At 44.0% G+C, this 144,179-nt stretch overlaps 2 protein-coding genes across 4 annotated transcripts; one reads left to right on the forward strand and one right to left on the reverse strand.

Annotated features, from left to right (window-relative positions):
• The first annotated feature begins 37,692 nt into the window (after positions 1 to 37,692).
• Positions 37,693 to 63,351, forward strand: AP3M2 (adaptor related protein complex 3 subunit mu 2). Of its 2 annotated transcripts, none has more exons than XM_077262216.1 (9): positions 37,693 to 37,949; positions 49,656 to 49,974; positions 50,943 to 51,114; positions 51,928 to 52,065; positions 54,107 to 54,192; positions 55,029 to 55,162; positions 55,888 to 56,095; positions 56,175 to 56,319; positions 62,498 to 63,351. In XM_077262216.1, the coding sequence occupies exons 2-9, from the start codon at positions 49,702 to 49,704 to the stop codon at positions 62,596 to 62,598; spliced, it is 1,257 nt and encodes a 418-aa protein (XP_077118331.1). In that variant the 5' UTR covers positions 37,693 to 37,949; positions 49,656 to 49,701; the 3' UTR covers positions 62,599 to 63,351. The 2 variants fall into 2 exon arrangements, with proteins under 2 accessions (XP_077118331.1, XP_077118332.1); XM_077262217.1 differs by having other exon boundaries at positions 37,812 to 37,944.
• A 10,547-nt stretch (positions 63,352 to 73,898) lies between these two features.
• Positions 73,899 to 102,460, reverse strand: PLAT (plasminogen activator, tissue type). Of its 2 annotated transcripts, none has more exons than XM_077262218.1 (15): positions 102,339 to 102,460; positions 95,516 to 95,596; positions 92,727 to 92,810; positions 91,496 to 91,538; positions 90,234 to 90,365; positions 88,281 to 88,391; positions 87,772 to 87,946; positions 85,549 to 85,640; positions 84,259 to 84,430; positions 83,201 to 83,286; positions 82,924 to 83,119; positions 80,873 to 81,009; positions 77,619 to 77,759; positions 76,909 to 77,057; positions 73,899 to 75,851 (listed from the first exon to the last, which is right to left on the reverse strand). In XM_077262218.1, exons 2-15 carry the CDS (start codon positions 95,522 to 95,524, stop codon positions 75,684 to 75,686), a joined length of 1,695 nt encoding a protein of 564 aa, XP_077118333.1. In that variant the 5' UTR covers positions 95,525 to 95,596; positions 102,339 to 102,460; the 3' UTR covers positions 73,899 to 75,683. The 2 variants fall into 2 exon arrangements, with proteins under 2 accessions (XP_077118333.1, XP_077118334.1); XM_077262219.1 differs by having other exon boundaries at positions 95,516 to 95,593; positions 102,339 to 102,386.
• Between the last annotated feature and the right edge of the window lie 41,719 nt (positions 102,461 to 144,179).

A 144,179-nucleotide genomic window follows, 5' to 3' on the forward strand; every position in this document is an offset into this window, starting at 1 on the left:
CCGCCAAAATCTAGACACAAATTGGGTACCTCTGTCAGAAACAATATTCTCAGGAATACCGTGCAATCGGACAACATTCTGAAAAAACAGAGGAACCAACTCAGAAGAAGAAGGCAACTTGGGCAGAGGAACCAAATGGACCATTTTAGAGAAACGGTCACAGACCACCCAGATGACAGACATCTTCTGGGAAACAGGCAGATCAGAAATAAAATCCATCGAGATGTGTGTCCAAGGCCTCTTAGGAATAGGCAAGGGCAACAGCAGTCCGCTAGCCCGAGAACTACAAGACTTGGCCCGAGCACAAACGTCACATGACTGCACAAAGACTCGCACATCTCGTGACAGGGAAGGCCACCAGAAGGATCTTGCCACCAAATCCCTGGTACCAAAAATTCCGGGATGACCTGCCAATGCAGAAGAATGTACCTCAGAGATGACTCTGCTGGTCCAATCATCCGGAACAAACAGTCTATCAGGCGGACAACGATCCGGTCTATCCGCCTGAAACTCTTGCAAGGACCGCCGCAGATCAGGAGAAACGGCCGACAAAATTACTCCCTCCCTAAGGATACCTGTGGGTTCAGAATTACCAGGAGAGTCCGGGTCAAAACTCCTAGAAAGGGCATCTGCCTTAACATTCTTAGAACCCGGTAGGTATGACACCACAAAATTAAAGCGAGAAAAAAATAAAGACCAGCGCGCCTGTCTAGGATTCAGGCGTCTGGCAGTCTCAAGATAAATCAAATTTTTGTGGTCAGTCAATACCACCACCTGATGCCTAGCCCCCTCGAGCCAATGGCGCCACTCCTCAAACGCCCACTTCATGGCCAAAAGCTCCCGATTCCCAACATCATAATTCCGCTCTGCGGGCGAAAATTTGCGAGAAAAGAAGGCACAAGGCCTAATGACGGAGCAGTCGGAACCTTTCTGCGACAACACTGCCCCAGCTCCGATCTCCGAAGCGTCAACCTCAACCTGAAAAGGCAGATTCACATCAGGCTGACGCAACACAGGGGCAGAGGCAAAACGGCGCTTAAGCTCCTGAAAGGCCTCTACAGCATGAGGGGACCAATTAGCAACATCAGCGCCTTGTCTGGTCAAATCAGTCAGTGGTTTAACGACATCCGAAAAACCAGCAATAAATCGGCGGTAAAAGTTGGCAAAGCCCAAAAATCTCTGAAGACCCTTAAGAGAGGAGGGCTGAGTCCAGTCACAAATAGCTTGCACCTTGACGGGATCCATCTCAATGGAAGAGGGAGAAAAAATATACCCCAAAAAGGAAATTTTCTGGACCCCAAAAACGCACTTAGACCCCTTCACACATAAAGAATTAGACCGCAGAACCTGAAAAACTCTCCTGACCTGCTGGACATGAGAGTCCCAGTCATCAGAAAAAATCAGAATATCATCCAGATATATTATCATAAATTTATCCAGAAAATCACGGAAAATATCATGCATAAAAGACTGGAAAACTGAAGGGGCATTAGAAAGACCAAAAGGCATGACCAAATACTCAAAGTGGCCCTCGGGCGTATTAAATGCGGTCTTCCACTCATCCCCCTGCCTGATCCGCACCAAATTATACGCCCCACGAAGATCAATTTTAGAGAACCACTTAGCACCCTCTATACGAGCAAACAAATCAGTAAGCAATGGCAATGGGTATTGATACTTAACAGTGATCTTATTCAGAAGCCGATAATCAATACATGGTCTCAAAGAGCCGTCTTTTTTTGAGACAAAGAAAAACCCAGCTCCCAAGGGAGAAGAAGATGGACGAATATGTCCCTTTTCCAAAGACTCCTTTATATATTCCCGCATAGCAGCATGTTCCGGCACAGACAGATTAAACAAACGACCCTTTGGATATTTACAACCCGGTATCAAATCTATGGCACAATCGCACTCACGGTGCGGAGGTAACGACCCAAGCTTGGGTTCGTCAAAGACGTCTTGATAATCAGAGAGGAACTCAGGGACTTCAGAGGGAATGGACGACGAAATAGAAACCAAAGGTAAGTCCCCATGAATACCCTTACATCCCCAGCTCAACACAGACATTGCTCTCCAGTCCAAGACTGGGTTGTGAGACTGTAACCATGGCAATCCCAGTACCAAATCGTCATGTAAATTATACAGCACCAGGAAACGAATAATCTCCTGGTGATCCGGATAGATACGCATGGTAACTTGTGTCCAGTATTGTGGTTTATTATTAGCCAATGGGGTGGAGTCAATCCCCTTCAGAGGAATAAGAGTCTCCAAAGGCTCTAAATCAAAACCACAACGATTGGCAAAGGACCAATCCATAAGACTCAGAGCGGCGCCAGAGTCAACATAGGCGTCCGTGGCAATGGATGACAAAGAGCAAATCAGGGTTACAGACAAAATAAACTTAGACTGAATGGTGCCAATGGAAACAGACTCATCAAGCTTCTTTGTACGCCTAGAGCATGCTGATATAACATGAGTAGAATCCCCACAATAGAAACACAATCCATTCTTCCGTCTAAAATTCTGTCGCTCGCTCCTGGACAGAATTCTATCACACTGCATACTTTCTGGCGTCTTTTCCATAGACACCGCCAGATGGTGCACCGGTTTGCGCTCCCGCAGACGCCTATCAATCTGAATAGCCATTGTCATGGACTCATTCAGACCTGCAGGCACAGGGAACCCCACCATAACATCCTTAACGGCATCAGAGAGACCTTCTCTGAAAGTTGCCGCCAAGGCGCACTCATTCCACTGAGTAAGCACAGACCATTTACGGAATTTTTGGCAGAAAACTTCAGCTTCGTCTTGCCCCTGAGATAGTGCCATCAAAGTTTTCTCTGCCTGAAGTTCCAAATGAGGTTCCTCATAAAGCAAGCCCAAGGCCAGAAAAAACGCATCCACATCGCGTAACGCAGGATCCCCTGCTGGCAATGAGAAGGCCCAATCTTGAGGGTCACCCCTGAGCAAGGAAATCACAATCCTAACCTGCTGAGCAGGGTCTCCAGCTGAACGAGACTTCAGGGACAAATAAAGCTTACAATTATTTCGAAAATTCTGGAAGCTAGCTCTATTCCCTGTGAAGAACTCCGGCAAAGGAATTCTCGGCTCAGATACCGGAGCATGTACCACAAAATCTTGTAAATTTTGTACTTTCGTGATGAGATTATTCAAACCCGCAGTTACACTCTGGAGATCCATTATTGTCAGGTGCACACAGAGCATACAGAGATTAGGAGGAGAGAGAGAAAAAAGACTGCAGCAAGGCAGACTGGAGGGAAAAAAAAAAAAAAAAAAAAAAAAAATTCCAGCAGACTTCTTATAACTCTCCTTTCTCAACCTGGGTCTTTAACACTTCGCGGCCGGTCAAACTGTCATGATCTCTGCAGGCAGAGATCATAGCAAGCCTATAGAGGGACAAGCTCTCGGAAGATGGAACTATACTGACCATGAACTAAGCCTGCCGCGCAACTAGAAATAGCCAGGTAGCATTTCCTATTTATCGCTAGATGCCCAGCTCTGGCCTAAGACCTAAATAGCTAGCAGAGGGAAATATAAGACCTGGCTCACCTCTAGAGAAATATTCCAAAGAAGACAGTAGCCCCCCACATATAATGACGGTGAGTTCAGATGAAACAACAAACGCAGCAGGAAAATAGTCTTAGCAAATTTGAGGTCCGCTTACTAGATAGCAGAAGACAGATAGTATACTTTCATGGTCAGCAGAAAAACACTAACAAAACACCATCCAGAGATTACCTTAAACTCTGGCATTAACTCATAACGCCAGAGTAGCAATCCCTGATCAACGAGAGCTTTCCAGACACAGTAACAAAACTTCAGCTGTGAACTGGAACAAATAGGCAAAACAAAACATGGACAAAAGTCCAACTTATCTAGTAGTTGTCTAGAAGCAGGAACAAGCACTGAGAGGCATCAGATAACATTGTTGACCGGCAAGAAACCACCAGAGAAATGAGCTTAAATAGCGACACCCACTACTGATGGAACCAGGTGAAACAGGAAGGAGGATGACAAGTCCAATTCCACAAGCGGCCACCGGGGGAGCCCAGAATCCAAATTCACAACAGACTTTATTGGTACTACTATTTTCAAATGTAAAAGCCCTTTCTATATTTTTGCAAGCGGAGCACTCGCCGCATTGGAAAGACCCCCATCTAGGGCCTTCCCTTTCAGAGAACATTGACTTGTGGGGTGCTACGTAATGGCTTCTTGTTAACAGGTCTTTAAGATTTTTAGACCTGCGCCATGTTATTGATGGATGATGAGAAATGTGCGGTTCTACATCCTCGTCAGCCAGAAGTACTGGCCAGTATTTTCTTAGAATCCCTGATATCTCTCTCCATCCGGAGTTAAAAGTAGTTATAAATCGCACAGGTTGATTTTCAGGGCATCTTTTTGAAGTCTTTTGTCCAGAATGGGCCAGGAGTGTCTCTCGTGGTGTAAATTTTGCCCTCCTGTAGCCAGCACGTACAGCCCTGTGATTATATCCTCTTTGTTGGAGGTTACTTTTGAGGATCGTAGCTTGTTGTTCAAATGTATTATCATCTGAACAGATACACTTTATACGCAGGAATTGGCTAATGGGCACTGATCTGAACGTCTGGGGGTGATGTGATGATGTCGCATGTAGCAAAGTGTTAGTAGCAGTGGACTTACGGAATACGTTGGTAGTAATAAATCCCCTGTCATCTTTTCCCAACATGACATCCAAAAATAAAATTTTGTCTTTACTATATTTCCAAGTCAAATTAATATTTAGTTGATTGTCATTCAACCTATTGAGGAAAGAAATTAGAGAAAGCTCAGAGCCCTGCCATATAAACAAGACATCATCTATATAGCGAGACCATGAGATCACGGCGTCAATGCCTACAGTATTCTGGACCGTTTCTCTCTCCCACAGCCCCAGGAAAAGGTTAGCGTATGAGGGCGCACAAGTCACCCCCATCGCCGTTCCCTGGAGCTGTAGGAAATAACGGTCCTTGAAAACGAAAAAATTGTGTGTTAAGGAAAATTGTAATAACTCCAAAATACACAAACACAACTTATCGTCTAAATTAGCCATATTCAAAAAGAAACCAGATGCCGCGATCCCATGGTCATGCCGTATAGACGTGTACAGTGACTCAATGTCACATGTCACTATATACATATTTTCCTCAAGCTGTACTCCATTTAACCGATTGAGAATATCAGTCGTGTCTCTGATAAATGAGGGTAGTGTCTCCACACACTGCTGGAGGTAAAAATCAATAAACCTACAGACACCTTCTGTAAGGCTTCCTATCCCTGACACGATTGGCCGACCCGGTGGATTGGTGGCATTTTTATGAATTTTTGGTGTCAAATAGAATGTAGGGATAACGGGAAAATCAACCGTAAGGCCCTGCAGCATCTTTGTTGAGATAACTCCATTATCCCTTGCTGATGTAAGTATCACGTCCAAATCATTTTTGAAACACTCAAGTGAATTATTTTCTAAACGTCTATAACATTGTGAAACCTTCAACTGTCTAAATGCCTCATGCTCGTACATCTCTACCGGCCAAACCACAACATTTCCCCCCTTGTCAGCAGGTTTTATAACTACGCTTTTCATGTTTTTAAGTTCTTTAATCGCTTTATTTTGAGCTGCTGACAAATTAAAATGCGTAGATTTTTTAGAAATCTCAGCCATATCTCTCTTGACCAATTTGATAAAAATGTCAACATTTGGACATAGGCCACTAGGGGGAAAATGTTGTGATTTGCCATGCAGAATTGTAGGAACACCCACCTGCACCTGTGTCTCCTGCTCGACTAGCAGATTTTCCAAGTCTGCCAGTGTCCTAGCTTCAATATCCGCTAGAGTCATATTTTTTGCCTGATTGGCAAAATATTTCTTATAGTTTAATTTTCTGGCAAATAATTCAAGATCCTTTACCATGGTTTATGCAAGGCTGTGTGAGCGCACGGCGCGCATGCGCTGTGTCGCCGCTGTGGGGAAGTGCTCTCCTGTTGCGTCGCGTCATCTTGGTTACCTGCCCGGTCACATGACCGGTGCACGTGACCGGATGACGCGGGCACTGAGCGCGGTCCCTTCAGTGACGTTGCATCATGGCGCCGGTGCGCGTACACACACACACATGCCGGCAATAGAGCATTATTAGGCTGCTATAAAAAGGAACCTTACAGCAATGATAATTTACCTCCTGACGAAGCTGTTATACAGCGAAACGCGCGTCGAGGTGCGCCTTGGCTGTAGTGTCTCCCCCGTCTTTTGGTCCTGAACATGACTGCAGGTAAATAATCATTATATGTGACTAATTGTTATGGCCTTGCTAGCCTTATGATAACTTTAGGTCAGACTATTTCTGGTGCATAGCTAGATGATTTAGATATACACTCTATGCAATACTGCAATACTGCAGGCTAGCTTCATCATCTGCACGGTTTACAAACCGGTATATATATGTGATTACACATTTGTGTTTCGCATATGGTGACCAATTGGGGAGCCACTTTCAGTCTCTGGCTCTGTTAGGACACCGCATTGTATATTTGTTCAATCTCACCATGTTATTGTATTTCTATATGTTGTTTTTAATACATTTTTGTAATAAAAGTATTGTTTTTATTGAAAATAGAATTTTGATCCAGTCTCTTCATATTTCTCTATTGGTGCCTACTAGTATGTAGATGGAGGGATCTGAGTAACGTCATGAGGATATTGTTTTTGTGTTGGTTATATAGCCCCCCACGAATATAGACTGTGAGTAGGAGAGGAAAGACACACGCAGGCAGAAAACAGGATTCAGCAAAAGAGGCCACTCTAGCTAAATAGGGAAAGATAGGACAGAATACTAAGCGGTCAGTATTAAAACCCTTCCAAAAATATCCACAGCAGATAATACAAAAAGTTCCACAATCTAACTAAAGACATGGAATGTATATCTGCCACTCCAGAGAATCCAACAAGACTGAGAAAATACTGACACAATCTAAGCTGGACAAAAAAAAAAAAATAGCACAGAATTATCAAGCACACAGCATGTGTGCCACAGAAACAAAACCAGACACTTTTCTTTGCTGATTTGGCAGAAGGCAGAAGGAACCAAACCAGGACCAAAACCTCCCAACAACCATGGACAACTGGCAAGGACTAATGAATGCTGCACGCCTAAATACCCCAGTCAGAACTGCAATCAGCAGATACACCTGAATAGGACTGCAACTCAGGGACAACTGCATTACCACCTACAACCACCGGAGGGAGCCCAAAAGCAGAATTCACAACAGTACTCCCCCCTTGAGGAGGGGTCACCGAACCCTCACCAGAGCCCCCAGGCCAATCAGGATGAGCCAGATGAAAAGCATGAACCAAATCAGCAACATGGACATCAGAGGCAAAAACCTAAGAATTATCCTCCTGGCCATAACCCTTCCATTTGACAAGATACTGAAGCCTCCGCCTCGAAAAACGAGAATCCAAAAGCTTCTCAACCACATACTCCAACTCCCCATCAACCAACACAGGGGCCGGAGGATCAACAGAGGGAACAACGGGTACCACATATTTCCGCAATAAAGATCTATGGAAGACATTATGGATAGCAAAAGAGGCCGGAAGCGCCAATCGAAAAGACACCGGATTAATAATCCCAGAAATCCTATAAGGACCAATAAACCGAGGCTTAAACTTAGGAGAAGAAACCTTCATAGGAACATGACGGGAAGACAACCAGACCAGATCCCCAACCTGAAGCCGGGAACCAACACACCGACGACGGTTAGCAAAACGTTGAGCCTCCTCCTGAGACAACACCAAATTGTCCACCACATGAGCCCAAATCTGCTGCAACCTGTCAAGCACCGAATCCACACCAGGACAGTCCGAAGGCTCAACCTGCCCAGAAGAAAAACGAGGATGAAAACCAAAATTACAAAAAAAAGGCGAAACCAAAGTAGCCGAACTAGCCCGATTATTAAGGGCAAACTCGGCCAATGGCAAAAAGGCCACCCAATCATCCTGATCAGCAGACACAAAGCATCTCAAATAAGTCTCCAAGGTCTGATTAGTTCGCTCGGTTTGGCCATTTGTCTGAGGATGAAATGCAGAGGAAAAAGATAAATCAATGCCCAGCCTAGCACAAAAGGCCCGCCAAAACCTAGAAACAAACTGGGAACCTCTGTCAGACACAATATTCTCCGGAATACCATGCAAACGAACCACATGCTGAAAAAACAACAAATCTAAATCTGAAGAGGAAGGCAATTTAGGCAAAGGCACCAAATGAACCATCTTAGAAAACCGGTCACAAACAACCCAGATAAACGACATCCTCTGGGAAACCGGAAGATCAGAAATAAAATCCATAGAAATATGCGTCCAGGGCCTCTCAGGGAACGGCAATGGCAAAAGCAACCCACTAGCACGGGAACAACAAGGCTTGGCCCGCGCACAAGTCCCACAGGACTGCACAAAAGAACGCATATCCCGTGATAAAGAAGGCCACCAAAAGGACCTACCAACCAAGTCTCTGGTACCAAAAATACCAGGATGACCAGCCAACACAGAACAGTGAACCTCAGAAATCACTCTACTAGTCCATCTGTCAGGAACAAACAGTTTCCCCACTGGACAACGATCAGGTCTGTCAGCCTGAAATTCCTGAAGAACCCGTCGTAAATCAGGGGAAATAACAGAAAGAACCACCCCTTCTTTCAGAATGCCGACCGGTTCAAGGACCTCAGGAGAATCAGGCAAAAAACTCCTAGAAAGGGCATCAGCCTTAATATTCTTGGAACCCGGAAGATACTAGACCACAAAATCAAAATGGGAAAAAAACAAGGACCATCGAGCCTGTCTAGGATTCAGCCGCTTGGCAGACTCGAGGTAAATCAAATTCTTATGATCGGTCAAGACCACAATACGGTGCTTAGCTCCCTCAAGCCAATGTCGCCACTCCTCAAATGCCCACTTCATAGCCAACAACTCCCGATTGCCGACATCATAATTGCGTTTAGCAGGCGAAAATTTACGGGAAAAGAATGCACACGGTTTCGTCAAGGAACCAACATGATCCCTCTGGGACAAAACGGCCCCTGCGCCAATCTCAGAAGCGTCAATCTCAACCTGAAACGGAAGGGAAACATCCGGTTGGCACAACACAGGGGCAGAAGTAAATCGACGTTTAAGCTCCTGAAAGGCAGAAACAGCCGCAGAGGACCAATTCGCCACATCAGCGCCTTTTTTCGTCAAATCGGTCAAGGGTTTAACCACGCTGGAAAAGTTAGCAATGAAACGGCGATAAAAATTTGCAAAACCCAAAAATTTCTGAAGGCTCTTTACGGACGTGGGTTGAATCCAATCATGAATGGCCTGAACCTTAACCGGATCCATCTCAATAGATGAAGGAGAAAAAATAAAACCCAAAAAAGAAACCTTCTGCACCCCAAAGAGACACTTAGACCCCTTCACAAACAAAGCATTGTCACGAAGGATCTGAAATACCATCCTGACCTGTTCCACATGAGACTCCCAATCATCAGAAAATATCAAAATATCCTCCAAATATACAATCAAGAATTTATCAATATAAGTCCGGAAGATATCATGCATGAAAGATTGAAAAACAGATGGGGCATTAGTGAGCCCGAACGGCATCACAAGGTATTCAAAATGGCCTTCGGGCGTATTGAACGCAGTTTTCCATTCATCACCCTGCTTAATACGAACAAGATTATACGCCCCCCAAAGGTCAATCTTCGTAAACCAACTAGCCCCCTTAATCCTAGCAAACAAATCGGAAAGCAAAGGTAAAGGGTATTGAAACTTGACCGTGATCTTATTCAAGAGGCGATAATCAATACAGGGTCTCAAGGAGCCATCCTTCTTAGCAACAAAAAAAAATCCTGCTCCCATCGGTGAAGAAGATGGCCGAATATGCCCTTTCTCCAAAGACTCCTTAACATAACTCCGCATAGCGGTATGTTCAGGCACAGACAGGTTGAAGAGTCGGCCCTTAGGAAACTTACAGCCTGGAATCAAATCAATAGCACAATCACAGTACCTGTGCGGTGGAAGAGAACTGGACTTGGGCTCATCGAATACATCCTGAAAATCAGACAAAAACTCTGGAATTTCGGAAGAGGAAGAAGAGGAGATGGACATTAAAGGAACATCATTATGAACCCCCTGACAACCCCAACTAGTCACAGACATAGACTTCCAATCCAACACAGGATTATGTACCTGCAACCACGGAAAACCCAACACGATAGCATCATGTAAATTATGCAATACCAGAAATCGACAATCTTCCTGATGGGCTGGTGCCATGGGCATGGTCACCTGTGTCCAAAACTGGGGTTTATTTTTAGCCAAAGGTGTAGCATCAATGCCCCTTAAAGGAATAAAGTTCTGCAAGGGCTGCAAGGGGAAACCACAACACCTGGCAAACTCAAGGTCCATTAAGTTCAAAGCGGCGCCTGAATCCACAAACGCCAAGACAGAAAATGATGACAATGAGCAGATCAAGGACACCGATAACAGAAATTTAGGTTGTACAGTACTGATGGTAAATGAACTAGCGATCCTCTTTGTCCGTTTAGGGCAGACTGAAATGACATGAGAAGCGTCGCCACAATAATAACACAACCTATTCTGACGTCTGAGTCCTTGTTGTGCTGTCCTAGACAGAATCCTATCACACTGCATTGGCTCAGGACTCTGCTCTGAGGACAACGCGACAGCGCGCACAGTTCTGCGCTCCCGCAAGCGCCGATCAATCTGAATGGCCAAAGACATAGAATCACTCAGACCGACAGGCGTGGGAAACCCCACCATAACATCTTTAACAGATTCAGAAAGACCCTTTCTGAAAATTGCAGCCAAAGCATCATCATTTCATTTAGTCAGCACAGACCATTTTCTAAATTTCTGACAATACAATTCTGCCGCCTCTTGACCCTGAGATAGGGCCAACAAGGTCTTCTCCGCTTGATCCACAGAATTAGGTTCATCATATAATAGTCCTAAAGCCTGAAAAAAGGAATCTACATTAAGCAAAGCCGGATTCCCAGATTCCAGGGAAAATGCCCAATCCTGTGGATCACCACGCAGCAGGGAAATGACGATTTTAACCTGCTGAATAGAATCCCCAGAGGATCGAAGCAAAAAAACAGTTTACAGTTGTTTTTAAAACTAAAAAATTTGGACCTGTCACCAAAAAACAAATCAGGAGTAGGAATCTTCGGCTCTAAAACAGGAGTCTGAACAATATAATCAGAAATTCCCTGTACCCTAGCAGCAAGCTGGTCTACACGAGAAGCTAATTCCTGAACATCCATGCTAACACAAGACTCCTTAGCCACCCAGAGAAAAAGAGGGAAGAAAAGGCAAAGCAAACTGCAAAAAGAAAAATGACTCAACACCTTTCTTCCCTTCTTCTGAGATGCATTTAACTCATAGTGGGCCAGTTGTACTGTTATGATCCGGTGACTTTGGAGCCGCATGAACTTTCTCTGGAGTAGGTGGAAACTGTACTGACCGCAAAACCTGAACTAACACCGCAACTAGAAGTAGCCGTGGGGTGTGACTAACAAACCCTAGACACCTCGACACAGCCGGAGGACTAAATACCCCTATAGATGGAAATAGGAATACTACCTTGCCTCAGAGCAGAACCCCAAAGGATAGGCAGCCCCCCACGAATATAGACTGTGAGTAGGAGAGGAAAGACACACGCAGGCAGAAAACAGGATTCAGCAAAAGAGGCCACTCTAGCTAAATAGGGAAAGATAGGACAGAATACTAAGCGGTCAGTATTAAAACCCTTCCAAAAATATCCACAGCAGATAATACAAAAAGTTACACAATCTAACTAAAGACATGGAATGTATATCTGCCAGTCCAGAGAATCCAACAAGACTGAGAAAATACTGACACAATCTAAGCTGGACAAAAAACACTGAATAGCACAGAATTATCAAGCACACAGCATGTGTGCCACAGAAACAAAACCAGACACTTATCTTTGCTGATTTGGCAGAAGGCAGAAGGTACCAAACCAGGACCAAAACCTCCCAACAACCATGGACAACTGGCAAGGACTAATGAATCCTGCACGCCTAAATACCCCAGTCAGAACTGCAATCAGCAGATACACCTGACCAGGACTGCAACTCAGGGACAACTGCATTACCACCTACAACCACCGGAGGGAGCCCAAAAGCAGAATTCACAACACCCATGCAACCGAAAGACATTTTGTATAACCAAGTTCACTGTATCTTTAGCTGAGGGGAGGCCGGTGCACGGAACAAAATGAGCAGCTTTAGTCAGGCGATCAACTACCACCATGATTGTATTCATGCCCCCCGATGTAGGCAGCTCTACAATAAAGTCCATTGATATAGACCCCCAAGGGTGGGACTGAACAGGTAATGGTTGTAGAAGACCCGTAGGTGCCACATGAGGAGTCTTGTAACGAGCACATACCTCGCAAGAGAGAACATAGTCCTTGGTATCCTTCAGGCAAGTTGGCCACCCGAAGAATCGGCTCAGGAACTCTTGTGTCTTCTGTACCCCCCTGTGACCAGCCAACTTGGAAAAGAAGAAACGGACAGCACCACAGCAATTGTGACAGAACAGCTTACGTGTTTATTCTGCCATCTGCAACGTTTCGGTCCTGAGACCTTTATCAAGCATCAGCCAACTTGGAGTCATGTACCAATTTGAGGATCTGCAGACGGACGACCTCAGGGACGTAGATACGTCGATCTCTGAACCACATGCCACCCTTAAAGACAAGATTAATATCCACAGGTGGGTTGGCCAGAAATACATCACCGTCATAGGCCTCCCTGCACTCCTTCCACAAGTCCTGATCGTGGATAACTCCGATGAAATTGGCATCAGATAGAATGGTCTTGGACGGGGCTCCAGGTACGGAATCCGCAGCATGGATTCGGGATAAAGCATCAGCCTTCCCATTACGAGAACCTGGACGGTACGAGATAACAAAGTTAAATTGATTTAAAAATAATTTCCAACGAGCCTGACGAGGAGAAAGACATCTAGCGGATCTAAGGAACTCTAAATTGCGATGGTCAGTTAGCACTATGATCTGTTGTGCAGCTCCTTGCAGATGATGCCTCCATTCTTTGAAAGCCGCAATAATAGCCAGCAATTCCTTGTCTCCCACGTCGTAATTCTTCTCTGCTGAGGTTAGTCTAAGGGAAAAGAAAGCACAAGGATGTAGCAGACCCTTCTCTCCAGTTCTTTGGGAGAGATTAGCCCCCAAAGCATTATCAGAAGCGTCCACCTCCACTATGAAAGGAAGTGTTGGATCTGGGTGTATCAACAGCGGTGCTGATGTGAAACAGATCTTAAGCTGATCAAAAGCTTCTTGAGCCTGTGATGACCACTTAAAGGGTTTTTCCTTCTTTGTCAAGGAAGTAAGTGGGAAGTAATGGGACGGACAATATCAGAAAAATTTCGAATGAAGCGTCTGTAGAAATTTGCAAAACCAATAAAACGTTGGACCTCCTTAACGTTCTTGGGTAACGGCCAGTCAAGGATAGCCTGAATCTTACCAGATTCCATGTTCAGCCCCTGGGGAGAGATGATATAACCTAAGAACTGTATCTCAGAACGATGGAACTCGCATTTCTCCGGCTTAATATACAGATGGTTCTCTTTCAGACGTCTTAAAACAGTTTTGACATGTTCTTCATGTTCCCGTAGAGAGTCAGAAAAGATTAGTATATTGTCCAAATAGATCACTACAAACTGGTCCAACAAATCTCTGAAAATGTCATTTGCAAGGTGTTGAAGCGTTGCAGGGGCGTTACAAAGACCGAAGGGCATCACAAGAGATTCAAAGTGTCCATACCGGCATCTGAATGCTGTCTTCCACTCATCCCCTGGACGAATATGCACCAAATTATAAGCCCCACGAAGATCCAGTTTAGAGAACACCTTAGCATGGCGGACTCTTTCCAGTAATTCGGGAATCAGAGGCAAGGGGTAACGGTTTCGTACGGTTACCTTATTGAGTTCCCAATAGTCAACACAGGGTCTCAGGGTCCCATCCTTCTTCTTTACAAAAAAGATAGGTGCCCCTGCTGGTGAGGAAGAAGGACATATGAAGCCTTTGGCCAGATTTTCATCAATATACTCCTTTAAGGCTTGAAGCTCAGGTGTGTCATGAATCCCAATGGCTAGGGATAGCACAGGACAAGCAAAGTACAAATAAATAACGGACGAGCTCTAGGGTGATGGAACCTGGGCTGACCGCTGCCCTATGCCTGACAAACGCAACTAGAGATAGCCAGGGAGCGTGCCTACGTTGGTTCTAGACGCCACGCACCAGCCTAAGAGCTAACTAGTACTGCAGAGAAAATAAAGACCTCACTTGCCTCCAGAGGAATGAACCCCAAAAGATATAGTTGCCCCCCACATGTATTGACGGTGAAATGAGGAAGGCACACACATAGAGATGATATATATAGCTTTAGCAAATTGAGGCCCGCTGTAAACTAGAAAGCAGAACGATACAAAAGGGGACTGAGCGGTCAGCAAAAAACCCTAATCAAAAAAACCATCCTGAGATTACAAGAACCCATGTGCCAACTCATGGCACATGGGGAGAACCTCAGTCCACTAGAGCTACCAGCTAGCATAGAGACATAATAAGCAAGCTGGACAAAAAACCAAACAACTGAAAATCAGCACTTAGCTTATCCTGAAAGATCTGGGAGCAGGTAGGCAGGAACCAAACAGAGCACATCTGAATACATTGATAGCCGGCAAGAGAATGACAGAAAGGCCAGGTAAAATAGGAAACACCCAGCCTCTGATGGACAGGTGGAAACCAAAGGCCGCAACCCACCAAAGTCACCCAGTACCAGCAGCAACCACCAGAGGGAGCCCACAAACAGAATCCACAACACAGGTGCTGCCAAAGGGTATATGTTACCAAAAGGAATAGCTGCCCCAGGAAGCAACTCAATGGGACAGTCATAATGCCTGTGTGGAGGAAGCTGATCTGCATTCTTCTTGTCACAGATGTCAGAGAACTCTTTATATGCTGGAGGTAAAGAAAATACCTGTACATGTGGTTCCGTAGCCGTGGACTCAGGGACAGCTTCTGTTAACGCTGAGTTGCTCCTTGTTGGAAAGATAATCTCCTTGGTCTCCCAGATGATAATTGGGTTCTGAGAACGCAACCAAGGAATGCCTAAAATCACAGGAAAATGAGAAGAAATTAGCAAGAAAGAAAGTTGCTCCTGATGATTAGGCTCCAACAAAATTTCAAGGGGTACGGTCTCCTGATCCACAGGCCCAGAGATTAAAGGTGACCCATCCACTGTTTCCATGGTAATTGGAGAGGCTCTTTGCTGAATTTCAATACCATGTTCCTTGGCAAATGCGATATCCATGAAATTGCTACCTGCACCAGAGTCAATCATAGCTGCACTGGAAATCCACTGTCCTGAACACAGGATCTTAATAGGGAGGGAACAGTGAGAGTTCTTTTCCTTCAGCTCCTTGGGGGGTGAAGTCATAGAACGTGAATGGAATACAGCGTTTAAAGGCAGGCTACATTCAGAGATGTCAGATTCATCATCACAGTTGTCATACTCCCCTACTGCTGCTAGCACCTTGTTAGGCTGTCTAGGACACTTAGGACAATTGATCAAGAAGTGGTCAGACTGGCCGCAGTAGAAACATAGACTTTCACGAAGGCGATACTCCCGGCGCTCATTGATCTCGCGCCTCTGAACGGAATCAATTTGTATGGGCACCTCCTCCACCTCCCGAGATGTTTTACCTGCAGGCTCTTTGGAAGGAAGGGAAAAGTTAGAAATACGGTTATATGCAGCAAACTTCTCCTGCCTACGCTCAGTAAGGCGAATGTCAATGCGCACACAATGCTGTATAAATGTCTCTAGCTCTTGTGGTGACTCAGAGTGAGCTAGTTCATCTTTTACAATACTAGACAGACCCCTTTTAAAAATAGACAATTGTGCACTGTCCCAATTGGTATCTACCGCTAATCTCCTGAATTCAGTAGCATACTCAATAACAGAACGTTTTGCCTGGCCTAAAGAAAATAAAGCAGATTCAGCGGTTGCACGGCGATTAGAATCATCAAACATTAATGCCATAGCGGCCAAGAAATCATCCAAGTTATTTAACCGTGGGTCACGAGACTCAATCATCGGATTCGCCCAGGCGAGCGCTCGTGTGGTCAGCAGCATTATTACACACAATACTTTGGATCTATCATTAGGAAAACGGTCGGCATGCACATCAAAATATAGCATACATTGATTCACAAAGCCACGAAATTTGTCGCGATCACGATTAAATCTGAATGGGGGCAATTTAGGTGGGCTAGCTGATGGCGGTTGCCCAGAGGGAAAAGTCGCTTGTGCAGCTATTTGCGTGCTTATGTCCTGAAAAGCCCGTCTATACTGGGACTCTATGCCAGCAAGTTTGTTTTCCTGGGCTGCCATGCGGGTGCTTAAGTCCTGCAAAGTCTGTCCAAACACTTGTTGATTGTGTTCAAAGCTTCCAAACTTCTTTTGCAGACCTTCCACATCTTTCTGCAGTGATCTAATTATGGAAAACACATGCTCTAGTCTGCTTTCTGCAGTCATTTTTCCAGCAGTCTCCTTTTTTTTAGGCTAGAGTATCCTGTAATAATTATAGGGGATAACTCAGGAGACTCTTTGCGTGGAACAAGACAACTACAGGACTCAGTTTTATAAGTGGTAAAGTCTATATTATCACACGGTGATTCAAACAGGTGCAGAGAGAAACTCAAGTCCACAACACTTGGAGTAAATATTAAATGCAGTCTATAGGAAACTTCAGAGGAAAATGCAATCACGCAGAAAGTCTATGAAGCACAATTATTCTTGAGGATACTTGACACGAATAAGACCTTGCTTAGTCCAAAACACACATAGATATGCTTATAAGGCAGTTCAAATAATATCTTAGCTCAACCAGGGAGGTCTGGGTAATAGTCTCAGGTTCTTGCAGAGCAGAAACAGCTTACATGTCCAGCAAATGCAGATGGAAGCAAACACGAGCAGCAGATGAAGGAGCATTACTGGAACTGGTGTATGCAGCAGGAACTCAGAGCAGAGTAGCAGGATAACCCCACAGGTTCACAGGAGCAGGTATATAGCCAGGGAGTCACCAGAGGTCAGGAGCTGGATGCAAGGCAGAATACTCTAGCACAGACTGAAGGCTGGGGTGGAGTTTTATAGCAGGAAGACACAGTGCACATGAGACCAAAGACGCCATCTTGGAAAAGGGCAGTAATGCACAAAAGGTAATAAAAAATGTTCAGAGTCCTGACAGAATGACATCCTGCTCTGTACACATGCTGCACATCAGGATAGCATTTCAGGGTTGCCAACTGTCCAAAAAAATTCTAGGACAGTCCGTATAAATAGGGCACTTTTTACCCTGTCCATAAAAAAAATTTAAGGAGTCCGTGATTTTTTTGAATCTGAAGAAATTTATACAGATTATTCTGACAGTAATTATCATCATTTTACAGTTTACAGTGAATGCAGCTGAAGATGGGTACAGCACTCTCACTGTGTAGTGATTGGTCACAGCACCAGAGCTACCCGGATGACAGGAAGCGAATAGCAGGGAGAAAATGGCACCATTCTCTTCTTGGAGCTGCTGTTCCATTTGGAATGTGGAAGATGTTTCAATCATTTTTTACCTGTAGATTTGGGTATTCTGGTTACAAGTAAACTAAGCAGCAGTACTCAATGTCAAGCAGCAGCTGCGAAACCAAAACATTTTTTAGAGTATATGAAAAGAGAGATAAAATCCTGCAATCCTAACGTATTATTACCTCTTTATAAATCACTTGTGAGGCTACATCTAGAATATGGAATCCAGTTTTGTACTTTACATTTTATAAAGGATATTAGGAAGATTGAGTCAGTTCAAAGGCAGAAATTAGTCTATTACACTATATGGAAGGCCTCTCATATGATGAGAGGTTGGAAAAGTTGGGCTTAGTTAGCTCAGAAATATAGACATGTTAGAGGAGATCTCATTATTTGTATAATGTAGGGATTTAAGCACTCTGACAGCTGTCGGTACACATAGGCACCGCGTTCTTGTGTCACGGAGTGTAAGATGTATTATATTTTATAAACTTCCACAATGCTCAGATGAAAAGAAACAACAGCCATTTTACAGCACAAACGAATAACATAACAGTCCTTTCACTTGGTAGGCCAAATTGTTAAAAACGGTATATCAGGCCACCATTAATGGTCTTTTCCCTCTCCAAACACCAAAGACACTGCTGAGCTAGCCTAGCTGCCTGTTATTAGACTAGCAAATCCTGGACTCGACTGGAGTGTATGGGAGCAACCATTCCCATCCAGGCTCTTTTGGTCACTCCTAAATCCTGGATCCAAAATCTTCTCCACTAAAAGTCCCCTGTTGTTACAGGTATACTTTATTCCATGACTTATATCACAGAGGCCAGCCATCTCGTTGACACATACCTGCCATCCAGATAAGAACTTTACATCTTGCTTCCCTATAATAAATACATGTATTGTCAATACAAAGAACTGGCACATGATTTATTCCTTCCAAAGACCTTACAAAGGACCAGAGGGCACTCATTACGGGTGGAGGAAAGGTGAATCTGGCAGCTGAATAGGAAAGGGTTCTTTACAGTTAGAGTAGTCAAACTGTGGAATGCCCGACCACAAGAGGTAGTAATGGCAGATACTATATCCACATTTAAAAAAGGACTAGATGCTTTTCTCAGCACAAATGGCAGTGTGGGATATAAATAATCTAGTGATAGAGAATGTAGAACTGGTGGAGAAAGGGTTAACTTGAACTGGTGGAGAAAGGGTGAACTTGAACTTGACTTGATGGACCTAAGTCTTTTTTTCAACCTACAGTATATAACTACTGTATTACCACTATGTCTGCAGGTAAATACCATTTTTTCTGACAGTTTTCCTTTACGTAGCCTTCTTCTGACCATTTGGTTACCAACTAGAAATGTTTTTTTCTCAGAATTATATTCTTATCATCTGTAGTGATCCTCTCTAATTGAGCAATATACTGTACATACAGCTACACACAGTTTATTTCTGGTCAAGGACTAATAATGTGGAATACTACCTTAGGAGAACTTACTGCCATGGCAACAAAGGAAGCTAATGATCAGCAAAAAACTACTGGGCAATCTGAGCCTGAATGCATGTATTATAATATCTCATACAAGGGTGCATAATAATAGAATAAAGAAAACACTGGAGGCTAAAGCAATATTTTTTGTGGGAAAAAGTACAATTTTAATTTTTTCTTGCCACATTGCTTTAATTCCTGTGAAGCCCATGGAGAGTTAATAAACTTCTTGAAAGTGATTGAGCATTTTGCGGGGTGCAGTTTTTAAAATGGTGTCACTTTTGGGTATTTTCTGTCACACAGGCCACTCAAAGTCACTTCAGATGAGATGTGGTCCCTAATAAAAATTGGTATTGTAAATTTTGTTGGAAAAATGAGAAGTTGCTGATAAACTTTTAACCCTTCTAACCTCCGAGCAAAAAAAAAAAATGTTCCAAAATTGATGCTGATGTGAATTAGACATGTGGTAAATGTTATCTATTATCCATTTTGTGTGATATACTGTAACTATCTGGTTTAAGGGTATAACAATTAAAAGTTTGGAAATTGCAAAATTTAAAACATTTTTGTAAAATTTTAGACTTTTTCATAAATACATTGTTTGTAATGATGAGTGAGCATGCTTGCCACTACTCAGTGCTCTCCCGAGCATCTCGCTGCTCGAGATGCTCGGAGCTCACCGAGTATTTCCGGGTTTTCTCGGCGGGAGCTCGGGACCCCGCCCTGCATGTTTGGCGCTCTTTAGAGAGGCAATGAACTTGCAGGGATTTGTCTGCCACACACTGTAATGTCACAGCCATGTTGGTTGTGGCATCACAGTGATTGGCTGGACGCACAGCATCATCAGGTCTATATCAGACCTGGCGCTGTCATGCTCGTCACAGTCAGCTCCGGAATCAGGCAGTGTAGGGAGAGCTGCTGCTGAGCTATTGAGAGATTTGTTTGATTCGTCATACTTACTGTATTATATGTATACCATAAATAATGCACATATCCATCTCAACTAACAGTCCTTCTGAGGACTAATAAAGCTGCAGAGATATCAGTGCTAGGCAGGCAGTGTATGTGGCAGAATTCAGTGCCTATAGCAAGAGGGTCCATTCCAGTTCTGTCTGCTGCTGCTGCTGATGCCTATCACAGATATTTGTAGAAATAGCCCCAGGTATCAGAGGCCAGGAATAATTTTTGGGGGATCTTAATCCTGATTATTTGCTTTAAAGGCAATCCAGAGAACATCGTTTTTCTGCTCCATTTGCTTGTTGGCACTGCAGAATACAGCCAGATCCTTTCCATATTTCAGCGCTAAAAATCCAACTATTTTAAACTGGGGTTTGTCCGTCACACAGATCACATACCAGTGTGCTCAAAATTGTGCCATTTCAAGCCTCCATTTACATTTTTTTGCAGTGTCTTAGCCAAGTTATTGACACCAGATTGCTGAAAAAAAAGTAATCTACAGGCCAGATATTTTAAACTGGGGTTTGTCCGTCACACTGATCACATATCAGTGCACTCCAAATTCAGCCATTTGTAGTGAACGTGAAAAATATTGTCCTCCATTTAAAATGGGCAAGGGGCATGGCAGAGACCGTGGGCAAGCTGAAATTGTGCCACAACAAACACCCACATCTTCTCGCCCATCCTTCCTTTCCCAATTACTAGGGGACCGCAGCAGCACACCACTAATGAACCCAGAGCAGTGTCAAAAGGTTGTTGGTTGGATAGCGGATAATGCTTCCAGTCACTTTGCCACCACCACCCTGTCTTCCACACGGTCAAGTCTCATTAGCCGTGAGTCTGGACCGCATATTCCTCACCCTGATCTTCCTTCCTCCCACCATACCGAGTGCCTGGAGACAACTGATTCCACACTTGGACACTCCGAAGAGCTGTTCACTTTTCCATTTATAGATTCGGGCCTCTCAGCCGGTCAACTTGAAGCGGGGCAAGAGGAGATCGCATGTAATAATGCCCAAATATCTGAAGAGCTACGGTCACACGAAGGTGACGGTGGGAAAGTGTCACAAGAGGTAGACGATAATGAGACACAATTGCCAGAAAGTCAGGAGGAGACTAGGGTGCAGAAATGGAAGACAAGGTGGTGGATGATATAGTAACTGACCCAACCTGGCAGGATGACATGCACAGGGAGGACAGCAGCACACATAGGGAGGGAGGCGTAGCACCCCAACAGGCAGGAAGAAGCAGTGTGGTGGCCACAGACAGAAGGCGGGCAACCATTCCCCGTAACACCAACATGACGGAAGTTGCCAGTCCAACTATTAGGTCTTCCAGAGTCTGTTTATTTTAAAAACTCTTCCGATAACCCCAAAAAGGCCATTTTTGCACTACCTGCCAGGCCAGCATCAGCAAGGGTAGCAAAACTACCAGCCTGACCACCACCAGCATGATCAGGCATATGACAGCAAAGCCCCCAACTTTGTGGGCTGAATCCCAGGGTCCAGGAACAGTGTCTGACGGTGACACCACTGCTTCTTCCATTGTTGTATGTGCAAGCCAATCCCCTGTCCATGGTGCATGCAAAGATGCCTCCTGCCCTGCACCTGTCATTGCACACACTCCACTGGCACCATCAGCATGCACGTCCTTGTCTCAGCGCAGAATTCAGTTGTCCATACCGCCGTCCTTGGAATGCAAGTGCAAATACGCAGCCAATGCCCCACAGACCACACTACTAAATTCCACACATTTCGTGACTGCTTGTACTCGAAATGTTGCCTTTTAGGCTCGTGGAGATGGAAGCTTTCTGCAACCTGATGACGGCAGTTGTCCCTCGGTACTCGGTCCCCAGCCGCTACTATTTCTCCCGGTGTGCCGTCCCCGCATTACACAAGCATGTGTCCCATAACATTAGCCGTGCCCTCAACTATGCAGGTACTGGGAAAGTCCACCTAACCACGGACACATGGACAAGTGCTTGTGGGCAGGGACAGTACATCTTTCTGACGGCACACTGGGTTAACATAGGACCTTGAGATGGAACACATACTCCTGACGCCAAGGATTGCGGGCCCTATGTCAATCAGGGTTGCCCCTGTAATAGTATGCAGGTACCGAGTGTGTCACCACGGAACAGGCAGGCCAACAGTTGAGGGGTTTATTAACAGGAATCGGGTTATCCTCGCAGGGAGGAAGCAGTGGAATATAAGTAACACTATAACAGTGCAAAAATATGGGAGTCAAACAGTGTAACAGAAGTGAACAGAATTTCTTGAGAAAACACTTATCAGTCTGATGAGGACTTGCTTGAAGGGTCCTCTTCTCCAACGTAGGCGCCGAGAAACAGTGACACTTGTCGTCCCTCTGTTGTCCGTGGGCTGAGTAGTCTCTAGGAACCAACTGCCTGGGGTTTCGGGAGTTAATGTGATATACACAGGCTCTGAGTCTTTAGCTTTTACAGCACAGCCTATCCCGGGAAAACAATGGGCAGTCTATTATTAAGTCTCTCAACAGGAATCAAGGGCTCTGCATTGGTACTGTGGGTATCAGGGGTCACAGTCTCTGCACAGGTGTCAAGGCGCCCCTCTCCAGTCACAGCAGAGTCTGCTTTCATGTACTCACAAGATGCAGTCTTTTTGTGCGATCTCCCTGTATTTGTTCTCTGACTGGGAGCTCTCTCTCATTCCCAGGGCGCAGCTGCTTCCTGCTCTGACCGCTGCTCAAACCGCTGCTCTGACCACTGCTCTGACCACTGCTCGTGGGCCTTTCCCGCTCTCTGCTCGGCTTCCTTCCTGTCCCGGTCTCTAAGTCTGCCCCCTGGAGAACCTGTAGCACAGCTAAATGGTTCCAGGCACAGAGCAGAGAAGGTAACCGCCCCCGGACTCTTCTTGTGATTCACCTCCTTACACCCCCACAGTCTACAGCTCCTGCACCTCATCCTCCTCCTCCTCTTCAGCCTCCATCTAAAAAATGACCACATCAGTCACAAGCTGGAAGCACTGCAACATTGCCTCAGCCAAGCGGCAACAGGCTGTGCTGAAGCTAATATGCTTAGGTGACAAATTGCACTTTGCTGAAGAGTTGTGAACAGCTCTGAAGGAGCAGATAGATCTGTGGCTGACACCGCTGAACCTACAGCCAGACATGGTCGTGTGTGACAATGGCCGGAACCTGGTGGTGGCTCTGAGGCGAGGCCAGGTCACACACATACCATGCCTGGCCCATGTGCTTAACCTCATGGTTTAGCATTTTCTCAAAACCTATCTGGGACTGCCAGATATGCTTGTCAAAGTACGCTGCCTGTGTGCCCATTTTAGAAAGTCAGCTACAGCTTCCGCCGCTCTTGCCGTGCTTAAGCAGCATTTGCAGCTTCCGGCTCCCCGACTGGTATGTGATCTCCCCATGCGCTGGAACTCTGCACTGCAGATGTTGGAAAGGATTTGTGAGCAGAAGAGGGCAGTTGTTGACTACAAGCATCAACAAGGCTGTTAGTATTCAGTTCAGACTCCACACATATGACCTCAGGAGTGGACATGGATGTCAGACATATGTACCATCCTCCAAAACTTTGAGGACTCCACAAAGATGGTGAGCGGCAATGATGCCATAATTAGCGTCACCATCCCGCTTCTCTGTGTTCTGAAATGCTCTCTGCTCACATTTAGAGAGGATACATTGCAGGCAGAGCACGATAAGATGGAGCAAGGAACCATACAGGGTGATTACACACAGCCCAGCCTCATCCCTTCATGGATTGGGTGACAATGAGGAAGAGAAGGAGGAAGAACAGGAGCTAGTTTCATGAGCTATAGATGAGCTACCTGCACAACTGTCATACCGTATGGTCAGTTGTCCTCTTGGTGAGGACACAGAAGTCTTGCCTGTTAGCAGTCTGGCACTAATGGCTGAGTTTATGTTATGCTGCCTTTCCCGTGACCCTCGCGTTCTCCAAATTTTGGGTGACAGCCATTATTGGTTGGTGACACTTCTAGACCCACGCTACAAGGAGAACTTTCTATCTCTTACTCCCGAGGCGGACAGGTCTGCTAAAATGGGGCAGTACCAGAGGGCCCTTGTTGCGGAATTATTAAAAAAATTCACATCTGAAAACACTGATGGCAGAGGTCACAGTTTGTTGGACAACCAAGGAGTACAGGCGAGAGAGGCACAACTCCAATCCAGCAGAGGCAGGGGTACACTGGCAAAATTCTGGGAGAGTTTTCTCAGACCCTCCCATCGCACAGGCCCTGATGCGCAGGGTACTCACACAAGGAGTGCAGTTTTGGAAGATGCTGAGGGAGTACCTTGCTGACCGTACCAACGTCCTCCGTGATTCCTTTGTGCCTTATAATTGTTGGGTATCCATGCTGGACTTGTAGCAGGAACTGGCTCTCAACGCCTTGGAGGTTCTAGCCTGCCCTGCCACTAGCGTTTTGTCAGAGCGGGTTTTTAGTGCCGCTGGTGGAATTATAACTGATAAGCGCATCCGCCTGTCAACTGAAAATGCTGATTGGCTGACTCTTTTAAAAATCAACAAGGGCTGGATTGGGCCAGACTTCTCAACACCACCGAATGATAGCAGCGTAACATAAACTCAAATCTAGTGTATTTTTTGGGAGGTATATTCCTATGCACCTCTTCACACCCACACATGGGTATATGCTTCCTGATTTTGGCTATTTGCTGTTGTCCCCCTCCTTCTCCTCATCCTCCACCACCATATGACCAGGGTGACCGTGGTTCGTGATGCAACACCCACATAATTTTTTTAAAAGGTGTTTATGATGCCCGTAAAAAATGGTTATACAGAATGTTCATGTATACCCCTAGGGGTAAATGTTTGTCAGCCCATACACTTAGTGCATGGGCATTACAAGTACAGGAGACCCGCTGTAATGGGAACATTTTTTGAGGCCCTCATCCATGTTTTTTCCAAGGCAGCTCTTTCTTTTTTGGCAGCTCTTGCATTCAATGCATAGGCAAACAGTATGGGAGACCCAATTCCTAATAATGGGAACATTGTTTTCAGGAGGCCCTCCTGTACGTCTCTTCAAAGGGGTATTGGGGTGTGTGTGCATCTAAATTTTGGCCAGGCCTTGCATTCACTGCATAGGCAAACAGTATGGGAGAACCACTTCCTAATAATGGGAACATTGTTTTCAGGAGGCCTTCCTCAAAATCTCTTCAAAGGGGTTTTGGGGTGCGTCTAAATTTTGGCCAGACCTTTCATTCACTGCATAGGCAAACAGTATGGGAGAACCACTTCCTAATAAAGGGAACATTGTTTCAGAAGGCCCTCCTGTACGTCTCTTCAAAGGGGTATTGGGTTGCGTTTAAATTTTGGCCAGGTCTTGCATTCACTGCATAGGCAAGCAGTATGGGACAACCACTTCCTAATAATGAGAACATTGTTTCAGAAGGCCCTCCTGTACGTCTCTTCAAAGGGGTATTGGGTTGCATCTAAATTTTGGCCAGGCCTTGCATTCACTGCATAGGCAAACAGTATGGGAGAACCACTTCCTAATAATGGGAACATTGTTTTCAGGAGGCCTTCCTCAAAATCTCTTCAAAGGGGTTTTGGGGTGCGTCTAAATTTTGGCCAGACCTTTCATTCACTGCATAGGCAAACAGTATGGGAGGACCACTTCCTAATAATGGGAACATTGTTTCAGAAGGCCCTCCTGTACGTCTCTTCAAAGGGGTATTGGGTTGCGTCTAAATTTTGGCCAGGTCTTGCATTCACTGCATAGGCAAACAGTATGGGAGAACCACTTGCTAATAATCAGAACATTGTTTCAGGAGGCCCTGCTCAAAATCTCTTCAAAGGAGTTTTGGGGTGCGTCTAAATTTTGGCCAGACCTCGCATTCACTGCATAGGCAAACAGTATGGGAGAACTACTTCCTAATAACATTCTTTTCAGGAGGCCCTCTTGTACCTCTCTTTAAAGAGGTATTGGGGTGCGTCTAAATTTTGGCCAAACATTTTCAAATGTGTATAGTATTCTAGGGTATCAATTCAAGTAGAAAAATCATAAAGCAACCCCATAAAAGGTATAATTTTTATTAAATATATTAAAACACCACTAACCAGTGGTTCGCACCACAAAAACAACAAACATTGTGAAAAACAACCCAAACACTTGGAGAATGCTGGAAATCCCTGGTGTAGTGCCTATGCTTACACCTACCTAGCTACGGGGGTTGGCAACCTATGGGAGAGCGTTATGGCGCCCCCACTCCATGATGGCTGTCCCTAGGGTCCCTAAATGTACCCTGCAGTAACTAAGATGTCCCCCTACCAAGATAAATAAATAAGGGAACCCCTGTTTCTAGACATAGGTCACACCTATAACGAAGGAGACTCTTAGTCTTAAAAACAACGGAGAACACATATGGCTTTAGAGGCAATCATATATAATTAGATTGATTCAGGTCTGTATTTTATCTATGAGCTTCCATTGTTGAATCATAAATTTGATTCTATTTCACACCTTAGTTCTATTAATGTCCTCGCATAGGAATAACCTAGAGACAAAATTATAACTTATATGATATCATAGCAGTGTGTAAACACAGAGATAGTTTGTATGAAAAAGTAATCATATATAAGGAAGACTGTTAAATAGACCCTAGTACCACATGTATCCCAATAACATAATTGGGTATCAATCTCCAGAAATTTCAATAATTTTATCAAAGGTGCACTTGGGCACAATACATGATCAACCAATAAACAATAAAAACAATTAAGTCTCCCTCCAATAGAGGCTGTTTTTCATTGGAAACGTCCCAATGATCATAGTATAAAAGTAAACAATGTATTTATCTAAAGAGATGCCACCCGCCTTCCAAAATCTCCGCCTCAACGCGTTTCACCCCTCTGGCTCATCAGGAGGCCTGATATATTAGCATTTGTCTCGATAAGATATGATGTGTCAGCACTGATCTACTGACCTCCATTTAAATAGCCCCCTATATCACACATGGGACCTTCCCCCTCCCTGTATAGTGGACCGAAAATCCGCATGTGCCGATGTATCATGGGTAAATCTCCACTGCGCATACTCTGCATGGAGCGCACAGCCATTTACTGCGCTCCAGGCCTCACCGCACGGAAGATAAAGGATTTACTTCCGATTTACGATGGATATATCTCCAGTGCGCATGTTCCCTGTGGGTCACACCGCCATTTTATTTGCGTTCCAGGCATACCTCAACTGCGCATATTCCGTGTGGAACGCATCACCATGTTATTTGCGTTCCAGGCTGAACCACACAGAAGTCAAGGGATCCACTTCTGATTTGCAGTACAACACAGATATAATCATCATCGCGCATGCCTCAGCCATATCGCAGCTTAAATAAACTCACTGCTAGCCACAAAAGGCCTCCACATTGTGCATAATCCATGGGACAACAAATCACACAGCTACCGCGCATGGGCAAATCTATATACTGGGCACTTTGTATATTCAAATGAATCATCCCTGTATAGATAGAGATCTAACCTTGATCCCATGTGTGCAAACCAAAGGCAGATCTCTTCCTAATGATATAAAAGAAACTACTCATGTCAGGTATGGAAGAGATATTAAGGTAGTAAAAAGTGAACCACACATAATTAGAATAATACTGTTACGCGGGTCATTTAAGAGGAGGACTTTGATTACATGATTATTCACAGTAATCTGTGTATCCCCAAAAAAAGAGGGGGAAAAAAACAAAATATAGCCTAGCTAGTTTCCTAATTCAATAGTCATTGTCCATGAAAAAGAAGAAGGGGGGATGAAAAACAAGCCTACAAAAAAACTGGCAAACAACAATTGTTTGTTTATATCTTTTGGGGCAATTGCATCCATCCTAAATGTCCACTCACATTCTCTTTTTAGAATAGCTTTATCTAAGTTTCCACCTCTAGGGTTCGATTTTACCATCTCAATTACCATGAATTTAATGTTATCCATATCACCCTGATGGTATAGCCTCATCATATGTCTGGCCAGGGGAGTGTCCCTATTGTTTCTAATGTCTCCCATGTGCTCACCAACTCTTCTACGGAATTCTCTCTTAGTTTTCCCAATATAATCCTTGGGACACGGGCAGGTAGCCATATATTCCACCCCCGTGGTTTTGCAATTAGAGAAAGCTCTCTGATAAAATAACTTTCCCGTAGAAGACCTCTTAAGAGATTTGTTGGGTTTCATCCATCTGCACATGTGACAATTCCCACATCTATAGAAGCCGCATGGTTTCCTGTCCAGCCATGTCCCCTTTACTGCTGGTCTCCTATAGTGGCTGTGTACCAGCATGTCTTTCAGGGATCTCCCTTTTCTAAAAGTGATATTGGGGAGTTCCCCTACAATGTCTTTAAGATCCGGGTCCATTTTGAAAATGTCCCAATGTCTATTGATTACATCTCTAACACTACGGTATTGATGGTCGAAAGTACCTATAATTCTGGTGATTTAATTTGGGGTCTCTTTTAATCTGTCCCGTTTTTGCAAAAGATGTTGTCTATCCTTTTTTCAGCAAATTAGTATGCTGTATCCAGAACATGGCCAGGATACCCCTTTTCCTTGAATCTGTTGTACATATCCCCCGCCTGACTATAAAACATCTTGATGTTAGAACAGTTTCTCCTTAGTCTCAGAAATTGTCCCTTCGGAATGCCTCTTTGAGAGCACTCGGATTATGACAATTCCAATTTAAGAGACTTTTTGGTACTTGTTGGTTTGCAGTAAATGCTGGTTGATAGACTCCCATTAGGTTCCTTTTTAATATTCACATCCAGGAATGCTGATTCCTCCTTATGAATGTCTGATATGAACCCCAGGCCAATCTCATTAACATTTAATTCCCTAATGAGTTGTTCAAACTGATCTTTTGTACCTGTCCAAACGATAAAAAGTCATCTATGAATCTGTACCACATGGCTACAAATTCATGCCACCATTTTGTATCTTCCCCAAACACTACTGTTTCCTCCCACCAGCCCAGGAACAAATTTGCATATGATGGGGCACAGGGACTCCCCATCACGGTGCCCCTGAGCTGATGGTATTACTTTCCATTGAAGGTGAATGTATTATGGGACAGAGTGAACCTAGGGAGAGACAAAACAAATTCATTATGATCCCTGCAATCTACCAATCTTTGTTTAAGAAAATGATAAACACCCCTAACACCTGCATCATGTGGTATGTTACTATAGAGGGCTTCCACGTCTATTGATGCTAACCACATATGTCAGATTGTGACCTAATTTAAAATCCGATCCCTTGATTTTCCGCAGATCTCTCTCTACTAATTGTAGAAAGATGCCAATGTTGTTTGTATCTCTCTGTGGCGGCATCTTAACACTTTTATTTTTAAACCCAGCTAGGTACGTGTAAGCATAGGCACCATACCAGGGATTTCTAGCATTCTCCAAGTGTTTGGGATGTTGTTTCACAATGTTTGTTGTTTTTGTGGTGGGAACTACTGGTTAGTGGTGTTTTAATATATTTAATAAAATTTATACCTTTTATGAGGTTTCTTTATGATTTTTCTAAATTTTGGCCAGGCCTTGCATTCACTGCATAGGCAAACAGTATGGGAGAACCACTTCCTAATAATGAGAACATTGTTTTCAGGAGGCCCTCTTGTACGTCTCTTCAAAGGGGTATTGGGGTGTGTCTAAATTTTGGGCAGCTCTCTTGCATTCACTGGGTAGGCAAACAGTATGGGAGACCCACTTTCTAATAATGGGAACATTGTTTTCAGGAGGCCCTCCTGTACGTCTCTTCAAAGGGGTATTGGGGTGCGTCCAAATTTTGGGCAGCCCTACCACTCACTGCAATAGCAGTATAGGAGACCAACTGTTTAATAATGGGAACAACAAAGCATAGCTGGCTGATGGCTCTCTAAGAATAGTGAGGACTGCTGGCCCTTTAAGAATAGTAAAGGCCGCCTGATGTCCCTATAAAAATAGGCTTTGTGACTTTCAGAGTCCCTACTTCATAAATGTGAAGGATGTGTCTGGTGATGTATCACACACCACATGGCCAGATAAGGTTGCAAAAGTGATAAAATGACATTTCCCAGTGAATGCATTTGTCTTGGTTGAAAGCAATGCTAAAGTTCAAACACGCATCAAAAACGCTATGTGTGAACATAGCTCAAGGTGTGGAGGAGATCTTTGAGCAAATTATTAAACAGCATATATGTAAGTACCTGGATAAGAATAAAGTGATTAACCAAAGTCAGCATGGATTTGTAACTAATAAGTCATGTCAGACTAACTTAATTTCCTTCTTTGACAGAATCACTGACTGGGTGGATCAGGGAAATGCTGTAGATATATTATATCTTGACTTCAGCAAAGCATTTGACAAAGTATCTCACACAATCCTTATTGAAAAAATGACTAAGTATGGAATGGACAAAGCAACTGTTAGGTGGATTCATAACTGGCTTAGTGATCGGACCCAAAGAGTGGTCGTAATTGGCTGCACATCCAGTTGGAAGAATATCTCAATTAGGGTACCACAGGGCTCTGTCCTGGGCCCTGTATTGTTCAACATCTTTATCAATGATTTAGATGAAGGAATTGATGGTACACTAATTAAATTTGCTGATGACACAAAAGTTAGGAGGGATAGCTAATACTAGAGAAGACAGAGAGAGAGGATTCAAAAAGATATAAATAAACTGCAGCAATGGGCAGCAACTGACAGAATGATTTTTAACAGGGAAAAATGCAAAGTACTACATCTGGGCAATAAAAATGAAAAAGCATATACAGAATGGGCGGAATAGGGCTAAGCAACAGCACATGTGAAAAAGACTTGGGTATACTAATAGATCACAGACTGAACATGAGTCAACAGTGTGATGCAGCAGCAAAAAGGGCAAATACAATTATAGGATGTATTAACAGAAGCATACAGTCTAGATCACGCAAAGTCATTATTGCCCTCTACTCCTCTTTGGTCAGACCTCATCTAGAATACTGTGTCCAGTTTTGGGCACCACATTTTAAAAAAAGACATCAACAAACTGGAGTAAATTCAGAGAAGAGCGATCAGAATGGTGACCGGTCTGCAAACCATGTCCTATGAGGAATGTTCACAGGATTTGGGAATGTCTAGCTTGCAAAAAAGAAGACTGAGAGGAGACTTAATAGCTGTCTACAAATATCTCAAGGGCTGTCACATTGTAGAAGGATCATCTTTATTCTTATTTGCACAAGGAAAAACTAGAAGCAATGGGATGAAACTGAATGGGACGAGACACAGATTAGATATTAAAACTTTTTGACAGTTAGGGTGATCAATGAGTGGAACAGGCTGCCACGAGAGGTGGTGAGTTCTCCTTCCATGGAAGTTTTCAAACAGAGGCTGGACAGACATCTGTCTGGGATGATTTAGTGAATCCTGCTTTGAGCAGGGGGTTGGACACGATGACCCAGGAGGTCCCTTCCAACTCTAACATTCTAAGATTCTAGGAGCATTTTTGTTTTCAGTTATTTATTCTGCCTTATATACAAGTCAGTACCCTGGAAAGGATGTTCCTTAACATATTTCCTAGGAAAATCGATTTTGGTTTTGTTTTTGTATGTTTTATTGTGAGTCTGTAAAAGTGGCGTAAGACTCTGACAACATGGTTCACAGCAGTGACCTGGGAGTCAGAAATGCTTCCAGGGGTCTTCCCCATGCTGTTTCCATGTCATTTGAGCACTGTTCCCATCGATTTTCGCAATTTCTGGTCCCTCTGCAGACCACTGGGGGTGGGCCGCCGGAAAAATGCTCGAGATTCCCATAGACATACATTGGGCTCGTTGCTCAGGTCGAGCACCCGAGCTTTCCAATTTGCTCGACCCGAGCAACGAGCACCCGAGCATTTTAGTTCTCACCCATTACTAGTGAGCAACCAATTATTAAGTTGAGGGTGCTAACAATTTTGTCCCAACCATTTTTGGGTTTTGTGCAAAATTATGTCCAATTTGCCTTTTTTTCACTGTTTTCATTTTGTGTTGTCCCAATAGACACAAAGGAAATAAATGTGTTTATAACAAAACGTGTAATTACAATCATTTTCTGGGAGAAACAGTGGACCAATTTCAAGCGTTCTAACACCATTGGCCATGACATCTTTGATCTTAAAATGAGAAACTAATGAATGGATAAAAGCTGCAGAGGAAGAACTGAAGTCCATTCATGGCAACCAAGCATGGAATGGATAGACTTAAGAAGCAGACAAGTTGGCGTGGAGTTCTATTTTCTGAGGGTTATTAAAGGTCAAGTACTTCTGGACTTACAGTGCTGGCCAACTGAGTACATGACTGCTGATATTTTACAAAGCCATTGAGATAAAGGTGTTGGGTTGATGAAGAGACTGGGACTAATGGACTGAGCCTTAACTGTTGAGAAGATGTGTTTGGTCTGCCAGGTATGCTATAAGCATGGTGTAAAAGGTGTTTTCCCTGCGTGAAACTGATAGAGATAATGCATTCCAATGCCTGTGTATCCTCAGGTTGAGAACAACCTGATCTATAAAATCGCCACACTAATTGTCCAGGTGCAGATTCACTTTCAGAGACTGCCAGCCAGGTGTGGTATTATGTTCAGGGATCACCAGGTGTGGCTTCAGGTTCAGGGACACACAGACCAGGGTTTCGGGTTCAGTCTCTGGCAGCACTAGGACCAGGGACTCTGATTCACACTCTGGCCACACAAGGACCAGAGGATTCAGGTACAGGACTGGGACCTGGCAACTCACTAGTTGCACAAACACACACTAATTGCACCACATTGCTCAGACCTCTCCCTATCAGGGAGTGGTGCCTTTTATACAAGATGCCTCCCAGCTATCGGCTTGGGGCATTTTGCAAGTGCGCATGTTACCCCTTTAACCCCTTTACGACGTTGAGTGTAATAGTACGCCCACGTTGCAATCCCTCCCTTTTATGTGGACTCCGGCGCTGGGCCCACATCTTTCTCGACACATGTCAGCTGTTTTGAATAGCTGACATGTGCCTCTTACATCCGCGGGTGGAATCGCGATCCACCCGCATCCATTAACCTGTTAAATGCTGCTGTGAATCTTTGACAGTGGCATTTAACATGCACTTCCGGTAAGTGCGCCGGAAATTCCGCCCATCGGTGACCGGTCAAGTGATCACGGGTCACGAAGGGTTGGCATGACAACCAGAGGTCTGCAGCAGACCTCTATGGTTGTCATAGCCGGATTGCTTTTAGCGCCTCCTGTTGGTCGGCGTTCATAGCAAGTAAGCATTTCTGCTACACACAGGCGATCTGATCATCGCCTGTATGTAGCAGAGCTGATCAGACAACTGCAGCTTCTAGTCTCCCATGGAGACAATTGAAGCATGCAAAAAGTGAAAATAAATGCTTTTAAAAATAATAAAAAAATACAAAAGTTCAAATCACCCCCCTTTCTCTCCATTCAAAATAAAACAATAAAAAAATCAAATATAAACATATTTGGTATCGCCGAGTTCAGAATCGCCTGAAAAGAAATAACCCGATGGCTAAACAGCACATCGAGAAAAAAATCCAAGACATCAAAACTACGTTTTTTTTGTCGCTGCTACATTGCAATAACGGGCGATCAAAAGATCGTATCTATGCCAAAATGGTTATCCCAGCGCGCAAAAAAATAAGCCCTCGCCCAGCCCAAGATCATGAAAAATGGAGATGCTACAGGTCTTGGAAAATGGCGCCATCTTTTTTTTTTTTTTTTTTTACCAAAGTTTGGATTTTTTTTCCACCACTTACATAAAAAAGAACCTAGACATGTTTGGTGTCTATGAACTCGTAAAGACCTGGAGAATCATAATGGCAGGTCAGTTTTAGCATTTAGTGAACATGGTAAGAGAAAAAAAAAAAAAACACTGTGGAATTGCACTTTTTTGTAATTTCACCGCATTTAGATTTTTTTTCCCCATTTTCCAGTATACGAAATGTTAACACCAATGGTGTTGTTCAAAAGTACAACTTGTCATGCAAAAAACAAGCCCTCACATGGACATTTTGACCAAAAAATAAAAATGTTATGGCTCTGGGAAGAAGGGGAGCAAAAAACGAAAATGCAAAAACGAAAATACCCCCGGTCATGAAGGGGTTAAGAACAGGTTAGCGCGCACCATAGGCGCTCCGCCAGGAAGCGTGCCATGCACAACTCAGGAAGCAGGGAATGCGCCGAGAGACGACGAGGCAACCGCACGCCCACAGTGGTATGTCCGCATTCCTGCATGGAGAAGGAAAGGGAATCGTGTAGGGGCGCCGGCATGGTTGTTACAGTTATCAGGGGCATTATACTTTTTATACTGTGTGGGGACATAATTCTGTGTGGGGGCATTATACTTCATGGGGGAGTGAAGGTGCATAATAACGTGAGCCATTATACTTTGGGAGTTGTGGGCATTCTATTGTGTGTGCATCATGGTGTGCGGGCATTACAATTTTTGTTGAGCTGTGGGGACATCATACTGTATGAGAAACTGGGGGCATAATACTGCACGTGAGGGCGCTGTGTGGGCAAATATACAGTGAGGGGGACACACACGCCGTGTAAGGATCTGTAGTATCATTATACAGTATGCGGGTGATTTGTGGGAGAATCATTCTCTGTGGGGGTATCATATGTGTGGAGGGCATTATACTTTGTGAGCGCTTCATGTGACACCCCAGGAATCCGGTTTTCACAGTGGTATTGCCTTCCTCACGGGGAGAGTGATGCCATGCCTGGTAGCGAGAAAGATCCCCTTAACAGGTAACACGTACATACAGCACTGTTCTGACTTCAGGCCAGAAGGGGGAGCTCTAGACCCGGTTTCAGGGTAGCTTCCCTATATATTCTGGCTGGAGGAGGAGTTAGCAGTCACATTGTAGGAGACAGTGAGGGGAGAAGGAGCACAGGAGGAGAGAGAAACTGAAGTGGAGCTGCGACTGGGCTCCCTCCGGGTTCAAGTGCAAGAAACCGGAGGCTGGAAGTCCGAGGTTGTGGGGGAACTGTATGCCCCACAGCAGAAACCGGCAGGCAGGAAATTCCAAGTCTCCTGGCCACAATTACACCCGAAGGCACAGTGTCATGCCGCTGTCGCTGCCGCACTCCGCGCCCTGTCATACTTACCTGTCCTCGGCATCCCGGCGCGTGTCCTCTCCTGCGTCTCCCTCTCAGTGCTCGCTGCCGCCCTCTGCTGTCCGTCGGGTTCGTGCGCACTACTAACTTACTTGCCGGCGCGTTCTTCTTTCCTCTCTATCACCCTGGAGGACTGCCACCCGGAAGTGCTGCGTTGTGCCAGTATATTAACCTGTTTCCATCCACTCTTCCTTGCCTGGTGATCATTTGTGTCTTTGAATGCTCTTGGCCACACGCTTGTCTGTGTGTTCTCCTTTGCCTGATCCAGCTTCTCTCCTTGGTTTCTTCCAGCGCCAGTTCCTGTGTCTCTGCAGCCCCGTGTCTCAGTCATCCCGTGTCTCTGTACTCTCAGTATTCCTGCAGCTCCGTGTCGCAGCCATCTCGTGACTCAGCAGTCCCTGTACCTCTGCAGCCCTGTGTCTCACTCATTTCGTGTCTCCGCAGTCTCAGTATTTCTGCAGTCTCAGTATTTCTGCAGCTCTGTATCGCAACCATCTCGTGTCTCTGCAGTCCCTATATCTCTGCAGTCCTGTGTCTCAGCCCTCCCGTGTCTCTGCAGCTCCGTGTCTCAGCCATCCAGTGTCTCTGCAGTCCCTGTACCTCTGCGGTCCTGTGTCTCTGCCTTTCTCGCCAGTCTGGTGTCTCTTTCGTTTCCTCTGGTTCCTCGCCTCCATCTATCTGTCTCGATCCTCCAGCTTCCGAGGTGATAGTTCTTCACGGGCCTGCCTCTAACTCTCCCTGTATAGGGGGCGGTCCACCTGGTCAGCTCGTCCGTGAGGGGATCGTCATCACGGTCCAGAGGGTCCACTGTTTTATTTCTCTTGTAGAATTGACACACACAGCAGCAGGTTAGAGCCCAGAGTCACCACGAGAAGGGACATCTGTAAAAAGGCTCGATCTGCCTGCCATGCGGGTAGTGTCCACCTAAGAGGACAGATTGAGAGAGGACCTTGTGTGAAGCCTCAGGCAGCAAGGGAATGAGAACACAGCGCAGTAAGGAAGGCTGGCTAGGGGATTCCAAATCGCTTCCAGGCTGCCCGGATTACAACGACCATCTGTAACCTGTACCTGAACGTCATCAGTAAAAGAGACTGCAACCTTGTGTCCTCCAATTCTTTCCTGCCCTTCACCATCTATCATCCTTACCAACTGCACCGGGAGCCCTGGGGACTAAGCTCTACCCATGGGGAGCTATACCACCTCTGCTGCAATACCATCATCCCCAGTGGACCCCTTTAAGCAGCATTGGCCATCCCTGGCCGAGTACCACAGGTGGCGTCACAAACATTACTCTTTAGACTTTATTTTCCCACTCCACTTTATCCCCTTTTATTGGACGCCCAGGGCCACGGACCGGGTCACTGCCACTGTGACACATCCCTTTAAGAACCGGCCTGGTTTCGAGTACCCCAAGGTCCTAGCGGGCGCTTCACATACTGTATGTGGGGGAATTCGGCATCATACTATATGGTGGGAAATGTACTGTCAGGGCATCATACTATATAGTGGGAAATGTGGGGGCACCATACTGTGTAAGCGGGAATGTACTTCAGGGCATCATACTGTATGGGGGCACAGATGGAGCCATGAAAGTGGTACTGTGTGGGAACACTAATGGGCTACATTAGCAATATTTCTGTGTTGATACATACAAAAAAATGTTTAGGGAAATGGCTTAGTGTAAAATAAAAATAGCCGTGATGTTACTAGCGCCGCAGTATGTGTCCCTCTTTCCTAACTTTCGAACTTGAGGGGTTTGTAAACGGACTAGCACACAAGGTGTCTTGCAGCCAGGGTATAGGAAAGTAAGTTATGCCTATAGAAACCTCTTGTATTGCTGCAATAAAGTCTGTCCTCTGGGCCCTGGACTTAAGGTACCGTCACACTCAGCGACGCTGCGGCGATATAGACAACGAGCCAACCTAAACTAGATCGCTGGAGCGTCGCTGTTTAGGTCGCTGTAGAGACGTCAAACACAGCAACTCCAGAACGATGCAGGAGCGATCCAGTGACGTAACGGTGACTCACTTATCGTTTTCGCTGGTCGTTAGCTCCATGTCAAACAGCCGGAGTGTACCGACTGGCTAGAAGGAGACGCTGCAACGCCCCCTATGCTCGTTGCTGGCGTCGTTGCTTTTGATGTCAAACATGACGATACACGCCGACCTGGCGACGAAATAAAGTTCTGGACTTCTAGCTCTGACCAGCGATGGCACAGCGGGATCCAGATCGCTGCTGCGTGTCAAACACAACGAGATCGCTATCCAGGACGCTGCAACGTCACGGATCGTTGTCGTTCTCTTTGCAAAGTTGCTGAGTGTGACAGTACCTTTACTAGGCGCTTATAGTTATCTCATACAATCCATGACAAGGGAGGTTGTAAATGCATTGCCAATGTGCAGACATTTTGGAACAGTAGTAAAATGATGACACAGGCTGAGCAGTGAGTGTTAGATCCTTGCAGTGAAGCAGTCTCCTCCCCTGTACACACAATGCTGCTGCTACTGTGGGAGGAGGAGGAGGAGGAGGAGGAGGTCAGCTGAGCTGCCTGATGGGAGGAAGCATCATATGATACAGAGGAAGGAGCTGCACTAAATGAGGCTGACATTATATCCAATGTACCGGAGTCCTGGGTAAGGTAGGATCACCCATATCTCTCCATACAACCGGCCTTACTTACTGCATTATTATAATGGCACCTTGCAGAGTCCCAAAATTCAGGAAGGGGTTTGGGTGGCCATATGCTGCTACATACTACCTACACAATACTGATCGCTTGGAATCCTGATTATATCTTGTGCATAGCCCATGTACATACTGTTTTGGGCGCACATATATGTATCCACCCTTGTAGCATGTGTGAATTGGGCACTATGGTTGACCGCTTCACTTCATGGCCTCTTATTACCGTTTGGTTATTATGTAGCAATACAGAGGCCTTAAATAATGCATGGAAGTGTTATAAGGCCTCAAAGAGGCATGTGGAAAGTATGTAATATACGTACAATTATTTATAGGGGTGGATGTATGCATTCATAATCTTTTCACTTGCTGATGTGGCTTTTAATTTAGTGCATTATCTGGCGGTATTAATTTTATTCACTTGATTCTGACACCATACATATAAGCCTCAGTTTCCCCCACTGATATCCGACTAGACCATAGATGTCAAACTCTTGCCCGTGGGCCAAATCTGGCCCGCATGGTGGTTCTATTTGGCCAGACAAAAGAACTCCAAATCCTTTGTGGGGCCATTATACTATATGGAGCACTATGTGGGGCCATTATACTGTATGGAAGACTATGTGGGGCTATTATACACTATGGAGTACTGTGTGGGGCCATTATACTGTATGGCGCACTATGTAGGGACATACTGTATGGAGCCCTTTGTGGGGTCTATTATTCTGTATGGAGGACTATGTGGGACCCAATATACTATATACTGGTTGGTTCACGACTTTGTCCAAGTTTTTCATTTTGGCCCTCTGTGTGACATCCCTGGACTAGACCAATGTATTAAAACGTTATAATCATCCACATTTCCTGTTGTGCTACAGTCGCTGACATTCTTCGGAGTACTTCTTATGGGAAGTCTCATGACTGAAGCATCTCCAGATATAACTGAGTTGGCCGCCTTCGTACATAGTCGCCTCTCCAGAATGTTTGCATATGAAAATGGATCCTATGTCTATAAAAAGAGGTTTTGTCAGAATTTATGGGGAAGGATCGATATACAGTATAATTCCTGTAATCTGGCATTTGATCATAATATATGGCAATATTTCCTTTGATTACGTTTTAATTAGATTAAATGGGGTATTTTTACTATAGCCATCCCTTTTTGAAGATTCTCAAAATTGAGTCTTCTCCTCTATCCCCTATCTTGAATGGAGCGATGGTGCGTATGCTCGATCTCCGCTCCATTTATAGTCCATAGGACTGCAGGCTGCCGAGCATGCTCATCTCTGCCTCCCCTCTGCAGAACTCTCTTCTCATAATCAGTGATGGCCATAGAGGTCGGGCCACCATCGATCAGTAAGTAGGGAATAACTTTTAATTGTAGTGATATCTATTTCGTGCATTGTTACGGGCAATTGAATGCAAAAAAAAAAAAAATCACACTTACGTAAAATGAATTCTTATGTATTTGGTGCAGAAAATATATAACATTTACCGTATATGTGCGGCGCTATCATGGGAAACTGATGTGTTGTCATAACAGCCGTGGCCTGAGAAAGCCCCCGTCACTGCATTTTTGGTCTTTTTGTGGGTAGACTTCAGAGGAGAATGTTTTTTTTTTTTGTTTTTTTTTCTACAATATACTGCAATACTCTGGTACCTTATAACATATATTGCAGTATCAGATGATCACAGGTGCAAGTCCCCCAGAAAATAAAGTAAAAAAAAATTCAAATCAACCCCACCCCCATTAAAAACAAATAAAAATAAAAATAGAAATATTTTTATTGCTGTGTCCATAAATGTCCAACCTATGAAAGTATAAAATTATTTGAAACGATTGTTAAATGTAGGAAAAAGGAAAAAAAAATTGAAATGCCAGAATTGCATTTTTTTTTTGTCGCCACAACACCGCAAAAAAGCGATAAGAAGCGATCAATCAACTTATCTACCCCAAAATGGTATCCACAGAAATGTGACCAAGTCCATACAAAAAAAGCCCTTTTAGGCTATGTTCACACTTTGCGGTTTTTGCTGCGGATCCGCAGCGGATTTGCAGCTGCGGATCCGCAGCCGTTTTCCATGCAGGGTACAGTACAATGTTACCCTATGGAAAACAAAAACCGCTGTGCCCACTTTGAGTTTTTCCGCTTGAAAATCCGCTCGGATTTTCTGCGGAAAAAAAGAAGTTGCATGTCAATTCTTTCTGCGGATTCCGCAGCGGTTTTCCACCTGCACCAATAGGAAAGTGCAGCTGGAAACCCGCAGTGGAATCCGCAGTAGAAACCGCACAAAAAACCGCAGTGAAAACCACCGCGGTTTTGCACTGCGGTTTTTCCAAAACAGGAGCTGAAAAATCCGCAGGAAAAAAAGGAACGTGTGAACAAGCCCTTACAGCTCTGTCGACGTAACAATGAAAACGTTATGGTCTCGGAAATTGGTGACACAAGCAAATATTTTAAACTTTTTAGAAAGTATTTTTACCACTTGAATAAAAATATATACATGTTTGGTATCAAAAGGATCGTATTGATCTCAAGAATCATTTAGCAAGTTTTATAGCTCAGTGAAGGTCGTAAAAACAAAGTCCAAAAAAACTATATTGCGTTTTTTTTAAATTTATTATCAATTTCACTATAATTGGATTTTTTTTTTCCCCCAGTACATTGTATGGTAAAGTGAATGGTGTTTATAAGCCCTCATATGACTATATCTACGGAAAAGTAAGAAAGACTCTTGAAAGAAGGGGGCAAAAAAATAATATATTGCCCGATCACAAAGGGCTTAAAAGGACATGGTTACAGAGCATACAATTTTTGTACTAAAAGTAGTTCTCCACAAATATTTTACCTGGCTTACATTGAGAAAAATTAACAAAATTTGCGTTAAAATATTCCTATTATTTTTCCTTAGTGTTGTGCAATTTTTATAGCTGTTTTTTTTTAGTCAATGTGCAAAATTGCCTTCATTCAGCTACTAAAAGGTAGAGCAATCTGTTAAATTTTACAGGCACAAAATGGAGTCTGATCTCTGAGGTAATTTGACATTAACAGAGCAGTTTAGGACTAGAGTAAGCGCAGGCAGAGCTGCTGGACAGCCGAAAGCAGCTAAATGCAGAAACCTATGGCTTTTGTGTAAAGTCACGATGCACAAATACCGTGGGATGCAGGAAATTACACAACATGTCTGTTGGTGACAACAAAAATGGCTGCCATTACTACTCCCAGGCTCCATTCGCATGTGTTTGTTGTGAATATCAGGTGCATATCTCCTAGCTTTCCTCCAGGATTGAATGGCATGTGGGCATATTATTGTGGTCTTGCATCGTTTATTTAAGAGTCCATAGGAAAGGTGGGTAACCATGGGAACTATAATGGTAGCCTTATTGTTTGTTACCAAATGGTGTTCTGCCATGATCCCAAAGGATATGTGAAGACTGAGTTATTTAAAAACTATGAGTTTTTCAAATGGAAAACCACTTATTTGAGAAATTTTTAGAGAAGTTTTTCTTTTCCTGAAGTGATTCGGAAGAGTTTGGATATGCTCACAGAGTTCATTGGCAAACTTTTGGGTGTGGACTCTGCATTTTAAAATACTGCTTTCTTCCCATTCATTCGAAAGAGTAAATGGCGCACGCCACATCTTTTATCAAGTGTAAAAAAAAAAGAAAAAAAAATTGTTTTTGATGCGCTTTTTAAAGAGGAAATGTACCAAAAAAAACACACACAGTATTGAAATTAAAAACCCATGTGAAATCAAGCAGGAAAAATGTCCCAAAAGAAGCATGAAAATGGGATAAAAAAAAAGTGTTTTCCTAAAAAACCATATAAAGAAACATGCTTTTTTGAAGCAGTGATTACAAATGTGTTTTTCTGGCTGAAAAATCCATGTAAAAAAAACTGTGAACATAAATCCTTTTGGAAGGTTTTTTTTCTGACACTTTTTTTGTAGCCTTTTGGACAGTGCCTTGTTTGGAGCAGATTCCCTTTTAAAATAAGTGACACGCACTTTGTTTTGTTTTTCCCACCAAGGTGAACGTATGAACAATAGAAATGAATTGGAAGATTCTTCCAACTGTTTTGCTAGCGATTTTTCAGGTGTTTTTTGTAACGCACCCGATCAAAAAAATCCTCAAAAACTTTTGCCTGCACATAGCTAATGCATATTACTATTTATTGGTTACAAGCAAAGAAAAGCCGTCCTGACACAGATGGACTTAGTCCTCCTCCATCTTCTCAGCCTCTGGTAGTAAAGAAAGATGGTCTGACCCTTTGTTCCATTTTGGATATTTTGAGACTGCCTATAGGGAACAGTGAATCATTCATCTCTTAATTACAGAGGACCTGTCAGTCACCATAAATATGTAATTTTTATTCCTGTTGTAAATGCTGCTATTCTCCTCAATACAGCATTGTTTTTCTTTGTTCCCGCTCCATTCCGTTCCTGAGATATGGCCCCTTCTTCACTGTGTACAAATCTGTTCTTGTTAGGCTGGGGACACACACAACGTATAAAAATAAGGTCCGTTTTACACGGACGAGAATCGCACAAATGTTTGCAAAACAGTGATCCGTGTGCAGTGCGAGGATGCGATTTCCTCACATCAAATTATCCGTGTGTCATCCGTATGGCATCCGTACGACGATATTTTCTCCCCGGCTTGCAAAACAGACATAGAATGGATCCAATGCCCCATACAAATATTAGTAAAAACATATATACAGTATATATACTGGCCCACGCCAGATTTTTACGCGATTTAACCCTTTATTCTAACAGCTAGAGTCCCCAAATTTTGCACACATACACTTCTAACATTAGTAGTCAGGAATATGTAATAAAATAAGGGATATGAGATGGTTTACTGTATGTAAACCATCTCATATCATGTCGGGTTTGGGAAGGAGATAGCAAAAGCCGGCAATTGAATTCCCAGATTTTCCCCTATCTAGCGATATATATATATATAATTTGTTCTATTCTAACCTGTCAGTGTGATTTTACTGTAGACTGCGCTGAATTGCCGGCTTTTCTATAGAACACCGCTGCGTATTTCTCGCAAGTCACACTGATGGTCCGTGTGTAATCCGATTTTTTTTCTCACCCCCATAGACTTTCATTGTCGATTCTCGGCCGAGATACGCTGACAATCGCAGCATGCTGCGATTTCACTCAGATCCTGAATACTGCCGAGAAAACAGATAATAGGAGCTGCCCCATAGTTTAACATTGGGCCAAGTGCTATGCGATTTTTTTTTTTATCGCATTGCACTCGGCCGTATTACGGTCTAGTGTGACTCCGGCCTTAGTGTACAGATTTATGTTTTTAAAACCTGGTGTAAATGCTGCTGTTCTCCTGAATCTGGTTCTGTTTTTCTCTTGTTCCTGCGTCTCTTCATTCCTGAGATATGCCCTCCTCTTTCTTGTACATACATCAAGCTATGTTAGCCAAAAAGGTGTGGTCCTCCCAAACATACCCACGGAGAAGAGTTAAGGACCACTCCTGTTATGACCCCAATGGCGAGGGTCTCAGAGGAACGTGGAAGTCTGCAGAATACAAAAATCCAGCTCATAGGGCAGTGGTAGCTGGGTTGACCATATATCTACTCCTAACGCCAACACTAGAAGTAGCCGGGGATCATTCCTACGTTGATTCTAGATGACACGCTCCAGCCGGAGAATCTAGCTACCCCTAGTAGAGGAAAACAAAAGACCTTTCTTGCCTCCAGAGAAGGGGACCCCAAAGCTGGATAGAAGCCCCCCACAAATAATAACGGTGAGGTAAGAGGAAATGACAAACACAGAAATGAACCAGGTTTAGCACAGAGAGGCCCGCTTACTGATAGCAGAATAAAGAAAGGTAACTTATATGGTCAACAAAAACCCTATCAAAATCCACACTGGAAATTCAAGAACCCCCGAACCGTCTAACGGTCCGGGGGGAGAACACCAGCCCCCTAGAGCTTCCAGCAAAGGTCAGGATATATATTTGGAACAAGCTGGACAAAAATACAAAACCAAAACAAAATAGCAAAAAGCGGACTTAGCTGATATAACTGGAACCAGGATCAGTAGACAAGAGCACAGCAGACTAGCTCTGATAACTACGTTGCCAGGCATTGAACTGAAGGTCCAGGGAGCTTAAATAGCAACACCCTTAACTAACGACCCAGGTGCGGATAAAAGGAATGACAGAAAAACCAGAGTCAAAAAACTAGTAACCACTAGAGGGAGCAAAAAGTAAATTCACAACAGTACCCCCCCCTTAGTGAGGGGTCACCGAACCCTCACCACGACCACCAGGGCGATCAGGATGAGCGGCATGAAAGGCACGAACTAAATCGGCCGCATGAACATCAGAGGCGACCACCCAGGAATTATCCTCCTGACCATAGCCCTTCCACTTGACCAGGTACTGAAGCCTCCGCCTGGAGAGGCGAGAATCCAAGATCTTCTCCACCACGTACTCCAACTCGCCCTCAACCAACACCGGAGCAGGAGGCTCAGCAGAAGGAACTATAGGCACAATGTACCGCCGCAACAAGGACCTATGAAATACATTGTGAATAGCAAACGACACAGGAAGATCCAGACGAAAAGATACAGGATTAAGGATTTCCAATATCTTGTAAGGCCCAATAAAACGAGGTTTAAATTTGGGAGAGGAGACCTTCATAGGAACAAAGCGGGAAGAAAGCCATACCAAATCCCCAACGCGTAGTCGGGGACCCACACCGCGGCGGCGGTTGGCAAAGCGCTGAGCCCTCTCCTGTGACAACTTCAAGTTGTCCACCACATGATTCCAGATCCGCTGCAACCTATCCACCACAGAATCCACCCCAGGACAGTCAGAAGGCTCCACATGACCCGAAGAAAAGCGAGGATGGAAACCAGAGTTGCAGAAAAAAGGCGAAACCAAGGTGGCGGAACTAGCCCGATTATTAAGGGCAAACTCAGCCAACGGCAAGAATGTCACCCAATCGTCCTGATCAGCAGAGACAAAACACCTCAAATAAGCCTCCAAAGTCTGATTGGTTCGCTCCGTCTGTCCATTAGTCTGAGGATGGAAAGCAGACGAAAACGACAAATCAATGCCCATCCTACTACAAAAGGATCGCCAGAATCTGGAAACGAACTGGGATCCTCTGTCTGACACAATATTCTCAGGGATGCCGTGCAAACGAACCACGTTCTGGAAAAACACAGGAACCAGATCGGAAGAGGAAGGCAGCTTAGGCAAAGGAACCAAATGGACCATCTTTGAGAAGCGATCACATATCACCCAGATAACGGACATGCCCTGGGATAGCGGAAGATCAGAAATGAAATCCATGGAGATATGTGTCCAAGGTCTCTTAGGGACAGGCAAGGGCAAGAGCAAACCGCTGGCACGAGAACAGCAAGGCTTAGCTCGAGCACAAGTCCCACAGGACTGCACAAATGACCGCACATCCCTTGACAAGGAAGGCCACCAAAAGGACCTGGCCACCAGATCTCTGGTGCCAAAAATTCCCGGGTGACCTGCCAACACCGAGGAATGAACCTCGGAAATGACTCTGCTGGTCCACTTATCCGGGACAAACAGTCTGTCAGGTGGACAAGACTCAGGCCTATCAGCCTGAAATCTCTGCAACACACGTCGCAGATCCGGAGAAATAGCTGACAAGATAACTCCATCTTTAAGAATACCAACAGGATCAGCGACTCCAGGAGCATCAGGCACAAAGCTCCTAGAAAGAGCATCGGCCTTCACATTCTTTGAACCTGGTAAATACGAGACAACAAAATCAAAGCGGGAGAAAAACAATGACCAGCGGGCCTGTCTCGGATTAAGGCGTTTAGCAGACTCGAGATACATCAGATTTTTGTGATCAGTCAAGACCACCACACGATGCTTAGCACCCTCTAGCCAATGACGCCACTCCTCAAATGCCCATTTCATGGCCAACAACTCCCGATTGCCCACATCATAATTTCGCTCGGCAGGCGAAAACTTCCTAGAGAAAAAGGCACAAGGTTTCATAACAGAGCAACCAGGGCCTCTCTGCGACAAAACGGCCCCTGCTCCAATCTCTGAAGCATCCACCTCAACCTGAAAGGGAAGTGAGACATCGGGCTGGCACAAAACAGGCGCCGAAGTAAACCGGCGTTTCAACTCCTGGAAAGCCTCCACGGCAGCAGGAGCCCAGTTAGCTACATCGGAGCCCTTCTTGGTCATATCCGTCAAAGGTTTCACAATGCTAGAAAAATTAGCGATAAAACGACGGTAGAAGTTAGCGAAACTCAAGAACATCTGTAGACTCTTAACTGACGAGGGCTGAGTCCAATCAAGAATAGCTCGGACCTTGACTGGGTCCATCTCCACAGCAGAAGGGGAAAAAATGAACCCCAAAAAGGGAACCTTCTGTACACCAAAGAGACACTTTGAGCCCTTGACAAACAAAGAATTTTCACGCAAAATTTTAAAGACCAACCTGACCTGCTCCACATGCGAATCCCAATTATCAGAAAAAACCAAAATATCATCCAGATAAACAATCAAAAATTTATCCAGATACTTCCGGAAAATGTCATGCATAAAGGACTGAAAAACTGAAGGCGCATTGGAGAGCCCAAAAGGCATCACCAAGTACTCAAAATGACCTTCGGGCGTATTGAATGCGGTTTTCCATTCATCACCTTGCTTAATGCGCACAAGGTTGTACGCACCACGAAGATCTATCTTGGTGAACCACTTGGCACCTTTAATCCGGGCAAACAAGTCAGACAACAGCGGTAAAGGATACTGAAATTTGACAGTGATCTTATTTAAAAGCCGATAATCAATACAAGGTCTCAAAGATCCGTCCTTTTTTGCCACAAAAAAGAATCCCGCACCAAGAGGGGAAGAAGACGGACAAATATGTCCTTTCTCTAGAGACTCCTTGATATATGAACGCATAGCGGTATGTTCAGGTACCGACAGATTAAACAGTCTTCCCTTAGGAAATTTACTGCCTGGGATCAAATCTATAGCACAGTCACAGTCCCTATGAGGAGGCAGTGCACTGGACTCAGACTCACTGAAGACATCCTGATAATCAGACAAATACTCCGGAACTTCCGAAGGCGTAGAAGAAGCAATAGACACAGGCAGGGAATCCCCATGAATACCACGACAGCCCCAACTTGAGACTGACATAGCCTTCCAGTCCAGTACTGGATTATGGGTCTGTAACCATGGCAGCCCTAAAACAACCAAATCATGCATTTTATGTAAAACCAGGAAACTTATCACCTCGCGGTGTTCAGGAGTCATGCACATGGTAACCTGTGTCCAATACTGCGGTTTATTTGCTGCCAATGGCGTAGCATCAATACCCCTAAGAGGAATAGGATTTTCTAATGGTTCAAGAGTAAAACCACAGTGCTTAGCAAATGACAGATCCATAAGACTCAGGGCAGCACCTGAATCTACAAACGCCATGACAGGAAAAGACGACAGTGAGCAAATCAAAGTTACAGACAGAATAAATTTAGGTTGCAAATTACCAACGGTGACAGGACTAACAACCTTAGCTATACGTTTAGAGCATGCTGAGATAATATGTGTAGAATCACCACAGTAGTAGCACAAGCCATTCCGGCGTCTATGAATTTTCCGCTCATTTCTAGTCAGGATTCTATCACATTGCATTAAATCAGGTGTCTGTTCAGACAACACCATGAGGGAATTTGCGATTTTTCTATCACATTGCACCGAATTAGGTGTCTGTTCAGACAACACCATGAGGGAATTTGCGGTTTTGCGCTCCCGCAACCGCCGGTCAATTTGAATAGCCAGTGCCATAGTATCATTCAGACCTGTGGGAATGGGAAAACCCACCATAACATTCTTAATGGCTTCAGAAAGGCCATTTCTAAAATTAGCGGCCAGTGCACACTCGTTCCAATGTGTCAGCACGGACCATTTCCGAAATTTTTGGCAGTACACTTCAGCCTCGTCCTGCCCCTGAGACATAGCCAGCAAGGCCTTTTCTGCCTGAATCTCAAGATTGGGTTCCTCATAAAGTAAACCGAGCGCCAGAAAAAACGCATTAATATCAGCCAATGCCGGATCTCCTGGCGCCAGCGAAAAAGCCCAATCCTGAGGGTCGCCCCGTAAGAACGAAATAACAATTTTTACTTGCTGAGCAGAGTCTCCAGATGAACAGGGTCTCAGGGACAAAAACAATTTACAATTATTCACAAAATTCCTAAATTTAAACCTGTCTCCGGAAAACAGTTCAGGAATCGGTATTTTAGGTTCTGACCTAGGATTACTGATAACATAGTCTTGTATGCCCTGCACACGAGTAGCCAGCTGGTCCACACTTGTAATCAAGGTCTGGACATTCATGTCTGCAGCAAGCATAGCCACTCTGAGGTAAAGGGGAAGAAGAAAAAAAAAAAAAAACTCAGAATCTTCTTTCTTATAATCCCTCTTCTGCAATGCATTAAACATTTAATACTGGCCTGGCAAACTGTTATGACCCCAATGGCGAGGGTCTCAGAGGAACGTGGAAGTCTGCAGAATACAAAAATCCAGCTCATAGGGCAGTGGTAGCTGGGTTGACCATATATCTACTCCTAACGCCAACACTAGAAGTAGCCGGGGATCATTCCTACGTTGATTCTAGATGACACGCTCCAGCCGGAGAATCTAGCTACCCCTAGTAGAGGAAAACAAAAGACCTTTCTTGCCTCCAGAGAAGGGGACCCCAAAGCTGGATAGAAGCCCCCCACAAATAATAACGGTGAGGTAAGAGGAAATGACAAACACAGAAATGAACCAGGTTTAGCACAGAGAGGCCCGCTTACTGATAGCAGAATAAAGAAAGGTAACTTATATGGTCAACAAAAACCCTATCAAAATCCACACTGGAAATTCAAGAACCCCCGAACCGTCTAACGGTCCGGGGGGAGAACACCAGCCCCCTAGAGCTTCCAGCAAAGGTCAGGATATATATTTGGAACAAGCTGGACAAAAATACAAAACCAAAACAAAATAGCAAAAAGCAAAAAGGCAGACTTAGCTGATATAACTGGAACCAGGATCAGTAGACAAGAGCACAGCAGACTAGCTCTGATAACTACGTTGCCAGGCATTGAACTGAAGGTCCAGGGAGCTTAAATAGCAACACCCTTAACTAACGACCCAGGTGCGGATAAAAGGAATGACAGAAAAACCAGAGTCAAAAAACTAGTAACCACTAGAGGGAGCAAAAAGTAAATTCACAACACACTCCCCCTTGTCTAACAAAACTAGATTTATGTAAAAGAGGAGGCCATATCTCAGGAACAGACAGGCGCAGGAACAAAAGAAAAACAGTACCAGATTCCAGAGAACAGCAGCATTTACACCAGGTATTAAAAATACAAATTTAAATGACAAATTTATGGTAAATTTCACCTCTGTAAAGGTGCATTGAAGTAACAAAGATATTATCACAGTCAAGCATTCGTACTGCCTTTCCATTCACTTGGGGTATATAAGTGTCTGCCTCCTCAGGCAAGCAGTTTGATTTTTTTTTTTTGGTTTATGGAACACCCTTTTAAAGTTAAATGTTTTTTTTTCTATGTGACTTCGCCCTAAATTAATTGTCTAATTGATATTAAAAGTATTTTTGTATTTCCTCTGCAGGGACCCAAAAATATCATTCCTCTTCTAAAGGTGTCCATCGCCAACCATGATTCACAGCTTGTTCCTCATTAACCCTTCGGGTGACATCTTCTTAGAGAAACACTGGAAGAGCGTCGTATCCCGTTCCGTCTGTGACTACTTTTTTGAGGCACAAGAAAGGGCATCCGAGGCGGAAAATGTTCCCCCCATCATCCCGACACCTCACCACTACTTACTCAGTGTTTATAGGCACGCCATATTTTTTGTGGCCGTCATCCAAACTGAGGTGCCGCCACTTTTTGCGATCGAGTTCCTTCACCGCGTGGTCGACACATTTCAGGTATGACTTTATTCTCGATGACTTCTGTTATTCCTGTTAGTGTAATATCCACAGATACTAGGAATTTACGTTCTGCGGACTCGATTGCAACAGTATTGTCATGTGGAGTTTGTCGTCAAAAGAGGTTGCGTTTTTTTTTTTTTCTCCCCATGACGGAAAAAAGTTGAGGCTCTGCGGAAATACATTGTGCTGGGATTTTTTTCTTATTTTGTGAGGAAGGAGAATGATAGAAGACTAGCTCAGACTCGAGGTAAAATACCAAAAAATATACTTTACAATATATTGTACAAAATTTGCAATATTACCGCCATACAGTGCACAGATAGTTCCACCGAAATGCTCATATAACAAAGTTATACAATTCCAAAGTAATTTTATCAAACGGTGCCTTAATAATATCACCTGACACGGCTCAGTTGAGAGGGCCCAGGTTTTAATTGTGACCCCCTTATGTGAATTATTCTGTGGGGACCAAAAAAATTTGCAGTCTCGGTATAATCCAGCCTTGACTTTCTCAACCTAACAAAGATTCAGCATAATTTGTATTTTATTTATTTCCGTATCTGCTATTACCATGCTTAGGAGTCCAGTGGGCGGACCTAATCAGCGAGTGATGGATATCTCTACACTCTGATAGAGGGAAGGCTGTCAGTCACTGATTAGGACCGCCCATTGGACTCCTAAGCATAGAAATGGGTATGTTAATAAAAAAGTTATACTGAATATTTTCCCATAAACCCATATATCAAACTGATCGGCCCTTCCTGCTTTATAACATACTGCTGGCAGATCTGACGTAGCATTCAGTGTCACAGATTACCTTTAAAAATTAACGTAAGAAGGTTATGGAAAGTAGCGAGAAGCCTTTAATGCTATTTATCTTAGACAAAAATGGTGAAATTAGTCAAGAAACTCTGAAAAGGCGTTAGGTTATTCCCCATATAATGTTGTCCTATTCTTCCCATTAGGATTACTTTGGGTCTTGCTCGGAAGCCGTCATTAAGGAAAATGTTGTGGTGGTCTACGAGGTCCTCGAGGAGATGTTGGATAATGGATTCCCACTTGCCACTGAATCAAACATCCTAAAGGAGCTGATCAAACCTCCAACCATCCTACGAAGTGTGGTGAACACCATTACAGGTAACAATCAGATCTATATCAATACATGGGGCTTTACACATACTTAAAGGGGTTGTCCGGTGAAAGCAAGTTGTCACCTATTCAAAGAATAGGTGATAACTTATTGACCTGTGGGGGTCCGACCGCTGAGATCCGCACTGATCGACACAACGGAGCATTGTTATTCCCCTTAGAATGCTTGACTGCTGCTCCATTCATTGCATATGGGGCTGTCGAAACCTATGTTCGGCTTTTTCCGACAGACCCATAGTCAATGAATAGAGCAGTGGGACCTGCCGCTTCTTTTTGTAACAGAGAAAAAAAAGTGCCACATAGCGGATAAAAAAAAAAAATCCCCTTCTAACAATCAGATCCTAGCAGACGGCCCCCCACCCATTAACATCCGCAGGTGTCTTGTTTTGACTAGATGACCCTCATACACATTCGAGCAAGTTGGGTGAATCTGTTGATTTTGGAGGGACCGGCAGCCTGTCTTATGTGTATGGAGGATTTCAGACTCTTTCTGGACAGATAATATCAGGACAAAAAAGGATCGGCATGTTAGACTTTAATGTCCCATGCTTTTGTCCCGGGAAATGAGCTGCTGCCAGAGATGTCTGGTAGCAGCTTTTTCTAATTTTTTTATTGAAAACACATGCACACTCAGACTAACCGAGCATGCATGTGTATGGTGGTTTTGGTGGGAGAATTATGTCAGCCCAATGCGCAGCATCTGTTAGGGTTTCTTTTGCAGTTACCAAAAAAGTGGACAATCCCTTTAACAGGAAGCCATTATGCCAGTGATTCTTGAATTGAACCTGCCTTTGTTTTCAGGCAGCTCAAATGTGGGCGACCAGCTCCCGACAGGACAACTCTCAGTGGTTCCATGGAGAAGAACAGGGGTGAAATATACCAACAATGAGGCCTACTTTGATGTAATAGAAGAGATAGACGCCATCATTGATAAATCAGGTAAACAAATCCTCTGATGATATATTGCGTGCCTGGTAAACTAGTATGAGTCTATTAAACTGAAGAGAAATATAGAAAAAAAAATACAGAAACAAAAATATATAATAAGGAGCTACAGCGCAAATGTTCCTTAATAAATGTGATATTGGTCCCCCCCTTAAAAAAAAAAATATATATATATATATATATATATATATATATATATATATATATATATATATATATGGGCATCCGAATGCGATCTTATGGTTATTTGGTTATTTCTATTGCTTAGACCCAGAGAGACCTTTTTATAGTGGTAGGAGATTTAGCTTTATATAAATAAATAAATAAATATATATATATATATATATATATATATATATATATATATATATATATATATATATATATATATATATATATATATATATATATTGTTTCAAATTCTCCACAAAGGTATACAGTAGCCTAAAATTGAAGCCTACTGTATACCGTAGGAACCCAATAATAATAACAGTATGCAGTAAGATTCTCAAAGTAGTGACTATAAACAGTTGAAAGGTTATCATTTTATCATTTAGAGTATTTGGACTTATTTAGGTATTTTTGTAACCTAACTTCATGCATTTTTGATTGACAATACATTTTTCAATAGGGTCACATTAAAAATTTCGGACCGTTTCTCTTCTACTGCCTCTATGTATCACTGTACATAACAAAATGATCTGCCAGTGAATCAGCCAGTGAGCTCTTCTGACGACAACATCTGTAACTAGTCTATAACGATCAACTTTGGCAGCCAGAATTCACTTTTGCCCTTGGCATCTTCAGCTCTGGTTGTCTGTGGTGTTAACTATGCCTTCAACGTCACGATGTTACAAGAAGTCTAATGACTAGGCCCCGCACAATGTCATGAAGAACATTGCACCATGATATTCCAGGGTCTTGTAAAGGTGCTGGGTGCAGAATTTAAGACCAACTGTTTTAATGAACAAGACCAGGGCGGTGTAAATCGAATTACTCATCATTCTGTGGCTCTTATCTCTCTTCTCCTGAATCATTTTCTTCGTAGATTTACAGTATGACAAAATTAAAGTTCAACTTTCATCTGGCCATTAATCAGCTTAGAAGATGGTTCAGAATAGAAATAAGAGCTACAGACCTTGTTGTCAGACAAGGAGAGTGATGGATTCATTGGTAAGGCATTCTGCTATGTACTGTGATACATAGAAGCTGTAGATAACAATCGGTACACAATATGTAATAAAACCCCTAATGCAAGAACTTAAAAAAAAAAAAAAAATACATACATTTGAAGTAAAAAATGACTCCTACAGAGGGGTCTATATCCTCTACTTCTGCATATATGCATAGGAATTGGAGGTTTGCACCAAAAAAAAGAAACCTGGGCTTTCACAACTAAAATGTTTTTTGAAAATGAGTCCATACGGTATGATGGACATAAAATGACACAAAGTTAAAAGGTAGAGCTTCGCTTTTCAGGTAAAAATCTGTTCAGAATGGAATTCTAATAAGTCACAGATGTTTCTAAGATTACATTAACCCCTTCACAACATATGACGTACTTGTACGACGGCAGAGGGTCACGTTCTTCTGTGCGCCCATGCTTGTCATGACGATTTTCCTGTAAAAGCCAGCCCGTCGTACAAGTGATCAAACAGTTGCAGTTTAAAGTCCCCTAAGGAGACTATTAAATACCGTAAAAAAAAATATAAAAAACAAAGTTCAAAACACCCGCTCTTTTTGCCCCATTAAAAATAAAACCCTCCCACAGCCCCATATCCCGAAAAATTAAAGCATTACGGTTCTTGGAAAACGGCTACTAAAACAAATTCTTTTAATTTTTTTTTTTTTTTTGGCATTTAAATAAAAAAAACAAAACCCGTACAAGATTCTAAGTGCCATGCCAAAGGGGTTTGAACGCTTCTTCAGGGGATCGGGGGATTTGCGAGCACGCCATTTTCACCAATGTTATCAGGAAAGCTGTACACATCTCGTGGCTGACATTTAATTGTTTTTTTTTCCTTCTTCTCTACAGGTTGCACGGTGGCTGCAGAGATTCAGGGTGTGATAGACGCCTGCGTAAAGCTGAGTGGGATGCCGGATTTAACGTTGTCTTTTATGGTAGGGTGGTCTGTAGGGGACACAAATTTAGAGCCCCTCGATTTGCAGATTATCTCTTTTATAGGGTGAAAGAGAATGCTTAATCTCGCTAGCACCATCTATTAAAGATGTCCTGGTAAGCCAACGTCTGAGCCTTTTAACCAATAGGCTGCATTTCCCCTGTAACTGGGGCTAATATACCAGCCTCCGCTACAGGAGAAATCGCATGAAAATAAAAAATATTTAAATACACACACACACAGATCTTATTGTGATCATATGAGGGGTACACTGTATAAAATGAATGAAAAATAAATTTAAAAATAATAACAGGTAAAAGAAAGTACCCCTGTCAATCTAAGTTGCTGTTTAAAAAATGTCCAAAATATATATATATATAAATATTTTTACTGTACGGAGAACAGACTTTTAAATGTATGTTAGTGGTCTTGCATGGTCATAAAAAATGGGAAATACAAACAATCATTTCCTTTATTTTTCCACCAACATCAGCAAAAAAAAAAGACAATATGACAGTGGCATAAAAATGTAGCGCTATATCTCACAGAGAAAACGATGCATATCTTTATATCTCTATACTATACTATAATACTGAGTTGACTGATGGATTCTCAGGTAACACTTTCTGCAGCCAGTAATAGAGAACACAAATCCAATTGCAAAAATGATTCTTAGCCCCAGTTACATGCATTTATGTATGAAAAAAAATTCTGAGAGGGTGGATAACCGGTGCAATATTTAGGCCATGGATGTATTGAGCATCCAAAGGAGGAAACCTAACTGGGATAATGTAATTATTTAATTTACTTATATATCTTGTTTTTATGATTTTGCAGAATCCTCGTCTTTTGGACGATGTGAGCTTCCACCCCTGTGTGCGCTTTAAGCGCTGGGAATCGGAACGGATCTTGTCCTTTATTCCTCCAGATGGGAACTTCCGACTGCTGTCTTATCATGTCAGCGCCCAGAAGTAAGAAGCGTAAAAATGGTTTATTCTCAGAAAGGCTCCCCCCAGCTATAATATAATAGATGTACATTAAAGGAGTATTCCCATCTTCTAAAGTATCTAGCTAAAATGTGCCATCGGTGGTTGGCAGACCTCTGGACCTCCGCTGATCCTGAGAATGAAGGGGATGTAGCACTTGTGTTTCTTTGCATACTTTTCACCAGGAATTCCCTGCACGGTGGCGGCATTGCCTGCACGGTGGCGGCATCCCAGCCAGTCAGTTGTGCAGTGGAACAGCTGTGAATGGTGACTGTTTGCAGTTCCCTGCACACAATGGTCGCCAGGAGCCGCACTGTGCAGGGGATACAGTGCTACACCAGAGCTGCTGAGCCTTCATTCTCTAGATCAATACTTGTCCTAGAGATCTAAACTGGATTTTTAAAGGTGCAGTCCAGGGTTTAAAAAGAAAACAGCTGCTTTGTTCCAAAAACTGTGTGACCTCTGCCTACCGGTGATGTATGGTATCGCATCTTAGCCCCATTTATCTTTGAGACTGAGCTGCAATACCAGGCGCCACCTATAAACAATTGTGGCGCTGTTTTGGGAAGAAAGCAGCTGTGTCTTGTAATCCTGGATAACCTCTCCCGGCCATAAACTGTTGGTCAGACGTGCACTCACGACTTATTTGGCGCTTCTACATTCTGTCGGGTCGTCTCATTGTGCGGCATTTGATTGGTCTTGCGTTGCAGCCTGGTGGCCATTCCAGTCTATGTGAAGCATGGGATCAGTTTTCGGGAAGGGAGCAGCTCTGGACGTTTTGAAGTCACCCTAGGACCCAAGCAGAGTATGGGCAAGACCGTGGAGGGTGTGACTGTAACCGGTCAGATGCCGAAGGGTGTCCTGAACATGACATTGACCCCATCCCAAGGCACATACGTATTTGATCCCGTCACCAAGGTGAGTTGTGCAATATTCCTGAATATCGAGATGTCATGTTTTACGTGTAGTGATCTCATTATTACGTCTGGTCTCCTAGTTATTGTCATGGGAGGTGGGAAAGATTAATCCTCAGAAGTTGCCAAGCCTGAAGGGAACCATGATCCTCCAAGCCGGCTGCTCGAAACCTGATGAGAACCCAACACTTAACCTTAACTTCAAGATCCAGCAGCTCGCCATCTCAGGTACACAAATCTCTTGGCAATCTTATGTGCATGGGGGCTTCCTGACTCCCCTCTCGGGAGAAGAAAAAATAAGATTGGGCATGTTAAATTACAAAGCCCAATCCAGTTCTTTTGGGTACCCGCAGTAATAAATGTCCGCCAATGTGTTTTGGTTTGTGACTTTTTATTTTTTTTATTTTTTTTTTTAAGGGTCAATGACCTTTTTCTCAAAAGGCAACAAATATTTTTTTTCTGACTGAATCCTATTTTAAGACGTGAAATATTCCGTAAAGAAAAGGACACTAAGACATCTTAAGGTTGTTCCATATTGAAAAAAAACAGCTTTTTTTTTTATTAGTTTTTTATATATAATAAAAGTTGGGTATTTTGAATAACAACATTTATGATATTAATCCAATGACCCCCAATTTAGCAATTTAGGACGACCATTGCAATTGGGAGGAGAAAGTGGGGAGAATTAAGTTCCAAAAACAGCTGAACTTTGTGGAAAGCTTAACCCCTTAGCGACTTATGACAGACTTCCTGTCTTTGGTGCGGGCTGGCAAGTCGAGCTCGTGTCTTTCAGATGATCACAGGTTCAAGTCCCCAAAGGGGACTAAAGAATACAGTAAAAAAATGTATAAAAGTTAATTCACCCCACTTTTCCCTCTATTAAAAAATACACATATTTGGTATCGCCACGTTCATAAACATCCGTTCTATCAAAATATAAAATAAATTAATATGATCAGTAAACTGTGTAAAAAGGAAATCAAGAATCAAACTGCCAGAATTGCAGTTTTTTGGCCAATGCAAAAACGTAATGCAAAAAAGGAAATAACAGGTGATCAAAACATCGTATCTATCCTAAAATGATATCAAGAAAAATCTCTCCTCAGAATGCAAAAAATAAATCCTCAAACAGTCCCATATCCCCCCCCCCCAAAAAAAAAAAAAAAAAAAAAAAAAAAGGTGTGGCTGTGTGAAAATGACAACACAAGCAAAATTTTTGTGTTATTACAAATTTCAGAATTTTTTTTTCAGCACTTAAATAAAACAAAAACTATTCATGTTTGGTATCAATATAATTATACTGTGTAATGCAGCGGTAGGACCATAGTGAAATGGCAGTGACCCAAGCAAGTTCAATTGATCAAACAGCTGGTATCATTCAAAAGCTCATCTCGTCACGCATAAAACAAGTCCTCACATGGCTATATTGGCCTTTAAAAAAAAAAAAAAAAAAAGTTATGGCTCTTTGAATAAGGGGAGAAAAAAAAGAAAGCACAAAAATGAAAATGTCCTGGTCCTTCAGGGGTTTAAGTGCAGCGCCCCAGAGTCCTGGTCGTTGCAGTACTGTGGCTCCGCCGCTAAGGGGGGCTATGGTACGTCTGATGGCACTGAAGGAGTTCATCTGACCAGGTATCACAGACACCAATACATTTCACAGTCTGGCCTCCAGGGGGAGCTAAGGGTACTATTCATTAGGCCACTCCTCACAGTGTGGTAAAACTGGGGGTTAGGCAGGAAGTTAGAGAGAACGCTGACTGGGTTGGAACCAGGCAACACCTTGTGGCAGAGGGTGTTGTAGGGGAAGATTCGGTAGGGTCCCTGTCAGGGGTGGGATCCTGACAGAGGCCTGGCAATCAGAGAGAAAGCTACGGGACCGCGCCTGCACTTGATAGCAGCGGTGCCCTAAGAAAGGACAAGAAGCAAGATTTATTGTGCTGAGTGAGAAACGAGATCAACGCAACAGGGAGAATACCAGTAGGAGTCGTGCTGTTAGACCGAGGTAACATCCTACTGAGGCGTAAATAACCGGTGGCCGGAACGCCGAGGAAGTACAGAGCTCTAGGCATTACTTCAAACCAACGGCAGGACAGAGAGCTATAGGCGGGCTGTCTCACCTACATCACCTACGCAGACATAGGGGGCAACCTTTGGAGAGGGGCGACTCTAGGGTCCCGGAAGAGCTCCGAGCCTTCCCGTCATACGGGTGCGTCCTACCATAAGATCTGGGGGACGAGATTCAGAAGAACATCAGAATCGAGTTGTTGTGAGGGAACACGAGGAACAGACACAACAGTTGTGGGGACTATCCCGTAAGCACAGCAGGGTAGGACCACAACACACAAGCGCTAGAAGGAAGGCACAGATTTCCACCTGCAACGGGAACTCTGGAGGTGCCATCGGACCGGCCGGACTTGCGCAGCCCGGTTAACCGTATTCCGGACTGAGGCCCGACTCAGAGGCCCGGTACCGGGTACCCCCTCAGCCCTGCGGCAGTGGGGGCGCTGCAAACTTGGCGTCACGAACAGGATCTACTTAAGCCTGAAGAATCAGGTCATGTGTGCCTTGGAACTGTGCTTTATTGTACTTGGACTGTGACTTATTGCAAGGACTGTGTATTGCCATTTACCGCCAAAAGTTCCCGCCAAAAGTCGCCGCCATTGCAGCGCCACAGGGAGCGCAGAGGAAGAAGAAGGGCGTGCCATGGGAGGAGACTACCAAAGCGGCGCCAGAAGTAGCGACCGCCCCCTCCGACTCCTGCTGCGAGAGGACGACCTACCCAGCAACAGAGGAGAACCGCCCCCTGATTTGCAACGGCGGGAACGAGGTGAAGAGGGAGCTCGACCTCGGAGAAATGGCGGAGCCAGGTGCATGCGTTGCCGCCGAATGCCAGACAGCGACGATGAGCAGCAAGTGCCCGAGCGACGGCGAGGTGATCCCGGCTTGCCCTCACCCATCAGAGACTGACTCGCGTCCACCGCCGGTGAAGGACCTGAACTCCTTGGAGCCGCCAGTGGTGGAGCCGAACCTACCTATCCCAGCCACGGAGCCATGGAGGGCGGAGCCACATCAAGAGGCCACTCCGGAAGAGCCGCGGTCCGGGCTGCAGCCGATTCCAGTGTCCTCGTCAACGGAACAGATCGACATCGGTGGAATCACATCAGGCGCAGGTATGGACGGCACCCCTACTCCCCTGGCCGATTCTGCTCTCCCGACCGATCCGGCTCCCCTGACCGATCCCGCTCCTGTGACCGCTCCTCACCCCAGCAACAATAACCGCGCCTTTACGGTGGAACGGGTGGCCCCCACCCCCCGACGTGATGGGGAAGCTGGTACCTCCCCTACCTACCAAGATGGGGGAACCCATAGATGTGGGCCCAGACGGGGTGATCCTCCGGTGGGACATTCCCTGGAACGAGCCGTATGGAGCTCCGGGGGAGAGCCTCACCCTTGCTGTGCTCACTTGGGAACAGTATAGACAATGTCTGATCCAACACTGGAAAAACCGAGATGGAACAGAACAATCTGATATGCCGAAAACGCAACGCAGGAAGCCTGCGCACAACAGGAAAGACGTGGTAAAGCGGGGGACTGTGCTAGCCTTCCACCCGAAGAGGGGTTGGGGCTCCATACAGGAACCGTGACTCCCAACTGACGTCTTCGTTACTAGTTACAACGTAGAAACTCCCTGCTGCAGTCGAGATGGTGACCCATTGCAAAGGGGGGATCAGGTGACCTACACTCGCCGCCGGAATGCACAAGGATGGTGCGCTCGGAACGTCCACCGGTGTGAGCCTGAGGGAGCGTCACCTGTTGCCGCGACCCCGATTGATCCAGATTTGACAGATCTCGTTACTATCACCACCGTCCGCCTTGTAGCAGCCACCGAGCTTGCAAGCCGGGTTAGCCTCCAAATCCAGACACCGGCTGATCTGGTGGCACCTGAGAGACCAACCACCAGCACAGACGTTGCATCGGCCGGGGACCGAAGACCACCCCCTGCACAGCCACCATCAGAGTAAGCAAAAATGCTTTAATGAATGTACATAGTTCATTGTTTTTCTCTGCTATTTTGCTGCTAAAACCCGTCCAGGGTTAACTCTTAAAGGAATCCCTTTGTTGACCCGGGATCCCTATTGTTTTTGTTTGTTTTCTACGTTTGCACAAGTTATCAAGAACTGCTGAATCATGAACAATGCATGATACAAACTCCTTGTATATAGTTTGCACCTTCTTAAAGGTGCTCTCTACTGGTTTTACATAAAAGACGGACTCTTTGCGAAGATACGGTTCTTGGAACTTGCACTGGAGTCCTTGCTGCATACGGACTTGCGGCTTGAGAAGTTGCACTACCTCATAGAGACTTGGTCCCCTCTTAAAGGGGATGTTCACATCTTGGACTTATGTACAGTGTTGCCTTAAGATGGTTAGATGGCAATAATGTCTTGAAAGAAAAAGTAATGATGCTAATATGAAGAAGTTATATGTATGAAGAAGTTATATGTAGCCAACTAGTTGATTGTAAGAAATGTTTGATAATGTGTTAGAGAATGAGGACAGAAAGTGAACCCATACGGGGTTAGTTAGTGAGTCCTCCTAGGAGCCATACAGAGATGGCTCAGTGATCTTAAACTGAAAGAAAAATGATATGTTCTATACTGTGTATAGTAGTGGAAGGACAGTAGGCCCGGGCGGAAAGGGGCGGTCCTGTAACAGAAAGGAGAGGCAGTAGGTCTGGAGCAATTAGGACAGGCGGTCCTGCAGACGTAAAGTAGGAGAATGCAAAAATGTTAATTAGCCTTATATGTGATATAAGAAGGTCTTTAGTGGATTTAGCGAGTACGTCCTTAAAGGCAAAGTTGGATTAGTGTTCAAAATTTTGCACTTAGTAGAATACCCGGTTGGGTAAGAAAAGTTATTTATAGTAAAGTTATTTAAAAGTATTTAACCATGTTTGTAACGTTCAAGTGTCCTCACCTCCCATAAAGGGAAGCTCTGTTTAAAAAGTTGACTTGTACTTGCATTTTCAAAATTGTATGTCTTTTTGCTGACATGTATTGTTGTTTTCTTCCCAGTCCAGGAGTACTGGATTTAACCGGGGGGGAGTGCAGCGCCCCAGAGTCCTGGTCGTTGCAGTACTGTGGCTCCGCCGCTAAGGGGGGCTATGGTATGTCTGATGGCACTGAAGGAGTTCATCTGACCAGGTATCACATACACCAATACATTTCACAGTCTGGCCTCCAGGGGGAGCTAAGGGTACTATTCATTAGGCCACTCCTCACAGTGTGGTAAAACTGGGGGTTAGGCAGGAAGTTAGAGAGAACGCTGACTGGGTTGGAACCAGGCAACACCTTGTGGCAGAGGGTGTTGTAGGGGAAGATTCGGTAGGGTCCCTGTCAGGGGTGGGATCCTGACAGAGGCCTGGCAATCAGAGAGAAAGCTACGGGACCGCGCCTGCACTTGATAGCGGCGGTGCCCTAAGAAAGGACAAGAAGCGAGATTTATTGTGCTGAGTGAGAAACGAGATCAACGCAACAGGGAGAAATACCAGTAGGAGTCGTGCTGTTAGACCGAGGCAACATCCTACTGAGGCGTAAATAACCGGTGGCCGGAACGCCGAGGAAGTACAGAGCTCTAGGCATTACTTCAAACCAACAGCAGGACAGAGAGCTATAGGCGGGCTGTCTCACCTACATCACCTACGCAGACATAGGGGGCAACCTTTGGAGAGGGGCGACTCTAGGGTCCCGGAAGAGCTCCGAGCCTTCCCGTCATACGAGTGCGTCCTACCATAAGATCTGGGGGACGAGATTCAGAAGAACATCAGAATCGAGTTGTTGTGAGGGAACACGAGGAACAGATACAACAGTTGTGGGGACTATCCCGTAAGCACAGCAGGGGAGGACCACAACACATAAGCGCTAGAAGGAAGGCACAGATTTCCACCTGCAACGGGAACTCTGGAGGTGCCATCGGACCGGCTGGACTTGCGCAGCCCGGTTAACCATATTCCGGACTGAGGACCCAGAAGCCTTCAGTAAAGAGGTAAAGAGACTGCAACCTGGTGTCCTCGTTATTAACTGCGACCGGCACTACACCGCACCACTACCACCATCCATACCTATTATTTGGGCGCCCCTCAGCAGGGTCACGGACCGGGTCTAGCCACCGTGACAACCCCAGAACAGAGACTCAGAGGCCCGGTACCGGGTACCCCTCGGCCCTGCGGCAGTGGGGGCGCTGCATAAGCATGGCAAGCTCCCCCTCCTCCTGTTTGAGGCTGTTGGTTGTCCTGCATTGCAAAATGAGTCACACATGTTCTTATTTATTATCGATATTTGTTAATCAATCATTATCTAAAGCGAACGTCATTCCTTTAATTCATCTTTTTGTATGTCGCCCCCTGTAGGCTTGAAGGTGAACAGGTTGGACATGTATGGTGAGAAGTACAAACCCTTCAAAGGAATTAAATACATGACCAAGGCTGGAAAGTTCCAAGTCAGAACATAAAGCAAGATGAGATTCTATGAACTCCGAATTTCTATCAACACCTGTGAAGTTTCCAAATGCATCTACAACATTGTACTTGTGTATATAAAAAGGAGATGTGATTGCAGTGTGTGTATGTAGATCACAAGTAGTGGCTGTGTCTTGTATAGGTCATCAGACATATGAGAGAGGTACCCCTATAAATCCATGTTCCAACACCACCTACTGTAAGAGCTATACATAGAAAAGACAGGACTTTACTGAAATATATAAAACTGGTGCTGGATCACACAATTACAACCACCATATCCAGAGCTGGGAACCTCGAGGGCAAGGCTCAAGGGGAGGAGCCTAGCTTGCTGATCCACCCATGAGGAAGTGATATGAAGCTTTTCTTCTTTGTGAGTTGATGTGTGTACTGGGATATAATTTACCAATCTTCATGCATCTTAGCACTTCATGGGGGCATATCTAGAGTCACTGACTAGTTTATAGTGGGCAGTGTGTTGTGGTCCTATGCGTGTGGTTCTGCTGTGTCTACTGAAGTACCTTGCACTCCTTGAAGGGTGTACATGGCAGTACAGGACCAGACTTGCACTAGTATTACCCAGAACTGAATGTGCAATATGACAAAGCAGCTAATAATTAAGACTACTGATAATGGACGAGGAGCTGATGGAGACTTGTAAAACCAGCCCTAGGATATGTGTATGGTGGGACTCAAAATGGAGGACTCGTATTTTCCTTTCTGTAATAAACTTATTCTTGCCAGGATTTAGTTCTGTGTGTATAGTAGTATATTGTAGTTATCATTATTTATTATCCTTCAGATATCAAGACCCTTTGATGTGATGATGTATCACTAGAGTTGGTGCCAGTGTATTCGCACGTCGGCCACAACAGGGTCTACGGCTGCTGCCTGGGCGCGTCTTACATCCTATCTGCCGGCGTCCTCTGCTCTTCTTTTGATTAGCCAGCCTTGCACGATATCGCATGTGCATCACGCCGCAACAATGACGTCGTTAATGAAAAGAAGACCGGCAGACATCAGTAGGTGAGGACCTCCCGATCCTATGCAGCAGCCATGGACCACAGTCGTGGCCAATGGACTGGGATGTGCGAAGCCATTCACAGTGACTCTTATTTATCATGATTAGAGTTGAGCAATTTTTAAAAAATTTGATTATGAGCCGAATATTGTTTTTGCAATGTTCGCCAAACGTCATTGGAGTCAATGGGAGTAGAAATGAATGAATATATTCGGAACCGATCTTCAAACATAAATTCGACACAAATAGGGTACCAATATGGCAAATTAACATTCGGCGTCCGATTCCGAACATATTCGCTCAACTCTAATCACAATCTTCTATGAGATGGATCTTCTATCATGGAACTTTTTTTTCCTAAGGTAAATGCTTGTTTGCAGCGCTGTTGCACTGATGTCTTTCTGCAGACTATACCTGATGCCAAGAGAATGTGGACCTGAGGAGGGCGAGTAAAGCGCAGTTTATTCTTCAAAAACAAACTGCTGCCAGAGGGACAGGAGTTAACTGTTAAGAGTTAACTTTCTGCACCATGGTATCATTCTTGTGTGTTCGTTCTTTGATGGTTATATCTATAGATGTAAGACCGTGCACTTGGGCCAAGTAAAAAAAAAAAAAGTACAACTATGTACTTTATAATAAAACATTGAGTAAAAGACTTGGGGATATTGGTAGATAACAAAGTGACCAATGCCAGGCAGCTGCTGCCAAGGCAAATAAAATCCTGGGATGCAATAAAATAGGACCGATGCTCATGACAAGAACATTGTTTTGCCTCCGTACAAGTCACTAGTGCGGCCACACTTAGATACTGTGTACAACTTTGGTCTCCGGTGTATACGAAGAACATACAGGTGCTTCTCAGAAAATTACAATATCATCAAAAGTTAATTTATTTCAGTTCTTCAATACAAAAAGTGAAACTCATATATAGAGTCATTACACACAGAGTGATCTATTTCACGTGTTTATTTCTGTTAATGTTGATGATTATGGCTTACAGCCAATGAAAACCCAAAAGTCATTATCTCAATAAATTTTAATAATTAACAAAACACCTGCAAAGGCTTCCTAAGTGTTTAAAAAGGTCCCTGTCATGATCCAGGCCGGGGGTTTGCTTCTTGTTATTTCTCCCCGGTCAGGTCATGCAGGTCTCTGCCTCGTTTTGGGTGCTGTGTAGCTATTTCAGTCTGCTGTGGCCTGCAGAGCAATATCAGTGATAGTTCATGCTTCCAGGCTAGAGCAGCTGACCCCTTGATACCGTGTTTGTCCTCTGCCCATGTACTCTGTTCCCGTGACTTCCCTTTCCTGCCTTCCCGCTTTGTTTTAGTGTTCGCTCCCTGTTCTTGGACCTCTTGGTATGTGACCCGGCTTGGCTTCTGACCTGTTTTACTGTCTCTCGTCTCGCTTATATCTGCTCCCGTCTGGCTCTAACTTCTGGCTTGTATTTGACCACGTATATTGCTGTGATCTCTGGTACTTCTTGTCCTGACGGTTTCTGACTCGGCTTGTCTGACCACTCTTTCGCCACTTGGTGGCGCTTGTGCTTCTGCTCAGTGGTGGTTATGCTGTGTGTGCAGCCTCTTTTCCCTCACCAGCATCCCATGTTGGAAATTGCGCTATACTACACTGCAGCAGCATTACAGTCCCTTAGTCTGTTTCAGTAGGCTCCACAATCATGGGGAAGACTGCTGACTTGGCAGATGTCCAGAAGGCAGTCATTGACACACTCCACAAGGAAGGTAAGCCACAAAAGGTCATTGCTAAAGAAGCTGGCTCTTCCCAGAGTGCTGTATCCAAGCATATTAGTGGAAGGAAAAAGTGCGGTAGAAAAAGGTGCACAAGCAACTGCGATTACCGCAGCCTTGAAAGGATTGTTAAGAAAAGGCCATTCAAAAGGGGAGATTCACAAGGAGTGGACTGCTGCTGGAGTCATTGCTTCAAGAGCCGCAAACACAGATGTATCCAGGACATAGGCTACAAGTGTCGCATATAATAGGATTTTCAATTTTGTATTGAAGAACTGAAATTAACTTTTTGTTGATATTCTAATTTTGTAAGTAGCACCTGTGTGCGCAGAGAAGAGCAACCAAGGTTATCAAGGGAATATAATAAGTCATTTATAATATAAAGGGAATAGGAAGACAGGTTCCCAAATGTAGGAATACATTTGGTAAAACAAATGCTTAGGGGCGACCGAACTACAATATACAAATGACTCCCATATCTACAACCATTTTAGCATGGTCCATAAGTGGTCTAATATATTTGCTACACAACACTGAAATAACTGCAAGAAAGAAAAGTTGTGGAATTATGGAAATGGAAGGATCAGTAGACATGTTACCCCCTTCCCAGGCTATAAACATCGGCCCCCAGGCGTCAGCTTTCCCTCGGCACATGAATTGCCGGCTTTTCTTCTGTCTATGTATGTAATGTAATATATACAGTGTATGTGTGTGTGTGTGTATATATATATATATATATATATATATATATATACACACACACACAGTGGGGCAAAAAAGTATTTAGTCAGTCAGCAATAGTGCAAGTTCCACCACTTAAAAAGATGAGAGGCGTCTGTAATTTACATCATAGGTAGACCTCAACTATGGGAGACAAACTGAGAAAAAAAAATCCAGAAAATCACATTGTCTGTTTTTTTATCATTTTATTTGCATATTATGGTGGAAAATAAGTATTTGGTCAGAAACAAAATTTGATCTCAATACTTTGTAATATATCCTTTGTTGGCAATGACAGAGGTCAAACGTTTTCTGTAAGTCTTCACAAGGTTGCCACACACTGTTGTTGGTATGTTGGCCCATTCCTCCATGCAGATCTCCTCTAGAGCAGTGATGTTTTTTGGCTTTTCGCTTGGCAACACGGACTTTCAACTCCCTCCAAAGGTTTTCTATAGGGTTGAGATCTGGAGACTGGCTAGGCCACTCCAGGACCTTGAAATGCTTCTTACGAAGCCACTCCTTCGTTGCCCTGGCGGTGTGCTTTGGATCATTGTCATGTTGAAAGACCCAGCCACGTTTCATCTTCAATGCCCTTGCTGATGGAAGGAGGTTTGCACTCAAAATCTCACAATACATGGCGCCATTCATTCTTTCATGTACCCGGATCAGTCGTCCTGGCCCCTTTGCAGAGAAACAGCCCCAAAGCATGATGTTTCCACCACCATACTTTACAGTAGGTATGGTGTTGGATGGATGCAACTCAGTATTCTTTTTCCTCCAAACACGACAAGTTGTGTTTCTACCAAACAGTTCCAGTTTGGTTTCATCAGACCATAGGACATTCTCCCAAAACTCCTCTGGATCATCCAAATGCTCTCTAGCAAACTTCAGACGGGCCCGGACATGTACTGGCTTAAGCAGTGGGACACGTCTGGCACTGCAGGATCTGAGTCCATGGTGGCGTAGTGTGTTACTTATGGTAGGCCTTGTTACATTGGTCCCAGCTCTCTGCAGTTCATTCACTAGGTCCCCCGCGTGGTTCTGGGATTTTTGCTCACCGTTCTTGTGATCATTCTGACCCCACGGGGTGGGATTTTGCGTGGAGCCCCAGATCGAGGGAGATTATCAGTGGTCTTGAATGTCTTCCATTTTCTAATTATTGCTCCCACTGTTGATTTCTTCACTCCAAGCTGGTTGGCTATTGCAGATTCAGTCTTCCCAGCCTGGTGCAGGGCTACAATTGTGTTTCTGGTGTCCTTTGACAGCTCTTTGACTCCAAACTCCACTATGGTGAAGACCAGACTGTTTGAGGGTGTGCACAGGTGTCTTTTTATACTGATAACAAGTTTAAACAGGTGCCATTACTACAGGTAATGAGTGGAGGAAAGAGGAGACTCTTAAAGAAGAAGTTACAGGTCTGTGAGAGCCAGAAATCTTCATTGTTTTTTTCTGACCAAATACTTATTTTCCACCATAATATGCAAATAAAATGATTAAAAAAACAGACAATGTGATTTTCTGGATTTTTTTTTCTCAGTTTGTCTCCCATAGTTGAGGTCTACCTATGATGTAAATTACAGACACCTCTCATCTTTTTAAGTGGTGGAACTTGCACTATTGCTGACTGACTAATTACTTTTTTGCCCCACTGTGTGTGTGTATATATATATATATATATATATATATATATATATATATGTCACTGACATCTACAGCTCTGGGAAAAATTAAGAGACCACTGCACAATTTTATAAAAATCAGCTTCTCTACGTGTCTGACAGCCATTCCATTCCAGTGTCAGTTGAATTCCACCTCAGGGTATGTGTCCACGTTCAGGATTGCATCAGGATTTGGTCAGGATTTTACATCAGTATTTGTAAGCCAAAACGAGTGGGTGATAAATACAGAAGTGGAGCATATGTTTCTTTTATACTTTTCCTCTAATTGTTCCACTCCTGGTTTTGGCTTACAAATACTGATGGAAAATTCTGACCAAAGACTGATGCAATCCTGAACGTGAACACATACCCTCATTCTACTTAATGTGCTTCTGATTAGGTGATCACCTGAACCAAATCTTATAGTATAAAAAACCCTGCTGTGGTGTTCACAATCCTCTTGCGATAGGACAAGCTGGATGGCAAAACAAGTGCTAATAATATCTCAAAAGTAATAGGAATGAAAAAATGACTTTTAGGCTGTGTGCACACGTTGTGGTTTTTTTTGCGTTTTTTTTCCGCGTTTCTTCGCTATAAAAAATTAATACATTATGCATCCCATCATTTAGAATGCATTCTGCAATTTTTGTACACATGATGCGTTTTTTTCCGCGAAAAAAACACATCATGGTAAAAAACGCAGCATGTTCATTAATTTTGCTGACTTTTTTAGTTTTTCCCGCTATTTAATGAATTGGGACTCTCCGGAAAAAAACGCGCAAAAAAAGCGTCAAAAACGCGCAAAATACGCATGCGGATTTCTTGCAGAAAATGTCTGGTTTTGCTCAGGAAATTTCTGCAAGAAATCCTGAACGTGTGCACATAGCCTTAGCCATGCCAAAGGAGTTGAAAAGTCTTGAATGAGGAAAATAATTCCTCAACTGCTTTACTAGCAGAGGGACACAATGAGTGTCTTGTTGCTTCCATCCTTAATATTTCTAAGACAGCAGTCCATTACAACAAGGCCAAGCAGCAGACATTGGAGACAACAACGCTACAGACCGGCAGAGGGCGAAAACGACTCTCCACTGACCGGGATGACCGTCATCTTATTAGAATGTCACTCAGCAACCGCAGGATGACAACAAGTGACCTACAAAAGAAATGGAAAATGGCAGCTGGGGTGAAGTGCACGGCAAGAACAGTTCATAACAAGCTCCTAGAGGCCGGACTCAAGTCAGGTAAAGCTAGAAAACAGCCTTTCATATTGGATTGGACCATAGAGGACTGGAGTAAGGTAATATTTTCTGATGAGTCTAATTTTCAGCTTTGCTGCTCAGGCAATGTTCCCCAACTCTGAGGACTGGTTTTTCCAGCAGGACAATGCGCCATGCCCACAGCTAGGTCAATCAAGGTGTGGATGAAGGATCACCACATCAAATCCCTGTCATGGCCAGCCCAATCTACAGGCCTGCACCCCATTAAAAACCTCTGGAATGTAATCAAGAGGAAGATGGATATTCACAAGCCATCAAATAAAGAAGAACTGCTTACATTTTTGTACCAGGAGTGGCATAAGGTCACCCAAAAGCAGTGTGAAAGACTAGCGGAAAACATGTCAAGACGCATGAAAGCTGTGATTACAAATCATGGTTATTCCACAAAATATTGATTTCTGAACTCTTCCTGAGTTAAAACATTAGTATTGTTGTTTCTAAATGACTATGAACTTGTTTGTTTGTTTTTTTGCATTATTTGTGGTCTGCAAGCACTGCATTTTTTTGTTATTTTGACCATTTCTCATTTTCAGAAAATAAATACAAAATGTATTGCTTGGAAATTTGGATACATCATGTCAGTAGTTTATAGAATAAAAGGACAATTTACATTTTACTTAAGAATATACCTATAAAGAGAAAAATCAGACAAACTGAAAATTTTGCAGTGGTTTCTTAATTTTTGCCAGAGCTGAATATATCTATGCATACCTCCCAACTTTCAAGGCCGCGGCAAATTTTAGGCCACACCTCTGACCACACCCATTTCACAACTAGTCACGCCCCAACCACACCCATTTAGCACTTCTGATCACAATGTTTCGTAAACAATAATTATAAACAAAAAAATATGGCCACACATGATGCTCCATACTGTATAATGGGCACACATGACGCTCCTTACTGTATAATGGCCCCAAATGATGCTTCGTACAGTGTACTGGCCCCATGTGATGCTCCATACAGTATAATGGGCCCACATGATGCTGCATACTGTATAATGACCACACATGATGCTCCATACTGTATAATGGCTCCACATGATGCTCCATACTGTATATTGGCCACACAGTGCTCCATACTGTATAATGGCCACACAGTTCTCCATACTGTATAATGGCTCCACATGATGCTCCATACTGTATAATGGCCACATGATGCTCCATACTGTTTAATGGCCACACATGACGCGCCATACTGTATAATGGCCATTGGCCACATTATGCTCCATACTGCATAATAGCCCCACATGATGCTTCATACTGTATAATGGCCACAAATGATGCGTACTGTATAATGGCCACACATGATGCTCCATACTATATAATGGCCACACATGATGCTCCTTACTGTATAATGGCTCCACATGATGCTCCATACTGTATAATGGCCACACATAATGCTCCATACTGTAAAATGGCTACATTATGCTCCATACTGTATAATGGCCACACATGATGCTCCATACTGTATAATGGCCCCAAATGATGCTGCATACAGTGTACTGGCCCCACGTGATGCTCCATGCAGTATAATGGGCCCACATGATGCTGCATACTGTATAATGGCCACACATGATGCTCCATACTGTATAATGGCCACACATGATGATCCATACTATATAATGGCCACACATGATGCTCCCTACTGTATATTGGCCACACAGTGCCCCATACTGTATAATGGCCACACATGATGCTCCATACTGTATAATGGCTCCACATGATGCTCCATACTGTATATTGGCCACACAGTACTCCATCCTGTATAATGGCCACACAGTGCTCCATACTGTATAATGGCCACACATGATGCTCCATACTGTATAATGGCCACACATGATGCCCCATACTGTGTAATGGCCACATGATGCTCCATACAGTATAATGGGCCCACATGATGCTGCATACTGTATAATGGCCACACATGATGCTCCATACTGTATAATGGCCACACATGATGCTTTGTACAGTATAATGGCCCCACACAATGCTGGGTGCAGTATAATGGCCACACATGGTTACCCCACCCCCATCATTGCCTTCTCCATCACTACACACACACACCTTTCACCGCACTCCCTTGCAGCAGCCGGCAGCTTCCACTCCCACGGCACTGAATGGTGTCATCCAGCTGCGCCGCTGACTGCTCACGTCGCTGCAGCTGTGATACACCACTTATAAAGACCTCCTGTGTCTCCTGTGCCAGTCAGTGTCAGAGCGAGGAGCAATATCTGCTCCGATCCGACACAGCCAGCGTCCGCTCTGTACACCTCGTACACATGCGACTCTGCTCAATACACCTCGTACACACACGACTCCGCTCCATACACCTTGCACATGCGGCTCCGCTCCGTACACCTCATACACACATGGCTCCTCCCCATACACCTCGTACACACACGGCTCCGCTCCATACACATTGCAGACGCTGCTCTGCTCCGTATACCTTACACACACGGCTCCGCTCCATACACCTCATACACACACGGCTCCTCCCCATACACCTCGTACACACACGGCTCCACTCCGTACACTTCGTACACACACGGCTCCGCTCCATACACCTCATACACACACGGCTCCGCTCCATACACCTTATACACACACGGCTCTGCTCTGTACACCTCATACACACACGGCTCCTCTCCATACATCTCGTACACACATGGCTCCGCTCCATACACCTCATACACACACGGCTCTACTCCATACACCTCGTACACACGGCTCCGCTCCATACACATTGCACATGCTGCTCCGCTCCATATACCTTGTACACACGTGGCTCTGCTCCTCACACCTCGTACACACGTGGCTCTGCTCTGTACACCTCGTACACACGTGGCTCCACTCCGTACACGTCTTACACACACGACTCCGCTCCATACACGTTTCACACGCTGCTCCGCTCCATACACCTCGTACACACGTGGCTTCGCTCCGTACACCTCTTACACACACGACTCCGCTCCATACACCTTTCACACGCTGCTCCGATCCATACACCTCGTACACATCCACACTGTAAACACCTCCTGAACTCACACATAAGCTTACCTTCCTCCAGCACCATGACAACCAGCAGAGTCCTGTACACGGAGGTCCTCCCGATCATGTGACCCCCTGACTCCTCCCATCCTGTGACTTCATCACAGGTCCTGTGTGCACAGAGCAGCCAATATGCTGCTCTGGGGGTGCAGGGGCTCAGGGAGCTGACCGGGTGATATACACACCTCCCAACCAGTGCGGGACAACTAATGTCCCACCCGGGATCGCGGAGCTGACTGTCAAAATCGGGACAGTCCCGCTGGATCCGGGATGGTTGGGAGGTATGTCTATGTATTCTATGTGTATATTTCTATTCTATCTATTCTAACCTGTCAGTGTGATTTTACTGTATTCAGCACATGAATTGCCGGCTTTTCTTCTATCTATGTAATATATACACATATATATGTGTGTGTGTCACTGACATCTATTATATCTATCTATTCTATGTGTATATATTTTTATTCTAACCTGTCAGTGTGATGTTACTGTATGCAGCACATGAATTGCCGGCTTTTCAAAGAACACCGGTGCGTAAAAATCGGACAGCACTCGCGTGGTCTGAGTGCTGTACGATTTTTTTTTTTCACATCCTTTGACTTCTATTGCCTGATCCAATTCGATTTCCGATTACATTCGCAGTACGATCGTGATCCGATCCAAGCAGGAAAAAAAACACAGATGAACACACAATGATAGAACAACATTGGTCCAAACTCAGTCTCATTTTTTTATCTGATTGCATTCATCCGATTTCGTCGTAAGTGGAAATGAGCCCCATCATAACTCCTGCACCCAGTAAACTTAGTGGCACATCACTGGAATCGCCGTCTATGCCCCAACATCAGATGAGGTAGCAAAAACCTGCTGATAGATTCCCTTTAATTGATAATCAGATAAAGCTTAAAAGCGGCAATTGAATAGGAATTTAGTAATCTAACATATTACGGTAGTTTGGATCTAGCTATTATGTCCTATTGTAGGTGCCCTTCCCCTTCAGTAATGTAATATGGTGCTCACAGCCTGGCCATAGTGTCTCCTTACAGCTTGGCCATTGTGTCCCCATACATAATAGATGACTGTCACCTGATCTGACAGCCTTCATCAGACATGGTCCAGAGATGCTGTCCCTTATTTCTGCCTGACATCACACAATGGTAGGAAACCGCCATTGAAATTATTGCTAACGGTTGTGACACAGGTAGAGGGGGCTTGTGGCGACTTCTAAATTGCAAGGGACTCAAGGGAGGAATGTTTTCATAAAATGAATGGGAAGAGTTGGCCAAAAGTCAAACTACTTATGCCCTCATTTACGCAAATTTTTTTGACAGTCGAGGGTCCACAAAAAGTAAACTGAGATGCGTGTTTTTATCCAGGTAGCCAATGGACCTGCAAAATATAAAAAGGATAGCAAATGGCTGTCATATACAGTATGTGTCATTCTGGAGCTGTCCATTTTTTTTACTGTATAATGGGGGTAGAGAAACTTGTATTTTTATTTTTATTTCTGCAAATGAGAAAATCTGATGCTGCGCTGAAGGTTAACACTAATACGTGGACCAAAAATGGATCTGATCCAGCACATCGATGAGAACTGGACTGATGTCTATACAAGGTCTAACTCATTATTCATCCTGTACAGTCAGTCATTGAAAAAGAAAAAAATATATATTAAATATATTAGATATTAAATATTAGATAAAAAGTGATCTAAAAGTCATATGTCGCCCAAAGGGAGAGCAATAAAACAAGTCAAGAGTCACAACACTCTCCATCGAAGGAAAAAATAATGTTCTGGCTCTAAGAATACAGCGACAAAAACAAATAATAAAAAAAAAGTTTTATTGTGCAAAGTCAAAAAACATACAGAAAAGATATAAATTGGGAATTGACATAATTCTACCAAATATTACAATTAATATTGTATTTATACCTGCCTTGAAAGCCATGAAAACAAAACAAAAATTTCTGAATTGCTGTTTTTTTTTCCCATTCCTCTCCCCAAAAAACGTATTTTTTAAAATAACATTCTGGCCCCAAAAATGATGTTCCACCAAAGTGTCCCTCAAAAAAGCACCGCACCCACCCCCCCCCCCCCCCCCCCAAAAAAAAAAAAAAAAAAATTGGTAAAAAAAGACACAGTGATGAAAAAAAGAAAATGAAATCAAATAAAAATTGCTGTTGCCTCAATGCCCAAAGTAGCTGCATTCCTAAAGGGTTAATCGTCTCGACTCCCATCATTATTGGAAGTACTGTTAAAAGTCTTTCCGTTATTCTGTCCACCTGACAGACGCAGGTGGAATTCATCGCTCTTCCCTCCTGAATCTCTGTAAAGTTCCCTCTGTTTCTACTTTTGTTGTTTGCAGATTTTTATATTTTAAAAAAGAAATGTGGAAACAATGAACAAGTCGGCTCATTGCTGCTTCCAGGATCGGCTCCATGAATCCTTGGTAAGAGGTTCTCGATGGACCCGTCTTCGCTTTTGATTTTGCCTCACTTCCAAGAGCTTTAACATTTTTTGGCTTATAGACTTATGTGACTGTTCGTGTTTTTAGGGACGAGCTGTTATTCTTTTTTTTTTGTTGTTGTTGGGGGAGGGGGGTAGCAAAAATACATTTTGTAGCGCTTACAATACCCTAGGGGTTGTCCTTGATTAGAAAAGCGCAAAAGCTTTCATTTTCTGTAAAAACAAAAAACAGCAACCACTCCTGGCTACAGCTCAGTTCTATTACTTTTAAGCAGAAACAGTATGAGGAGGGAGGGGGAAATGTGTGAGGAGACTATAGGGGCACACTGTGAGAGGATAGTGTGAAGAGGGGGCGCAGTATTCTTTTAAAAAGTCGTGGAAAATTTCTAGGTAACAACAAAGATCCAAAATTTCAGTCCATTGTGGAGAACAGGCTGAAGTGTTAAAGCCTTTTGGCTGTCTGATGAAATTGAAGTTACATATTTTACTTTCCGATTTCGGCTACTTTCCTGAAAACCTAAAAACCTTGGTGGTGTTATCGAAGAGCAAGGAGAAAGATTTCATCAGGATATCGAGGGGATGGAACGACGATACCAAGGTAGATGGAACGTGAGCATGATGGGGAACTACTGCTGGATGCTTCACAGAGAAGACCCTCAGGCCATAGATTGATATTTTCGGACTCTAGAGCCAACGTTCTATTTTACTTACGGGCATTCTCAACACCTAAACCTTCCCATAGGGAATAATGGAGATGCATGGGATTGTTATTGTTTCCTATGGATAGAATTCAGGTTTACGGCTGAATTTACCCATCGATATAGAAAATAAAACCAGATATTTTAATAGCAGACTACAAGGTATCTTCCATAATGTAGATCCAAACAGATCGGTGTTCACCTTGGAGATTTTGGTAACTTGAACCTCCGGAAAAGGGATCGACCTCCAGATTAAAGCTCATCCAAGTCCTGCTCTGAGCTTCGTCCTTGGCCTTCGTATGATTAAATATAGAATAATATAAATATTCATTCTACCTATTGCACAGCTGCATGGGACCCCGGGTATCAGTGGCGGGGGGTCTTTGGCTCTGGCATTTCCAGTAGTGTCTCTAGTGGTCTCATTGGTAGTGTCTGGCTGGGCTCAGTTCAGCCGAATTCCTGTTTTTTGCTGTATCCAGTCAATATAGCGGGTCACTCGGGTGTAAACTCCGGGCTTGTCCTTTATCCTGCACCCCTCGCCCCAGCTGATGACGCCGATAAGGTGCATACGGCCGTTTATAGGGCACACAAGTGGCCCCCCAGAATCACCCTGCCGGGAAGGAAAACAAAATGAGTATGCCAGACATTATGGACTACTTTAGGATGAATTCTGGCTGCTTTCTTTATAAAACAGCGCCACTCTTGTCCACAGGATGTATGCGGTATTGCAGCTCAGACCCATTTACAATAATGAAACAAAGATGCAGTTCCAGACACAACCCACGGTCAGATGTGGCTCTGTTTCTAGAAGAAAGCAGCCATTCTTAAAAATTCAGATTTTTCAATTTTTGATATCACTTTTTATATAAAAAAAAAATCTGAAATTTTCAATGAGGCCTAATATTAGGCTTATACTTCCTGTTCTGTACAGGTGAGAGACAGGATTACAATGGCAGATAACAGAGGAGATGTTACATCTTTCCTCCTCCTCCTTTCTGCACAATGACCTGTACCCAGATTAGGGCATGTTCAGAAAATACTTCTATACAAACAAATAGGGTCTAAGTCATTCTCACACTTTGGAAGTAGGGTTCTAATATTAGGCCTAGTGACCAGTGTGAAAATTGCAAGTTATTTTTTTTTTATATAGATAGTGATAAAAACATATTATCAAAAATATATATTTAATATAAAAAACAAATTTAAACAATATTTCATTTTCAGATTAAACATTACTATTAACAGATGTCTCACATTTATGGACATTTAGAAGATGCCTGTATTTAAATAAATTAATGAATCATGAAACCTCTTGCTATACAGCTGCCAGATCCAGTGTTTAAGGAGCTGTGTACAATGGCTTGTATCCAACTGGAGTGGACTGTGAGGAGGGATCTCGATGCTCCTCCCAAATGTCCCTTTCAGTTGGATGCCAGGCACCGTGTACAACAGTCTAAACTTTGATGTTAGCAGCTTAACTTTTTCCATGTTTCACGGCTGAGATGCTTGAAAACTGAAAATGTCAATAGCAAATATATCCCAGGCTTTGAAGGATGTTGTAAGGGGACATATGGCCATTGTGAGGATTTCTACAGCATTATGGGATTTTCTTCCATTTTTGGAGTGTAAGTATTACTGAATGCTTTGAACATTCAAAACACAGTCACCTGGCAGGCATCGTCCTGGTTCATCGTGTCCCCGGCGCACAACATATTTGCAGTCACCGTCCTGTCGGCCAGTTGTTCAGGGGTGCAGAGCTTGTCAGGATACAGCCTCACGTGACCTTCTTTAAGTTGGTCGGACATGAGTGGAGAATCTGAAGGTAGATGTGTGAAGAGATAAGATTATTGGTAAAGGTCATAGAAGACATGGAATACAAAGACCCCTGAGAGCTTACGTGATATCTAGTAATACCTTTTAATTCTCAGATTCCCATATTTATCATATTAATTTGCATTCAATCAGTTATTGCAAAACAAATTATACTAAATACGGTTGGAAAGGGTTGGTTGGATATGAAAAGTAAAATTTTTTTTTTTAAATGCCAAATGTGATTCTTAAGCAAGAAATGGGGGCGCTGTTTCATTGAAATGTATAGAAAATAGTCTCCACCCACTGTGGTGAAAAGTGGTACTGCAATAACCAATATCTTGAAGATTGTGAGGTCAGCCTTATATATTTTTATATTATTTTATGTGGTTACATTATTTTATTTTGTATCATATCTCATTAGACTTTATAATCTATCATATGTTGGATCAATCTTCATATACTCCCTTTTAATGTTTTAATAGCAGCCGTTCCATATATAGAGCGAGACAAATGTGAGTCCTACAGAGATTGTGGACTATGTTTCCTCGCATTGATTTTTCCTTACTATGCGCATGTTTCCCAAATCCTGAGATTTCACATTCTGTCCAGTCTGGCAGCATCTGGTCCTTGACAGGCATACATGCTGGCCGGGCGCTGTCCGTCTCCATAGAGCAGGATCCAGAGGAAGACTTGAGCTTTAGAAGAGCTGTAAAGCATCAGAAGATATATGACAAATGTGTTACCATCTACGCAATCATATAATAATATACTGAGGAGCAGACAGTCATAACCATGAGTGTAGGCAGAGGTCACCATTGTTAGGGTCTTCTGCCAAGCAAGGTGATCCTTGACGAATGCTAAGAGGTGGAAAAACGAGCAGAAGTCATGTCCAGTCATCGGGAACGAAACAGCTGTTGTTTCTTTGCATCATCTATCTATGGGTTAGATAATAGTTGACCAAACCCACCAATTTTGGCTATATCTGATGTACGTGGTGGCCTCCTGACCTTTTTTACCGATAGATGATGTGCTTGGAAAGAAGAGTCAGTGGTGGCATCAGAAGATCCCCAGGATCAATATATGCCGAAAAAATCCTATCATATGCCATCACGTAGACGTCTTTCACACATCCAATTTTCTCGCACTTCGCCTACCCGTGTTTTTTAGAAATAGAACCCACACTCAATCTGGTCTATGGGGCTGTTCACATCTCTACTTTTTTCCAGACCAAGTGTTCACACCAAAAAAAGGAGAAAATGAACCCATGTCCATGTTTGGGTCAAGTTGGAGGGTCAGTGAAAAACTTGGTTAGCACGCTGATGGCAACTTAGACTATGTGCCCACAATGTCTTCTTCTAGCGGATTCTGTGGCCTAATAAATGCTAAAAAGAACGGACAGCGTGCAGAGCAATGTCAAAACGACTCCATGTGCACATGTTCCGTTTTTTTTGGAACTCCTTTCCACCACATCAGGCTTCCAAAGCCTTGAAGAGGCTAAAACAAGTGACTGGTCAATTCTTTTATGTTATATATGGAATAATAAATTGTGAAAAATGCCGACAGCAAAGCCATCGCAAAAGACACCCAAAGAGGCATCAGCCTAGCCAAATCAGATTTCTTGATTTGCACTGATGAGGGGCAACAGCTCCACAAACATGTGTCTGCAAATTAAGATTTTGGTTTGGATTTTATCCCAAGTCATGTGGCAATCAAAATTAAAAAAATTTAGATAATACACAACCGGCATTTTCCTGAATCGTCTTCTGCAGGTTCGCGGGTGTCTACAATCCTGTTCACAATTTCACTCAATGTTTTAGTGTATGTGCACTCGTCTTTTTGATACACTGCTTTTCCCGAACAGTCTTCTTTGGCATCTTTTGGATCATTTTTAACAGAACACATTCACAGTAAGTCCTTTTGACATTGCTGTGCATTATGTTCATTTTTTTACATTTTTTTTTTTGCTCCTGAAAAAGATGCTATGTACTCTTTTTGGGAGAGGCATGAGAAACCTCCATCATTTATTTTTTTGCATGCAGGAAAAAAAAAATGATATGACAAGGTAAGGAGACTTATAGGCCATGCAATGCTCCTCTGGGGAATTAAATACATTTAATTTAAGTCTCCTTACACTGGCATGTCAGGCATGCTACTCTGCTCAAAAAGAGACTTTACCCCTTAGATTCCCTTGTCAGAGGCCTTTCACCCAGCCAAAGAGGTATTCACACTAGACCAGTAGGGTCCCAGCAGCGTGAGACGACCTTGTCGTTGGTTGCTGGGCATGCTTGAATTGGCCAAATTGTGTGCTAAGCATCTCAATTTTTTCTTATTATCCAGAGCAGTATTGTTATTCATATTTCATGTCTACATGCTTTAGCATGATACAGTGCAACTTCTTTTATATATAGCAAGTTTTATCCCAAATCATGTGGCAAGGCTCATTAAAGGGTCAATATTAACTTTTAGGATTGCTAGAGTTCTAGCCCTCTGCTGTTGTGGTGACTGTCATACTATATGGGGGGCTGTTGGAGGGACCATCATACTATATAGAGTGCTGTTGGGCAGCCATCATACAATAATAGGTGCTGTTGGGGATCAGCATCATACCGTAAGGGCAGGATAAAGTTACGTTAAAGCCAAGCACACCATTGTTTTTCTTGTGAAATTTTCAATAAGTTTGATGTCACATGACCCTCTTCCCATTGGAAAAAATAAAGTTTGATCCAAAATGGTCGACTTCAAAATGGCAGCCATGGTCACCACCCATCTTGAAAAGTTTTCCCCCTCCCATATACTAATGTGCCACAAACAGGAAGCTGATATCACCGACCATTCCCATTTTATTTAGGTGTATCCATATAAATGGCCCACCCTGTACTATGTAGGGGACTGTGTTGACCTTCATACTATATGGAAGCTGTGGGGGCCATTATGCTGTATGAGAGGCTTTGGTAGACATCATACTTTATATAGGGGTCTGTGGTGAGTGCCATACTGTATGGGGGGCTGTGCTGACCATGCTACTGTCTGTGGTATCATACTTTGTGCACAGTTTGTGGGGCAATCGGCATGAGAACATAATCGGAGCTCTGCACTGCCCCATAGTATAACATTGGGCCGAGTGTTCTCAGATCGTACTCGACCATGCTATACGGCAGTGTGAATGAGGTCTTATGGTGGCACACTGGGGGTCAATATCATTCTAGGGGAAGCAAGGAGGCATTATTATTGTTATAAGAAAGCACAGAGGGTGTTTGTATTATTATAAGAGGTGCAGGGTCAGTATTATAAGGGGTCAAGGAAAAGTAGAGCGGATAACAACATCATACGGTCACTGTATGGTGGTGATATTAGTCCTCATACAGAGGTTTTGGTTAATGGTCAGTATGGCGGTATTATTATTGTTCTATCTTATATGGCGGTATTATTATTGTTCTATCTTATATGGCGGTATTATTAGAAATATTGTAATAAATGTTGATTTCCTCCAGGCAGGGTTATATGTGAGGCTCGGGGCCTGTGTGCTTTCTAATGCCAGGGCTGAGTTTCAGTTCCAGTCCGTCCCTGCATGATTCTCGGCTCTTCTCTGTGGGCGTGTTCTCCAGAACCACGCCCAGTTGTCTAACAAGACTAGATTTATAGATGGTAAACAGGAGGACATATCTCAGGAATGGAGAGGAGCAGGAAAAAAAGAAAAACAATGCCGGATTCAGGAGAGCAGCGGAATTTACACGAGATGAAAAAAAAAAATCATGGGAAGAGACGGGTCTTTTTAAAATATTGGGCATGAAAGTAAAAATTCTGAGAGTGCATACTCACCAATATCATTGTCAAAGGTGAAATCATCGAAGTGAGGGTGTATGTACATTCGTTCCACTCTGAAGCTTTGCTCCTGCTCGCCCGGCACAATCTGCATTGTCCGCCCCAATTTTACCCGTAAGCGACTTGGGGAGACCCTGTAAGGAGAAGCTGTCAGTGAGCGACCCGACATCTACTCGGCATCATCCATGGTCAGACCCGACATCTACTCGGCATCATCCATGGTCAGGCCCGACATCTACTCTGCATCATCCATGGTCAGGCCCGACATCTACTCTGCATCATCCATGGTCAGGCCCGACATCTACTCTGCATCATCCACGGTCAGACCCGACATCTACTCGGCATCATCCATGGTCAGGCCCGACATCTACTCTGCATCATCCATGGTCAGACCCGACTTCTACTCGGCATCATCCATGGTCAGACCCGACATCTACTCGGCATCATCCATGGTCAGACCTGACATCTACTCGGCATCATCCATGGTCAGATCCGACATCTACTCGGCATCATCCATGGTCAGGCCCGACATCTACTCGGCATCTTCCATGGTCAGCCCCGACGTCTACTCTGCATCATCCATGGTCAGACCCGACATCTACTCGGCATCATCCATGGTCAGGCCCGACATCTACTCGGCATCATCCATGGTCAGGCCCGACATCTACTCTGCATCATCCATGGTCAGACCCGACATCTACTCGGCATCATCCACGGTCAGACCCGACATCTACTCGGCATCATCCATGGTCAGGCCCGACATCTACTCTGCATCATCCATGGTCAGACCCGACTTCTACTCGGCATCATCCATGGTCAGACCCGACATCTACTCGGCATCATCCATGGTCAGACCCGACATCTACTCGGCATCATCCATGGTCAGATCCGACATCTACTCGGCATCATCCATGGTCAGGCCCGACATCTACTCGGCATCTTCCATGGTCAGCCCCGACATCTACTCTGCATCATCCATGGTCAGACCCGACATCTACTCGGCATCATCCATGGTCAGGCCCGACATCTACTCGGCATTATCCATGGTCAGACCCGACATCTACTCGGCATCATCCATGGTCAGACCTGACATCTACTCGGCATCATCCATGGTCAGACCCGACATCTACTCGGAATTATCCATGGTCAGACCCAACATCTACTCAGCATCATCCATGGTCAGACCCAACATCTACTCGGCATCATCCATGGTCAGACCCAACATCAGCACCATCCATGGTCAGACCCAACATCTACTTGGCATCATCCATGGTCAAACCCGACATCTACTCGGCATCATCCATGGTCAGACCCGACATCTACTCAGCATCATCTATGGTCAGACCCAACATCAGCATCATCCATGGTCAGACCCGACATCTACTCGGCATCATCCATGGTCAGACCAGACATCTACTCGGCATCATCTATGGTCAGATCCGACATCTACTCGGCATTATCCATGGTCAGACCCGACATCTACTCGGCATCATCCATGGTCAGACCCGACATCTACTCGGCATCATCCATGGTCAGACCCGACATCTACTCGGCATCATCCATGGACAGACCCGACATCTACTCAGCATCATCCATGGTCAGACCCAACATCTACTCTGCATCATCCATGGTCAGACCCGACATCTACTCGGCATCATCCATGGTCAGACCCGACATCTACTCGGCATCATCCATGGACAGACCCGACATCTACTCGGCATCATCCATGGTCAGACCCGACATCTACTCTGCATCATCCATGGTCAGACCCGACATCTACTCGGCATCATCCATGGTCAGACCCGACATCTACTCGGCATCATCCATGGACAGACCCGACATCTACTCGGCATCATCCATGGTCAGACCCAACATCTACTCTGCATCATCCATGGTCAGACCCGACATCTACTCGGCATCATCCATGGTCAGACCCGACATCTACTCGGCATCATCCATGGACAGACCCGACATCTACTCGGCATCATCCATGGTCAGACCCGACATCTACTCGGCATCATCCATGGTCAGACAAACAAATGACTCACTCTTCATGGAGGCAATGGGCGGCCGTCACCACCCAGCAGGAATTTATGAGTGTTCCTCCGCAACGAAAATACTCTGCTGTACCCCTGGAGATGCGAAAGATGGCCGCCGTCCATGGGTGAGAGCTTATATGTGTGGATCTACCCCCGGCGATCTTAAAGCGAGGCATTAGCTGAGGTCGTCGGATTCCACAAGTTTCTATTAGAAAAGAAAAAAAAAACTTTAGACGACTAATTCTTTCCTGAGTTCCTGGTTGAGAAATCATTCACTGTCACTTACGGCATCGGGGGACGTCGCAGAACTCCCAGGACGTTTCGGTGCCGTTCATCACATGACACCAAGGACGGATGTCATTGTCCGGATTCCTGCAAAGTAAACGGCTTTAGACATCTATATATTACATTGTTATTCCCATCTCCAAGATCCTATCTCAGCATGTAGTAGGAGTAATATTAATAACAAAAAATACCTCAAATTAGAAATGTAGTATAGTTCTTCTGATTAGCTATGTGGCCAACACCTTGTGCAGGGCATTGCAGTAGCTTAGGTATCCATGGTTATGACCACTCATGTAATGACTGTTAACTGTTAGTGGTTGTAACCATGGTTACCTAAGCTACTATAGTGAGGAAAGAGATACAGTGAATCAGAAGAACTATACTACATTTCTAATTGGAGGTATTTGCTAATATTATTATTATTTCACCAACTACGTATTAGGATAGGATCTTGGAGATGGGAATATCAATTTAAGTTTATCGATATTGCGTGATTCCTCCGTATTCCTCCTGGAAATGAATGACTAAATTGACAACTGGGCGTCACTGTTCCTATATATGCCCACATTTGCCCCCTTTGCCCGGACATCTACAAAAGACCTCCCAGACTCACAGAAGACTTAGCAAATCACCTAGGTGCTCTAAAGCCTCCGTCTAGAGATGACCGGGGTCCAACTTCACAGTTAGGGGGCAGGATAAGGGGTGTGAAGGGTGCATGGCATGGTAAAGGGAGACTAGTTTGGGGGACAAATACCACCCACTGTGAAAGTTGGTAAACGTGCTATTGACCAGTGTGAACGATGCCAGTATGTGTACAGCGCTGCTGAGTATGTGAGCGCCACAGCTACAGACATAAATGAAGAACGGGAACGCCATTGTCCATTTAGCTATACATTTCCAGGAGGAACAACTGAGGAACGACACAACGCAGAGTTTGTAGAAACAACATTCTAGAATTTCTGTTTTATGGGGAAAGTGCAGTCAATAGGGAGCCTCAGTGTGACATAAGGTGGTACCCCCTGGCCATAAAATACCAAATTTTCAAGCAATAAATCTCACCTGCAGTAGTTGTGGCTCCCCAGCCGCAGTCGGCGGGCGCTGCCTTTCCAGGCACTAAACTGCTTATTCTTTAGTTCAGGTGAGTCCCATCGTAGGCAGCTGGCACCAGATAGGGTGGTACTCCACGATCCCCCATAGGTGGTCCCTCGCTCAGAGTAACAGTCTGTCGCGTCTGGTCAGGAGGGATGTCATTATTATACATCGGACATTTCACTGGTACTCTATCGGTCATTAGTCATTTATCTGTTTGCGCAGTCGTCGCATCATGGCGCAGAAAGACCAGATGGAAAATATATATATTTTTTCTTTAAAAAAGCACCACTTATGACCACTAGGTGGAGACAATATAAAAGAATTCTGTGACCTTCAGATGACTTCCATGTAAGACTCTTCAAGAGCGATCATTATAGGTGCAGCATACATGGCAAGAACATTTCCCAACACTTCTTGGCTTTCGACTTTGGGGACAATTTTTTTATTTAAATGCCAGTAATAGGGGCTAAAAATCATTTTTACAATTGGGTTTAATTAAAAATGTTGCACCGTTTGCCTTGTATAGCCTCAGTGTTACTGCAGAATGAGTTAACTGAGAATCCGTCAGTGAGCTTATTTTGACTGTCTGGTGGGGAGTTTGTATTGTTTTTGTTCTGACTGTTTGTCAGCTCACTATGATGGCCTGATGGGGATAGTATAAAGGGCACACAGTTGGCAGGGGCACTGTTAAAATTTTGCATTGGGCCCCATGAGGACTCGTCCACCTTTGTGAATATTTTTTTTTTACTTGATTGCAGGTATTTGGGGCCAAAATGTTTTGCAACTGGCTTGTATTTAAATCCTTGCACCATTTGTATTCTATAGCCCTTTATTGCTGGCTGCAGAATGAGTTAGCTAAGCATCCATCAGTGAGCTTATTCTGATGGGGAGTTTGTAACTCTTTTTTGTTTCTGTTCTCAGCTGATTTATCACATCAAAATAGAATGTGCAGGGAAACAATGAGTGTAAAAATCAAATGGGGCAAAATTTGTAATGCAAACCAATTGCAAAAAATATATTTTTTAGCTATTTTTTAAGTACAAAAAATTGTCCACAAAGCTGGACGACCCCTTTAAGTGACGCCTGTGTGTATTCCTGTATGTAATAATGGTTTATGCAGTAATTAGATGGCGGTAATAATTCCATCACTACGTGTGATTTATGTCCATAATTGCTGGAGGATGTCATTGTTCTCCTGTGAGCGGCTTCCTGCCGTTTGACAATGGCCGTTCTCCAGGGTGTGCAGCTGGCACTCACTTTTTCGGCAGGCGGGCACGCTGCAGTAATCCCAGATGTACTTCCCATTCTTAAATATATAACACCAGGGATTTTTATCACCATCCGGATTCCTGTAAGATAATATATGGCTGTAATCTCCCTGTGGCAGGAGCTCATTCACTCTACAGATCATAGAAATGTCTCATTGCTGGACCTCCACCAAAATGGTTTCCTGCCTCGGAACTGACAACCCGAATTTACAGCCTCATAAACATATTTGAGGTTGTCAGCTCAGGTCAGGAGACTGACGGTCAGTACAGGTACTGAGGTCCAAATACGGACCGTTAAGTACGAGCATCTGAACTTGACCTAGATGTCCTCGATGTCCATCACTGGTCTAATACAGATTATTATCCACTTCACGTATAAAAAAAAAAAAGTTCTTATGAAATGACAGCTATCAGAGATCTTGTATATGGTAAGAGATTGCTATAGAAAGCAGTGAGCCATACACGGGTGTGTCCATCTCATGGCCTAGAACGAGCCATACACCAGTGTGTCCATCTCATGGCCAAGAGCGAGCCATAGAACGGTGTGTCCATCTCATGGCAAAGAGAGAGCCATACACCGGTGTGTCCATCTCATGGCCAAGAGCGAGCCATACACCGGTGTGTCCATCTCATGGCCAAGAGTGAGCCCTACACCGGAGTGTCCATGTCATGGCCAAGAGCGAGCCATACACTGGTGTGTCCATCTCATGGCCAAGAACGAGCCATAGACCGGTGTGTACATCTCATGGCCAAGAGCGAGCCATACACCGGTGTGTCCATCTCATGGCCAAGAGTGAGCCATACATCGGTGTGTCCATCTCACGGCCAAGAGCGAGCCATACACCGGTGTGTCCATCTCATGGCCAAGAACGAGCCATAGACCAGTGTGTACATCTCATGGCCAAGAGCGAGCCATAGACCGGTGTATACATCTCATGGTCAAGAGCGAGCCATACACCAGTGTGTCCATCTCATGGCCAAGAGCGAGCCATACGCCAGTGTGTCCATCTGATGGCCAAGAGCGAGCCATAGACCGGTGTGTCTATCTCATGGCCAAGAGCGAGCCCTACACTGGAGTGTCCAACTCATGGCCAAGAGCGAGCCATAGACCGGTGTGTCCATCTCATGGCCAAGAGCGAGCCATACATCGGTGTGTCTATCTCATGGCCAAGAGTGAGCCATACACCGGAGTGCCCATCTCATGGCCTAGAGCGAGCTATACGCTGGTGTGTCCATCTCATGGCCAAGAGCGAGCCATAGACTGGTGTGTACATCTCATGGCCAAGAGCGAGCCATACACCGGTGTGTCCATCTCATGGCCAAGAGAGAGCCATACACCGGAGTGTCCATCTCATGGCCAAGAGAGAGCCATACACCGGAGTGTCAATCTCATGGCCAAGAGGGAGCCATACACCAATATGTCCATCTCATGGCCAAGAGCAAGCCATACATCGGTGTGTCTATCTCACGGCCAAGAGCGAGCCATACACCGGTGTGTCCATCTCATGGCCAAGAGAGAGCCATACACCGGAGTGTCCATCTCATGGCCAAGAGAGAGCCATACACCGGAGTGTCAATCTCATGGCCAAGAGGGAGCCATACACCAATATGTCCATCTCATGGCCAAGAGCAAGCCATACATCGGTGTGTCTATCTCACGGCCAAGAGCGAGCCATACACTGGTGTGTCCATCTCATGGCCAAGAGCGAGCCATACACCGGTGTGTCCATCTCATGGCCAAGAGCGAGCCATACACCGATATGTCCATGTTATGGCCAAGAGCGAGCCATACACCGGTGTGTCCATCTCATGGCCAAGAGCGAGCCATACATCGGTGTGTCCATCTCACGCCCAAGAGCGAGCCATACACCGGTGTGTCCATCTCATGGCCAAGAGTGAGCCATACACCGGTGTGTCCATCTCATGGCCAAGAGCGAGCCATACACCGGTGTGTCCATCTCATGGCCAAGAGTGAGCCATACATCGGTGTGTCCATCTCACGGCCAAGAGCGAGCCATACCCTGGTGTGTCCATCTCATGGCCAAGAGCGAGCCATACACTGGTGTGTCCATCTCATGAAGAGCAGACTCACCAAAACCTTGTCAAATGACAAATGCACTCGCAGGGTGCAGCAGGCCCCCGAAAATAAATGCTAAAGCAGCACAGGTGCTAGCTACTGATGAGAGCAACCACCCACGAGTGTTGCTGGTACCTGCAATGGTTGTGGTTTCCTATGCCGAGCTGTTGCGCGTCACGGTGTTGGGTGTTGTATGGCTTCTGATTAAGCCCCTGCGAGTTCCAGTTGACGCAGACTTGTCCGCTGTATGTCCGGCTGTGGTTTCCTCGGTAGGACTGCCCTGAGCCCTCATAGCAGGAAGCCAAATTATCTGCACAGTGATAATCAGATACTAAATATGACCGGACATAATTAATATAAAGAGGTACTCTGCCTCAATTATATATGTCAAAGGGTTGGGGGCCAATATACCCCCCATAACTGTGCCAGGTTTGACCTCCCCAGTGTTTTTTACCACCATTGGAACAAGTGTCGACACCCTTGTTAGCAGTTTCCCTATAGATGGAGGGTCCTGAACCAATTTCCCTGCTAAGTAGCAACTAAGTTGGCCCCTTCTCTCTAAGGGCCCATATACAGTGCACCCTGTCCATATTATACCCTCATAATATACAGTACAACCTGGCGCCCCCCCCCCCCCCACATACCTATCTCACAGTGCTCTCCGGTGAATCCGCTGAGGCAGTTACACAGGTAATTCGGGGAGTACAGCGCCTGCAGACATCGTCCTCCATTGTAACACCTGGTCTCTGTACAATCTGTTGAAAACAGCATGAGAGAGAATAAGCTTTATGGTCTGTCCCGAGCCATCCCCAGGCGCAATGATGGACAAAACCTCCCCACTTATCTCAAGCCGCACCCACTAGATTCCTAGAGAATGTCCACCAAAAAACCCCTAAAAACTTGTTACTTTTGGGAGGAGTTTACATTAACCACACGCTTTTCGGGCCATGAGATTGCCCTTGTGCAATGGAGAAAACCTCAATTGGATTTTTTTTTAGTACACCTATTTTTTTTATAGTTTTTCATCTGTGACACCTATTTTTTTCTACTTTTTCATCTGTGACATCCATTTTGTCAACTTTTTCATTTGCAGCACCCCTTTTTTAAAAAAAAAATATTATTATTTATTAATTTATATATATTTATTCCATGGCGCTTTACATGTGAAAAGGGCTATGGATAATAAAAAACAAGTACAATAATCGGGAACAAACGAATCACCGACTGGTACAGGAGGAGAGAGGATCCTACCCACGAGGGCTCACAATCTACAAGGGATGGGTGAGGATACAGTAGGTGAGGGCAGAGCTGGTCATGCAGCAGTAAGGTGGGTTGGTGGTTACTGCAGGTTGTAGGCTTGTTGGAAGAGGTGGGTCTTCAGGTTCCTTTGGAAGGTTTCCATGGTAGGCGAGAGTCTGATATGTTGGGGTAGAGAGTTCCAGAGTAGGGCAATGAATGGAAAAAATCTTGTATACGATTGTGGGAAGAGGAGTAGAGTAGAGAAGGAGATCTTGTGAGGATCGGAGGTTGCGTGTAGGTAAGTACCGGGAGACGAGGTCACAGATGTATGGAGGAGACAGGTTGTGGATGGCTTTGAATGTCATGGTTAGGGTTTTGAACAGGAGTCTCTGGGCAACGGGGAGCCAGTGAAGGGATTGACAGAGGAGAGAGACCGGGAAATAGCGGGGGGACAGGTGGATTAGTTGGACAGAAGAGTTTAGGATGGATTGGAGGGGTGCGAGAGTGTTATTAGGGGGGACACAAGGCAGGAGGTTGCAGTAGTCAAGGCGGGAGATGTTGAGGGCATACACTTAATCTTTTTAGGTCTTTAGTGTACAATTTTTTTTTTACTTTTTCATCTGTGACACCCATTTTTTATACTTTCTTTATCTATGACACCCATCTATCAACTTTTTACTTTGTGGCACTCAGGAAGAAGCAGCTGCTGGTATGAAGCTTGTCTAATATTGTACAAACTTGCTTTTTGTGAGGCTGATTCTCAATGACAGATGTAACCTACGAGTTAAAAGAAAAATGGAGAAATCTTTCCAATCTCAAATGGATGTTTTTTAGTACACCTATGGTTTTATGCTTTTTTATCTGTGACAACCATTTCAACTCTTCATTTGCAGCCTTAATTTTTTTTACACTATTTAATGATATAATTGTGTTAATCTTTGTAGATCTTTAGAGCACCCAATGATTTTTACTTTGCCACCTGTGACGCCCATTTTTTTTCTGCTTTTTTTTTCTATCCGTGACACCCATTTTTTTAAACTGTTTAATTTTTGACACTCATTTTCTCTCCACTGAACTGCAGACCGATTTAGTGATTGATGTAAGAAGAAGCAGCTGACAATGTGAAGCTTGTCAAGTATTGGACATGATTGGTTTTCTTAGGCTGATCTGCAATAGCAGACGTAGCCTATGGGGGGCGCTATTTCTAGTAAAAAAAAAACAAAAAACGGAAATTCATTACGATCTCAATTGGAGACCATGGACTGTGACAGACACTAAATGTCAAGGTATCAGAAAGGTTTATCCAACATAGAAACACCATGCAGGTGTTTGAACCCATGACCCAGGTAGCATCTTACCCTTGAATGGCACGCTGTGACACCTGCTCCTTCCCTCCTCACAGCGACAGATCTCAACCCTCCGACCGGCCGGACGTAGCCAGGTGTCTCCAGCAGTGTACAGTCTTCCCGAGGGTCTCTCCATGCACAGAGCTGTAGAGAAAGAAAAGTTAACTAAATGACCATTACCTGGCTGCCTCTCTTGAAGGATTAATCCATGTGGTCCCTTTAAGATTTAATTACCACTGTCTTGTTCTATTAGCAATTCATTAATGATTTTAGTGGGATTCCAATAATAGAAGTTGTTTTTTTCTGTCAGTGGTAGTTCCACCAAAAGAACTTTAACAAGGCTTATTAGTGCTGGAACATATAACGTCCACTATGCTAATTAGCGAGTAATACTTTTTCATCTATGACACAAATTATTTCTACTTTTTCATTTGTGACACCATTTTTTGCCACTATTTACTAATCGTGCTTATTTTTGGGAGTCTTTAGTTTACCCATTTTTTCTACTTTTTTTCATCTGTGACACCAATTTTTTCTACTTTTTAATTTGTGACACTCCTTTTTTTTACTTTTTAGTAAGGTCTTTAGTTCAATCCCATGGTTCTTTGAGATCTTGAGAACCATTTAGGCTACACAACAAGACTTGAACGGTTAATCCTCTTTTAAAAGTAGAAATGTAAAAAACTTTTGACATGTCGGAGTGATGGTGGTCCTAGTGCTAAAAACTCTACCAATCACTAAAACAAAGGGGCATCTCGGTAGGGTAGGTCATACAAGCCTGATAGAATCAGGTCTCACCTCTAGAACTCACAGTTCAATTGAGTCTTTTTTAGGAATCCAAGAAACTGAGATATGGGGAGATGTTTGATACAGCTCTCACTCTGTATACCTACTTTAGTTGTCTTTGTGGACATTTTTCTTCGTCCTTGTCAGCGTTTTGAAGGCTCAAAACAAAACTATTTTGGACTCTTCGGCTGATGAGCTACTTATGTGTTAGCCAGGGATAAAAACTACCGTGAAATGTGAGGTCTTCACCAACTATCTTCTCATATCTGGGCTTCCTAGACCCTTCCATGAGTATCCCATTGGATTTTGTGAATTGCATCAATGACCCCTAAATTTATAGCTATTGATGAGGTTGGTCAGAGTTAGACTTGAAGCTACCCTTTAACTCCCCTATATATTATAACATGCTAATAGGCCACCAAATGTTTCCATTTATCTAGTTCCTCACCAATAATACCCCACCCAAGACAAAAAATGTAAATAATCACATTTATATCCCCTGGTTCCTCTCTTCTCTCGATGATGAAGGGCCTGGAAAATAAATAATAGAGGTGTTAAATGGAAAGCTAATATAAAGGTGTAAAAAATATTCTCATGTACCCAAAAGGGTAAAAGTCATTTTTGCATAAAACTTTGATCATCATACACAACTACCTATTGGTTGGTGGTCTTCTAGATATGTGAATACACTGGGATCACAGAGTGATGCCTCAATCTGGCTCCTAGAGGGATGAGCCCATTACGGGAACCAAACCTCTTCTCTGATGTCCATAAGTCCCAATAGAGTATATGGACAATAATTGTCTTCATAAAACAACCCTATTAAGAGTTTATAGGGATTGTCTCATCAGTATCAGTAACAACCCCTTCCAGAAAGCAACCGTATCTATAAAAATCGGATGCTGTACTGTTGCTCCATAAGGGATCCATATTTCTTGCCGCACCCATAGACTTCAATAAGCAAGTCTCATCCAAAGTACGGAACATAAATTTTCGCGCGGACATTTGCTCATACGAACAACCCTGTTTCTTAACATTTACTGCGGGTTATTTGTTCATTTTGTTTTTATCTTTGGTTTACAAAATACAATGTCACCAAAAGCACTCTCAGAATCGTTGCGATATGTTGAAACATTGCTGATCTATCACCACAAAAAGTGACGCATGTCAGATTTGTAACACCTGTCAGATTGTGTTGCATTCTGGAAAAACACAGCTCCTGATACCTGTGTCTCAGTGACAGAGGAGCTGTATATATCTCTGTGAGCTCGGAGAAGGGCCATGATATCAGAATAAATTAGTCTTCTCAGCTGAGCATGGTGACTGAGGCTTGAGAAAAAGACTTATTTTTTCTTCTGTCATAGCCCTTCTCCCACAGCTCCGGTATGTGCGCTTACTTATGATTTCGCTCCTCTGTCAGTTGAGACACAGGTCTCAGGAGCTGGGGTTTTTTTAGACTGAAGTCCATTACGACAAGTGAATAGAACAGGCTGACGTTTAAATTACGGTACATGACAGGAAGCACTTTATTACATTCTTGGAGAACTCCCCTAGGACTTTACAGCAATACCATGGTCTGCCTCTCTGGTATGCTATCTTAATTATATAGAAATACAAAATCTGATTCTTGGACTATAAATAGTTGCTTTTCTTACCTAGGTTATCAAATATTGTCTGGTGTAGGATTGTCATGTAATATTAATTAAAGAATTTACTTACATCTTTAGTGGACGATACAATTTGACCAAGGAGAAAGATCAATAAGATAGTCATTGCTTGGTGTCCAAGAAGACATACTTGAACCTGCAATAAGGACACACAAGCATAGTGAAGAAAGTGTAACCCATAATTAAAGAAGATAAATAAGTAATGTCCAGATTTTTGGAAGCGGGAGCTGCATTTGGAGATACTATTAAAAAATAATGTTAAGCAGAAATCTCCACAGCATTTGTTTCTTTACAACGTCAAGACAGCTTTCTCTATAAAGACATAAACCAGGACTATCCGTAAGCCTCTGTACTTACAAACCTATTAGCTTTGATCCTATCCTATCAACTTTCCCTATATCATTCCTATCCCATCCCTTGATTCCTGGCCAGGAATGACTGCAGTGTAATTTATGGTCATCACTATGTGTGGTCTGGAAATAGCCCTTAGTGATTTTATCAGATGACGCAAAAAAGAATTCCCGATATCAGTTCTGTGAAGCCTACAGTTCCCGTAACAAAGACCTTCTGTTTGCCCATCACATATTATTACATTGAAGTTTTCATTACTGGATGTGACAACAAGTGTTTGGATTTATGGAAATGCCGGATGCGGTTTTAAGACTATCTGCACCCAAAAGTAAATACAGATTGACTAGTCATGAACATTGCCATATGTTAATGTTCTATGATTACGTGATTGGTCATATATTTACCGAAATATCTTGTGAGATCAAAGCTTAAAAAAACTAACACAGGCTCATGTTAGTCTCAAAATTAATATAAAATACATGGAACCACTATGTCAATGATATAAAAAGCTGTGTGATAAATTACATTTTCGTCATGCCGATACCATCCCCTAAGAATATCTGTTCTGGTATTATTTGGCAAATTAACTATAATATCAGGATAAGACTGCTACTGCTAATACCAATTTTATTCAGGTTTAATTTAATCCTAAATACTCTTAGTCCACTTAGCAGTAAGTCATACTAATAACTTAAGAGCACAGAAGTGAAAAAACTTTGGAGCTTATATTTACTAATTACTTTTTTAGCTCATTACTGAAAAACAATAAATATAATAATATTCAATCATAAAATCTAACTTTAATTTTTCAGTGTTTTCACCACAGAAAAAAAGGGAAAATCTTTGTACTTTCCACATGAAGCTTGTTTAATTAGGCCTATTGTGTTAGATCTGAGTAGTGTGGTTGGGCTGCATCCAATTACAACTTTACGTATGTCTGAAACCATGAATTTTTATGGGTCACCAGATGACTCATGAGTTTATATCTTAAAGTGTAGGAAAACATTGCTCCAGGCCTAGTCTGACCTTCCAAATTAGTAGAGCATCTCCCAATTGGCTCAGAGCCTGAACTACTTGGAATGAAATGAAGTGTTGTGTATTTTCTTCTTCAGGTTTTAAGCAGAGTCTGTCAGCCTGAACTGACAGTATAAAGTAAGCAGAAAACCTTAAAAGGGATACAGCCCCTATAAAAACCGCACTTTTAGTGTTCTAATCGCTGTCTCCAGTCTGAAGAAAGTGAAGTTTAATCACATATGCTTGGTGCACCCTGGGTGTGACCAAGAGGCTCAGTGCCTCGTTCCACCCACTGCTTTTGCATGTCTCTTCCTCATTCACTGGTGATTGACAGCATAGTTTTGCCTGGAGAGAGCTTTGTCAGCAGAGGAAACTCAGGAAAGCCTGTCAATCACCAGTTATGGAGGCGTGTCAAATAAAACCAGTGTGTGGAAAGGTGCACTGAGCCTCTTGGCCACACCCAGGGAGCACCAAAGACCCTAATTAGCATATTTGATTAAACTTCAGTTTCTGTATAACGGAGGCAGCGATTAGTCATTAAAAATGTTAAATACAGTATTATTAATTCATGTAGTTGTCTCCTTAATGGAATACATCCAGATGACCTCAATGGAGCAAGATTGTCATCAGACACATTTTGGCTTTACGGGAAATAGTTTTGTGGGTTTTTTTCTTCTCTTTTTAACAGTTTGTTTCTGTAGGGTCAAAGGCGATGCACCACATCTTGAAAAATAAAATTTACCAGTGGGGATGGTTGGGGGGAGGCGGGTTCTTGTAATCAATCGAATGGGTTTTCTGGGAATACACAATGATGAATCCGAGCAGCAAGTATTTGTAGAGATTCCTTTGTTTTCTTTGGCCTACTCCTGGCTGGGTTCTTGGCGGTATTCTCTGGATTTCTGATGGATCATACTTACCCCACTCCCCAAACGCAAGCACTCTATCAATGTTTTTTTATTTTAACTCATAACTGAACCAAAAGTTATTGCCACTTAGTAAATACCCCATTGCAATCATGGGGCACCTATGTAATGCATAAACATAAGTGGTCCTTCAGAGAAAGAACTGACCTTTCCTAGTAGGAAGAATCCAGATTACGTCCATTTTCTCTATTAGATATACATGGGCCCAGATGGCTAATAGGGTCTTGGTGGTATATCAAGACATCAACATTATAAATGGTACATGGTAGGTGTGGGGATGGTGGGTGCTACAAATCATGTATTGGGGCCAAGGAACTTCACATTAACCTCTGCTCTTAGGACATAAGGAAGGAATAGGTTTCAACCCTTGTTGGGGGTTTTGCTTCTTCAGAACTTGGTCTCCTTCACATGCAACCTGGCTTTTCTACTGCCTCTCACAAATATACATCTTTTCACCATTTTAAATCTGAAAATTGGCAAGCACAGATCATTAGATGCTAGAAGTATCCCATTTCGATCCCTTAAAATTCACAGCCATTGCTTGTCCACTTACCTTCTCCATGGTTGGAGACTTCTTGCTAGACCTTCTGTAGTCTGTAAGTTTTGTGTCCTCCTAGAAGTCTGTGAGCAGCTGCTAAGAGAAAAGACAGAGGACAGCATTACTTTAGGGTTAGTCATCGGGGAGAAAGAAAGGAGATAGGCAGGCGGAGGGACATGTGTAGGAGGAGGAGGAGAGTCCTAATAGAGGACCACAACAAGTCACAGAGAGGAAGAGGGATCTTATAGAGGAAGTTATAGAGACATAAAGACCAGAGGATGAGTGTGCGGACTTCAAATGTTAGACAAGTAATACGTCACGTAGTCAACATATATAGACGAGATCTGTGGAAACTTAAGGAGTTAACTGGGTATGAAGTGGAATTTTAAGTACTTTACATGAGTAGAGAATGAGTGGACGCCAGCCTCAGATCTGTTTATGGCTCTCACTAAATCTAATCCATCAGTTTTTACAACTATCACTGTATTTACTCATGCTGACTACTTTGATTGGCTGGAAAATTGTCCCCCAGGTCTCTCGATAGGTTGTCATCGCCAGGAATATAACCTCTAAAATATCAATCAACACAAGATATCTGCCCATCTTTTGGTCCATCATGTAGAAAGATCACATTGATGGCGAATAGGATGTGAAAATTATAATTTCAGTTCCCATTAAATAAAAAATACATTGAACAATACTCTTTGAATTCGATCCATTATTGCTAGTTTACCTGTTTAGAGCTTGTTTTTTTGTTTGCGCCAATTTCATTTTTTAGTTTGTGCCTTTTGAAAAAGCCACTTTTTTATGCATTTGTCTATATGTTTTTTTTCCACCATTGTGGATGGTGTTTAGGCTTTCCAGATGTTTTCAGCTGATTCATCAACTTTTCGGAAAGTACCCAAATTGTTGAGCAAATATGCTCCAGTTCCCCTCCTGGAGTGATTTTGTCCCCAATTCATCACTTTAGGATACTTTATCACTTTTCTAATTTTATCTTCTGGCATTCGCTAGTGTTTTTTGTTTCGCATCACTTTCATCAAAATAGTGTTCATGAAAGCAAAGTAAAAAAAATGGTCTCTTTTTCTAACCGTTTGTGTGACTTTCCAGCGCAAACAGTCACATGTTTGGCAAACATTTCTGCCGTACATAGACTTGGTACGTAGAGATCACTCCAAGGTAGGACTGGAATAGATTTGCAACAGAATTGGCAACTTTTTGAAAAATGATGAATTGGGCGAAAACATATGGAAGATCTAAACCTCGTCCACAATGGCAAACTAAAAACAAAAAACCACAACAAAAAAACAGGAGAACATATAAAATAGACTTCTAAAAAGGTGTCTATAAAAAGATGAATTTGATGTGAGCTGGAAACATGGGATTTGGCAGGACAATTATATCTAGTTCCTTGTAGTGGGGCCAAAGTATTTGAGACCATAAATTTGAGGTGGGGGACTCTCTTCTCCAGCGTGTCTTCTGATTTGTAGGATCAGCGTCATGTCGGAAGAGACGTCGGTGATGGCAGCAGGTAGGAATCAGTTTGTGAGGCTCACATCCAGTGGCCACAAAATATTGACCTGTATCCTACAAATCAATTAAGTAATCTCCAGTTAGAGATCGTTGCGAAGAAATGATTTTTCACAATGGCCGACTGTAAACTGTTGCCTGACAACATTTTGATCTGCCAGGTTGAAATTTTTCATCTGCTGAGGGCTACACATCTAGGGCATGAATGGTTAAAGGAATTCTGGCACTAATCTAATGTTTTGCAAATTTTAGCTAGTCTTATCTTTTAGCCTCAGAACTGATACCCAACGGGTGAATGACATTACCCTACTACGGTAAACATCATCCTCTGCAATAAGAAACCATTATTAATATGAGGAAACCTCAGAAAAAAATAAGAGCTTGATGTAGGATAGGGTAAAACATTCTCCATATATTATAAGATATGTTGGCTGTTTAGCCTGCCCATTTGCCACATAAGACACAGAAGAAATCGCCTCTTCAGAGAGGAAGAGGACTGGAACTCTAAAGCCATCTATTGGATGTAGCAATCCTAAAAGTCAATAACAACCCTGTAACGAAACTTGCCACATGATTTTGGATGAAAAGCCAAACCAGAAACTCCATTGTTTCAGGGTATTTGCCCCTCATCAGTGCAAATCAAGGAAATTAATTAGACTGCGTGAGAGACCTCTGACAGTAGGTCTAAGTCCAATAGTTGGCACTAGAGTTCCATCCCTCTTCCTTTCTGAAGAGGCAATTTGCATATTTAAATTACCAGAGGAGCATTGCATGGCCGTTAAGTCTCCTTACGCCGATATGTTAACCCTTAAACCCTCTATCAGAGGCCTCTCACCCCCAGCCAAATTAGATTTCTGACATTGCTTGCTTGAATTAATCCACAACGTGCTCCAAAAATGGCCAATAAATCAATGTTCCTTTTCTGTCTGCTACTTTCCTTAGAATGAAAGACTCCACGTAGTTTCTTCATCACTGGGGCTAGTGGACAGATTAGAGCGAGCGATGAAGTAGGAGTCTGGTTACTATGAATCATGGCACAGTCAAGTCAGTAAAGTCAAGATAATTACTTCAAGACTTGGTTATGGAAATCACATATATTCTGCTCTGTAGGGTTTTTTTTTTTCATGCAAACCAAAAAATTATGCAACATCTTTTAAATTGAAAATAGTTTTCATCTCTGCAGCATTTACACTGAAATATTACAGGTTTATCCATCGTAGACAATCCTTTTTTTGTGATTCCCTAAAAAATAATATGATCGTAGTATTCCTTCATTGCTATCTCACTCACTCATTAGCTGTTGTACCTAATGGTGCAGTGTTCAATTTCCCCACAGCTCCCCCACAGGAGAAATGAAGCATTACACATTTCAAACAGAAATCAATGGGAAGTCCCAGTAATGCGTGGATATACCCATTCCTCCAGCGATAGAGAAGCTTTTTGTAGCTCTCTCAGCTCAGGTGGTTAATTGACATAAATCGCAAATAAAGGACTTTCAATATAGATAGTGATGTGAAAAAAGCCATCTGAAATAATTGGCCATTATCTGATGCCATTTAATAGCATTTTCTGAACCAGATAATTAATTTTCATCTTAAAAAATAATGGCATTAGGATATTCTAAGACTTTCTGATCTGTGGGGGTCTGGTCTCTGGGGACCTTTTTTAAGACTAATCTCAGTGAGTGCATGGTAATACTAAGTTATAGTTTGACCTAAGCAAGTCTAGGACTACAGGGCAGCTTTGGCTGCAACACAGGTCGCGAGGCCAAAAATCACTGTATCCCGCTGCTATATTGCAGCATATTGCAAGTGAAAGGGGTCACGATGTGACCCGCAAGGTACCGTGACGGCAACAAACAAGTCACAAAAATGTGGAATTTTTGCAAATTATATGTGACGGTATCAGTACCTGGCAGGATGCAATGCAACCCCATTCATTTACACCAATCAGTGAATTGTAAAGTGCTGCGGAATATGTTGGCACTATATAAATAAAGTAAAATAAAATTATTGTTCTTGATATTTTTATTATGCATACCCCCTTTCACATGTAAAGTTTCACATGTAAAGCGCCATGGAATAAATGGCGCTATAATAATAATAATATTAATATTTAGCAGCGGCATACAGCGATTTTTGGCTGGGCATCGTGTGTCACCACCAATCTGACCAGGATTAGCATTTTTCCTGATTTACATATATTTAGAACCAAGACCTAAATCTGACAAACGTTGATATTACTGAGTTGTCAGAAGGCATTGTACAAATCAGATTGTGGGTGCCAGTGCATATGTTCAATCGCATCCATAGACTAAAACTGACCCAAGTTCTGCCATTTTTACCGATGGGCACTGCTAAATGTTTGATTAACTGTATTGAAATGCAAAGTTTTCTTTTTAATTCAGAAGCATCCAGCAAGAAATCATATATATATTTTTTACATAGGAGTTTATGGGCGACGTGTTTGCTATGGTGTGCGACTGCATAGATTGGAGCTGTATGTTAGGCAGAAATAATGCAGAGAACATGGAGAGAATACAAAGGACAGGTCCTCAGACACAATAACCCCTTGTCTCCGGCACAGGTGGTGTCGCTGGCATTGGTGGTCGGTGAGATCATCATGTGATGTGACTCACGGGGAAAGTGTTCAATAAGAGAATGTGTAAGTGTCAGAGAAGGTAAATTACACCTGGATGATCCACCTCAAGAAGCGAGGCCTGCCTCAGATTACCGCCGATGGACTGATGCATCATCTACAGCGAAAGTCTATTAACCCTGCACCTGACGGGACAGGGAGGCAGTCTACCTGATCCGAGCCTAAACATGGGACTAAAATGGTCAAAAGGACGGATTGATGGATCATGAGTGAGAATTTCCTTCCTTTTGATGAACATGACATCACCCAGGCAGGTGCTGACAGTCATGGCCTGCCCCATACAGGAAGGAAGAGGCCCTGAGATGCCCACATGATGGGACCACTCATGGTTTACAGGAAGGAAGAGGCCCTGAGATGCCCACATGACGGGACCACTCATGGTTTACCAGCCTTGTGCTATATTATGGTGTCTAGAACATGTAGGGGGCTCTGATCCATTAGTAATAGTCGAGATCTGCAGTAAAAACAGCTTTCAGCTCTGGAGGATACAGGTGCCCTGTGATCTCATCGGGTGACTTGTAATATTGTGCTGCACCAGACAAAAGAGCACATACATTGTGGTGATGAGATGACGAGCCCATAGCAACAGGCTTCATGGCCTCCCAGTAGTAGGGTCCCCCGTGATTACATAATCATCATTTCTATGTATACGCATAACACCTAGGTAGTATACCGAGGATCATACTCTACTTATGGCCGTTCTGGCTTGTTTACAGTGATGTCCTCCTGCGGCTGATAACGCTTATCTGACCCGCACAGCAATCACATCCAGCTCCTCGCTGTACCAATATCTGACCCCAAGAGGGGCACCGGGCACAACCCACATGTACAGTAGAGTGTTATACCATGGAGATGTGCACATCTGATGGACAAGTCCTTTTATAGTATATATATATATATATATATATATATATATATATATATATACCAGACGCTATGTCCCATATACTTATATAAAGACCAAAGAACAGTCCTATTATGTAAATGATATACACTGTGTATAACGGATGCTGCATCCTATATACTGATATACAATGCTTATATAGAGAACAGTCCTATTACGGTATATACATTTTATAAACACATAAATGCAAACATATTTATACACCAGATACTGTGTCCTATGCACTGATATACAGGCCAAAGAACAGTCCTATGATAGAAATAATTTATCATTTGTGTAGTGAAGACTCTGCCTATATCCTGATACACAGAACTGATAAAGAGAACAGTCCTATTATATAAATTATATATCGGAGACTACATCCTATACATGATATAGAGAACGGATATTGGAGACTACGTTCTGTGCACTGATATATGGAGCTAAATTATATACTGATTTATGTTATTCACTTACAACACAATTCCCTTATAACCCCATTAATACCACAGCAGATTACAGACATCATTACTGTCCCCTTTGGGGCTCACAATCTAGATTCCTTATCAGTCTTTGGAGTGTGGGAGAAAATCAGAGAACCAGGAGGAAACCCACGCAAACACGGGGAAAACATACAAACTCCTTACTGATTTTGTCCTCGGTGTTATTTGAACCCAGGACCCCAGTATATATATATATATATATATATATATATATATATATATATATATACACATACTGTATATACCCTGGAGACTGCATTGTATACATTGATATGTAACAGTCCTAATATGCAAATGAAAGAAATTATACCGTGTATACCCGGAGACTGCGCCTTATACATTGATATACAGCGCTAATACAGAGAACAGTCCCATTATGTAAAATATATATATATATATCAATAATATCCCACTATATATATATAAATACAAAGGAGTGGCTTCAGGACAACTCTGTGACCATTCTTTCCTGGCCCATCTAGAGCCCTGACCTAAACCCAATTGAGCATCTCTGGGGAGACCTGAAAATGGCTGTCCACCAACGTTCACCATCCAACCTGATGGAACTGGAGAGAATCTGCAAGGAAGAATGGCAGAGGATCCCCAAATCCAGGTGTGAAAAACTTGTTGCATCATTCCCAAGAAGACTCATGGCTGTACTAGCTCAAAGGGGGCTTCTACTCAATACTGAGCAAAGGGTCTGAATACTTATGACCATGTGATATTTCAGCTTTTCATTTTTAATAAATTTGCAAAAATTTCTACATTTCTGTTTTTTTTCAGTCAAGATGGGGTGCAGAGTGTACATTAATGAGAAAAAAAAAGAACTTTTTTTAATTTACCAAATGGCTGCAATGAAACAAAGAGTGAAAAATGTAAAGGGGTCTGAATACTTTCCGTACCCACTGTATATACACACACCAGAGACTATATCCTATACACTTATATGCAGACCTGGGAACAGTCCTATTATATATTATTTTATATGGTCTGTTATAAATGGTATATACTGTATATATATATATATATATATATATATATATATATATATATATATATATACATACATACATATGAAGAGACTGCATCCTGTCCTATCCACCGATATACAAGCTACTTCCTATCATGACATTATTCTTCTGCTTTCTTTCATCTCTCATTGAGGAATTTGCCGTCCTCCCCATACTCATAGTTGCAGTAGAATAATTCCGCGCTCGCGTTCCGCAGTCAGCAGTAGTGGTCTGAGCAGGGAGCTGACACTTACCTCTGTGGGTCGTCTGCTTCAGTATGAGCACACTTTGATGTCCCTTCTTTATAGGCTACTGCTGGGGGCTTTGTGTGGTGGGAGAACTTGCAGTCACGTCACTATTCTCCGCCTTCTGCACGATCTGACTTCACCAGACCAGGACTGGGCTCTGGCATATTTTGTGTAGGAATTATTAGTGTGATTCCTCCCTGTTTGCTGCTTTCCCTTTTCAGCAGAATAACCGGAAACCTGGCACTACAGTCAGGAGGAAGATAAGACAATACGACCTGTAGAGAAGGAAGAATGGAGGCTGGCAGCTTTTTCTGTTATTATGTAAGACCATATAGTGTCAAGCAAGATATTACAAAAACCCACTTTCATATACCTCAATAGGCAATTGTGAATTTTTTTGCAGAAGCGGATCGTCTTTTCAGGACCCACGTCTCTTGGCCAGGGCGAATAGTGACTACAGAGAGAGTCTCTCTTTGGAGGACACAGACTCTTATTGATTTGACTGGACTGTGTAATGCTTTTTTTCTCCTGTGGTGGTGCTACAGAGCGAAATCTCATTCCAAGTCAGAATAACTTATTATCATAGCCATGTATAATAATAATAATCATTTTATTTCTATAGGACTAACATATACCAAAGCACTTTACATTTCAAAAGATACTTGTACAGAAAATAAAGACATAACAGAGTAAACACATAATGCAACAGCTACCAAGAAGAGTGAAGGTCCTGCTCACAAGAGCTTACGATTATGAGGAAATAGGGGAGATAGGAAGGGATAATGGTAAAAAGTGCTTTTCTTGTACAGTCCAGCCATCAATATATTAAATAGGGTATTCAAATAACGCTGCATGAATCGGTCACCAGCCAGCAACTGTATAAATACACATACAAAGTGCTATTAAGTTCACACAGGGTGTGTAAACAGATGCTATGAGGGACCAGATGCATGTCTTTATCTGACGAGTTAGTGATTGCAACATGTGTACATGATCAGAAACAAAAACTGTATAGGAATACAGCACCAGAACCACCAACTGTGCAGAAATACATTGCCAAAACCCTCATCTGTACAGGAATACATCACCAGAACCACCAAGGGCACAGAAATACATTACCAGAACCCCTATCTGTACTTGAATACATTACCAAAACCCCAAAATTAAATTACATTGCAAACATTACAACAATACATCACCAGAACCACCATCAGTATATGCATACATCACCAGAATCACCAACAGTACAGAAATAATCACTAGAGCCACTAACATTTCAGAAATAGAGCATGACAACCACAGCAAGTACATAAAAACAACACCAGAACCACCAATAGTACAGAATTACATCAACTGAACAACCATTAGTACAGGAATACATCACCAGAACCATCAACATTACAGAATTACATCACCTCAACAACCTTGAGTACATGAATACATCACCAAGCTTAATACAGCGGTCAATTGCAATGTCAGGTCAGAACCATATACAACTGTATTGCATGAAGTTACAACTCCCGGTATGTTCTTAAAAATGGTAAATAGATACTGGGAGTTGTTGTTGCCAGTCATCATCAAACTGCGAACCATATAGAAACCACAGAACTGAAGAAACCTACACATTCACAGCTTGTCTCTGCAGGTTTCCCTCTTCTCCATACATACCCAAGTGAGTCGACCAGTATGCATCAACAACAATGAAAAGAATCTGCATAATTAATCATATGCTAAATAGTTGCAAGCCAAAATAATATGTGAGACAGCCAAGATGATTGTCTATAAAATGATGGTGGTCTCACATTAGTGCAGTAGTGGATGGTGAGAGATGGAGCCTGAAAGCCAAAAGTTCAAAATATTGTTATCCTTTTACTCGTCAGTGTATAATTGTCTCAGACACTTAAATACAGTGCTGTGATAAGGTATTTGTGCCTCATACGATTTTTACTTTTTTTATTCATTTGTCACATGTAAAAGTTTTAGGTCATCTATTACATACGATAAAGACAACAAAAGAAAATGTGGGTTTTAAACCCTCAGAGAACAAGGCAAGTTTGCGCTTTAATTTTTTCCTCCCCCTCTTCAAAGACCAATAACTTTCTTATTTTTTACAGATTTTTTCCACACATCGCCGTACGAGGGCTTGATTATTTTAATGGTTAAAAAAATTCGGAACAGTCAGCATCTGCCATGTAGGGTGTGGGATTTAAATAATTCCTCGACTTTTCCTTTCAAGGTTGAAGAGTCTATCCTAAGCCAAGGTCATCAATAAGTCTTCGAGACGCCTTTGGCAACTGTTTAAAATAACATTTTATGCTTACTTGGGTTATCTTTGTGTAAGATTAAAAGTAATTTGGTGATCGAAAACATGCAAGTGTGACAAATATATAAGAGCAGAAGATACTAGGAAGAGGACACATTTTTTACAACACTGTAATATTACAAGATTGGATTTGGAAATACCGTTTCTCATGAATTATTTGGAAAATGCCAAAGAGACCACAAGAAGAGAGTTAAAGTAGAATTATGGTCAATGTTCAAAGTCTGGTTGAGGTTTTGAAATGCATATTGGATCTAAAAGGAGAAACATAAGAGATTACAAGTCATCGATAAAGCTGAATTTGGCAGAAAGAGCACGTACAAAAAGCAACCTACATGTTGTCAGGGCCCATGCTGAAAAATATGCATGGTGTCATTCTCAAACTCTTCCCACAAAAAGAAGACCATCATACATCTATGTGGTCGGAAATATAAAAAGTTATTGTTCTTGGAAGAAGTAAAGGAGAAAAAACCCTCAAAAATTAAAGATTGACCCTTTAGTGACCTGGTTAATAGGGCAGAGTGTAGGTTAGTCTAACGTCCTATCAGTAATAATGTTATCCTGCCCACCTGCCCTCAAAATTAGGATTTGGGATATCAAGGGGAGTTGTAGTCATGTCAGTTATGTTGAGGACTAAAAATAAGTGAAGAATAGCTATAGAATGAAGGACCTGGTTCCTCGGGGGTGGGCTTAGAGGATAAGAGAATTTAAAGGTCCATAATCATTCAGTTTGAGGTTGTTACATTGTGTTATTAAAGGCTAAGGGTAAAAGGTGAGGCTGACTTGATGCACCCTTACAGTGGCCAACACTCTCTTAGGCAGGGTGAGTTTTATTTATGTACCTTAAAAGGGTTGTCTACCTTTTTTTTTTAAATTAGAGGAAGGAGGTCTGAAAATGAAAAACAAAAACATATATTCATCTACTGAAATTCTTCTGTTCTTCCATTCTGGGTCTCCAACTGGTCTTCTCGCTGACTCTTTGGGTGGGACACATCATGTGACCCCTGATTAGCTGCAGCAATCACATGCTATCCAAACAGGAAGCGAGAGCGCAAGGAGACTGTTTGTTTTGGTTTGTATGGCATGTGAACACTGCAGCCAATCAGTGGGAACCATATATAGTAAACATTTATCTCATATCCTATGGATATACCTTAATCCCTTAACGACTAGGGGTATTTATGGTTTTGCATTTTCATTTTTTGCTCCCCTTCTTCCCAGAGCTATTACTTTTTTATTTTTTGGTCAATATAGCCATGTAAGGACTTGGTTTTTGTGGGACGAGTTGTATTTTTGAACAGAACCATTTGTTTTACCATGTGTTATAATAGAAAACCGGAAAAAAAATCCAATTTTGGTGAAATTGCAAAAAAGTGCAATTCCATACTTTTTATTTGGCTTTTTTACTAGGTTCACTAAATGCTAAAACTAACCTGCCATTATGATTCTCCACATCATTACAAGTTCAGAGACACCAAACATGTCTAGGTTATTTTTTATCTAAGTGCTGAAAAAAAATCCAAAATTAGTAAAAAAAAAAAAAAAGTTGACATTTCCAAGACCCATAGTGTCTCCATTTTTTGGGCTCTCGGGTCGGGTGAGGGCTTATTTTTTACATGCCGATCTGACGTTTTTATTGATACAATTTTGGTGCAGATACGCCCGTTATTGCATTTTATTGCAATGTTGCAGCGACCAAAAAAACAATTCTGACGTTGCGATTTTTTTCTTGCTACGCCGTTTACCGATTGGATTAATTGTTTTTATATATTGATAGACTGGGCGATTGTGAACGCGGTAATACCAAATATGTGTATGTTTAATTTTTTTATTGTTTTATTTTGAATGGGGCGAAAGGGGGGTGATTTGAACTTTTATATATTTTTTATTTTTTTATATATTTTTTAAAACTTTTTTTTTACTTGCTTCAATAGTCTCCATGGGAGACTAGAAGCTGCACTTGTCTGATCGCCTCTGCTACATAGAGCAGGACTGCAGCCCTGCTGTATGTAGCAAATATGCTCACTTAAGGTACCTTCACATTAAGCGACGCTGCAGCGATAGCGACAACGATGCCGATCGCTGCTGCGTCGCTGTGTGGTCGCTGGAGAGCTGTCACACAGACCGCTCTCCAGCGACCAACGATGCCGAGATCCCCGGGTAACCAGGGTAAACATCGGGTTGCTAAGCGCAGGGCCGCGCTTAGTAACCCGATGTTTACCCTGGTTACCAGCGTAAAATGTAAAAAAAACAAACAGTACATACTTACATTCGCGTCCCCCGGCGTCCGCTTCCTGCACTGTGTGAGCGCCGGCCCTAACAGCAGAGCGGTGACGTAACCGCTGTGCTGTACTTTCACTTTCACTTTACGGCGCTCAGTCAGTGTGGGAAGCGGACGGCGGGGGACGCGAAGGTGAGTATGTAGTTTGTTTTTTTTACATTTTACACTGGTAACCAGGGTAAACATCGGGTTACTAAGCGCGGCCCTGCGCTTAGTAACCCAATGTTTACCCTGGTTACCAGTGTAAAACATCGCTGGTATCGTTGCTTTTGGTGTCAAACACGACGATACACGCCGGTCTGACGACCAAATAAAGTTCTGAACTTTAATCAACGACCAGCGATATCACAGCAGGATCCTGATCGCTGCTGCCTGTGAAACTAAACGATATCGCTAGCCAGGACGCTGCAACGTCACGGATCGCTAGCGATATCGTTTAGTGTGAAGGTACCTTTACTATGAGCACCAACCACCAGGTGGCGCTCATAGCGATCCAGCAATGACAACCACAGGGATCTCCTACTGACCCATCGGCAACCCGCGGTCATGTGACATGGGCGACGATGAGAGGAGGTAAAGAGTCGCTTCCTGCGTATGAATGTTAAATGCCGCTGTCAGAGTTTGACAGCATTTAACATGTTAACAGCCGCAGGTGAATCTCGATTCCACCCGCGGCTGTTCCGGGCACATGTCAGTTGATCAGATCAGCTGTCATGTACCAGAAAAGGTGCGGGCTCATCGACGGAGCCCGCATCAAACAGGGGGAGGAGTCCAAAATTGCTCATTTTGCCTTTCTACTATTTTCCATTGTGTCTGTGACATCATGTGATTAAAAACTGACCAGCTGATTCCTTCTAAGCTCTATGTAGGAACAGGAGGTCAATTTCCCTGTATGAGAGTCATGAGTCACTGCAAATGTAGTAGCCAGGGAGGTGGGGGGAAGGGAGTCAGGAGTTGAAGAGGGGAATAATAAATGCAGGGACAAAATACTTCCTGTTGCTACATACAGACGAGCAGAGAAAAGAAAAATTAACTGGGTAGAAAGGCAAAATGAGCAATTGTAAGTACACAGTGCTTTATAATATGATAAGTGCAATATATTAACAGGATAAAAACTTTGATGGAAGTGCTTCTTTAACCCCTTACTGACCTCGGACGTACTATCCCATCCGATGTCGGCTCCCCTGCTTTGATGCAGGGCTCCGCGGTGAGCCCGCATCAAAGCCGGGACATGTCAACTGGTTTGAACAGCTGACATGTGCCCGCAATAGGCGCGGGCAGAATCGCGATCTGCCCGCACCTATAAACTAGTTAAATGCCGCTGTCAAACGCAGACAGCGGCATTTAACTACCGCATCCGGCCGGGCGGCCGGATATGACGTCATCGCCGACCCTCGTCACATGATCGGAGGTCGGCGATGCATCAGGAAGGTAACCATAGAGGTCCTTGAGACCTCTATGGTTACTGATCCTCGGCAGCTGTGAGCGCCACCCTGTGGTCGGCGCTCACAGCACACCTGCAATTCTGCTGTGTAGCAGCGATCTTATGATCGCTGCTACATAGCAGAGCCGATCGCGTTGTGCCTGCTTCTAGCCTCCCATGGAGGCTATTGAAGCATGGTAAAAGTGAAAAAAAAAGTTAAAAAAAATGTGAAAAAAATAAGAAAAACATAAAAGTTTAAATCACCCCCCTTTCACTCCAATCAAAATAAATCAATAAAAAAAAAAATCAAACCTACACATATTTGGTATCACCGCGTTCAGAATCGCCCGATCTATCAACAAAAAAAAGCATTAACCTGATCGCTAAATGGCGTAACGAGAAAAAAAATCGAAACGCCAGAATTACGTTTTTTTGGTCGCCGCGACATTGCATTAAAATGCAATAACGGGCGATCAAAAGAACGTATCTACACCGAAATAGTATCATTAAAAATGCCAGCTCAGCACGCAAAAAATAAGCCCTCAACTGACCCCAGATCATGAAAAATGGAGACGCTACGAGTATCGGAAAATGGCGCAATTATTTTTTTTTTTTTTAGCAAAGTTTGGAATTTTTTTTCACCACTTAGGTAAAAAATAACCTAGTCATGTTAGGTGTCTATGAACTCGTACTGACCTGGAGAATCATAATGGCAGGTCAGTTTTAGCATTTAGTGAACCTAGCAAAATAGCCAAGCAAAAAACAAGTGTGGGATTGCATTTTTTTTGCAATTTCACCGCACTTGGAATTTTTTTCCCGTTTTCTAGTACACGACATGGTAAAACCAATGATGTCGTTCAAAAGTACAACTCGTCCCACAAAAAATAAGCCCTCACATGGCCAAATTGACGGAAAAATAAAAAAGTTATGGCTCTGGGAAGGAGGGGAGTGAAAAACGAAAACGGAAAAAAAGAAAAATCCCAAGGTCATGAAGGGGTTAAATGTCTGAAATTGTAACACCCCTTTAAATTGTATTTCCCTATGCCATTTAGACAAAGGTTTGCCTTGCTACATAGCTCAATCAACATCTTTTCAGAAGTTGTGATACTTTAGTCCTTGGTTCATGTATTTTATAACATATGGAGGGTATATTTTATCAATGTTATGAACTTACCTTTTTAAACCCTATAAATATTTGACCTAGCCCAGTGATCAGTTCCAGTTTCACAAACCGCCAGCGATCGCCTGTTGTTGCTCTAGTTAGCTATGCATTTTCCCTGCGGCGGCCACTACAGGGGGAAATATAGTATTACATGGTGGCAAACCACTTTTTGCAGCAACTGCACTTCAAGATGCTGGATGCTATGGCTTTAAGAGGTTCTGCTGTTCCAAGCATTTTCTCACATTATTATCACAGCTTGACTGTACAGACAAACAAATACCAGTCACGATTGATGGGATCTGCATTGTTTTTTTTTCATCATAACATATGATGGATTCACTACAAATTTCCTGCTGAGTAATTGATAAGCATTAGTTGTTAACGATGATCCTTCTTTAGTTTAGCCAGTTACAGGGGGTCATTCACGTTCTTCAGGAAACTTTTTGAGCCCAACTGTATAGAGCTATCATGCTGACATATTATCTGGACACAATGGGGTTCATTCATCAGTTTTCTGCAGAATTCTGTTGTAAAACTGATTCAAATGTCACAAAACTTTTGCACAACTTGCAGTTGCGAAACAAAAAAAAACGTGACTTTTAAAAATTTTTTACATCAGTCCTGGAAACTTTATGAGGGTGAGGCTTTGCAGGAAGGATACATGGCCAAACGCGGCCAACAAATTTATCATAGTTTATATCACTTACATCAGTCCCTGACTGATGTACATGTACTGCGGTAGCGCACGACAGCTGGAAGATGCACCAAATTCATCAAAAGCTTCACCTCCTAATGAATTTGAAGCTTTTGACTGGCGATGAAGGCACTGCTCATTCATAGTTCGGTCTTTTCTGTGGTAACATATGGATGCAAAGCCTTGACAATAAAGAAACAAGACAGACAAGGAATCGACGCCTTCGAAATGTGATGCTGGAGAAGGATGTTATGAATGGCAAGAACAAACTAATCAATTTTGGAACAAATCAAACCAGACATGCCACTTTCAGAAAGGATCACCAAGCTACTACTTGCCTACTTTGGACACATCATACGAAGAGAGCAATCACTGGAGAAGGACATCATGGTCAGAAGAATAGAAGGAACAAGGCAAAGAGGAAGACCAGCAACACAAAGGCTTGATACACTCAAGATAATGGCGGAGAAGACGCTGGTGGACCTATCTAGGCTTACACAAAAATATTCTTCCTACAGATCATTCATCCTTCAAATCACCATGGTCCGTGATCAAGCCAAAAACCATTAATCTAAAAATTAAAATAATTCCAGTCCACTTGTGAACAGGTACCAGGATGCAGTAACGGTCGGAGGCATAACAAGGGTTAACAGGGGAATTTAATGGAACAGCATTACTCCAGGCAGGGAGAGAGTGAATGAGGGGGAAAAGGGCAATAAAACTGTGTCTGGAAAACTTAGGTATAGCAGGGGCAATGAAAGAAACTACCTGAGACTAGACGGAGGTGGACATGACTTGGGGATGGGTGGACCTTGAACTCGTGCAGCTTTTGTTTGTATTGCGGTGTAGATTTTAAACAAGAGTGATGTTGCTTTAAGAGGAAGGAAACTTAATATGTTTGTGCCTGGTGTATTACTGTGAGGAGGGTGGAGCTTATATAGGGGAGGTAACTCTGGCTCTCCCTCTTTCTCTCATAGGATGGACAGGAGGAAACATTACCCGCCCTCATGCCCTGTTTATAATCTCCATCCTAAAACCTTTTAATTATTGCTTTTATAATGATAAATGCTTTATTGTATTTTTGAATTTGCCATTGTATATCTTGTACCAGGTTCAATTTTATATTGGCTATAAAGAGTTGTCATTTGCATTAACCTTCTAAGCCCAAGGGAAGGGCAATCCTCCAGCCATGGTTCCCTAGAGGTTTCCTCCACAGGGGTTTTTTCCTCTCCTGAGTGCTGTAGGATGACTCTGTGTGAGTCGGTGGTTTGCCAAGTTTAGTCCCATTAATGCTTTTGCAGGGATTTCTAGTTTTTAAGTTTGCAAAAGTAATTTAATTAAAAAAGTGTCAAACGTGTCTTGGAATTTATAACTTGTCATGGCTTTGCGGTTTATGAGTCAGGTGGAAGTTGCAGACAAGTTAAGGTGGACTCATTTTAACTAATAGAGGATGTAAAACCTCATGGTGGTGAGCAGGCTCGGCTTTGGTGGCCAGCCTCAAGGACGTTGTAATGGTAACGTCAGTCAGGGGTGGGCACAGTGATTAAGCACAGGAGTGATGATAATAGGGTCATTGGTGCCCTGAAAGTTTACTGGCTCTGCTTAAATGGCAAGCCAGTGCGTGCTGCCCCTTTATGGCTGTCTGTCCTGGTGCTGTATGTCAGACAGCTGGGGATATCGCAGTACTTGTGAATCCCAATGTACTAGCACTCCACCTGACTCCTACTGTGATTATTTAATCCTGTGATTTGAATAAAAGCTGTGGCCATTTTGACAGCCAAAATAACGTGTTTTGTGTATTTATTTTTGTGCCTAGGTTTACAGTAGTTATGGTAGTTTTAAGAGGGAGTGGGGTCCGTCCCATATCCAAAAGTCAGGGTTGAGGCAAATACAAAGGTATCAAACTTATCAGTCTGGCGGTGTTGAGGTTCAGTCTCTGTGAAGATAGAGGTGGCGTTCCGGCCTGAAAGCTTGAAGAATCCAGTGTCGTCCTGATGTGAGATGGGTCCTGGGTTCCGGTGTCGTCGGGGTTCTGGAATGCCCTGTTGCAGGTCCTGGTTGCATGATAGATCACGCTGCGGAGATGACAGTCCTTTCTTTTTAAGCGTCGGCACAACGCTAATGCAGGTGGGAGAGTGTACATTGAACGGCCTTACTCTGTTCACGGCCAGGATGTCAAGTCTCATACTGCGCCCCCTATGGTCGGGTCATGGGAGGGCTCACTCACGCTCAGTGACACTGCGGGAGTGGATGTCAGGGATCTCAAGAGACGTCTCGACTCACAGTCTCCGGTAACTCTCCATAGGCCTCTCTGACTTAAGCCTACTTTGTCCCGACTGTGCAGTGCGGGAGGGCTCTCTCTGCCTCCGCACACTGCAGATTTCCACCAAACGAGTCCCTGTTCCCGCACACTGTCCCCCTCTTAAGCCCTTCACGCCCCCGGATCTCAAGTTCAAAGGTCTGTCCGGGGCACTAAGCTCTCCCTCCTGCAACTTGGGTGACAGCACCAATGGTTCCAGAATCATCCCGTTAAGGCACGCCGAGGCTGGCTCTCCTCCTTACACACTTTTCATCAAAATTGGTTTCCAAAAAAGTGTTTTGATGATTTGGGGTCTATGTTTGCTGCATTTTTGTGTCACAGTGTGATGGTATTTATGAACTAATGTAAGACACAATTATGTAAGAAGTATAATGGCAGAAACAATTCATCATTTCACCTACTTTTCCAAATATTTCTTACTCAACCTTGGTAGGCCAGGAAATAATTCCACCTTGTACAAATCATTTGCTTCTCTTCTGAAAAAAGTAGGAGGATCTGGGGAAGTCTTTGTCTTAAAGATTGGCAGGATATGGTTTAGCTTTCAATTAATACTTCCATGGCTGAATCCTCTTATAAGATCCTTATAAAATTGGTTTTGACACCCCAGAGGCTGGCGCAGGTTTTCCTGGGGTCTTCCCCTCTTTGCTTTTGTAGTTGTTGGGGAGAGGGTTCTTTATATCACACATGGTGGTCCTAACCCAAAGTACTCTGTTTTGGATATGTTTCGATTATCTTATTCAGACTGTCACTCATATATCACTTAAAGGGAACCGGTCAGCAGGATTCTGCACAGTAACCTACACACAGTGTCAGGTTGGCGCCGTTATACTGATTACAATGATACCTGGTGATGAAATCCGTCTTGTGGTTGTTGTGTAATCTTTATTTTCAGTTTTGAGTTAATGACATGCTTGTGCCCCAGGGTGGCCTGTGGGGGGTCTTCATATGGTGCTTTGCTTATGTATTCTTTAGTATAGCTTCTGACAAGTCACCGATCCCTAAGTGACCTGCACCCTAGTTTACATAATGAGTATTATATATATATAGTGTATCTTGAAGAAAAAATTGCCTTCTGTAGGCAGGTGCTGGAGGCGGCGCCTGCGCTGCAGCATAATCGGATATATAATGTGTATGTGATTAATTTCATTGATGTTATCCATAAATTCATTAAAAAAAGAAAAAAATCTGTTTGAAAATGGTGCCATCAGTGCCTGCGTACTAGCAGCTATAGGCAAACTTACTTACTAGAGGAAAAAAAATTCCTCCTCCAAGACGGCGCCTGCCTATAGAAGGGGATTTTTTTCCCCCAAGATATACATATACATATATATAATATTCATTATGTAAAATAGGGGGCAGGTCACTGAGGGATCAGTGACCTGTCAGAAGTCATACTGATGAATACCTAAAATCAGAGAACCACATGAGGACTCCCCCACAGGTCGCCCCAGAGCATGGGCATTTCATTAACTCAAAACTGAAAATAAAGATTAAAGAACAACCCCAAGACGGATTTCATCAACCAAGGTATCATTTTAATCACAGTATAACGGCGCCGACCTGACACTGCTGACAGGTTCCAATTAAAGAGTCACTGTTATTATAATTTTTATTTCATAAATCAATAGTATACATTAAAATAAGGAACTTTGCAATATATTTAATCAGAGAAATCAGCTTCTTTCTTCTCCTGGACTAAACTTTCACTTTCACTTTGTGAGTAAAATCCTTATTCAGTGAAGACAGATTTTCCCAATACTGAGATAGGAAATGACAGTTGGTGCTTTTAAATTCTACAGAGGAGGGAGGAACTAGAAGCCGACACAGACATTCTCCTGGAATGACTGTTCTCCATCAGCCAAACCAGATCTCCACTTTGCACTGATGAGGGGCAGTCCCCCGAAACACAGTGTCTGCAAATTGAGATCTGGTTTGGCTCTTATCCTAAGTCATGTGACAAGGCTCGTTAAAGGGTCAACATTGACTGTTAGGATTGCTACTTCCAATAGGTGGCACTAGAGTTCTAGTCCTCTTCCTCTCTGAAGAGACAATTTGCATATTTCCCAGAGGAGCATTGCGGCTTTAAGTCTCCTCACCTCGACATGCTTAACATGTCACTCTCCGCAAGGAGAAACGATACTTCTTGGATCCCGGTCAGACGCCTCTCAATCAGCCAAACCAGATCTCCACTTTGCACTGATGAGGGGCAATACCCCGAAACACAGTGTCTGCAAATTGAGATTCTGGTTTGGCTTTTATTCTAAATCATGTGACAAGGCTCGTTAAAGGGTCGGCTTTGACTGTTAGGATTGTTACTTCCAACAGGTGGCACTAGAGTTCTAGTCCTCTTCCTCTCTGAAGAGACAATTTGCACAGTTCTCCATAGAATTTTATGATCACCAACTATCGCATCCCATCTCAGTAATGAGAAAATCTGTTTCACTGAAGACTAGAGAAGGGCGAATGAACAAGGACGTCTCACTGAAGTCCTTGTTACTGTTCGGGTTCAGCAGCACAGCCAATCAACAAGCTTTTCCGGTGTGGGCACTTCCGGCCCCAAGTATTGCCATGGCTGTGATTGGCAGGCGAACCATGTAAAATAGTAATAATAATTATAAAAAATAAATATGTGGGGTCCCTTCTATTTTTGATAACCAGTGCGGATTAAGCAAACAACTGCGGGCTGCAGCCCTCAGCTGTCTGCTTTATCTTAGATGGTTATGAAAAATAAAGGGGCCCTACATAATTTTTTTAATTGTTTAAATAAATAATTTAAAAAAAAACAGCGTGGGGTCCACCCCATTTTTGATAACCAGCCAACCTAAAGCAGAGAGCTAGGACTGGTATTTTCAGGCTTGGAAGGCCCATGGTTATTGAGTCCTTCCCATCCTAAATATAGCAGCCTGGAGCTGCCACAGAAAATGCACATCCATTAGAGGCGCCAAATTCTGGTGCTTTAATGGGCTCTTCTCACTTGCCCTGGTGCATTTTCAAGGGTTAATGACAGTTATGAAATCTTTGCTGACATCAAGCCCAGAGGTTAGTAATTGGGCGGAGTCTATCAGATACTAACATTACTAATCCCTTAAGAAAAAAACGGAAAAAAAACAGGGAAAAATTTTTTTATTTGAAAAAACAAATAAAAAAAATGTTTATTTGAGAAAAAACTCCCCAACAATTTCCCTCTTTCCTCCATTTATTTAAAAATAAATAAATAAAATACACACAAGTCCACCGTAGTGCAGATGGAGGTACCACGATGATCGCAGTCTTCCTTTTCCAGCCTATGGAGCTCCGTTCAGAGAATGCAGCTCTACAGACTGGAGCAGCAGCCCCTTTCACACCCGGCTGCTGTAAACTGAGGTGACATCAGTAAGGTTACCTCAGTTCACAGGCGCTGATTCCCACGAGGGCAGCACAAGTACCAGACTGATGAGCAGGCACTCATCAGTCCGGCACTTGTGTTGATCTAGTGAAAATGGGTCCATGTGAACTGAGATAACCTTAGTGTCTTCACCTCAATTCACAGCAGCCGAGTTCTCATGGAGCACAGAGTGAGACCCGAAAGTAGCTCCAGGATATGGAGCTGCATTCTGTTATTGGAGCTCCATAAACTGGATGAAGAAAACTGCAATCGCTGGGGGACCTCCATTTGGACTACAGCAGACTGGTGTGTATTTTATTTATGTATTTTTCAATAAATGGTGAAAGAGGGAAATTGTTGGGGAGGTTTTTTTTTTTTAAAGTTTGTTGTCCTGTGTGTTTTTTCTCTTTTTACATACGGGGCTGATAGACGTCGCCCCATTAGTAACCTCTGGGCTTGACATCAGCGGACACCAACCCCAAACTATTGCCAAAGCACCAAGGCAAGCAGGAAGAGCTGAGGTTAAAAGTCAGAATTTGAGCATCTAATGGTTACGCTATTTTTGGGATGCTGTGGGCTGGTCTTATTAGGCTGGGAAGGGGCCAATATCCATGGCCCTTGCCAGCCTATTAATATCAGTTCCCAGCTGTCTGCTTTGCCTAAGCTGGTTATTAAAACTAGGTCCCTCATGTCCTTTTATTAGGGACTTCTTTATTTTGAATAGCCACCAGAGGCAAAATTGACAGCGGTGGGCTGATATTAATAGGCTGGGAAGGGCCTTGGATATTGGCCCCTCCACAGACTAATAATACCAGCTCACAGCTGTCTGCTTTCCCTTGGCTGCTAATAAAAAATAGGTGGGGCCGCACATCTTTTTTTTCATGTATTTATTTCTTTCTATTTTTCATTCATTCATTTATTTATTTATCAGTACAAAATAAATAAATGGTAAAAAATGATTTGGGGTCCCCCCTATTTTTAATAACTAGCTGAGGAAAAGAAGACAGCTGCGGACTTATATCAACAGGCTTGAAATGCCCATGGTTATTGGGTCATTCCCAAACTTCAAATACCAGCCTGCAGCTGCTTCATAAGTGGTGCATCATATTTGATGTGCCAAATCTGGCACTTAGCCTCAGTTCTTCCCAATTGCCCAGGTGCGATGGTAATTGGGGTAATTGTTTTGGGGGTTAGTAATGGAGAGTAGTGATAGGCACACCCAAACAGGAAAGTTAGGGATCCGTGCCCGGACCCTGAACATGGACTTTTCCCGGAGGTCCATGTTACTGTTTGGGTTCGGAAGCCTGAACAAAGCTTGTTGAAAGGCTGCAGCACAGCCAATCAACAAGCTTTTCCGGTATGAGCATTTCCGGCTCCACCGCGCAGTATGTTAAAATTCTATGATTGGCTAGTGCAGTATGTTAAAAAAAATAAATAAAAAAAGATGTGGCCCCCCTTTTTTTGATAACAAGCACAGGTAAAGTAAACAGCTGCCGGCTGAAGCACTCAGCTGTCTGCTTTATAGTGCCATGTAAAATTTGGCCTCCCCTGGCCAAATTACTGTAATTGTGAACAATTAAGCAAGTTGAAGATGAAATGTTCTCTAAAAGGGCCACAGTTATATTTTAGGCAAAAAAAAAATACATTCTTATCTTTTACATTTTAAAAATTATAAAAAAAGAAAACAGGTCAAAGCAAAAGTGTAGCGCCCCCCTCCCCCTGCATGGTTAGTACTTTGTAGCACTCCCTTTTGCAAGTATTACAGCATCTAAACTATTTTTGTAGCCAGCCAAGAGACTTTCAGTTCTTTTTTTGAGTAATTTTCATCCATTCTTCCAGTTCTTTGAGATTCCTGGGTCGTCTTGCATGCACTGCTATTTTGAGGTCTAGCCACAAATTTTCAAACATGTTCAGATCAGGGGACTGTGAGGGCCATCATAAAACTGTCATCTTGCGCCTTTTCAGGTAGTCTGTTGTGGATTTTGACGTGTGTTTAGAATCATTATCCATTTGTAGAAACCATCCTCTTTCAACTTCAGTTTATTTACAGATGGTGTTATGTTTGCATTAAGAATTTGTTGAAATTTCATTGAAACCATTCTTTCCTCTACCCATGAAATGTTATCCCTGCCATTAGATGCAGCACAACCCCAAAGCATGATTGATGCTTAATGGCTTGTGAGATGTTCTTTTCCTGAAATTCTGTTCCCTTTTTTTCTCCACACATACTGTACATTGGTCATAGTGGCCAAAAAGTTCTATTTTAACCACATTGGTCCACATGACTTGTTTCCAAAATGCATCAGGCTTGTTTAGATGTTGTTTTGCATACTTCTGCAGCTGAATTTTATGGTGAGGATGCAGGAGAGGTTTCCTTATGATGACTCTTCTATGAAGGTCATATTTGTGCTTGTGTCTGTTAACAGTAGAACAATGTACCACAACTCCAGAGTCTGCTAAATCTTTTTGAAGGTCTTTTGCAGTAAATTGGAGTTTTGATTTGCCTCTCTAGCAATTCCTACGAGCAGCTCTCATTGAAATTTTTGCTTGGTCTTCCAGAAAATTTTCACTCTGCGAGCTGTGATGTTGACACTCATTACAGCAGTCAAATTCACATGCTACTGTTAGTGTGTGTCAGATGCCGTGCTGAACGGTCACATTACCCCACTTGCCAATGTATTAAATACATGTACAGTAAGCGACTCACGCACTGCACTAATTACATATCTCACTGGCATATTTCTTACTATGCACAGGCACCGGCTGGTGAATACTCTCATCAGCACTGCCTGCTCTAGCTGCTATCAACGAGAGTAGGTGATACTGATGACAGTAGCAGCTGACCACTGACCAGCGGGAAACTTGTCACTGCCGGTCAAAACCACTGGCTCAAACCGCATAGCTCCCAACTGTCCCGCATTGTGCGGGACTGTCCTGGTTTGGAGCCTGTGCCCCGCTGTCCAGCGCAGGACGCTCTGATCCCGCACCCGCAGACAGCAGGACCGACACGCCCCCTTGTGTCAAGCCATGCCCCGGGCCCTTACCATTCCGTATGGCTGCCTGCTTTCTGAGCACAGGACCTGTGATGAGGTCACAGGAGGGGAGGAGTCAGGGGGGTCACATGATCGGGACCTCCGAAGTTGTGCTGGTTGCCAACTTGCCGCTGCAGGATGAGGTAAGTAATGCTGTGTGTGGGGTCAGGAGGTGTTGTACAGTGTGGATGTAGCAGAGCCATGTGTGTGTGCGAGGTGTACGGAGCGGAGTCGTGTGTGTGCGAGGTGTACGGAGCGGAGCCGTGTGTGTGCGAGGTGTACGGAGCGGAGCCGTGTGTGTGCGAGGTGTACGGAGCGGAGCCGTGTGTGTGTGAGGTGTACGGAGCGGAGCCGTGTGTGTACGAGGTGTGCGGAGCCGTGTGTGTACGATGTGTGCGGAGCCGTGTTTGTACGAGGTGTGCGGAGCCGTGTGTGTACGAGGTGTGCGGAGCCGTGTGTGTACGATGCGTGCGGAGCCGTGTGTGTACGATGTGTGCGGAGCCGTGTGTACGAGGTGTGCGGAGCCGTGTGTGTACGATGTCTGCGGAGCCGTGTGTGTACGAGGTGTACGGAGCCGTGTGTGTACAAGGTGTACGGAGCCGTGTGTGTACGAGGTGTGCGGAGCCGTGTGTGTACGAGGTGTGTGGAGCCGTGTGTGTACGAGGTGTACGGAGCCGTGTGTGTACGAAGTGTGTGTACGAGGTGTACGGAGCCATGTGTGTACGAAGTGTGTGTACGAAGTGTACGGAGCCGTGTGTGTACGAGGTGTGCGGAGCCGTGTGTGTACGAGGTGTGTGGAGCCGTGTGTGTACGAGGTGTACGGAGCCGTGTGTGTATGAAGTGTGTGTACGAGGTGTACGGAGTCGTGTGTGTACGAGGTGTGCGGAGTCGTGTGTGTACGAGGTGTGCGGAGCCGTGTGTGTACGAGGTGTGCGGAGCCGTGTGTGTACGAGGTGTACGGAGCCGTGTGTGTACGAGGTATACGGAGCCGTGTGTGTACGAGGTGTATGGAGCCGTGTGTGTACGAGGTGTATGGAGCCGTGTGTGTACGAGGTGTACGGAGCCGTGTGTGTACGAAGTGTGCGGAGCCGTGTGTATACGAGGTGTGCGGAGCCGTGTGTACGATGTGTGCGGAGTCGTGTGTACGATGTGTGCGGAGCCGTGTGTGTACGAGGTGTACGGAGCCGTGTGTGTACGAGGTGTATGGAGCCGTGTGTGTACGAGGTGTGCGGAGCCGTGTGTGTACGAGGTGTACGGAGTCGTGTGTGTACGAGGTGTGCGGAGCCGTGTGTGTACGAGATGTGCGGAGCCGTGTGTGTACGAAGTGTACGGAGCCGTGTGTGTACGAGGTGTACGGAGCCGTGTGTGTACAAGGTGTACGGAGCCGTGTGTGTATGAGGTGTACGGAGCCGTGTGTGTACGAGGTGTATGGAGCCGTGTGTGTACGAGGTGTGCAGAGCCGTGTGTGTACGAGGTGTGCAGAGCCATGTGTGTACGAGGTGTGCAGAGCCGTGTGTGTACGAGGTGTGCAGAGCCGTGTGTGTACGAGGTGTGCAGAGCCGTGTGTGTACGAGGTGTGCAGAGCCGTGTGTGTACGAGGTGTGCAGAGCCATGTGTGTACGAGGTGTGCAGAGCCGTGTGTGTACGAGGTGTATGGAGTCATGTGTGTACGATGTGTACGGAGCCGTGTGTGTGCTAGGTGTACGGAGCGGAGCCGTGTGTGTGTGCGAGGTGTACGGAGCGGAGCCGTGTGTGTATGAGGTGTACGGAGCGGAGCTGAATGTGTACGAGATGTATGGAGCGGAGCGCGTGTGTACGGAGCGGAGCCGTGTGTGCAAAGTGTACGGAGCGCAGCCGCGTGTGTAGGAGTAGCTATGTGTGGCCATTATATGGTACGAAGTATCATATGCGGCCAATATACAGTATGGAGCATCATGTGCGGTCATTATACAGTATGGAGCATCATGTGCGGTCATTATACAGTATGGAGCATCATGTGGGGTCATTATACAGTATGGAGCATCATGTGGGGTCATTATACAGTATGGAGCATGATGTGCGGCCATTATACAGTATGGAGCATCATGTGCGGTCATTATACAGTATGGAGCATCATGTGCGGTCATTATACAGTATGGAGCATCATGTGTGGTCATTATACAGTATGGAGCATCATGTGCGGTCATTATACAGTATGGAGCATCATGTGCGATCATTATACAGTATGGAGCATCATGTGCGGTCATTATACAGTATGTAGCATCATGTGGGGTCATTATACAGTATGGAGCATCATGTGGGGTCATTATACAGTATGGAGCATCATGTGGGGTCATTATACAGTATGGAGCATCATGTGGGGTCATTATACAGTATGGAGCATCATGTGCAGCCATTATACAGTATGGAGCATCATGTGCAGCCAATATACAGTATGCAGCATCATGTGCAGCCATTATACAGTATGGAGCATCATGTGCAGCCATTATACAGTATGGAGCATCATGTGCGGCCATTATACAGTATGGAGCATCATGTGTGGCCATTATACAGTATGGAGCATCATGTGTGGCCATTATACAGTATGGAGCACTGTGTGGCCATATTTTTTTGTTTATAATTATTGTATGTGAAACTGTGATCAGCAGTGCTAAATGGGTGTGGTTGGGACGTGCATATGGGTGTGACTAATTATTAATGGGTGTGGTCAGAGGCGTGGCCTAAAAGTTGCCGCGGCGCGCGTTGCGCGCCGCAAACTTTGTCCCTCTTTCCCATCTTCAAAAGTTGGGAGGTATGCAAACATTGTCCTCTTTGTGACAGCATAGGAACCCGCAGCGGTCCACAACATCCAGCGACTGTGGACTTCAGCCAGGTTACCGCTGGGCAGAGCTGGTATTTCCCACGCTGTCACACAGGGGACAGTGTGGCAACTGCCGGATGTTTGGGCCCCCTATTCATTTCAATGTAGTCCAAGTTCAGGATCAAATTCGGGTACCGTTCTGGTACCAAAACTTTTTTATAAAGTTCGATCGAACCTGACGGACTCGAATATCTACAGGTCCGCCCATTCCTACTGAAGACACATTATGACCATGATATGAGAATTTTGAGAGTAAAATACCAGTCCAAGAGGATAAAGAAATGGATAGTTCTAATACAAAAATAAAATATAACTGATAAGATATATTGCAAAACTTCTAATTTTCATGTGTACTGTGGATTTATAAAAACAAAATTAAACCACTCTTTAAATGCTTCCTGTAGGAGGCACCACTGAACAGAGCTATCGCTGATGTCCCTAAGCATAACGAAAAACTAATTTCATACATATTCTGGGCTACAAGAAGAACGATCGCAGGAGCTTGGAAATTCTCTTAAATTTCCTCAGCTGAGTAAATCTGAAACGCTCATTGATAATCGTAAATGAGAAAGAAACTATCGAGAATCCTTCAAGATGGGATTTTATTTGATCACCTTGGATTCACTACTCAGATGATATGAGACAGAGCTTAATCATCTTTCCCAGTGAGGGTTCAGGAGACACCTTCTATATCTATTTTTCTTATTAATGTATCACCTTCCCTCTAATTATTTTCACTCCCTTTTGCTTACCTCGCCTCTCTTTTCCTCTTTTCTCTGTTTGTTTTTGTTGCTTGAATTTTCAGTTCCAGGTTTATTGGAAGTGGATGTGTAAATTGAAGTGGACCCCCTTAGAGTATTTTTAGGCTCACATGGTGAGGTGGATCCTCCAAGCACAAGGTCCGGGTGAGCACACAGGCCATTGGCATCAGTGCAGCAGGTAGGTGAGGCATGCGGGAAACAGGTAGCAGAGGTACTGGGGACTGTATGCGGACAGGAGACCGGGAACAGGTGTCAGGGGTCATGGAGAAAGCAGGCGGACTGGAGACTGGGAACAGGTAGCAGAGGTCCTGTAGAAAGCAAGCGGACAGAAGATCGGGAACAGGTAGCAGAGGTCATGGAGACCACAGGTGTACAGGAGACCGGGAACAGGTAGCAGAGGTCCTGGAGAACGCAAGCGGACAGGAGACCGGGAAAAGGTAGCAGAGGTCCTGGAGATCGCAGGCAGACAGGACTCCAGAGCACTTAAAAGTCTTTAGACAGAGCTGTGTGCCTTGGTGAGCCTTATATGGGCCCAGGCAGATGATCACAGTGGATTACACAGGGCCATCTGCAAAGCCCAACAGATTTCAGCGGACCGGGATGAGGGTAGCAAAGCTCAATCTGACACAGGTGCGTAACAGGTATCACACGATGTCATTTGTCAGTTTAGTACACTCTGTTACCCGCCTGTAAAAGGGCTTATTAAATGTTAAAAGAAATGATCAAGTGCACTGCAATGTAAAAATGTACGTTCAGTTCATACATTTGCACTGTTGAGAGTCTCTTAACTGCTTCACCTTTGTAAAAATGCCAAACCGCTAAAAGAAGTTACGTGACCGTTCTTCTGGCAGTTTTCACTTGGTAGCTGTTTGCTAATTTATACATACTGTGGAAGTAAAAAGCAAAAACCCAAAAATGTCAGCAAGGAAGAAAGGGTAGCCCTTATTGTAGCCAGTGCTAAACGTCTTGAAAAAACTCTGCCCGCCAGCATGACCCTACAGGCAAAAACCAGCAATCCGAGTAGCAATTGCATCTGATGCAAGGTGACCTTTTTGACAGCACAAAACCCTTCAATCATGTTCAAAAGCTTCTCCACCTTCTCCCCCGGCAATCGATAAACCATGCTGACAGTATCGATTTCAATACCCAAAAAGGACAGAGTTGTCATTGGACCAACCGTCTTTTCTTCTGACAACGGGACACCAAACTGAAACGCTATATCCTTGAAAAATTCTAACAACCGTGAACAAACATCAGAATCTTTCAGACCTACAAACAAAAAATCGTCCAAGTAGTGTGTGACAGATCTTACCCCTGTGCCCGATCTAACCACCCACTCCAAGAAAGAACTGAAGAGCTCAAAGTAATAGCACGATATAGAACAATCCATCGGAAGGCACATGTCTTAATAAAAACCATCCTCCACTCGACAGCCAAAAAGGTGGAAGCAGTCCAGATGAACCGGTAAAAGACAGAAAGCGGATACGATATCAGCAGGGGCGTAACTACCGCGGTCGCAGCGGTCGCCATTGCGACCGGGCCCGGCGGGTCAGGGGCCCGGCAGGTCAGAGCAGTGGTGGCGTATCCGGGGGCGCAGCCGACAGTGGGCCGCCTGATGTGGCGGCGGTCCAAGGAGGGGGTTGGCAGGGCCAGGGAGCGGGGGGCAGTCTAATTATACTCACCTACTCCTGGCGCGGTCCCTGCAGGTCCCTGGCTGCCCGGCGCCCCGGCTTCTTCCTGTACTGAGCGGTCACATGGTACCGCTCATTACAGTACTGAATATGCGGCTCCACCTCCCATAGGGGTGGAGCCGCATATTCAGTACTGTAATGAGCGGTACCATGTGACCGCTCAGTACAGGAAGAAGCTGCCGGCGCCGGGGAAGCAGGGACTGCACCGCGCCAGGACCCTCGTTCCAGCCGCCGCTCTGTCTTCTGCTGTGACACTGAGGTCAGAGGGCGCAGTGACGTAGTTAGTGCGCGCCTCTGCCTGAGCATCAGTGTGGAGGAGGCGGAAGATGTAGCGGCCAGCGGCGGCTGGAACGAGGAGCGGTGAATATTGAAAGTGCCGGGGGCCTGAGCGACAGAGAGGTGAGTATGTGGGGTTTTTTTTATCGCAGCAACAGCAAATGGGGCAAGTGTCTGTATGGGGCCATAACGTTTGTGCAGCACTATAGGGGCCATAACGTTTGTTCAGCACTATATGGGGGCAATAATGTTTGTGCAGCACTATATGGGCCATAACGTTTGTGCAGCACTATATGGGGCCATAACGTTTGTGCAGCACTATATGGGGCCATAACGTTTGTGCAGCACTATATGGGGACCATAACGTTTGTGCAGCACTATATGGGGGCCATCATGTTTGTGCAGCACTACACTGTGTTCCAAATTATTATGCAAATAATATTTCCTCATATTTCCTCTAAATTACCTATCTGAATTGCAGTCATTGTTATTTTCCAGTCATCTACTATTCTAGTATAATTGCAATGTTTTGGAACAAACTGCCTATGAAAACAGTATCTTTTAAAAAAAATAAACACTCAAAATGCATGTTCCAAATTATTATGCACAGCAGAGTTTTCAACCTTTTTTTTTTATTTTGAAGAAAAAAATGGTCAATTGTGAAGTTATAAGCATTATCAGCTTATTACAAAATGAAATCAAACAGTTTTCAAGTGAAAACTTTATTCTAGGTGATGTTACATTTGCACATAGGACCCCTTGTTCGAAAGAAGCTTCTGAACTCTCTTGTCCATTGAATTTGTCAGTTTTTGGATGGTTTCTGCTTCAATTGTTTTGCATGTGGACAGAACACCCTCCCAGAGCTGTTGCTTAGATGTGAACTGCCTCCCGCCATCATAGACACTCCTTTTGATGATGCTCCAGAGGTTCTCAATGGGGTTGAGGTCAGGGGAAGATGGTGGCCACACCATAAGTTTGTCCTCTTTTATGCCCATAGCAGCCAGAGATGCAGATGTGTTTTTTGCAGCATGAGACGGTGCATTATCATGCATGAAAATGATCTTGCTGCGGAAAGCACGGTTCTTCCTCTTGAACCATGGCAGGAAGTGTTGTTTTAGAAACTCCACATAGATTATGGAGTTCATCTTTACCCCTTCAGGGATCATAAAGGGGCCGACAATCTCTCTCCCCAGGATTCCAGCCCAAAACATTACTCCACCTCCTGCTTGTTGATGCCTTAGCCGTGTTTTCATGGGGTGTCCATCAACCAGCCATCCTCCACTCCATCCATCTGGACCATCGAGCGTTGCACGGCACTCATCGGTGAACAAAACAGTTTGGAAGTCAGTCTTCATGTATCGTTTGGCCCACTGGAGCCGTTTCTGCTTGTTGCAGTGGATAGAGGTGGTCGACAGGATGGCTTACGCACAGCTGCAAACCTCTGAAGGACCCTGCATCTTGTTGTTCTGGGGACGTTGGAGGCACCAGCAGCTTCAGAAACTTGTCTGCTGCTATGACCAGGCATTTTTGCAGCTGCTCTTTTAACCTTACGCAATTGCCTGTTGGAAAGAGTCCTCAATTTTTCCTTATCAGCACGCACACGTGTGTGCTGGGAATCAGCTACATACTTCTTGATTGTGCGATGATCACGATGAAGTGCCTTGGCAATGTTCATTGTAGTCATGCCATGACCTAAATACTCCACAATTTGTTTCTTCTCAGCAGCCGACACATCCTTTTTCTTTCCCATTTTGGCAAAAAATGTAGGCTGCTTAATAATGTGGAACAGCCTTCTTAAGTAGTCTTGCCTTTATTTGGACACACCTGCCAAACTAATTTGCACAGGTATCTGGTATATGGGGGCAATAATGTTTGTGCAGCACTATATGGGCCATAACGTTTGTGCAGCACTATATGGGGCCATAACGTTTGTGCAGCACTATATGGGGGCAAGTGTCTGTATGGAGCATCTATGGGGCCATAACATTTGTGCAGCACTATATGGGGCAAGTGTCCGTATGGAGCATCTTATGGGGCCATAATCAATGTTTCTGTAGCATTATATTGGGCAAATGTGTCTATGGAGCAACTTATGGGGCCATTATTAACCTTTATTCAGCATTATATGGGGCAAATGTGTATATGGAACAGCTTATGGGGCCATTTTTAACCTTTATGCAGCATTATATGGGGCATATTTTAATATGGAGCATGTTATGGGCCTATCATGAACTGTATGGAGCATTATATGGGGCTCCTGATTCAATATGGATATTCAAAAACACTTAACCTACTGATGTCTCAATTAATTTTACTTTTATTGGTATCTATTTTAACATTATGGAGATTCAGGAATGTACCTTGGCTTGGTCATACAGTTTCAATAGAGTTAAGGCTCAAATGGGGGAGGTTTTATTTGGGGGGCCCCATTTGAAAGTTCGCACCGGGGCCCATAACTTTGTAGTTACGCCACTGGATATCAGACTTCGCCAGGAATGCGCCAGCACCAGCCTGGCGAACCATAGCAGCCGCCCTGTCAAAGGAGACGTAAGAAACCGATGCGTCCTCCTCTGAAATTCCGTCATTCACAGATTCACCCTTAGGGTAGGATAGATTGTGGATAAGACGAAATGAACCGGAGTCCTTTTTCAGAACTAAGTCCAATGGGGAGACTCTAAAGTTCCAAATTAGAGGGGATGTGAACGGGCCCGCAATTCGCCCCAACCTCACTTCTTTTCCAATCTTTTCCCGCAGGAATTCAGGGTTTGCCCGTTCCGACTTCAAATTGGGCGCAAAAGAGGGAAAACTGTGAAATTTGAACGGAATAAAAAATCCGTAGGAAAAACCAAAACGAAGTTGGCCCGCCGCGACTTTGTTAGGATATCGGTCTAACCAAGGGCCCATCGCGGCTACGCTCACCGGGGTCTTTGGGTTCCCTACTTTCGTTGCCAGATGGCTTGGCTGGTAATTTTCCTGTGGGTCGGGAGCAGCGGGATGCGGGGTGGGCACCACCGCAGGCAGAGCATTCATGCTTATATTTACACAATCCAAAGAAATGGCAATGTCCCTCGTTGAATAACCAGCAGGCTCCTGGTCTCCGCACGACCACTGAGCTATGACCTGCTGTTGCTGAGGATTGGCTAGTGGCCACTGATAGAAAAAGGGGCTGTTTCTGTGATAACATTAAACTAATCCAAACCTAGGTAGCCTTCACCCCCCACCTGATTTCCGCCTGCAGAGCCAGCCGCCTCCGGAATTCCTCATCATAAAGCCACCAGGCGGACCCGCCATGGGCCTTGTGTGATGACTAAATCATGTCCTGATAAATAAATAACTCAGAACATCGTTCCGGATGCTGCTGGCCCATGACGCAACCCAAAACCGAGACGCTTGTTCATCGTCTTGGCAACCTTTTGTTTGCTCCTGTCAAAAGGTCTGTCATTCACTCTCCTCTCCTTGTCCACCGTATTCTGATCCACTGATATTAAGCACCAGATATCCACATATTTGTTAAACCATATTTTTTCTCTAATCTCAATATCCAAATGAGACTCTAGAGAGTTAATACCACAATAAAGAGAATCTTTAAATATACCCACTAGCGGTGGATCACTCTTCTTTTCCGCATTACTTGGATTTACATGCTTAACACCCCTTGGTACTGAGTATTGAACTCTCAAGTCAGACAAGAAATCCGAATTACTATCGCTACCTGCAATAGAAAAATTGCACTCACCCATACCTGCCGCAGGAGGAGGCACTCCGACCGAAGGAGGAACTCCAGCACCTGGATTAACAGATGGGTGGGTGATGGCCACGCTGGAAGCCCTGGATGACTCCACAGGTCCCATCAGACTTGACACCCTGGCTGCTGTTTCTGGCTCTCGTCTCTCGCCCCGAGAACGATGCTGGTAGTCGGGACTCGCCGATGCGCTCGTACACTCTGATGATGATGGAGAGTGCCATCTTGAGGACCGTGACCTACGACCACTCCTGTGAAATCTGGACCTCCAACGCGCATGCAAGGAACACCTGCTGCGTCGGTGTGAGGAGCGGTGTCTGCGTCGACTATAGCGGTGAGGTGACTCAAATGAGGATGAACTGGAACCTCGGCGTCTATGCCTATATGGCTCTATGACCCTATTTGGATCCGAGGGCAAAGGGGAAGATAAACCTTGTGGCACTGCAGGAGTTACAGCAACCGCAGCGTCATCCCTGCCAGCATCAGACATGCTGGGGACAGCAGCTGCCGGCATAAGTGATCCTACAGTGTCCTGCTGTACTGTATGCGGCCTAGGGTCAGAATTGTCCTCCGCAGATGATGCGGTGCTGCCTCTAGACCCCATCTGCTCTAATAAATGCACCTGCCCAGTGTTAATGTGCTGCCCTCGTGGCCCTAACGGTGCTGTAGAGCTGGCGCCAAAATCACCGCCAGCTCTGGGATGCAGGAGGGAGGAGCTGAGGCTGGAAGGGGGAGGGGCTTCACTCCCCACTCTGCCCAACCGCGCCAGCGGTGGCCGGTCATCCAGAGATGCAGAGAGTGCGGACTCTGCAGCAGACCACACCTCCTGGCGCCCCGTCCGGCGCGGCCGAGAGCGGTTGGTGGGGCGCGAGGAGATTACAGCCGTGACAGGCTCAAGCATGTCCGACGGCGCCATGAGCGGAGCTATGGCGAAACCGGAAGTGGACGGAGCTACCACAGTCGGCCCGGAGTGGGCGGAGCCACCATGCACGCTCGGCGGTCCCGAGGCCGCTCGAGCAATGAAATAGCATAGGGTAAGGGTTTGCGGATGGGACTGGGGCAAAGCCGGGCAGGGGGGCGGGTGCGCCTTGTGGACCACTGCCCTCCCGAAACTGTGGCGGCAGGAGATGGTGTGTGAGCACTAAGCCCTGAAATCAGAGCCTGCACTCACTGCTCACCCTCCTGTGACGCCCTGGCTCGCAGCATCTCCAGCAGCGGATCAGCCATCTCGCTCTTCACCAGACAGTGCGTACGACAAGCACCTCCGGGACCCAAAAGGGAAGATGAGGAACCAGGCTATTACCCTGACCTATATCAGGTGAAGGAGGGGTTTCGGGGCGGGGAACCAACAGGCTACCATTGGTCAAAACGAACCGGACCATACCAAATAACATAACAAAGGAGGGGGGGAAGGAGAGGGGACCACAAGGAAAGCCGGGGGGAGGGAAAAGGAGGGCACCGCAGTCAGTGGCACGTTCCTTAACCAGCACCGTGCCAACCATTCTTCATACTTGACTTGTCATTTTAATGTATTCTACCCAATTTGTGATCTCCACCTGATGTGTTTGTAACTTTCATAACACATTCAAAATTAAAAAAAACTTTAACACAGAAAATATTATTTTCTCAGGGGTCTCAACTAATCTACATCTGGTCCTGCTCAGTTTTCCTAGACTACCTAAAGGAAAATTTGCTTCAATGAGGAGATTACAGCCTTCCTTTATTATGGTTGATTTCGCAACAACTATGGGATCTGTTACGGCACATGTACACACCTACACAGTAGTGTAGCTACCGGGGGGGCAGAGAGAGCGAGCGCCCCGGGCCCCGCGCTCTGAGGGGGCCCACCCGGAGCTATGCTACTGTAACTGCATCGGTGTGCGCAGATTCTGCGGCAGAGCAGGGAGAATCGATCTCCCTGCTCTGCCGCTATGGGGCCCCTGAGCAGGCGGGGGGCCCGGTGCCAGCAGTGGGCCCCCTGCCCATCATCGCAAAGTCAGCTGTATCAGCCGATACAGCTGACCACTGTGGTGAGGGAAGGAGCGCTGCGTTCCTCCCATCATCCCCATCCCCCACATCGTCTGACAGTGGGTGCGATGATGTCACCGCCTGGCGCATGCTGTCAGGAGATGAGCGAGAGCAGGGAGCACCGCTGGAACAAGGAGGAAGAGAGGTGAGTATTGTGTTTTTTTATGGGGGTGCTGTCTTATATATTGGATCTGCCTATGGGGGGTGCTGCCTTACATACAGGATCTGCCTATGGTGGTGCTGCCTTATATACAGGATCTGCCTATGGGGGGTGCTGCCTTATATATAGGATCTGCCTATGGGGGGGTGCTGCCTTACATACAGGATCTGCCTATTGGGGGGTGCTCCTTATACTACAGGATCTGCCTATGGGATGGGGTGCTGCCTTATACTACAGGGTCTGCCTATGGGGGGCTGCCTTTTACTACAGGATATGCCCATGGGGTGCTGCCTTATACTACAGGATCTGCCTATGGGGTGGTGCTGCCTTAAACTACAGAGTCTGCCTATGGGGGTGCTGCTTAATACTACAGGGTCTGCCTATGGGGGTACTGCCTTATACTACAGGGTCTGCCTATGGGGTGCTGTCTTATACTACAGGATCTGCCTATAGGGGTGCTGCCTTATACTACAGGGTCTGCCTGTGGGGTGCTGCCTTATACTACAGGGTCTGCCTATAGGGGTACTGTCTTATACTACAGGGTCTGCCTATGGGGTGCTGCCTTGTATTATATTGAGGACTATCTGGCACATTATACTATATGGAGGTTATCTATGGGGGCCATCATACAGTGTGGAGATTACAGTGAAGGGGCCATTATACAGTGTTGGAACCATCAAACAGTTTGGAGGCTAGTAAGGGGTCAGTGGGTGGTACTATACAGTGAGGGGGCATTATACTGTGCATAAGAGCATCATACTGTGTATAGGGGAGCTGTACAGGGTAGACTCGGGACATTATTAAATGTAAAGTGGGCACTTATTGCTATAGGGAAACTCAAGTTACTGTGACTATCAAAGGAGCACACAGGGCAATATTACTTTCTAGGGGGCAAAATATGGGTGCTGTTTTCTAGGGCACTTGCACCCGGCATTGCTAATTTAGAGGGTACAGAGAACCACACAGCAGGTGCAGTAATAGGGTCACATACGGCAGCAGAGGCTCAGTATCGGGGTATCAGGTGAAGTAATAGGGTCACATACGGCAGCAGCAGCTCAGTATTGGGGTATAAGGTGCAGTAATAGGGACACATACAGCAGAGGCTCAGTATTGGGGTATCAGGTGCAGTAATAGGGACACATACGGCAGCAGCAGCTCAGTATTGGGGTATAAGGTGCAGTAATAGGGACACATACGGCAGCAGCAGCTCAGTATTGGGGTATCAGGTGCAGTAATAGGGGCACATACGGCAGCAGCGGCTCAGTATTGGGGTATCAGGGGCAGTAATAGGGTCACATACGGCAGCAGAGGCTCAGTATTGGGGTATCAGGGGCAGTAATAGGGACACATATGGCAGCAGCGGCTCAGTATTGGGATATCAGGTGCAGTAATAGGGACACATGGCAGCAGCGGCTCAGTATTGGGGTATCAGGGGCAGTAATAGGGACACATACGGCAGCAGCGGCTCAGTATTGGGGTATCAGGGGCAGTAATAGGGACACATACGGCAGCAGCGGCTCAGTATTGGGGTATCAGGTGCAGTAATAGGGACACATATGGCAGCAGCAGCTCAGTATTGGGGTATCAGCAGGATGAGGAGTTTGTGCAGGTTGGGAATAGATGGTGATGGGGCTGGAATATGAGAAGTGAAATGTGTCTTCGTTGTATTCTCTGCAGACGAGTCGTTGCTGGAAGAAGTTGTCATGTCGGTCTGGGCCAGATGGAAAAGACGTGAAAAGTGAACAATTCCATCAGAGAGAACATCAGCGGTAAGTCATTATCTGCAACTGTGCTGTGATCTGTTATATGTTCTGTAGGGCTGGTATCTACCACTGACCATATGGCGGTAATATCCATGTTAGTCTTTATATAGAGATTATTTTCAGTAACAGCGCTGTCATCTGCTGAGGTTCTCCTCCACTATTAGGGGGTGTCACCGAGTTGTTATCAAGGCTACCTGGTTAGGGGCCCACTCAGAAGCTTCGCCCCCCCCTAAACCAAAACCCTAGCTACGCCTCTGCACCTACAGTATCTACTGTATATAGAAGACGATCTCATAGCATCACGCAGAGCAGTAAATATATTTTCCTCCCTGTTTCTCACGGTTTCCTGTTTCCTATCTTTTCTAGGCTTGCATTATGTCATCGGTCAGAGTTTCATTATTACTGACAGCTTCTTGCTTACTACTAGTGCTGACGTCATCTAAAAGGTCAGACTCTATCCCGATCAGTTTCCTCCCTGGTGTGACGCAGTCCTATGGACCGAAGCATGACAAGTCGTCCTTCCCATCCTCATCGATGATGACATGGACTGAGCACACAGTGATCCACCCTATGCATCACTCAGACTTCCAGGGAAAGTGGGAAATATCAGGAAACTGTGGTTTCTGATAGTTGGTAGGTTACACATAATATACTATTGTTTATTACTATGTCGGAACTGCTTCCTCATCTATTAGCGTTTTATATGTTCCTGTGCAAATTGGAGCGGATTTCCACATGAGTAATAACAAGATACTTATAGCCATCCCTGAGGACAATATTTAATGGTTTTGTGTAGCTTTTTGATCTTTTGGTCTCCCTACTGTAAAGTGGAATTTAGGAGCTGAAACCATTGGTAGCCATTTTGGAAACTATGGAGAAGTAAATGTAGTCACCTGGTCACCCATCTGTAATCAAGTAGGTTCCTACAGACTTGTTCAATGTGCAAGTAGCCCATGTGTTTCTGGTTCTATAATAGTTCTCTCGTTTCTACAAGACTGGGGAGTCCACCACTCCTTTGTGGGTCATTTGCACTAAAGCTGTTCCATCTAGCAGGTCCACATGGATATTCCCTCTCTGAACCCTGCTTATACAGGTACTATACAGATGATCAGGTTTTTAAATACATCAGATAGGGATTCTATACATTAGTTAGGACTGCTCTATAATGGGTATACCTTGACGATTGGTGGAGCAGATTAGTATACATTTTTTGCAAAAAAACGTATCAACTAAATACCCTGTTTTTTTTCCATCTTTTGACTAGCACTTGCTCATTACTGTGATTTTTTTTTACAACAGAGTATTTTTGACCTCACTGTGCTCTTTTGTGTCTTCAAGTTTCTTGGTGGTGTGTGAACAGGTTCCTACAGACTTGTTCAATGTGCAAGTAGCCCATGTGTTTCTGGTTCTATACAGTCACTTGCCTTCTGTTTTTTTTTCTCCCTCTTATCACCAACTCCACATCTGTAAGCTTTGTGCACTTGCAATAAGTACAATGGGAATGCTACTGACTTGGGTGCTTAGTGAGGTAACCCAGGAACCATTTCTTTTAAATGTCCAGGTTGGTTTATTGGTGCTTGACAAACCATGTCACAAGCAAAGGAAAATAAACTTCTAATAAAGTCACTTTAGAGATTGTACAGGACACACAAGCTGGATAGCATCCAGTATACCAGCTCAGTCTATAGACATCAAACAGGAGGTTTTCTTACCTCTACACACAGACCATATGTCAATCAAACAGAATCCATTTTAACATGTGAATCACACTCAGAGGTGGGATATGTGTGCAGTCAGACCCGACCATCTCTTAGGCTGCCCGTAAACCTGATCAAGATGCACAAAACAAGCCTATTATTACTATGTGCAGTAGAGCATTGCTCCAGGTTAACATCACAGAGGACAATCACCTCCTTGATACATACCTCCCATCAACTATATGTCCGGTAGTCACCTTACATACTTCCCCCTCTGCCTAAAGCCATGGGGCTTGGCACCTTTTACCACTAGACACTGGATTCTCGAGAGGGAATTGGCATTACCATGTAGCTTCCCAGCTCTATTTTCCACATGGAAGCTGAAATCCTGCAGACTGCTTTCTACTCAGGTAGAGAACTGGGTGCTCATCCTCATGTATCTCCTGAGAAAGGACTGCTCTTAAATCGACTCCTGAGGCATTTGTCTGGAGTACAATGTCCTTCTTAAAGTCGGGGGCTACCAGGATCGGCTGCTTACACAGAGCTACTTTCAGTTCTTGAAAGGCCGTATCCGCCTCCGCAGTCCATTTGGCCATAGCTGATTTCGTCCCCTTAAAAAGGTTGGTTAGGGGTGTGGCCATCATGGCAGAGTTTGAGAGGGACCTCCTGTAGTACCCCACGATTCCCAGAAAGGCTCCAACTTGCTTTTTTGAGAGGGGTCTCGGCCAGTTTTGAATTGCGTCCACTTTAGTTGTCCGGGGTTTAATCTAGCCTCTACCTGCTACATATCCTTAGTATATGGCCTCTTCTTTTTCCATGGCACATTTTTTTTTAATTCTAGAAAACCCGCCTTCCTGAGATCATTAAACACTACCTAGACCTTTCGCAGATGATTTCACCAATCTAGTTCATGGTAGAGTGACAAAGAGTGACATGGTACACTTGGTATGGTTTTCGTCTTCCTGGTTGATGAACTTTGTAGTTAACTTCACGAAGCTTCTCCACCACTTTACAGGGGTTGCATTTGATGAAGAACTTACTCTCCACTTTGGGAAATAGTATGAGGACTCGGTCCCAGGGGCTGAACTGCTTGACCCTGGCTGACTGTTTGTAGGCTTGAACCTATTGTGCCTGGATAAGATAGCCTTTTATGATGGACATCACCTTCACGATCCTCTCCTGCATCTGGGTGCCGTGCTCGATGACGCTACGGAGGGGCGTGGCTTCGACTTCTTAGGTTTCCTTTGCTATGTCAAAGAGACCCACGCGGATGTCGGCCATACAGAAGTTCAGAGTGAGATAATATGCTAGAGGCTTGTTGAACCTTTCGGATAGAAAATAACAGATATGATAGGAGACAGTCCCAGTCTCAACTGTCCTTTTGAATGACCTTCTTAAGCATATTCTTCATTGTTTTATTGAACCTTTCCGCAAGGCCATCCATCTGGGGATGGTACACTGACGTTATCAGTTGTGCATTTTGCAGGGCCTTACACAGTTCCCTCATCACCTTACTCATAAAGGGTGTTCTGTAGTCGGTCAGGATATCCCTCGGTAATCCTGTATGGGAAAAAGCGTGGAACAATGGTGGGCTATAGGAGTTTCTCAGGAGAACCGCTTCAGGGTACAGAGTAGCATAGTCAAGGATGATCAATATATATTGATGTCCACTAGCTGATTTAACCAAGGGACCTACCAAGTTCATGGCAACTCCGTCACTTACCCCACCAGGCCATGGGTATAATTAGAAATATTGGTCTTGTAGTAAATCTTGCTTTCCTCCATCCAGGGTAATATTAGAAATATATTCCCATCTGGTGCTTGGGGACGGGGACAGCATGGGCCTGTGTGATTTCAATTGCCAGGGCTGAATTTAAGCCCCAGCCCATATCTGGTGACACCCGATACAGCCCGATCACCCTAGAACTCCAGGTCCAATACGTAGCACGACAGGGACTTCTTTTGGAGAATCCCTATATGAAGGTGTATGTGTCTCCCTGAGGCATCTATCCACCTGGATAGCAAGGGCCATGGCAGCCTCCAATTACCCAGGAGTAGCATACTGCATCACAGTATCCTGTAGCCTAGCTGACAGACCCTGACAGAAATGACTCCTAAAAGCAGGGTCATTCCACTGCATGTGAGTGGCCCATCTCCGAAACTCTGAGCAGTACTCCTTAGCCGGCCGGACCCCTGCTTGATCTTACAGAGTAAAGACTCAGCCAGGGAGATGCCATCAGGATCCCCATACACCAGCGCCAATGGCGCGAAAAACTTGTCCACCAACCGCAAAGATGGCGAATCGGTTGACAAGGAGAAAACCCAGGATTTGGGATCACCCGTAAGAAGGGAGACTATAATTCTCACACACTGTTCCTCATTCCGTGAGGAAAATGGAACACTCTCATAGAGAACTGTGTATTCCAGAAATGATCAATGACAGAAACCCAAACTGATTTTTATTAGATCAAGGTTATGCCCACATACCTCCTTGTGGTGAGCTCATATGAGGGCTGGTTGTGAGATGTGCTAGGCCTTTTAAAAGTTTATGAGATCCCCAACTTTCAGGATAACTAGAGATGAAACATGGCAACGATGGCACCATCTACCTGCCAAAATTAAGTTGGAGGGGTTAGACTGACCTTACGGTGATGTGAGTGAATGTGTTATGTTGATCCCTTCACTATGATGCTAAAAATATATTTCCCATAAATATCAGATGGATGAAACCCCAATATTCACCTCTGACCGTCGGCTCCAAAAAGTCTGAAACTCATGCTTCGAACAGAGGAAGCTCTTGCCTCTAATGTGTACTTCTCCACTTCTGAATAAACAAATCCCAGTCTTAGTGGTTGGTTCTCAGAGCAGATCTCTGCTGTAATTACCTCTTCACATCAAGCGGTCCCTACTTTAATGGAGATTGAAGTGTCAGCTCTTTCTCATTTCCCCAGTTATAATTAATCCCATATGTTCAAAATAAGGGTGATATTTCCCTTTTCTGGCAATATTTTCATGGATTTAAATTTTTCTCACATTATTTTTCTCATATTATCTCACAAAGTTTTTTCAAATAATTGTAGCTTTGTTACGGTGTGTAGACCTTTTACCTTGTTGTTATCTTTCATAGAATTTGTGTTTGTGAGGATAATGATACTGCTGAAAAGTGATATGTTTACAACAGGAAGTATTAGCTTAGTATAAGGATTAACCGCTAGCGTGAAAATGTCAAGATTTCTGATATTTTTGTTTAATCGAGTGAAAAAGTGGAAAATAAATAATTGGAATATGTAATAAAAAATGTTTAGAAATACATTTAACATAGGAACCTGATTTCAATAATAGGTCATTTGCAGAAAACACATTCTTTTAAAAGTGGTATGAATCTGACAACCAGCTAGTGTTTCGCCCGTTCGTCTCGCTTTTGCCGGCCTGGTTAGACGTGCTCATAGTTCAAAAATAGGGTTCTCACAAACGCTTGTTCCTCGAAGGCTTGTAAACTACACAGCCTATGGCCTCTTCTTGCCTAACATAGTAACATAGTTAGCAAGGCCGAAAAAAGACATTTGCCAATCCAGTTCAGCCTATATTCCGTCAGAATAAATCCCCAGATCAACGAGGCCTAAAAGGTAGGAACTGGGATATAAACTGGTGCGCATGCGGTGTGTAAGCGCACGTTCACACTTGGCCACTAAACAGAAACATAATCATTAAACCCCTAGTGACGGAGCCAATTTGGTACTTAATGACCGGGCCAATTTTTACAATTCTGACCACTGTCCCTTTATGAGGTTATAAGTCTGGAACACTTTAACGGATCCCGCTGATTCTGATTTCTTCAATATTACTTGGGATTATTTATTAAAAAAACGGAAATATGGCGAAAATTTTAAAAATTTTGCAATTTTCAAACTTTGAATTTTTATGCCCTTAACCCCTTACTGACCTCGGACGGGATAGTACGTCCGAGGTCAGCTCCCCTGCTTTGATGCAGGGCTCCGCGGTGAGCCCGCATCAAAGCCGGGACATGTCAGCTGTTTTGAACAGCTGACATGTCCCCGCAATAGCGGCGGGTGAAATCGCTATTCACCCGCCGCTATTAACCTGTTAAATGCCGCTGTCAAACGCAGACAGCGGCATTTAACTACCGCATCCGGCCGTGCGGCCGGATATGACGTCATCGCCGACCCCCGTCACATGATCGGGGGTCGGCGATGCATTAGGAAGGTAACCATAGAGGTCCTTGAGACCTCTATGGTTACTGATCGCAGGTAGCTGTGAGCGCCACCCTGTGGTCGGCGCTCACAGCACACCTGCAATTCTGCTGTGTAGCAGCGATCTTATGATCGGTGCTACATAGCAGAGCCGATCGAGTTCTGCCTGCTTCTAGCCTCCCATGGAGGCTACTGAAGCATGGCAAAAGTGAAAAAAAAAAGTTAAAAAAAATGTGAAAAAAATAAAAAAAACATAAAAGTTTAAATCACCCCCCTTTCGCCCCAATCAAAATAAATCAATAAAAAAATAATCAAACCTACACATATTTGGTATCGCCGCGTTCAGAATCGCCCGATCTATCAATAAAAAAAAAGCATTAAGCTGATCGCTAAATGGCGTAATGAGAAAAAAATCGAAAAGCCAGAATTACGTTTTTTTGGTCGCCGCGACATTGCATTAAAATGCAATAACGTGCGATCAAAAGAACGTATCTGCACCAAAATGGTGTCATTAAAAATGCCAGCTCAGCACGCAAAAAATAAGCCCTCACCTGACCCCAGATCACGAAAAATGGAGACGCTACGAGTATCGGAAAATGGCGCAATTTTTTTTTTTTTTTTAGCAAAGTTTGGAATTTTTTTTCACCACTTAGGTAAAAAATAACCTAGTCATGTTAGGTGTCTATGAACTCGTAATGACCTGGAGAATCATAATGGCAGGTCAGTTTTAGCATTTAGTGAACCTAGCAAAATAGCCAAGCAAAAAACAAGTGAGGGATTGCACTTTTTTTGCAATTTCACCGCACTTGGAATTTTTTTCCCGTTTTCTAGGACACGACATGGTAAAACCAATGATGCCGTTCAAAAGTACAACTTGTCCCGCAAAAAAAAAGCCCTCACATGGCCAAATTGACGGAAAAATAAAAAAGTTATGGCTCTGGGAAGGAGGGGAGTGAAAAACGAAAACAGAAAAACGAAAAATCCCAAGGTCATGAAGGGGTTAAATCAGAGAGATATGTCGCACAAAAAAGTTAATAAATAACATTTCCCACATGTCTACTTTACATCAGCACAATTTTGGAACCAAAATTTTCTTTTGTTAGGAAGTTATAAGGGTTAAAAGTTGACCAGCGATTTCTCATTTTTACAACAAAATTTACAAAACCATTTTTTTAGGGACCATCTCACATTTAAAGTCACTTTGAGCGGTGTACATGACAGAAAATACCCAAACTTCACACCATTCTAAAAACTACACCTCTCAAGGTACTCAAAACCACATTCAAGAAGTTTATTAACCCTTTACGTGCTTCACAGGAACTGAAACAATGTGGAAAGAAAAAATGAACATTTAACTTTTTTTTGCAAACATTTTACTTCAGAACCAATTTTTTTTTAATTTTCTCAAGTGTAAAAAGAGAAAATGAACCACAAAATTAGTTGTGCAATTTCTCCTGAATACGCCGATACCCCATATGTGGGGGTAAACCACTGTTTGGGCGCACGGCAGGGCATGGAAGAGAAGGAGTGCCGTTTGACTTTTCAATGCAGAATTGGCTGGAGTTGAGATCGGACGCCATGTCGCATTTGGAGAGCCCCTGATGTGCCTAAACATTAAAACCCCCCACACGTGACACCATTTTGGAAACTAGACCCCTTAAGGAACTTATCTAGATGTGTGGTGAGCACTTTGAAACCCCAAGTGCTTCACAGACGTTTATAACGTTTTGTTTTTACAGAGCCCCTGATTTTCCATTTGTTAATCACAGTTTGAATGCTGCTGACTGGCATTATCAATTCCTTGGATATCTTTTTGTATCCTTTTCCTGTTTTATATAGTTCATCTACGTTTTCCCATAGATCCATTGACAATTCCTTTGCTTTCCTCATGACAATCAATCCAGAAATGTCAGTGGCTGGATGAAAGATGCAAGAGTCTGTCTGGATCCCAGAAACTCACTCAGCTTTTATGCACACACACTGATTACACACAAACAGGTCACAGGTGAGGATGATACCTTTAGTAGCCATTCAAACCCATTTGTGACAACTTCTGTGCATGTTATCAGGGTAAAATCACCAGGGTATGTGAACGTTTGATCAGGGTCATTTGGATGTTTTGAGTTGTCATTATGATTTAAAAAGAGAAAACACAGTAGTTTGACAATAAATGGCTTCACCCAACCACTAACCATGAGTGGAGAAATAGTTTTCGTGTTATCATTCATATTCTCTGAAAAAAGGCCAAGAAAGCAAAAATTCTGCCGGGGTATTTAAACGTTTGAGCACAACTGTACCTGAATGTGCCTTGTTCATCTGTACAAATAATTATACGCAAGTACAAACAAGATGGGAATGTCCAGCCATCATACCCCTCAGGAAGGAGACGGGTTCTGTGTCCCAGAGGTGAATGTGTTTTGGTCCGACGTGTGCATATCAACCCAAGGACAAAAGCAAAAGACCTTGTGAAGATGATGTTGGAAGCTGGTAAGATTGTGTCTATATCCACAGTGAAACGAGTACTGTATCAACATGGGTTGAAAGGCCACTCTGCCAGGAAGAAGCCATTACTCCAAAAGAAACATAAAAAAGCCAGATTAATGTTTACAAATGCACACAGGAAGACCTTAATTTTTGGAGACATGTCCTGTGGTCTGATGAAACTAAAATTAAACTTTTTGGGCATAATGACCATCGTTACATTTGGAGGAAAAAAGACGCTTGGAAGCCTTAAGAACACGGGGCGGCAGCATCATGTTGTGGGGTTGTTTTGCTGCAGGAGGGCCTGTAGCACTTCACAAAATAGATGGCATCATGAGAAAAGAAGATTATGTGGCTATACTGAAGCAACATCTCAAGACATCAGACTAGAAGTTAAAGCTTGCGTGGAATGAGTCTTCCAAATGGACAATGACCCGGAGCATACAGTCAAAATGGTAACAAAGTGGCTTCAGGATATAAAATCAATGTTTTGGAGCGGCCATCACAAAGCCCTGATCTCAATCCTATTGAAAATTTATGGGCAAAGTTGAAATGGCCAGTGCGAGCAAGGCGACCTACAAACCTAGATCAGTTACACCAGCTTTGTCAGGAGGAATGGGCCCAAATTCCAACCAACTATTGTGAGAAGCTTGTGGACGGAGATCCCAAACGTTTGACCCAAGTCATTCATTTTAAGGGCAGTGGTACCAAATACTAATGAAATGTATGTAAATTTTTGACTTTTCAGTAAGTAATAAAAATGCCTTAAAACATTCTCTCTCTCTCATTATTCTGGCATTTGGCAAATATTAATAATTATGGTAATCCTAATTGACCTAAAACGGGAAAGGTTTATTCTGATTTCATGTCAGATATTGAGAAAAACAAGCAGATGTGTCTTTATATATAGTGTAAGGAAACTTCTAGTTTCAACTGTAAGTACTGTATATAGAGCGCCCCCACTGCCGCAGGGCCGAGGGGTAACCGGTACCGGGCCTATGCGTCTCAGTCCTGGGGTTGTCACGGTGGCTAGGCCCGGTCCGTGACCCTGCTGAGGGGCGTCCAGTGAAAGTTGAGAATGAGATGATGTTATGGTGCGGTGCAGGTCGCGGTAAATAACGAGGACACCAGGTTGCAGTCTCTTTACCTCCTTACTGAAGGCTTCAGGATCCTCAGTCCGGAGTACGGTTAACCAGGCTACCTGAGTCCGGCCGTTCCGATGGCACCTCCAGAGTTCCCTTTGCAGGTGGAAATCTGTGCCTACCTTCTAGCGCTTGTGTGTTGTAGTCCTTCCCTGCTGTGCTTACGGGATAGTCCTCACAACTGTTGTGTCTGTTTCTGAAGTTCCCTCACAACTCGATTCTGATGTTCTTCTCCGTCCCCCAGATGATATGGCTAGGACGCACCCGTATGACGGGTAGGCTCGGAGGTCTTCCGGGACCCTAGAGTCGCCCCTCTCCAAATGTTGCCCCCTGTGTCTGCTTAGGTGATTTTGGGTGAGACAGCCCGCCTAGAACTGACTGTCCTGCCGTAGGTTTGAAGTAAGGCCTGGAGCTCAATACTTCCTCGGCGTTTCCGGCCACCGGCTACGCGCCTCAGTTGGATGTTGCCTCGTCTTACAGCACGACTCCTACTGGTATTTCTCCCTGTTGCGTTGATCTCGTTTCTCACTCAGCACAATAAACCTCGCTTCTTGTCCTTTCTTGGGGCACCGCCGCAATGAAGTGCAGGTGCGGTCCCGTAACGTTCTTTCTGTTCGCTAGGCTTCTGTCAGGATCCCACCCCTGACAGGGACCCGCCTGAATCTTCCCCTACAACACCCTCTGCCACAGGATGTTGCCTGGTTCCAACCCAGTCAGCTTCTAACTAACTTCCTATCCAACCCCCAGTTTTGCCAGATTGTGAGAAGTGGCCTAATACATAGCACCCTTAGCTCCCCCTGGAGGCCAGACTGTGAAGTGTATTGGTGTCTGTGATACCTGGTCAGGTGAACTCCTTCAGTGCCATCAGACGTACCATAGCCCCCCTTAGCGGCGGAGCATCAGTACTGCAACGACCAGGACTCTGGGGCGCTGCATATATTATTTTCACGCATTATACTATTTATTTATTTACTGCAGTGTATTTCATCATTATGTTTCTGTCTTTGTTTTTTTACTGTTCAGTGGCCAGTGTGAATGTGCGCCTCCACGCTTCATGCACACCAGTTTATATCCCAGTTCATACCTTTGGGTTTTTTCTGTCTGTTTGTAACATGCATATAAAGGTGTGGCCTGCCTTTCCTTGAACTGTGCATTATATTGATGCGGTTTCCCATGGCTGTGTGTCCACTAGTTGGGCAAAGTCCTTCTCAGCCCTTATCCACATGTGTGTCACCTGACAAACGGTAAGGTTTTTATTATTAGAGTTAGGACTGTCCCAGTTACGGTCACTATGAAGTGGTGGGATCATGGATGGCTTTCGCTTTTTTTTTTTAATAAAATAACATGTTATCTAAGTACTGTATATTATTTTCATGCACTATGCTGTTTATTTATTTACTGCGGGGTAGTCAATCATTATGTTTCTCGCTTTGGTTTTTTCCTATGAGGCCGCCTTGACAGCTTGCTGAACCTCAGAAGTAATAGATTCCTCCTTCCACCAGCCATTGTTTTCTTCCTAAGTCTCAAATTCCAGAATATATAAATGAAATGTGTCTTGAAATAAAGAACTGACTCCATGATGACTCTAACCAGCCGTGGGATCCCCAAGCGGATTTCTTGTAAGCGAGGCATTTGCATAAGGAAAAATTCCCCTGAATACACCATGACAATCGCCCTGGGGCCCAGAATCACTTGGTTTCCCCAACTAAGCTGCATTTGTTTTCACAAAGCATGACCGTTAACTGTTAAGTCGCCATGATAACAAGCCAATCAGCAAGACACAGGGGGCCGGGATAGTCAGTAATGAACTCGGTCATCGTCTGCTCCTAGGGAGGTGGAGTGCAATAACATTGCTGATAGATGGGCTAACTTCTTATATGATTTCATTCAGTATAAATGGGGACCACCTAAAACTACAGCACAGACTAAGAATGTTATCACACATTCAACTTTCACAGTCCGAGTACGGACCACGATGTCCAGACCAGCTGTAGTTATCTTCTTGGCCTAAAATTATATTATCATGAGGATGTTGAGATTCGGTCGAGAAATCTGCAGCTATTCTGGATATCGTAGTCTGGACTGTGAAAGTCGGATATGTGAAATCGGCCTTAAGGTACACGTAGACGTTGGGCTTTGGTTGTTAATAAGACACAATTTCTACAAAAACAATATTTTATGGGCTAAAAATGAATGATCATTTCAGTTGGTCGATCACAGACGTTCATCAAAATGAAGTTGTCTGTGTCTGATATTTCTGGCCGATGGCTGGAAGAAAGATGCTTTGGGAACAATCTATCTTGATTTGAAAGAATATTCCCAGAAAGATGGTTGGTTCGTCACCAGCTGTCATTGAGCGAGCATGTATGGTTATTTAACCCCTTTACCCCCAAGGGTGGTTTGCACGTTAATGACTGGGCCAATTTTTACAATTCTGAC

The sequence above is a fragment of the Ranitomeya variabilis genome, chromosome 5, assembly GCF_051348905.1.
Source record: "Ranitomeya variabilis isolate aRanVar5 chromosome 5, aRanVar5.hap1, whole genome shotgun sequence".
Classification (NCBI taxonomy): domain Eukaryota; kingdom Metazoa; phylum Chordata; class Amphibia; order Anura; family Dendrobatidae; genus Ranitomeya; species Ranitomeya variabilis.

Excerpts from the sequence above, each read along its gene's own strand:
- PLAT (XM_077262218.1), bottom strand. Across the intron at positions 91,539-92,726 it reads TTGTATCGTCCACTAAAGAT|GCCCTTCATCATCGAGAGAA; the intron begins GTAAGTAAATTC and ends TTTATTTTCCAG. Across the intron at positions 90,366-91,495 it reads AGGAACCAGGGGATATAAAT|CTCTGTGCATGGAGAGACCC; the intron begins GTGATTATTTAC and ends CTTTCTCTACAG.
- AP3M2 (XM_077262216.1), top strand. The coding sequence starts at position 49,702 with ATGATTCACAGCTTGTTCCTCATTAACCCTTCGGGTGACATCTTCTTA. Across the intron at positions 51,115-51,927 it reads TGTGGTGAACACCATTACAG|GCAGCTCAAATGTGGGCGAC; the intron begins GTAACAATCAGA and ends CTTTGTTTTCAG. Across the intron at positions 54,193-55,028 it reads ATTTAACGTTGTCTTTTATG|AATCCTCGTCTTTTGGACGA; the intron begins GTAGGGTGGTCT and ends ATGATTTTGCAG.